The sequence below is a fragment of the Manis pentadactyla genome, chromosome 19, assembly GCF_030020395.1.
Source record: "Manis pentadactyla isolate mManPen7 chromosome 19, mManPen7.hap1, whole genome shotgun sequence".
Taxonomy (NCBI): Eukaryota; Metazoa; Chordata; class Mammalia; order Pholidota; family Manidae; genus Manis; species Manis pentadactyla.
The window spans coordinates 3,464,139-3,575,479 of record NC_080037.1 but is presented as its reverse complement, the minus strand read 5'-3'; the positions used below and the strand labels follow the sequence as shown (position 1 = coordinate 3,575,479).

Here is a 111,341-nt window from a genome sequence, read left to right as displayed (position 1 = left end):
CCCTTTTTCATTCAAATCATTTGAAATATCAGTTTATGCCACTGCCCTTGTTGATTTTCTCTTCTTCAACTATTAACTAGTCTAGTTCCACAACATCCTTCTTTTTGTCAGTGGCTTTGCTTGTAATTTGAGCAGTTCCCCACTATTACTTTCCATGACTTGGGAGAGTCCTACATCTTTTGCAAGCAATTTGCAATTTGACTTTGTAAACAGTTTGGGATAAATTTGCAAATAGACTAGTGGGAACAGAAAGATATGTTAAGTGAAGATGGATGTTTGATGACTAATTTATAAATGATTGGTTTATTGGTAAATATATGGTAGGGCAACTTTTGCTTCTTAGTACAATCTTATAACTGTAGGGACTTAGCTAATGACTAATAAGGACCCCCTGCAGACATGAATAGGGTTACATGAGTCTTAGATGAGGTAACACCCATGAAGCAAGTAGCATTTGTTTCCAGTACAAGTAGAGGTGATTATTTAATCCTTCATGTTGCCACTGCATACCAAAATATTATATCACACAGTATTATAATTACTTAATTGCTTACGCAAGTGTATTTCTTAATAGTCTCGTGGCTCCTAGAAGGTAGAAATGATTTCTAATTCATCTTTATACTCCTAATAGCCAGTAAGTGCCTCATAGATGGTAAACATTCAAAACATGTTGAATGAATGAATGAAGGAATGAATGAATATCTCCCTCATCTTTTTCTTCTTATAATATGGTATCTCAGAATATCTGCTTAGCCTTTCTCAAAAGTAATTTCTTCCAGGCCCTGAAACTATTTTGTTTTGTGTCGTTAGTTCAAAATTTATTTTTTAATGAGGCAAATACCTTGTATTGATATGGCATGTTTTCCAAAGATATAGTGATAAAAACAAAATGCAGAACAGTTTGTAGCATATACTACTTTATTTAGTTGGTGGGAGAATACACATACACACACACACTTATGTATATATCTGTCATTACATGTGTCGACTATCTTAAGGATATATGAGAAGCCACTAAGAGTGACTGCCCTTGGGTAGCAACACTGGGAATACACATGGCAAAGATTTACTTCTGAACTGTGTACGCTTTAGTATTGGTTAACTTTTTTTTACCTTGTGCATATACTACCTATTCAAAAAAGATGTGTACTTTTTTTATTTTGCAGTTTTTTTAAACCTAAAATAACTGGTAAACAGGAGGAATGGAATGATGTTGAGATATTATCAAATTCAGGTTAGAAAAATATTTAATAGGAGCTTTTTACATGCATATATAGAAGCACATGAAAGTAAGAGTTAAACAATATTTTTCCTAGGTCCTCATCTACCTGAAGTCTTACGTATTACATATACATCTCAAGTTGATCTAAGGGATACAGATACAAGAAAAACTGGATAGGATTTAACGGTTGTACTTTTGTTTTTCTAAATGATTTCCACACTCTTCATCAGATAGTTTGGTTTTTCTGATAGAAACTTGCCCCTCTCGTTGCTCTAAGTTTTGTTCCTGTGCCTTTTCATTCTGTCTTGAGTTTTACTGCTACTCTTGCACAGATATCCTAAAAATATACTAAAACATCCCAAATTAAATGATCTCTGTGTGATTTCTTCCTAAAGCACAGCAGACGCTCAGTGCCCTGCCCACTCTTGGGTCTGACTGTTGTCTGTTATTCCACTAAATTCTAGATGCCTGAGGTCTTCTGGCATCAGGAGCTCTGTCCCTCTAGTGAGGCCACTGGAGCCTAAGTTGGTTTAAACTTTAAAAGCAGTTTTACCAGGATGTACATACCCTTGATCCAACAAGAGGAAAATATCAGATAGACGGGCCAAGAGGCATATAAGGAAGTTTTCATGTACTTACCTAGTTAAAAAAGCAGAATACCTAAGTGTTAAAAAAGAGGACTGATTAAATAAATTAGAACACATTAATGCAATGGAATGCTGTTCAGTATTTTAAACGATATAAATGTATATTGACTGCATCAAAAGCTCACAATATATTGGGTGGCTATGTTGGTTTGTTGTAGACGTGTGTTAGGGTGATCTCTGCTTCTCAGCACAATCTCTTAACTGTGAGGACTTGGCTAAAAAGGACCTCTTTTTAGAAAGTTATATGTAAATATGTCATGCATAGGAGAACATCTAGAATATTGATAATAACTTGTAATTTATTGTCAGTATTAGATATTGTGTAGGGTGACATATTTATTAGCTTACCAAATAAATATAAATAAAGAGGCTCAATGATGAGAATGTGTTACAAAGTAAAGGTTGTGATCATTTCAGATCTGTGTAGTTGAAGTTGATTAAAAAATAAAGGAAAGGGAAAAAAAATCTAGGTTATATACTAACTTGTTAATCATTGTTATTTCTGACTGGGACTTTAAGTGTAATTGTTTTCTTTTTACTCAAGAGTTTCTCATTTGCCTATCATTCTATATTATTTATATAATGGGGAAATAATAAAAGTCAAAACCATTAAATTAAAGATTAAAGAATATTCAACAAAAACAACAACAGTGAAGACTTAGTCTCTTAAATACACAGACGACTATTGTCTGCATTGACTAATTACGTTCCTTTGTAGTGAATGCATTACACTGATGTGTGGGGCATTCCATGTGAATACAGCCAAAACATTCCTGTGAACAATGGATAAATTATACTGGATTTGTTCATTTTACCTATGCCAGACCAGTTTTGCATAACACTTGGAGAAAATGCCAGGTTGTTTATCAACTAATGTGTAAAAGGAAGGAAATAGTCTCTCAGTTACTAGGAAATACAAACCGTTTGGAAAATATTCTCCTGGGTTGTAAGGTATTATTGATGTAAACGTGCTTGAATGTAGCTACTTTTTTAAGGAAAAGAGAATTTATAAATGTTACTTAGTTTAATTATTTATCTTAAAGGAGAAGTGCAGATACAACTCACTTAAATTTTGAAAATTTCAAATAACAAAGTCAAAGGTATTTTAAGAAATTGGAGCTTCTCTGGGACTTGCTTCGATGTCCCTGCTGTTTTTTCCCCTGTCCTTTCTGCTAGCATCACGTTTAATTGCCGTGGCTTGTTCGCGTACCCGTCTTTCTGGACTGTAAGCTCGATAAGTGTAGGAATGATAGCTGCCTTACTCGTATGTAATAGGAACTTAGTATTTAATGAAAGACTGTATAAATGAATGAATGGGTAGGGTTCTGATTTAGAGCTAGGAAATAAAGGGTAGGGGTTTTAAAAAGCACAGTGGAGATAGTTCCTTACATATTGATGGGAAAGTGTATGTAAGATTTGCAATTCTAAGGTGAAATACTTATATTCGTAGTTGATATCAGTTCCAGTAAATGAAATGTGAAGATAGGAACGCATTGCTACAGGTTCCTATGAGGTGTAAGAATGTAGAGAAAAGTGGCAGATGAGCTGCATTGTCATAATTATTTAAATTCAGAGCTGGGAGGGAACTTAGAACACGCAAAAATCAATCCCTTCATTTAATAGATGAGTAAATTGGAGCCAATACAATTTCAATAACTTACAGTTACATAGCTTGTTATTGATACCAGACTGTGAGCCAGGTTCTCCGTCTTGCTAGTGTAGTTCTCTTACCACCAAACTTAAAGAAGGATTGCCCATCACCTAAGTCCAGGAGAAGAGGGTCAGACAATCCTCTTGCTCTTTGAACATGCTAGTCTAGATTTCTTCTTCCACCACAAAGCCCAACGAGCATGGGGTCATTAGGAGATAGCATAGCAAAGAAAACAGAAGGGAAGATTTCACGTCTGCAATACCGCATGCAGTCCTGTATCCATCCCAGAGGGGAAGCACCGGAAGCTAGAGAAGGGCCACAGCAGGAAATGAAATTGACCTGCACGTTGGAAGGCTCTAGAATAGGATAAAAACATTCTGACCTTTCAGCCTAAGCTGTTAGGAGACGTCTTTGTTGGGACTGCACCTGAGCCTTTGGAAGTTGACAGCCTACAGGCAAATGAGACCCTTCCACCAAATAAACCTGGACAACATTGTCAGTTGTTCTATCATGGATTCAATGACCCAGGAAACTGATCCACTATGGTCGTTCATATGGTCTTAAATACAAAACTCTTTTTCCTGTCATTTCAAACCCCACTCAGTCCCTGGACACCACCAACAGAGAGGGGATTATTTGCTCTGGTGATTGTCAGTGGTGTGTCCGGTGTCAAAGGATGACACCTATCTGGAGCGCCTTCTCTATTGGTTTTCATTGCATCCCAGATCCTGGAGCCTTATGGACATGGACGAGAGACACTCCCCTTCAGCCTTAACTATCAACTACTCATGTCTTTAGTTCATTTTCTCTCTGGAGCATAAACAAGAGTTTTATGCTTGTGAATATTTTCCTGTGTAAGTATGTCTTGATTTATAATAGCCATAGTGGAAACTGTATTTTATGATAGTATTGGAGCATTCAAAAGGTAAGTGTTTTGTGTATCCTAAAATAAACAAATTTTCCCTTTATTTCACATCTTTGGTGTGTTATAGTTCTTGAAGTTAGGTTTTAGTATTTAGCTTTCTTTTACTAAGGGTTTGTTTCTTCTGTTACCTTCCCTTTTGTATTTAACTTTTAGCATTTTCTTGCCCCACATATTTTTAAAACTCTAATATTTATTTTCATGTTTATTTGAAGCCTACATGTTTTTATGATACTAATATGTGCATTTTTCATTCAGTCGCAAAAACTGGCCAACTTTTCTGCTAGTGAGCAGTTATTCTAAAAAACTTTGCAAATATGAATATTAAAAACTGAATAATAATGCTAAGCTGCTGGTAATGATTACCCCTTAGGAAGGACATTCACATTCAATATAAAATATTTCTGTATTCTATTATGCTAAACATCTATAATTTTTAAGGCAGAAAACAGTTATAATAAATTATTAATAGTAATGCTAAGCATGAGACATCTATCTAATATAAAGCTAAAGTCAATAAATATCCTCCTCAGTGTAAATAGGTCTCTTAGGACCTCTTCTAAGATAGAAAATACTGTTTATTTCCTTGTAAGAGATAATTTGCTGTATGGAGAATGAGCTCCACAGAGCACCAAGCCTGCCTGTTAGTAATAGACAATCCAGAAAAAGGGATCCTGTGTTCAGTACCTTTGGAACATTGGTTTAAACAAACATAAATAAGTTTCTTTACTGCAGTATTTCTCGGGGTGTTAGCACACTAACCCACATTGTAACTCCCTCCCCTAAGTTAAAGTGGGAACAGAGTGTAACAGAGTTTTTAAAAAATTATTATTAAGATATCACCGATATACAATCTTATGATGGTTTCACGTACACAAAACAGTGGTTCGACATTTGCCCTGATATCAAGCCCTCACCCCCTCCATTGCAGTCACTATCAGGTAGTAAGAAGTTACAGAATAATTTATTGTATTCTCCATGCTGTACTATGGTCTCAGGGACCTGCCTGTGACATCAGTATAGTGCCTTAATCCCCTCATAACTGGTTTTTCTAAACTTATTTGTTGCCAAATCTTCCTCTTAGAATCATTGTTTCAAGGCACATATTTTGGGCAACACTGCTTTAGGGCCTTTAAGAAAGAGTTTTTAACAGAATGAGGGGTAATGAAGCCTCTGCCCCTTCTTACTCATCACAGGTTTTATCCATCTCTAAAGATACACTCTTTATTGCACATTGTTTTTGAGCTAGATTGAGACTGAAGTATATATTTTTCAAATATTAAACTAACCTTACATTTTTTTACATTAACAAAACTTGCTTGTGACATATTGCTGTATTTGGTTTCTTATAACTGTAGTTTGTGTCAAGATTTTTACATATCTCATAAGAGAGACTGGTCTTCAGTTTTCCATTCTTGTAACATGTTGTCAGGTTTTGGTGTTAAAGTCTAATAAAATGAGTTGTGAAATTCCCTCTTTTTCTTCTCTCTGGTAGAGTTTGTGTAATCTTGGTATTAACTCTCCTTTGAATGTTTGGTGGAATTAATTGGTGAAAATATCAGGGACTTGAATTTTATTTTGTTGTGTTTTATTTCATTGGAGGTTTTTAATTTTTCAAAAGGAGTTCACTTCTGCAAGAGGAGTCAGTCTCCATTCAGTATCGGTGGGGGGGATGCAAAGCTCCACAGCCTTGCCAGCAATAAATAGTGGACTTAGTTGGGCACAAATAGGGGCAATGCATCAAGCTGCTCTGCCGGCTTAAGGTGAGCTTCTGGTTCCAAGCAAGAGCTGAAGCAGCCAGAAATTAAACAGGAAAATGGGCTTTAGGACACAGAATATTCCTAGAGATAATGAGGGACATTTCATAATGGAAAAGGATCAGTTTTTTTTTAAAAAACCATAAATGTACATGCACCAAGCAAAAGAGCCCCAAAATATACAAAGCAAAAAAGTGACATATCTGAAAGAAAATACAGATAATTCAACAACTTCAGTTGGAGGCTGCGGTGCTTCACTGTCACTGTGTAGTAGGCAGGAGTAGTGCCTCAAAGGAGCATAACTGACCCAGAGCCCCAGCTAATGTGCTCTGAAACGAATTGCTGCCTTTGCACCCTGGCCGTGCTTCCCCCAGACTCTCCTAGCAAATGACTGTATGTCATTGGAATACGAAGGCAGGTCCATTCCTAGAGGTCGGAGGCTCTTCCGATTGTTACCGACTCTGGCTTGAGGACCCCCAGCAGCTCGCCCGAACCTTTCTCAGTTGCCCTATAGTCTCAGGAGCTTCTGCCCAGCCTTCCTTGTCTCTCTCCTTCGCTCAGGTTCCGGCCTGTTCTGCAGCCTGACAGCTCTCTCCCAGGCTTCCTCAGCTCCTCCTACGTCCTCTGACAGCCATTTCCCCTAATAAAATCTTTTTATGTTAAATCCCATCTCAGGCTCTACTGCTTAGAGGACCTAAAGTAGCACAAATGATACCAAGAGTGGTCGGAGAAAAGAGGTGGTCAAATGGGGATATAGGTGTGGCGCCCCCGCTGTCCAGCAGGTGAAGAGGATGATGCTGTCCTGGGTCTTGGGAAGTGGGACACAGCACAAGGTGGTGGCTCGTGGCTAAAAACGTCACTAATGGTAACCTGGGAAAATGTTCAAGAGGAGGAATAAAGCTGTGGCAGGTGCAGTGCTTCAGGTCTTTCAAAAACATGGGGGACCAATGCCTACAGAGACAATGGAGTCATTTGGTTGCTGCTAAGTTGGCTGATGGGTAAGTGTGAGAGTCAGAGAACCTCTGTTAGCTTGCAAAGAGGCCCTGACCTTTTGCAGTAGAAAGGCAGGCACATTTGAGCAGTAGGCTGGAGACCTAACTGTTCATCTTAGCGCTCCGTCATCGTTTGCATTGACCAGCCATGCAGGAGAGTCAGGAGAATGCTGGAGCCTTGAGATAAAAACCCAGGATCCTGAAGTATGGGTGGGGATATGAGGCTGGATGCCTCTGGATATTGCTTCTGCCACCACTGTGCCCCTGGACCCTCTGTGCCTCCAGAGGTGGTCCATGTTCCCTAGCAAGAGCGACACCTCTGCTGTGCCGGTGATAGACGCTCTCCTCTGAAGCTGCCCTCACCCCACCTCCTCTCCTGGCTGTCAGGCTGATAACTGGGACTACGTTGGTCATGAGTAAATCACGTGCAAAACTACTTGTATACATAAGCAGTTGTGTTTTTTCCTGGGGAATCTGTTGCTTTTGTTAGGGTTTTAAGTCTCTGATTAGAAATATTTCTGAAACACTCAGTTTCATCACTTGAAGCCTTAGGCCTCCTTTCCGCCAGGAACAGCTGTAATTTTATTACGAAGCAGAAGTGAACTAATTTCTTTCCTAATGACCTGGGGAGAGTTCCTTGGGAGCATTCGCTTAGAGGTACCAAAATAACTTACCAGCAACATACCATGTGAACCCTGAGCAAAGACTAGTCTACTAAATCTGCTAATCTCATTTGGCCTCCAACGCTCTTTGGCATCTCAGTCCCAAAAGCTGAGGACCGTCAAACCTGCCATCCTTGGCCGTCAGTTGAAATACTCCTTAAGGTTAGCCCTACACATAAGGCAGTCGCTCCATCTGAGGGTGAGAGCCTCCCCACATTTTGTACCCTACAGGTCTCCCTTGTCCTTCCCTATCCCAGCCTTGGGCATCACCAGCTATAATACATCCATTGTGGTGCCATAGAAAGAGCATCAGCGCAGCATGAGGAGGCTTAGAAGCAGGTTATTTACAGAGAATATGGCCTTGGAGCTAATTGAGGGAAGGTGAAGGAAGTCATCACAGAAAAGCAAGATAGCAAGGATTTCACCTGGAGATAGGAAAAGACACAAAGGGCCAGAGACAGGTTTGGGATAAGACCTGCGAAGAGGATGAAGCTAAATGGCTTAGAACATGGAGCGTGAACAAAGTGGGGATGCTGGGAGCTTCCTGAAAGACAATGGTAACCTTGACTTTATCTCAGTCTTATTTTCACAGAACCACATTAGAAAATATATCCTGGTATGGGGAGGGGAGAGAAAATCCAAAAATCTCTCGAGATTTAAAATCTATATGTTAACTTTTTCAAAGCCTGGCAAGGCTCTTCTTGGGCTATATGGGCCAACTAAAACTTAAAAACCCTATATGACTAGTATCTTTTGGGGAAAGGACATTAAGTACAAGAATCAGTGTACGGAATTTAACAAAGTTAACAACTTGCATTTGTTGTAACATTTTATAGGTCACAAAGTCCTCTAACATTGTCTTTTTTTAAAAAAGTATCATTGATATACAACTTATGTTGGTTTCAGATATACAGTACAGTGGTCCAACAGTTACCCACATTATTAAATTCTTACCCCCTCTAGTGCAGTTACTATCTACCAAAATAGTAAGATGTTACAGAATCATTGACTATATTCTCCATGCTGTACTACCTTCCCAGTGACCAACTTACATTGTGACTGTAAATCATGTGTCCCTTTATCGCCTCCCCCCTCCCCCCAATGCCTGTCCCAACCCCTCCCCCTTGGTAAGGGTATTCCCTTCCTAGTGTCTATGAGTCTACTGAGATTTTGTTCCTTCTAACATTGTCTTTTTAATTCTGTCTTTTCTCTGTGCCTTTGCCCATTTCTGTTCCCAATTCCTAAAAATCTCTTTTCCTTCCTAGCTTGCTGGTTGAGATCTATTTTTTTAAACAGCTTTATTGAGATACAATTCACATACCAAATATTTCACCAACTTAAATTGTACATTCAATGGTCTTATGATATTCAAAGTTGTGCAACCATCACAACAATTTTAGAACATTTTCTTTACCTTAAAAAGAAATGCTGGGCACATTAGCTACCCCTCATTTGCCCTTACCTCCCCAGTGGCAGGCAGCCACTTTCTGTCTCTGTAGATTTGCTTATTATGGATATTATCTTTTAATTTTTACTTTAAAGCGTCTTTGGGGATTCCTAAATCGTGGGACCTCTACTGATAAGTCAGAGAGCTGTGGTAGAAGTAGGAGAAACCAGCCCATGCCGCCATATATTCTTTATGGTCCCAACTATTGTACAAGCCAGGTGTCATTTAGCAGTTGAAGAAACTGGAGTTCATAGAAACTAAGTAACAGGCCCAAACGTTTACAAAGTAACAAGGCAAGGCTGTAAACCTTGCCTTTCTGATTAGCGCGGACTATCTCTTCCCCAGATCAGTACTTCTCCGACTTTGGTGGGGACTAGAATCACCTGGAAAGCTTATCGAACACAGATAGCTGGGCTCCACCCACAGACCTCTGGATTCACTAGTTGGGTGAGGCCGAAGCTTTGGCATTCCAGCCGGAGTGGGTCCGGGACTCTCCTGTCTGGTGCTGCCCCAGAGTCTGAGAGCGTGGTTAAGATCGCAGAGCTAGGTGCTGAAGTAGCGGCAGTCTCAGCTGGTCAGCTCTTCGGAGCAGTTCTTGCGATCCCTCAAAGCCACTGCTGTTAATAAAAGGCAATACAGAGAACAAAAATGCTCCAGAGACATGCTGAAGTGCGGTAACTTTTTTTTTGTTTGTTTGTTTTGGTTGGGAAGTATGATAAGCAATTAGAGAATTAACTGTGTTGCATGAAGCACCGGGAGGAAGACCTTTTCGGAGGCATAAAGTGGTGTCCCTTGTCTGGTTTGGAATGATAGCTATTTAAGGAGCAAAGGCAGGCAGACGGAGGAGTGTCAACGGCACCGTCACTTTTAGTTCTTTGGCCGCAGCTGCAGTTGCACACTCATGCTGACTTCATCCCCAGATGTGAGCAGGCCAGGCCTGGATCAGACTGAAATCTGTATATATATAAAAAATCATCACAGATACTGAGAAAAACGTATTTTCTTGAATCTGTTCTAACTCTGGGTTTTACTGAAAAACATTTGATGTAGTGGGAGGAGAAGGAGGACAGCTTGAAATCACTTAATTCAGGATCTGCAGTGTAATTGCTCTGGTAGGCTCAAACGTGATTTGAACATCCCTTCCTATGGGACTTGGTGACCAGGCTCCCAAGGGAGGATGACACAGCACAGGGACTACTGCAGACAGCCTGCCTCGCTTTCCAGAGAGCCGAGGTGCCAAAGTCCTTGCCGAGGTCACCAGTGCTGAAAACACTCTTAGTAATTGAAGTGGACATGGGTAACCTCCTTGTGTGTAGGTAAGCCGGCCCTTGGGGCAGAGGAGAGAAAGGAGAGCAGGGCAGTGAAAACAGGGAGCGTGGAGGGCGGCTGGATGTCCTCTGTTAATTAGGCCTTTATAGGGAGAGCTTTTGCTTTTTTCAGGGCACTCTTATGTATATTAACTCATGCACAGAGGTCAAATATTATTATTAAATATGGTGCAGATAAGTGTAATAAGTTAGCTCAGTGAATGGCTCAACTAGTTCATAGACACACACACACTAGGACTAGATGTAGCCAGTTACTTGGAATTCAGAGATAAGAGCATGTTAATTCCAAAACGGTGGGAGTAAAGTTTACCTGTGGGTGCTTTCTTACCTCTTCCACATTCATTTATTTGTTCATTCATTCATTCAACAAACATGTATTGTTTGCTTCCTACTTGCCAGTCATTCTGCTCAGTGGGCCTTGGGAATGTAGAATGAGACAAGGTTGTTTCTTCATTCATTCAACAAATATTTATTAAGGTCCTATTACATGTCAGGAACTGTTCTAGGTGCTAGGGATATAATTAAAGACAAAAAAAGCAAGAAATGCATAAACCAGTTTGGAAACTAACATTTGAAACTTACAAAGGGAAGGCAAATAAGGGCTATGATGAGAATGCTGGGATGGATACAAGGATGGGTAGCCGATTAGTGTGATAAAGTGAGGATAGTACAATGTTAATGGCAGAATCTGGGTGGTGGGAATCTCTGTGTTTACTATAAAATATCTCAACTTTGCGTTTGAAAACTTTTATGATATAATATTGTGGAAAAGATGCTATAGGAATGATAAGGAAGGGAGGGATCTGGGAAAAGCTCATAGAGGATGAGGCATTCTTTTTTCCTCCCTTTCTTCCTCTCGGCTACTTAATATCCTGTTAGCTATGGGTCCATCGAATTCCAAATCCCAGTAGGCTTTGTCTTGAGTAATAAAGAACTTCATCAGGGTCCTGGAAGATTGTTAGATTTCTTTAGTGTGGAAAAGACTGGGGAGAAGAGGCAGCTTCATGAATCAGCTAAAACTGACCCACCCTGTAGCCATTTGGTCCTTCTAGCTAACCTCCCCCAAATGCCTCCCTCTCGGTACCAGGTAGTCACTCTCCCCATATTAGTTTCCTGTCTGGGCTTCTGTGCAGTTTGATTTTGGATGGTGACATGAAATATTTTCAAAGTGAAAAGAACATTTGTGTTTTCTAATACTTTTAATATTCTTTAGTAAATTTCTTTCAAAATCATCCTGCATTTAAGGTAATTAAGCAAGTTTGAAGAGACAGTGCTATGTACTGAAGTTCTCTTTTTAGCCGGTAGGACTCCATCAGCTCATTGATACCAGTCCCGGGTTCTCAGGGGCAGAGCCTGGTAGTTACTGTTCAGCCCTGCCTCTCTCCTGTGTCTCAACAAAAATTTCCTGTCCAGTTTCAGCCCATTATAGGGGCCTTTTCTCTTCCAACACTTACGTAGGGCCTAGGCTGTGCAGGGCACTCTACCAAGAACTTTAAACGTAATTCACTGACAATAGCAATCCTAGGATGTAATTGCCATTAGTATCCCCATTTAACAGATGAGAATGCTGAAGCACAGGGAGATTAGAGTAGCTTGCTCAGGGGACTGCATGTAAAAGCACAAATCACTCCGGAGTGGAGGCTGCTGAGTCGCCAGCAGACACATTGCCTTTCTCACCGAGGGACTAATTGCTCATCTGTGAAAACCCAGTTCAATTAAAAGTACTAATGGGTCAAAATGGCATTATGCATGATTTTAATGCTTGCCTAAACCCTAACTCCTCAGTGTTTGGGATTTCAGACTGTGGTTTGCAAGGGTGTTGATTTTTGGAGGAAGGCCCCCTTCAGATAAGCCCCTTAAACTATCCTTTTCTAAGGAGACTCTAAGGGAGTTGCCAGCTGAAGAGGATGGTGTTTGCAGGAGAGGAAATATTTAAAATCAGCGGCTGACATGTTATTTCGGCAAACGGGAGGGGGGAAAAATCCCACTTTCGGAAAATGCAAGTTTTAACCTGGATATTGGGTAACGACGTTAAATTAACTCTTTGTTTCTCATCTTCCAAGCCTGTTCTCATCTTGCGCCCCAGACCCGGGGCATCCCCTCCGTTTGGGACCCGCCCGGGCGCTCCCCGTCCCTGGGAAGCAGGCGGCAGCGGCCGAGAGGGCAGGCGGGTTCCGGGGAAGGGTTAACGCGCGGCGCGCGGCGGGCCCGGAGGGCGGAGGCTGCCCGCGCCCGCGCCCCCGCCCCCGCCCGGGCGAATAGCAGCGCGCTGCCCGCCGGATTGGAGCAGCGGCATCACGCTGACCCCCGCCGGGGATGTAAGCCGCGGCCGCTGCGGGCACCGCAGGCTGTCGGCTCCGGGACCCACGGCGGCGGCGAGCGCGTCGGCTGGCGGCGAGCGCGGGCCGCGAGCCGGGCGGGCCCAGCGGCGGGAAGCGGCGGGCCGGGCGCGGGCGGAGGCGGCGCGAGCATGGCCGGGGACAGCGAGCAGACGCTGCAGGAGCACCAGCAGCCCACCGGCGGCGAGCCCTTCCTGATCGGCGTCAGCGGCGGCACCGCCAGCGGCAAGGTACGGCGGCCGCGCGCCCTGCCCGCCCCCGGCTCCTCGCGGCCGCCGCGTGGCCGCGCGCTCCCAGGCCCCTCGCCTGGCTCCCCGCGCTCTCCCCGCCGGGCTCCCCACCCGGTCCGGCCCGGCCGCCCGCGGATCCTGCCCCCCAGGCTTTTCCCCGCCGCGGGAGCTCGAGGCCGCCGTCCTAGGGGACGGCGGATGCTTATTGTTTTGCAAGCCGGCGCGGGGGAGAGGGCTCGGGGCTGGGTCCCCGGCGGCGGGCGGCAGCTCGCCCCGCGGCGCAGCCGGGGACGCGAGCCCCACGTGGCTGGGGACTGCAGGGCTTCCCTGGTCAAACCCTGAGAGCCACGCCGGGTCGGTGACATCAGTGAAATGGTACCAGCAGGGATTTGTGCGTGTTTGTGGCTCTAAGAGGAAACGTGGCTGGCTTCCATGGGAAAGTGGCACTGGCCCCGCGCCCCTGGGTGTGGGCGGCGCGCGCATCTGGGATCCCGGGAAAGGGGTCAGACGAGGGGTGCCGGACTCCCCTAGGGGCCCGCGCTCTTTGTTTCATCGGCACGGCGAGCAGAGCCTGGAGAAGGCTGCCGCGCCTTACCCCGGGCCTTTTCTGCAGTGGAGAAGGGCGGAGTCCCCCCAGCTGTTTCTTTCCTTGCCCCCTCACCGCCTTTGAGGTGCGGCTGCTTGCTCCCCAACTTCGGTGGGAGCACGAGCTCCCCGAGGGAGCCTTGGAGAGGCTGGTTGCGCGCCGGGGCTGGCGAGGGGGGTTGGCGCCTCCCGCAGCTGGGAGAGTGAGCCGAGGGCGGGATGGCGCCGAGGGGGAGGGGGCGGCCACGAGGTGTGCGCGGCGAGCCGGCCCCGGCGGGGCCCCTGCTCCCTTCTGGCTGCACGTGTCTTCCAGGTCGGGGCTGCTGGGGCGCGCGGGGCCCACACCCGCCCGCTGGGCGCTGTGCAACTTCTTTCCGTTTTAAGTTAATCTAGTCCTAGCTCTCTGGACTAGGAGTCGGCCTGCTGTAGGTAGGGCCCAGACGTTTATGTTGCCTTTGCTCCTGGTTGAATGCATTTTTTTATTTTTAAAAATGTTTATGTGTCTCCTGCTAGGACTATTACTAGGCATAAAAGCAAAACAGGATGCCAGCTCTGAAGCTTTACCTGTTCTTTGAGAATCATCCTCGCCCCTTCCTTCCATAACATATTCCTGTGGCTTGGGATCTTTGTGCGGCTCTTCATGGCTGTGTTTCCGGCGCTCCTAGCAGGATGCCTGGCCCATAGTTGGGCCCAAATATTACCCTGAGGCCCTGCCCTCCTGGAGGCAAGGAGACTTAAACTAGCAGATGAGTGTAGCATTTAGAAACAGAAACATCCCACTAGTCTTCTAAATAATTTAATCACTACAGAGGGGGAACCCCAGATCCTTAAGGGTGAAATGAAATAACTGTGTGGTTTTCATTACAGTTTCAAGGTTATTTTATAATTTTTTTGTTTAAGAAAAGCTCCAAATTCCATATTGTAGTCAGTTTGCTGCGATTGTATCTTGATTTTCTTATTCCAGTCCTTTGCACCTTTCCTCCAAAGGATTTGAAGTGTTTTTTTTTTTTTAAAGGATGGTCAGTATCAACAAATGGGACGGCCTTTGAAGTCTCAGGCCTGAACAGTGCAGGAGGGTCTGGAAGGAAGACGGATATTCTGCCCCCTGCCTGGATGTTTGTTCTGTGCCTGTGAAAGGAATTTGGGGGACAGCAAAGGGCCTAAAAGAGCATCATCAAAAGTGACACTTTTAGTCCTAGAAGGAACCTCAGAGTCTGCGCAGTCCAGCACTTCACTTGGTCTGCTCACACACAGATGAGAACAGTAATGTTCAGTTCATATACTCAGTGGCGGAACCAGGACCAGCGGTGCTGCTCGGTCCTGCTGGTCACCCCGTTAAGAACTGACTAACCAGTGTGGGGGAGAACACAGGTTTACAACCCTCACTCTGGAAAGGGGCTGCTTGAAAATGGCTACAGAATGTTTCAGAGGTATTTTGACTGAAAGGAAATGGAGATGCAGATTGCTTTGGCCCAGCAGCGCCGGTCTTGGTGGTTTCCTTACCTCCCTCTCCCCACGTTTATAAGGAAAAACAACTCCCCGTTCAGCTTCTCTTTGAGAGCTCTGATTTGTCTCAATGTTGTGGCTGCTCTAAGCACAAGTCTTTTATCTTAGACTAAATTATTTGGATGGCAGAAGGCAGAAATAGTGATTGCAGCTCCATAAATCACATGTTTGAGTTTGTTTTAGAAATGAAGGTGAACTAGAACTTCAGAGTAAGCTTTGTGAGGCTGGCATCACATCGCTGTTAGACACTTGTGGCGGGTTGAGAAAGTTACTGTGATCTACATTAAAAACCAGATTCCCGTCTTTCATATGTATACTGTGACATGCTATGACACCTCTCCTTCATTTTTTTTGTAACTGCCTTAGGACTTTTGTCCTTGGCCAGTTAAAATAGCTTCTCTGCCTGTCCCTTCACACTGCCCTCAGGGTAGTGACACTTAGTGACAGCTCCGTGTCACTCTCCTCTTTGGAAACCTTGGATGACTCCCCATTGCCCAAACTCCAGGCCACATCTTTAAGCATGGCTCAAATCCCCTTGGCCCCAGATGCGTTCTCAGACTATTTATTTTTTCATTCATATCCTCTCTCCCCGCCCAGATGCACCTGTGTAGCTGTTTGACTTTCCCTTTTGCTGGTGGTCCTCTCTCTGGAATGGCCTCCAATCTTTTCAAGGCTTCAGTTCTGTTACTACCTTTTTCAGAGAGCTTTGTTATCCATTTCCTTAATCAATTATTTTTTGTCTCTAATCATCCATAGTTTTATCACAGTCTGCCTTATACTGTGGTTATTTGTTGACTGCTTCCCCCACTACAAATCCCTGGAAGAGTGCCTGGTGTATTTGTGCCGTAATGCCCACTGCAGCCTTTGATAGAGTGTTGTTGGTGTTTAGTGTTTGTTGAACTGAGTTGGGCAGACCATAATTTATAATTACCCTTTTATTTTTTAATTCATGAGTTAGGATTTGAAGCCACAGTTGAAACCATATTTAACTGTGTTACCCGTGTTGCAGTGATCAAAAAATGAAGAGCACCCCAAACCCTAATACATTGGTATTGCTTATTTATTTAGTGTGTGCTAAGCGCCTATTTGTGCAGCAAAGGTCATTGTGCCGAATACTGTGTTAAGTGCTTGGGGTGAGGGGAAGTCAGGGTATCAGGAAATAACAGAAAGCTTCTCGGTATTTGATGGTTACAAGCTCCTTAAACCTCTCTTACTGTCAAGCCAACGTATCATTAAAGCATTTGATTATCTTTCCACTTGTGGTCAGATGTCTTGATCATTGACAGATGACACTGGAAGATGAAGTCAGGAGAATTTTTGACTTGTCTGAAGTCACATAGCTAGTAAGTGATAAAACTTGGATTGGAATCCTGATTTTTCCTTTTTTAAAATCTATACCAGTTTGAGCTATCACAAAATTAGTGACCTATCCTCCGAGGTATTTTTTGGGAGTTGGTCTGACTGTGTATGAGTAATAGGGATGGGGAAGAGACACGGCAATGCCCTCGGAGGTGGGGCTGCCGCCCGTCGCAGCTTGACAGTGAGTCAGCAGTGCTTTTGGAGCGCTCTGCAGTGTGCCCTGGACCTGAGGCTCCGTGGCTCCTTGTATTTGGGGATTTCACTGTTCCTGGACCTCAGCAGCCTTCCCATCTGGCCAGACTCCTTTCGTACCCTCCTCTCAGGTGCTCCCTACCTGCTGCTTTTCTCAGCCAGTGTGGTGGGCTTTCTACCCCTGCAGGTGTGTCCATGTCCAGGTGGGCCCATGCGACTTGGCGCTGCTGACCTCCTGCCGCTGCCCCACCTGCCCCCCATCCCTGGCCCTCTCTGTTCCAGTCCCACCTGCTACTGGGCACGCCATGCTTGCCCCCGGCCCGAGGACTTGGCATTTGTCCTCTTGTTGGCTGGGTCAGCCCCGGAGCACTGTGCCTGGCCAAACACCAGCCTCAGTGCCCCCCCCTGCTGCTACCTGCCCCTAGCGTGCCTGTGCTTCAGGGCCTTCTTTATTCCTTGCTTGAGTGTCTTTGAAGTGTGGTTCCTGATGCTCACTCTGTGGTCACCTGACTGCAGCTCATTATACAGCATTTGCTCAGGTCCTCTGGCTGATGTTATCATTTCTTTTTGTGTCTAGATTTTATGAAGTTCTGTGATGGAGACAGATTGTATTTGGGAATTTCACTGCTGATGACCGGCCTTTTTTTGCCTTGGGCTCTGAGGTGGTGCTGTGGGAAGTGCTCAAGATCACTAAGGTCCTTTACTGTATCTCAATTTTTTAAATCAATAAGATAGATTGGAAGGGTGTATTCTGTGTGTGTGTGTATGCTTTCTTGTCCATTAAACCATTTTTATCATTAAGCCAACTTAATTGAAACATTTGATCATCTCTTTATCATAACATATGTGTATGTAAAATTATTAAGTATAATCTATTATGACTATAAAACAAAAACAGCAATTATGAAAGGATGAGGAAAATGAAATAAACACTTGAAATTGTGATTTCTGTGATGGCAAGGCCTTTTGATTCTTATTAAAATATTCTTATTTGTGACTAAAGAATGTTTTATTTTTAAAAATCTTGTGTTATACATGGTGATTCATGGATTTGGGATATCTTGGTGTTATTAGACTTGGTGGTAACACAAGGCCGAAGGTGTGGTTCTCCTAGTAGTCTTTTCAGTCTTGATTTAGTCACGATCATAGCTGAAAAAAGTATCCCCTAAAAAGATCCAAATACCAAAACCTCATCGTTTGCAGTATTTCCCAAATCATGACAGGCCCATTCCCCAATTAGGCAGTGGCTTTTGTTAAAAACCACCTAGAAAATGTTCCCCATCAGCTATTTTCACAAAACCAGTATGCTCCACTTAAAGGGTTTTCACTAATGGATTCCAAACCCACCCGAAATCTTTATTTGGAATAGTTCACAAGTTCTTACAAATTCCTGTTTGAGCGTTTTGGATGTACATAAAGTTTTTGGCAACAAGGTTGCTGCACAATAGAAACATTTTCAAGTATGTTTTTAACATAATTTGATCATTTGATTTTAATAAATATGTTTTCTCTCAATTCTTTGTAAACCTGGAAGTCAAAACTATTTTTGCAAGTGAAATACTCTCAAATGAACAAGTAACTGCAAAATTTACATGAACATGAAAAGGAAAAGAGGATTTTCTAAAAGACAAAATGAAAGGTGCAACAGTTGCCAGGTGTTGGGGAAAAAATACTCATCAGCATTTAATTCACTTGCTTGCAAGAGTTCACACTGGAGAAAGCCACGGTATTTACAATCATAAAAGAACCATCAGTAGACTGTGTCACACAATAACCTGAGAAATATAAAGACCCCTGTGAGGCCGTGGGCTTTCAGGTTTCTCATAAGCAGTAATTTGACTAGCTATGGGGGCATTGGTTCTAAAATGAACCATGTATGCTTTGAGAATTTTGAATGATGAGGAAAGAGGGTGATAATTCTAAAAACAAGAAGTTTGCTTTGCTCCCTGGCTATTATAAATGATCTTTCCTTGGGTTTCTCTTAAAAAGCAGTTATTTTCACACTCCCTCTGAAACTGCAGGAAATGTGTCAAAAGAGTATTTCTGAACCTCCCTGAGTCTCTTACATTGTAATCTTAAGTCCCCTACATAGTAACCTTGAGTCCCCCAAGGAACAGGTAGGTGCCCAGCAGTCCCATGGTCCCACACTTTACCTGTGGTAGGCATTCATTTTCACAATAGTGGTAGAAGGTTCTGCCACCTGGCCTTTGTGTGACTTGTGACATGTTATTGTAGGGCTTTTGCGAGAATTGTGCCCGGTACTTAACATGCAGTGCTTCTTTATTGCTTTAGTCTGTCTGTGAGTATGCACCTGGTCTGACGTTGGCCTTCCCTCCCCCTCGGCTGAAGGGCCTTTTGTCATAGCTCAGCAAACACCCTCTGTTTGCCCGTCCTCTGTGAAGCCCAAGTTGAGTGGGTGTCTAGGATTGCCTCCTCCCCGCACAGTGTCTCTGCCCCATGTAGGTTGATGATCTCTCAGGCTATGGACAGAGGCTTGTAGTAAGCAGAATGGGGCGCTAACAGTGCTGACCTATCTATCACGTTGGGCTGTGGTCTCCAGACACGTGTAAGAGCATTTTGGAGCGTTCTTTATCGTACCGCATTATTTTTGACCTCAGTTTTTGTCATCATGGGTAGAGTTGCAAACGATGCAGCTTCTGTTATACTATAAATACTGACATTTTAAAATAATGATTTCCTTCTTTTAAATATATCTGATGGGCTCTGTATACCGTAATAATTTGACCTATTGTCATCCATTGAGAAATAAACGAATGAGCTTGTTTGAGTCGGAAATGTTCGTTTTTCCTTTTTTTCTTCTTGAACTCATATTTCAGTTCTACTTCACTCATCAAATGTTAACTGCATTTTATTTGTTTTTACATGAAAATCCTTTGTTGATCCTTCTATCATCCTTTTGCAACAAAAACACATAGGTGTGTTGGAGTAATACCAACTCCTGTTCTCATAAGTCTCTTCCAGTGTTAATTTCTCCTGGTGGCATTAGTATAGTTACTGCCATATTTTAATCAAAGCAAGTAGATATACATTTTGATGAGTAATTAAACATGCAAGGTAGAATTTTGTTGGAAGGCAACCTGATGAGATAGATGGAGCTCCCCCACCTACTGCTTTCATGTGTTAGTGGATCATTGCTACTCAATGCTAGAATAAGACTTTTTTGCTTGTATAGCAAAAAACCCTATTGGCATCAGTAGATGGGAATGGAAAGACTGGTACATCAAGGTCACTCAGGTTTTACCCTTCAAATTCTATGTCAGAACCCAAGGTATTTTTGTGAATGAACCGGCCTGCCACCCACCTCCTTTAATTTTGTTGAAAGCAAAAACTGGAAACCTCCAGATTGTTAAAAGGATTTGTTACCCAGTCTTTAGGTTGTTCACTATTTTAGCACTACTATTTTAAATTGCCCCTTTGTACAGCCACTGACCTAGGAAGTTTGGGTTCCAGCCCAGCTTTGCCAGTTATTGGGTATCTGTGTAATGCCCTGTAGAAGAGGGGCCTTTCGGCTCTTAGACTTCACGCTTGCATAACTAGCCTTGAGTACGCCGAGTCATTTCTCACACGAGTCACACATAACAAGTTCTTCATTCTCCAGCCTGACCTGCGTGATGCAGTTGACATTTGTAATCTGCTTTTGGGGGGGTCCTGAAGGATGACATCCCCTGCCACTTGCCAACACTCACCTCCACCAGATATTAACTGGGCTTCTCCTAGGACCTGGGACCCTGTATCTTTCACCTATGGGGCTCCTTTTTCCTAGCATCTTTCCCTCCACCCACCTTCCTTTTATATGCATTCTCTCCCGCCTTTCCTGGGAAGTCCTCCCTGCTGAGGTTCGGGTTCCTCTGCTGTGTTGCTAAAGCATCCAAACAGACGTCAGTGGCAGTATTCTGCCCCATCCCGTGTGGTCCTTGCTTGTTGATTCTGCCTTTGCCGCTAGGCTGAGTCAGCATCAGGGACTGGTTCTCCTGACCCTTGCCTGAGGCTAACACATGGACTGAACAGTCTGGGAAGGTTCTCGATAAACGCGTGTTGAATGACCGACTGCTAAAGGCCTCTCTCTCACACTGCTTGACATCTCTTGGCTGTGTAACAGGAAGCTCAGTATGTCCAGTATTTGACTCCAGATCTTCCCCTTCAGCCTGTTCAGTCTGCGACCTCTCCGCTCTCTGCTGATGACAGTTTCATTCGTTTGGTTACTCAGGCCTCAACCTGGGAGCCTTTTTGACTTCTCTTTCATCATATCCTGTCCACTGAGATGTCTTGCTGGCCTTGTCGTGCCTTGTCCACAGTCTGCCTACTTTTCATCCCCACTGCTTCGGCTCTGGGCCACGCCACCGCCGTCTCTGAGTGGGGTCGTCGCAGTGGCACCCTACCTCCTCCACTGCCACCTTTGTCTGTGTATATTCTGTCGTCATCATAGCAGCCAGAGTGATCCTGTTAAAATGAAGGTTGGGTAGGGACATCTCTACTCTGCTTGAAACCCTGCACTGACTTCCTGTTTCCCTCCCAGAAAAAGCTGAAGTCCTTACAGCGATCCACAAGGCCCTCTGGATGGGCCCTGGTGCTGGCTGCCCGTTCTGCCAGGACAGCGCTTGCATCAGGGGGCAGCATGGTTAACTAACTGTTTTACCTCGTGGTCACCCTGTGTAAAATTGCACACAGTAGGCACTCAAACATTTGTTGAATTAGTGGTTGAAGAATGCATTCGCTCTTGGCCCCCTTACCTGTTCTAATCCTAGTTTTTAGCATTTAAATCTGGTTGCTTAGGCTGCTGCTGAGGGATGTGGCTAATTGTCTCTTTGCTGTTCACATTTTACTTCCTCTTGGGGTCCCTTCACCTGGATGGGACTTGCTGGCACATTGTCAACCACAGAGCTTGGTGTAGGTGTCCATGCTGAGTGGCTTAGGTGCCTGTTGAATGGTGCATTTTTTAAAATACCAAATCACCTGGAGAGTAGCCATAACATCTTGCTGTCAAGTTCTTAATGGGGCTCTCACCTATTTTGCTTAATTAAATGCTTGTTGAAATGAACTGGATCTTTTAACTCAAGAAGTGCTGGAAGAGTAGTTCTTTTAAGCCAAAATGATTATCTTCCCTATCTTAGGGGAAGGTAGAGGTCCATCATCTGGAGAAAAACTGTCTCTGCTCTGGGCAGCTTGCACCAGTCTGAGTAGAGACCTTTTGTCGCATGGAGTGCAGTTGGGAAAGTCCCAAGCAGACCTGTAGTGTAGGAAAAGCTCGTGGCAGGTTTTTAGTTCTTCTGAGTTTTGTGCGGCTTGTAGGGAACGGACTGTGGCCTTGGAGAGGCTCAGCATGATAAACACTTTCCGAAGCTCTAGGTGTAATTTAGTGTTTTCCCGTTGGGATTATTAGTGTTCTTCCTTCCATCAACACAGATGATATGCAACTATGTGTATAAAATCTTTAGTTTCTGCTGTACAACAGCAGTGTGAAGATCTGAGATGCTGCTTATTTAAAATGTTTTCCTTTTTCGACGAAAGAAATGCAAACGCTCTGTAAACGGAAGCAGTTACAGTCTTTACTGTCCTGGTAAATGTACGAGGGGTTTGGTGATGAGAAGCAGCTCTGAGCAGGAATAGAACTCAGAATCAGGCCAGATGCCCAGGGGGCCATGGGAAGCCTGTCCCTTCCGTGTGGCTCAAGGTTGGCATTTCTGCCAACAGGTGCTCTGGAATCAGTGGACATTTACTGAATTGGCTGTGGTGTGACCGCACTTTGTCTCTTTAGAGGGTTTCTGAAGGTATGTTTCTGCCCAATGGCATCTCGGTTGTCTGAGGGAGTTTTCTCTGGAATTTCTCTACAGATTCAGTTTGGTCATGAGATTGGCTCAGAGCCCTGCTGTTTCTGGTGAGGCGTATCTCCTGGGGATCTGTTGATTTTCCTATTGAGGTAAAACATGCTAGTTTGATTAGTCAATAGCTTCATTTTTCTCCATCTCCTTTGTAGAGAAAGTAAACATTTGAAAGCAGAAGGACCAGAATATTGAGTGACACATTGTATTTGAACAAAAGGGTCAGTGAATGCCCTTCTGGAAGGAAATACAAGCAAAGTCCTCCTAGTCTGATGCCAGACTGACCATGTGGTTGGTGGAGGACATGATTTTGGACTTGCCTTCCAAGAAATGCTGCATCCTAGGCCTGCCACAGGCTCCCTTTGCGGGTCTTTGTGTGGTTTAAGGTCTTCTTGGCGTGATAGAGCGGAGGCTTTATGTGTCAGCTTCAAGCAAAGATGGACTAGAACTCCTGGTTTGCTTGGGAAATGCTCTCTTGCTTTGAGTCCAGCCAGAGGCTTTGGAGTTTGTGCTCACTGGTGTGACCATCCAGCTCGGCCCCTTTTAATATGTTTCTCCTGAGCCCATTTCTGCATCTGTGAAAAGAGACAGTCTAGTTTGCAGAGTTGCTGTTAGGGCTCAATGAGAAAATGCACACAAAAGCACACACTTGGAGGCAGCGAGAGCACACGCTCAGTGAGAGCACACGCTTTGTGGCACTTCTGCCGTGGGCGAGTGGCTGCCACATGGTGCTTCGTGCTCTGCCGTGGCTGCTCTGTCACAGTAGGCTCTGTGGCCATCGTCCTGTCCGCTTCTAACCAGCGCAGCTCCCTGGGCGCATGGCCTGGCAGTGTGCAGGCGTGGTGGCGCTGGTTCTGACAAGGGCCCGTGAGGACAGTTAGATTCCCACTTACTAAGTGACGTCATTTCCTTGGGCAGTGGCCTCTCTTTTTGCTGGGAAAACCCATAACGAGTCAGCTGTTGGCCACTCTTACGCTGTCAGCCTTTCGTTTTCTTACTGTTACCGGCTTGCTGCAGGCCTCAGCGGTCCTTTTCTGTGGTGGTTCCCTGGGAGCTTTTCTTTAAAAGACTTAAGTGGGTTTGTTGCTCATGGGTTGTTAGGGGAAGAAAAAAACAGTTTATTAACATTACTTTTTAAAAAATGCTTTTAATTAGGTATTGAAGCCAAGGGAAAGTGTATGAATGCACAAGTGTGTGGTTCAGAGAATTAGCACAGAGCGAACACACCTGTGTAAGTGCCCTCCAAGTGGAGAGGTGGCAGCACCAGGAAAAGCCCCCTCACTCACTAGCCCTGCCATCAGTGGTTTGATGCCCTCTAGGGTGAGGCCGTGTTTAATAGCTGTAGGGTTCCCAGGGCTTGTGTGACTCTAGTGACTTGGTCTTGTATAGGAGATGCATAAATGTGAAAAATAAAGTCATCTTGCGCCTAGAAAATCCTACTCAATCCAGATCACAAACTGTCTCCTCTGAAGCTTTCACCCTTGAGTGCCACTGAAAGTAAAAGTCATGTCATTCATTCATTCATTTATTTGGTAAATGTTTATTGATTCCTTACAAAGTGCCAGGTGTTCTGTTAGGTGCTGGGAATATAGCAGTGCCTTCGATAAAGCCCCTGACCTCATGGGGCTTACGTCTGGGTCTGACTCCTCTGTGCTAACCCCGTGCCTAACACAGGACCTACCTGCATGGTAGGCACTTAACAACATCTGCCGAGCTGAGCTGTGTACTGTTCCCCTGCAGCTCTCCCACCCGTGTGTTGTGGTGAGCTGTCAGAGCTCGGACCTCCGGACTCCAGGTGCCTGAGTGCAGCTGTCCGTCTGGATCCCAGCCTCGTGCACCGAAAGGACTCAGTCTGGTTACTGCAGGGGTGGTAGGCGAGCAGGAAGGACCCTCAGAGGTCTCGACAAGCCGGAAAGTGTCAGGTGGCCGTCATACAGCTTCTCTTGCTAAAGCCGTCAGTGATCAGTTAGTTCCTAAGACCCATTAGAGCCATTCTGTGCCCTGTGACAGTGACCACCCACCTGGAAACTCCCGGTTTCACCCCTCTTGGCCAGCTGCCTTCCTGCCTTGTTCTTCTCCATTGTCTCTGGGCTCCTGGAAAAGAACCTGGGACTGGGCCCTGCGTCACCCCCGTCGTGGATCGCTGGTTTTCTCCCTCCCGTACTCTGTGTCCTCTGTCCGTTGATGTCTCCCAGGTTATTTCCTGCCCCCGGCCCTTTCCTGGGTTTCTTCCCCACGTGTTCAGCTGTCTGCTGGGCATCGCACTTGATGCTGAACCATGCTCGTTCGGCACTAGCCCCTCATACCCAACCTCGCTGCCTCCCAGCCCTGGACCTGCTGCCCCACCTCTGTTTTTCTCCACGCAGATGCACAGGACAGAATCTTTGCCTCATCCCTGTCACTCCCCGGCCGGTGCTCCTACATCCTCCACATCCGTCCAGGCTCCCGGGCTCCTGTCAGTTCTACTTTCTGAATATCTCTTGGGGCCGCCCCACCCTCTTTCTTGCTTGGATAACTGTCCAGTGGCCAAGCCCCCAGCTGCCAGTCTGGACCTCCTTTGAAACGTTCTGCATATTGCTGCTGGGGTGTCTTTTAAAAAATGTGCCATCGCCATGCCTGTCACACCCCTAAAATTCTTTAGCGGCTCTCCTTTGCCTCAGGCTTGCCGTCAGCAGCACTGCCTGCCACCTGAGCCTTCCAGCCTTACACCCTGTACTCCCCGAGCCCATGTCTCCTCTCCCAGCCGGTCCCCCGGCCTCAGACTCGGCTCTGCGCCGGATGTGTGGCCGCTTTGGCCCGCTTTCTTGTCCCTCCCTTCGGCTGGTCATGTCAGAGCCCTGGGAGGTGAGCTGGGAGTCCGCCCCGTCCGGGCTGAGGCTCTCGTCCTGCCCTCCTCCTGGGCCACCTCGTGCCGCCGTCTCTCCACTTGCGTGTCGTCCCAGCACATGGGGTTTTCAGAGCGGTGTCCCGTCTCTATCCACGATGCCTGGGATCTCATAGGTGCTCAAAAATACTCCAGGGAATGTAAGGGTTTTCTTTTTCTTTTGGTCAGAGTGGGGGGTTGAGTTATATAGGGATTCACCCAGGTTACTAGTTTTCTTCATTCTAACATCAGAATTTGAGATCTGAGAAGTTAATCTCACATATATATATATAATCTCACATAGTTCTTGGTCAATAATGCTACTAGTCTTCACGGTAGTTGCTCTCTGCCAAGCTGGACATCGGGCTGGCGTTGGTGAGAAGGGGTGCAGGAAGCACACTTGTTGGCACCGGACAGCTGCTCCTCCGCCCTGCCGTTGTGGGGGCTGGGTCCTGGGAGTGCGGCTGTGTGGAGGGTGGGGTGGGCGCGGGCCGGGGGATGGCAGCCAGGCCTTTGGCTGAGCTGATGGTCTGGAACATGGGACTAGTTCAGGCAACTTGAACGCCGTGAGTTGGAAAACTGCTAGTTCATGTGAAGTTACTGTAGAGAAGCATGGAGAAACTGGCTTTATATGAACCCTGTATTTATAGCAAAACCACTGGTTTTTCTGTTGAGCTGTTAGGCAAATGTCTGAGTTTCAGGTTTGAGTTGAGGTTTTCTGAGGGGTGGCACAGGTTAATTTAATAGGAAGAACAGCTTTTATCACGCTTTCCCGCATTTTTTTTCTTGATCGAAAGTGGCATGTGCTCTTGTGAAGCACGGGCCTAATGCCCCTGGCCTGCATGCAGTCACTGTCCCACTGCTTTATTTCCCTCATACCACTGAATACTAGCTGAAGTCATTTGAATGTGCGTTCATTATCTATTTCTTTTCAAAATACTTGCAATAACAGCTAATATTGCCTGAGCACGTACCATGTGCAAGGTGCCGGTCCACGTGTTTGCGTGTGGGGGGCCCTTCACCCCTCCAGGGGCCCTGGAAGGTGAGGCACTGTGGTTATCCCCGGGCTCCAGAGCAGCAGACAGCAGCACAGACAGAAGGCTCCGGTGCTAGAGCCCCCTCCTCCCTCCACGCCCGCTCTGCTCTCTGTCACTCTGTGTGACATCGGTGGGGCCTGTGGGCTCGCTGTCGGCAGGGCGTGGACTGAGCAGGAAATACACCAAGTGAAGGGTGACAATGAGATCCTTCCTCAGCATATAGTTTGCTTGTTTTCCCCACAAAGCCTTTTCTTTTCAATTACAAACATATACTTAAGTACAGATACGGTTGTTGCCCCTTTTGGGAATTAGATTCTTTTTTCTCCATGACTCTTTGGGGAGTACGTCCCCTGAGGTGCGACGTTATCTTAGCTGTTCAACAATTAGCAAGATCGGAGGTTGTTTTATGTCAGCCAGATGTCAGTCTCCTTGAGATCTGGGAGCCCCGTCAGCCTCCTGCGCTGTTCCCTGGGGAGGGGCGTGCTCCTGCAGGGGGCTGCTGTCCGTCTATTTTCTGTTGGTTCTTACTGGATGATGCCATCCCTGTAAGAAAATTAATGTCACTGAATTCGAAGGACCTACCTTATTTGGAGTTTTGAACATTCTAGTTAACTGGCCATAGTCTTTTCCAGGAATAATGCTGATGAGAAACAAAAGAGTACTTGAAAAAGTTTTTTTTTTGGTAATAATATTTTATAATAATGCGGGAGGTGGTTAAGCCTTGTCCCTCGTTCTTTTCCCCTCCTGTGGGGCAGACTGTTAACCTGCAGGGCAGGAGTTCGTAGGTCAGCCCGGGGTCTGAGGATGAGCTTCAGAAGGGCCCTCAGTCGCCTGCCCCTGGGTCAGGTGCTCACGTTGTGCCGGGGCAAACATTCCATCCCAGGCCGGAGCCTGAGGACAGCAAAGAGCTCTCTGTGATGTGGGTACTCGCATAGTCTCAGGATGCAAGAATCCTGGAAGCTGACTTGATTTACAGATTAGAAGAATTTTTTTCTAGCCACAGGAAACGAGCTAGATGTGAGTAAAACTCCATAGAGGGCAGTTTGGACTTTTCCCCACTGGGGAACCGGGCGTTCTAATCGGGTGGATGGGTGGGCACAGTTTGGGGTGACAGCAATGTCATGCCAGCTTCGTCCCCATCTGAGCCTTGTATCATGTAGACTGCAAATGGCCCGCACACTCATATTTAACCGGCCGTTCTTATTTCCAAATGCTGCTGCTCATGTGCGTGGACGTGATTAGAGATTGAACCCGTCTGTGATCACTTTGGTAGAAGTTAAAAGGCAATGCATGTGGCATAAAAGGACAGTCACTGCCTTGACATGGCCACAACTACTGCTGTCGTCCGAGACAGCATCACCCGCTGGACCTCCCTTCGCTCATCTGTAAAATGGGTACCACGATGGTGCCTACTTCCCACAGATTGTAAAGGATTACATGAAATGATATGGAGAAGGCAAATGAAATGTTACCCGGCATGTGGTAAACAGCCTGTGAATGTGGGCTCTCGTGAGGACGGTGATGATGGCTGTAAGGACGGCTGCAAGGCCTGCGGCCAGAAATCAGTATCCTTTCTTCACCCCATCCCATCTCCCAGAGACAACCACTTGCAACCCTTGAGGTTGTTTCTCCTTTTATTTACCTCCATATTTAAACAAAGGATCAAGGCGCTCTTTACTGACTTCCTACTGTGGGTGATCAGGATCAGGACCTCGCTGACCCTTCCTTCCTCCCCACACATCTCTCCTTCTAAGATATCAAGATTTTGGGTGGAGCGACATTCAGTGTTTTATTTTATTATCATATAAACATTGCTGGCAGCTGAGTCATGGAGTAACCTATGAGTGCTGGGTGTTACCGAACATTGTACTGCTGTCCTGAGTTGAAAAAAAGAAAACGAGTGGGGTACTTATTGCTGATTTGCCTTTAAATATGAGTGAAGTTAAAGGTCGTCGTGAGGTTGCTGCCTACTTAGATGTGTGCTGTTTACTTTGTGACTTGCTCAGTTTTTTCTTCAGATGCCCTCATTCGTTTGCATCGCCATTCTGGAATCGTTTGGAGAGTGGGTAGAGGTTAACCTTCCAGGGGAAGCATTGGGCTTTTCTCGCCTGGGAGTTTGGAGTGGAAATGGGTGACCCATCTGTGTCAGGTTTTGGTGCTGTGCCCTTCCTGTCCTTAGGCCGAGGCCATCTGTGATAGAAAGGCTTAGCTGCCCTCAGAACACACAGTGGGTCTTGGAAGGCACAAAGATGGGGCTGCCTAGCAGGGCTGTGGGACGGAAGCCCAAGGTGGGAAGATTACTGTGGTCATGAAAAGTAAATGAGAACGGTAGAGGGGAAGAGCAGGGTCTAGAATGTGCACCGACAGGAGAGGGAGCTTCTCCTAGTGGGAATGTCAATATTGATGCTTTTGCTCGGCACAGCTCCCCCAGAGCGGGGTTAGGGAGAAAGGGGGAGCTGTGGATCTGGCCACCTCTGGTGTGTTTGTTTACCAGCGAACCAGATGGAGGAGGCCCATGGTGCCGGCCTCTGCTCTGACAGGCCCAGCTGGAGGCCGACATTGTCTCTGTGTGGTGCTTGCCGGCAGAGATGTGGGTTCAGGGCCTGGGAGGGGTGGGGGAGCCCCCAAACACCAAAGCAGCTTTTCTCCGTGCAGCTGCAGGTAACAAGGTAGTCCTGACCTGGTGGGGGTCTGTGGCCTCTGAGTTAGAGGGAAGCGGCAGGGTGTGTGCGGGGTGGGAGGTGAAGGAAGGTGAGGAAGTGTTTCCCTCCTGGGGAGACAGTGATAGAAACAGGATGAATTTCTGCTTAAAATGGTTTTTTCTGTCATCTGTGGCTCTAAATGTTTTGTGTTGGGAGCTCGTGACCAGTTTTGTAAGGTGAGTGTCGTGAGGAACTCTGGAATATTGAAACAACTAGAAAAGCTAGTTTTAGGCAGGAAAACGTGTCTCCTGGAATGGGGAGCAGAGGGCAGCCTTGCCCCACCAGACTTCCTCTGCTTTCTGGTCCCCAGGTGGTGCCTGCCACCGCACGTTTCATCCAGCTTTAACTGACTACTACGGCAAGACCCAAGCTTCTGTACTTGGCCATCTTCTGTATAAAGTAGGTATAATTAATAACACCCACTAATTACACTGCGGGATTGACCGGATTGACAGGGATGGGATTTGACCAGGGTGACCCAGAAATGAATGGTATGGGACAATGGAAAGAACCCGCCGTGGCTACACGTCCCTGAGTGGTCACCTACCTCAGGTACAAGTGGAGGGGAAGTGGGGTACATGGCCCTTGAAACCCCTTCCAGGTCTCCCGGTCTGACTCTGGGAGGGCGGACACAGGTCTCTCTTCCCGGCGTTCCCTGCGTCCCGTCTTTGGAGCGGACCCAGCGCACCTGGCTCTCTGCAGTGCTGTCCTCTCCCTCCCCCCCAGGGCAGTGCATGAAAGGTGGCATTGTGCTGATGGCTTTTTTTTCTATCCTTTCGCCTCCTGGCTTCACGACAGGCAAGCAGAGTCGCAGGCCCCTCCTTTGTCTTCTTTCTCCTGGAATATGTTTGGAGCCCCTCACTGCCTGTCCCTCTTCCTCCTTCCGGACCTGGGTGTGGTCCGGGGAATGGCTGCAGAGCCCAGCCTGCGTGCCCTGGAGTCTGGCTTGATCTGGACGTTCCGGGCAGTTCCCCAGCCAAGAGATGAGCATCAGAGCCAGGCGGTAACGCTGCCGTGTGGCTCTGTGCGCCGGAGAGAGCGCTTCCTCCCACGGGTGAACGTTCCCAGGGCTCTGGTTCTTCCCAGGGACACGTTCTGTGACTGTCAGGGTCCCAGTTTTGTCTCTGAGCTCCGAGGGGCCCTTTTCCAGCAGAGTTTGAGCTTCCGGGCTCCGGGAGGCCCCGGGAAAAGCCGATCCTTCCCAACGATGATCTCTTTCTGGGATCTGATCAGAGATGGAGGGAAGGGGGAAATCTCCGTGCCAGGGACAACTCATGGTGGAGCAGACCATCTCGGTGATTTTAATGCCTGCCTGTATTTGCAAAGTAAAATGAGGGAGAAATTCCCCTGTTGCATTTCCAACCCTTAACTTGTCAGGCATTCTTATGGGGTGTTTTTGTCTTCATGAAAAATAAACAAAACATGTCAAATATACCAAACACATACATTTGAAAAAGTAGGCCAAGCGTTCTGTCTGCCGGCTAAATCCTTATAGTGGGCTCCTCACCCTCTTGCCTGACTCCAGTCAAAGGGTCTTCATGCAGAAAGGACCTGCGGTCACCAGGGGCAGGACCTCCCTTGGTCAGAATGCACTTCATGGAGACGTGTCTTCGCTACTTTCCCCCCCGCGCACTTCCTCCCCGCCGGGCTCTCCCTGCCTGTGAGGCGAAGGGAGGGTATTGACTGTGGCCCCCAGTGTTACCAGGCGTGGGCGCTGGCGATGCCACGGGGCTCCTCCATTCTCATCTGCACACCTGATTGTGGCTCCTCTTCGGTATTTCTCAGCTGGGACGTGCGAGTTACCTTTTGGGGAGCTCCTAACTTGTATACAGGTGCAAGGCTCTGGATAGACATGCGGGCGTTTGGAATGTCCATGTACGGGAGCCGCTGTACCAGTTACTTGCATGCAAAGATCTCATCTTTCAAAATTTCTTCCCCCTAGCAGTTCTGAATCTTGGGTGTGAACTTTACCAGCTTCCCAGCTAACGCTGTGCGCAGTGTGAATTCCGTGCTCCCAGGGATGTCTGAAGTTAAGGCCCCGTTCACAGCTCCCTTCGTCTGGGGTTCCCGCTGGGAGGCAGGTGGCTCTGAGAGTTCTGAGGGGGAGGTGAGGAGCCGTCCCACTGGATTCTGGGTGGCTTCACCCGGGCACCCTGGAGCCCGGTGGCGGACCCACACAGAAGGCCTGGGCTTGGCCTCTAAACTGCTCCTGCAAAGTGCAGGATGCAGAACAAATGGTGTCTGGTCTAGGATATTAGTTATCTTCATGCAGGCGATTCCCACACATCCCCTGGGAAAGTCAATTGGGGTTTCTCTGGTTTCCCTCTGGAACCTGATCACCTGGATAATGTGGAGAACTAGCAGCTAGTAAACGGCCCCGCCCATTACCAAGCCAACTGGGCTGCCGGATAGCAGGGTGTCAGCAGCCTCTTCAGTGATCTGTATCCTCGCCCCCAGACCCCGACCACATTTTAAAATTAGATTACACATTGATAACTGGCCTCCTTTTTTTTTCACATATCTTTTGAATCTCTTTTAAAGAAAAACCTGCATTTTCTTATGCTTATGTCCCTGTGCTTATGTTCTGCTCATGCCTTCACTGTGAAGCAGTTCCCACCCTCTTTACACTCTCTCCTTATACTTCTGTTTCTCCTACAGATCCCCCAAGCTTGTGAACCCTATTTTAGGAGAACTTAACTGAGAGGATTTAAACAGGGTTTGAAAAGATTAATAAGTTCCTTCTGAAAGTGTAATTAATAATTTGCTAGATACACGTGGACACTGACGAGAAGGGACAGAATCTGGAAAGACCCTCCCTGGGGAAAATGACAGTGGCCACTTTTCAGCCTCAGAGAGGAAATAGCACAGAATGTTTCCCAGCCTATGTTGTTCTTCAACTGCCCTACCTTGGATGGATGGACACTTGTTAAATAAAAGCAAAAGACATTCTCATTTCTCAAGCGGTATAGGTTTTTGTGGGCAGGGCCCAATTGGCTATCTGCAGGACTTCCTTCCAGAAGTGGTGGGCATGAATATGTGGAGGTTAGTTGCAATGAGTCAGGCTTTCTGAATTCTTCCATCAACGCCTATGCCTAGTCCCTGTCTGAATCTCCATTTATTTTGCAGCACAGATGTCCCCCAAATGAGATGCTTATATATAGCAACAGATTCTCCATCCTTGCATCTTGTTGCAGAACAGCTCACGGGTTAACACGTTTCAGCAGGCACAGAATCCTCCGTGGTAGGAAGTAAAACTGCTTTTACATATGTATTCAGTCATCTCCCAGCTTTTGCGTCTTCTGTCGCATGGTCCTGTCTAACCGGGGCCCGCATCACCTCTGTCAGCTGAGTTACACATCCCAGGGGTGGCGATGGTGCCTGACCCCCCCCGACCCCCCCCCCCCCCCCCCCCCGGCAGTAGAATAAGTGCCGTTCCAGCCTTGCTTCGGGGCGGGCTGCTGGGAGTGGCTGGGTCCGAGACTGCCCTGTGGAGAAGCCAGGGTGCCTGTGAATGTGGAGGTTCCAGGAAAGCAGGGGGGTGCAGAGGTGAGGATAGAGAGCTCGTGCAGCCCCACAGAGCTCGCCCAGGCAGGGCAGATTGGAACTCTGTCTCCTTATGCTGGACATACTGCGAATCTGCTCTCTGCTCAGCCTCTGGGTGTGCCCTGGTGCAAGCTGGCTCATCCCCCAGATATTTGATCGTCTCTGTAAAGTGGGAGGTGGGTCTGGCACCCAGGTGTTGAGAGAGTAAAATGTCAACATAGGTATGAGAGTGTTTTCAAGCCATAAAGAACTATCCGTGGTAAAGTGATACAGGGCTTCCTGTGTAAAGACTATTTTGTATGTTCTAAACAATATGTTCCATATTATATAAAATGTATTTTATATATATGGGTGATATATGCCCATCACCACTTATAATAGGTGGTAGAACTTAGGCTCAGAAGTAAGTGTCTTCCCCAACTTCACACAGAGGGCATAGCTAGTACTTGAATCTTCTTTTTGAAGCCTGGTCTCTGCTAAGCTGATCAGGGTCCCTGGAAGCAGTGGGCAACTTATGTACCTGCATACCATCTGAGACATTAATTTCTTCAGCAAACATTAAGTGGCATTTTTGGTGTTAGGTGACTTTTGTTTGTCGTCTTTTAAAGTTTTTCCCCTGAATGACTTGTAATGAGTTTTAAAAGCTAAAAATACTTGCTCTTTTTAACCACTCCACCCACGGTTCTGAAGCTTAATTTCATAGTTGACATGCTTATGTGTGTTTATCCTGGAACTGGCCAGAGGGCTGCCTCTTAGGAGGAGACGTGAAAGGACTTCAGTAAGCGAACCAGCCGTGACACGTGATTGTTGTCCGCTTGCTTGTATTTAATTGGCAAGGTGGTGCTTTAACTGTCAGCCTCCCTAACTTCAGTTCTGGGCTCATCTAGCAGGGGCCAGAAAGCCTTAGTAGATAAACTAATCGGAAAACCCTTCCAGAGTTGACTCTCCCACGTTGGGCAGCAGCTGATGTTGTCCCGAGCCAGTGTTTAGAGCCTGAGAATTAAGGGTCATTAAATACAGCCTCACAGGCTCCAGGGTTTTCTTTTTAATGTCCGGTGACGTGTTCATGCAGATGAGACAGACACATACCGAGGCTTCCTTCTCTTGCAGAGACAGCGTTTTGGGGGCTCGGGAAAGCATTTGGACTCTGAGAGCACAGACCGTTACATGAGTTCTCCTGCACCTGCTTCCTCCAGTGACCCTGAGGTCAACCACAGTCACGTGGGGTGGATGGCCGTCTTTACCCTTCCTTCCTTTAATACGCGATGAAAGTAGGGTTCAGCATTGAGAGTGTCTTCCCCAGACGTATAGAGCCAGCAGAGGGAGGGCAGGGCCAGTACTTGAACCCTGTTCTCTCTGAATCCTGGTTTCTTGTAAGCCGGCGAGGCCCCATCAAAGCAGTAGGCAGGCTCGGGTACAGGGTACCACGTGAGTCATTGATCTGTTTGGCAAACATGGAGTGCCTTGTATCTCTAGGACCTGGCGTGCGAAGATGAGGAAGGCGGTAGAAGACAGAGCCACTGGGGCAGCGGGAGGTGAGGTGGGCAGAGAACAGCGGGAACGCCCAGGGGAGACGTGATCGCAGGGGAGGGCAGCGGGTACGGCAGCAAGTGATGACTGAGCCGGAGTAGGAAGCATGGGCAGGAATCTGCCAGATTGGGAAGGGGGATGGGGACACCCACAGGATGGCGTTCCAGACAGAACCGCAGGGCCAGGAGCGGCCGCGTATGCTCCCAGCCGGCACTGAGCAGGGTGCGGGCAAGAGCAGGGGTTCGCGGGCCAGCCTGGCAGCCCCAAGTGCCAAGTCGAGGCGTTTGAACAACGACCTGCTGCCACTCCGCCTGCTGCTCTGGCTGTCACCTGTCGTTCTGCCCGCCTTCCCCCTATTGTCTTGCTTTCTCCTTTTTAAGCCTCTCAGCTTCTGCTGGGGGCTGTCACTGTTGACCTCATGCATTAAAGGGTTAGGTGCCCTCCCTGGCCCAGCTCTGTCCTCCAGGAGTGATTTTCCCAGGTCCGCATGTGCCAGAGGGATTGGGAGGGTGGCCCAGAAGGCGGGCTGAGGATCTCAGCCTCCAGAATTAGCACTCTGAGAAAGGGAGGGAGGTGAGCATGGGGAGGGGATGAGAGAAAGGTTTCTTCTTGCAGACCATTCATTAAACAGTCTCGAGGCGGGGTATGCGGGTGTGCATGTGACGGAGGCGTGTGAGAGACCCCTGCCATCGACTGGGAGTTCTAGCCACTGTGCAAGGAGCCCAGAAAGATAAAAAGGTGCCCATTTTCTACAGTGCTGAGGTGTGAGTACTGTTCCTCCGTGTCAGGGGACGGAATGGAGACTCAGAGAGGTTAAGTGATCTGCCCAGTGTTGCTCAGCCAGTAAGGCTGGAACCAAGCGAGGCTTCCCACGTGGGTGTGTCCAGGTCTCCCTGTGCGCCTTATGCCCCCTGCACGTGTCAGTGGTCTGTTGGTCCTGTCCTGGGTGTCACGCAGAGCGTGGCTGTGGTCCCCGTTCTGCCCCCTTGACTACCTTGACTCGGCCTTGCTGACGGAGGAACAAGCAAGCAGTTAGCTGCTCTGACAGGCCTGGGAACTGTCCCTGGAGAGAGTAGCCACGTTCAGGAAGGTCATGCCAGGCCTGCGGCAGAAGCGTCTGGGCATGTCGCAGAAGCCGCTGAGCCAGCAGGCCCATTTCACATCCCATTCTGCAGGTTGAATGTGCCCCTGGCGCTGACTCCCTGCCCGGTGCTCATCCCCAGGCGGCGGGAGTGGGGAGGCCTGGCTGCAGGAAGGAGGGTTTCAGAGACCTGGGCACCTGCTGGCAGGAATGGTCCCTCCCTCATTCCTTTCTCTGAGATGTTGGTGGCTACCAGCCGGCCCCTCCAGCTGGGTTCTAAGTGGCAGGCATTGCGGTGGGAGCCAGGCCTCTTTCACGTATGTCTCTCTCTCAGGCCTTCAGGGGCTGTTTTGGTAGCAAAGTGTTGGAAGGGCTGGTAAACTGTGGATCAAACTGTCTAGGTTGGCATGTACTGGATAAATCTGCTGGTCTAGGTTTTTTTTTGCTCTAACATGTTTAATAACCCTGTGTTTTTTAAACAATAAGACAGCTCAGCAAGTTGTGGCATTGGTGAGGCAGGAAATGGAGGCCAGTGACTCAGTCTCTGTGCAGAGGCCACACTCCCCACATGCATGCACACCCTTCCTGGGACAGGTGTCCATGGGGGCTGTCCTCCCATCCTCCCTTGCCGAGGAGGCTGCCAGCAGCTTGCAGGTGGAGGTTGACACTGTCACTTCTGTGAATGTTCCAGGGGGAGCCCCTCCATCCGCGCTGTCATTGCCCTCCTGTGTCGGAGACTCTCGGCCTCCATCCTTGGCTGCCATCTGACTTGGTCAGCCTCCACTGCCCTCTGCTGCGGTCTGTCCTTTACTCTCCTGCTGCATGTGTCCAGGCTCCCCATCACATGCCCTGCCCTCTGGGCTGGATCTCCAAGCCTTCCCCCTCATTTCAGATCTTAACTGCTCCGTGTTACAGGAGCAGCTGGATGGAGAGTGACAGTCCCTTCCAGAACTCAGATCCAGCAGAGAGTCCCTCGCCTTCACCTTGGAGTACTGCCCTGCCCAGGAGGCAGGACCCCTTCCCCCCACAGCACCCACCCGTGCCCAGGCCATGGGGGTGGCCGGGCCGTGCTCGGTGGGCTGTGGCATGGGCCAGGTGTTGATGGCTCACAGCTTTGAACAGACTCACATCCCATCTTGGTTGCTGGAGTACAGACCCTCCTCTCCCCGGGAACCCTGCACCCTGGCCTGCACTCCATGGGCATCCATGGCACTGCCATGGGCTCAGGTGTCCACCCTCCATCCCATGTCTGTTTGCAGGCTGTGTTGACCACCTGCCTTTTAGGACCAACTTCTTAGTGGTTCTTCCTCACCTGCCTCATGGTGGCTACATTCCACCACTACTGAGCTCTGTGAAGGTCTTTCCATTGTTGTTAAAAGGAGAGGGAACTATGACCCGAGGGCTCTAGCTCACCTCCCTGCAATTACGAGTTGTGTTTATACATTCTGGATCTTATCTGATAGCTGTTTTCTTCCACTCCCTTGTTTGTTGGTATCCTTGGGATTGTGGTGATCAACTCCAGGAGAGTGGGGACTAAGTCTGTGTGATTTTCCTTCAGTGCCCAGTATTTTATCACGTACGAGGAGTGCTTGAAACTGCTTTTTGTTTTGAAAAAAAAAGAAAAAGAAAGGAAGCAACTTGTCTAATATAATTTATGTCTTAACAGCAGTAAAGCAAGTTAGCTATGTTTTATTGAGTGCTTACTACATGCTGATAAGGTAGGTATCCCCTACCTGGCCATTCATGGCTGAGGAGTCAGCCACTCAGCTCAGGGCCACCCAGCCACGTCTGAGCTCCAGCACAGAGCTGTGTGACTCAAGCCTGTTTCTCTTCACCATGTTCTCCTCCCTACAGAGCAATGTACACCGAGGCATGATAGTCCTTCTCTAATTTCAGTACATTTTGTTACATTTTCTGTAAACGAATTGATAATTCTTGGGTGGCCTAGAAGGAGTTGTGGTGGAGGCCATCATCATTTATTCTTTAATGGTTCCCACTTGAAGATCCTTGCTTACTGAAAAGAAAGTCGTAAAAGCCCTCTTACCAGCTTTGATAGAAATCCCCAGTATGTACTTGAATGAAAACACTACTGAAGACACCTAGTTTGGCTGAGACGCCCATCCGTGTCACGTGCATCACCTCCTGTTCTGTTTTCCCTTACCTGTGAGTGGTTTCAGATGATAAAGTTCTGGACTCCACTGTCTGTGTGCTTCCCGCTGCCTTGCAAACCCTCACGAAGTTGCCCTTGATAAGGCAGCCGCAGCCAGGACGGGGCCGCCTCCGCATCAGAACACCTGCAGGGCTCTCGTCCGGCCACATCACCCCAGCTCAGAGGTCTGGTAACGGGGAATGGAAATGGCTGTAAGTCTGAGGTCCAGGAGAACTCCATCCCCCTGGCACCTCAAGGCTAGCACAACTCAGTTAGCCCCTGTTCAGTTCCTGCCCTTGGGAAACCTTTAGTTTAGAGAGAAATGATTGAAAATTATTCCAAGTACCCTGAGGAGCAGCAGTCAGTGAGTGGAAAGTCAGTCTCAAACTTACATCAGCTTTGATTTTTTTTTTTGCTATGTTAATGGTCCTGTCTGGGGGCTGCTGGCTGCTGGCAGTAACCCTGCCCCCCCCAACTTCAGAGCCAGCCAGGATGAGCGTACTCTCAACTCACAGGTCTTACGTCTTTGCTGAGTGGCCTTGGCAAGACACTTTAAACCCTTAAATGAGAATAATGTAGCGCCACACAGAGGCAGTCAACAAATCAGTAGTTTTCTTCCCTTTCGCCTAAAGTCTGGAGAGAACTTCCGTGATTTGTGTGTAAAAATAAAGAGTAATCACCTCTAATTGAGGCGTTCCCTGTGTAGAAAAAACAAAGCTTTCTTGAAATCAGGGACCTTGCTAGGCCTTGGGCTACTTAGAGATAATTTTTACTGCCTGGCTCTTAACTGCCCCCCAGCCAGATCTGGAAATATATAATTATGGATAAGCCTTTGGGCCCTGAGAAAACGAATGTACAGCTGTTGGGTTGTCCATTTGGAGGGCACTGTCTTCTGCACCTGGCACCCAGGTGTGCTAGAGATCTGCTCTGCAGGTTGCTAAGGGAGGTTCATGCACATAAGGGCTCATCTATGGGGACACATACAGAAGATCCATGTGGGGCAGAGAGGTTTGCAGTAGAGAAGTCCAGAGGGAGGTGGGTGGATGTCTGTTGGAGAACAAGACACACTTGCCATTTTCTGTGAGAGGCATGAAGAAAAAGCTTCAGAAATGTAGGTTTTTCCATATCCTCCAGCCCCAGCATATTTACCGACTCACTATAGTGGTGGTCTTTTTTCAGAACATACTTAAATTTTAGGATTGCAGTACTGTTTTCTCTATCTTGGAGAAGGATCTCAGTATTTCACCAGCAATAGGGGTTTAGTTGACACCAGAAGCTGTGTTAGGAACCTAACCCTCACTCGTTTGTGGGAAAAAGCATTCCCATTTTTGCACAGCCAGCGATCCGTTGGATGGTAATGTGTTTCTAAGTTGGGGACCGCTTGTAGGTATTTTGTAAAGAAGGAAACATTCTTTTCAAGCCAGGGCCTTCTGTGGATTAAAGGGGAGTCATCATTGGAACCAGATGTTAAAAAAGCATGCTTAAAATTAGTTTGGAAATTGGCTTGGTATGACTGAGCTGAACAACCCCAAATGGTGTTCTAGAAATACAGAATATCAGTGGAGTCACAGGGATCACCTGGTGTTGGTCTGCAGGCTGGTTTGGTCTGTGATAAAGACTAAGTTCTCTGGAATGTCTTTCGAAGGCATGACTGGTGTATATCAATTATGTATGTTTTTCTTAAATATGGCAGTCACCTTTCCTATGTTCTAAAAAGTCGTGTCATTTATTTTCTATGTTCTAAAAAGTCACGTCATTTATTTTCTAATAGTTGCAGGCTTGTTTTTTTCAACAACCAGAGAAGTGACCCCACATATCCGGCCGGGTCTTCGATCTGCCACCTGTGCTGCTGCATTTCTCTGGCATTTGTGACGGTCAGACTCAGGGCGCCACATGAGAATAGGAGACCACAGAATTCTGTCCATCTCCATCCGAGCACTGCCCCAATGAAAATGGGGTGCAGACCTCGCCGGGCACACAGCTTCTCCTCTCAGCAGTCATTGTTAAGGATCGTGAGGCTGATTTTTAAAAACAAGCCTTTCAGAAACAAGTGCCATTTTATTATTTTTATGGGTTTCAGTATCTTGTGTATAGGATTGGGGGGTTGGACCTCTTTCTGCTTGAGCCTTATCATTTGGTGTATAAAAATATACTTAGAACAGTATAAAGAAGAAAAGCAGGATTTATATTTCCTTCGCCTAGACCTAACCCTTGTTAAAACTGTTACATTTCTCTCTGAACTCTAATACATATACATCCATGGAACTTACTTGTTTTGGGACTGAATTGAAAAAAAAAATAGTTCTGAATCTTAATTTTTTAAACTTAATGCATCCTGAATATTTCACCATATTACCAAATATTTCTTTGCAAATGTGACTTGGTAGCTGTCTGACACTTGCTATGCGGTGTACTGAGATCGATTTAACAAATGCTACTCCAATTATTGTTGACTGTGCAGGTTGTCATCAGTTTTTTTCAGTGATGGACACCTTCACACATTCTTTTGTTCCTCTACTTCCTTAGGAGAAATTCCTAGAAACTGGGTTATTGGTTAAAAGGTTGAAGGTATGAACACTTCAAATGCTCTGGCTAAGTCGGCATGCTGAGTCCTCGGTGTTTACTGTGACAGTACTGTGCTGGGTCCCAGGTGCAGAGGGTTGTTGGGGGGGCCCTGCAGTGAGACTCCCCCAGCAGGCACGGTGTGTGCTGCAGGGAGAGAAGCCGTAGGAAAAGCCAGAAGAACTGGTGTTCCTGAGAGTTTTTGCTCTTGCTGTTTGTGTGGGGGGTGGGGGCATCGGTGTTCTTCATCACCCACCCCTGTTTATCTATTCCATATGGCTTCCATGCAGAAAGATAGACCTATTATACTGCCTTTTTTTACTTCTCCCCCCATGCAAAAAAGTGAGCCCCTGATTGTTTCATCTCAGCGGGTAGCTCTTCAAAGCTCTCATGCGGCTCTGCCTTGGGAGGAGGCAAAGGTGATCTGAAGGAAGCAGGCTTCTGGTCCAGCGAAGGAGCCCAGGAGAAAGGCTGGAGAGGTTACCTGGCATAACCACAGCCCTAGTGACTGATTGCGGGCACTCCTGACAGCCTCACTCCTCCGTGCTGACTGGACTCACCCCAGGATCCCTGATTCCGGGACGGTGTGGGGCCGGGCCTGATGCTCCCCACCTGCTCAGCAGCAAGACCGTCTCCTTCACTAACCTGGGCTTTTTTAACACTTCCTTGGTGTATGCATGGAAACTGAGGAAGGGCTCCTGAAAGCTCGAGTGGTCGGCCAGTGCAGGGAGGTGGAGGAGAGGAGGAGCTGGGGGTGAAAGTCTTCTCAGGGAGCAATCTTTGAGGTGTTCCGGGAAGGGGCAGGCGGCCCTGGGGGTGAGTGTATGTTCCGGGCTTTCCGCGATTCCAGGGAGTGAGTGCGTGGCTCCCAGCTGCTAAACTAGGGATGCAAGCGATTGATCTTCTTGTGTTCAGTACTTGTGAGGGAGTTGGCTGAGAAAAGGGTTATAGGACAAGGTGTCGTCCTCCTCGCCGAGGGCCCCCATCACTTAGGCGCTCTGTGACCCTGAACCTGGGGGATGTCCTGGCTTTAGAGCTTCCTCCTGAGAGATGGGCCTGAAGTTCAGGACTTGGCACCAGGGTGGGCATGCAAACAGCGGGAGAAGGAAGGTCCCTTGGTTAGTGTATCTTAGTGGCAGAGAGGAGAGTAGTAATAAAAACCAGGTTTTTAAATTCTGGTTAACATATTCATAGCATACCATTCACCATTTGAACCATTTTTAAGTGTACAGTCTGGTCTGTGCCAATAAGTGCACTCACACTGCCATCGAGCCACCCGCCCCATTCATCTCCAGACCGTTTAAAAGAAAGGTGACTCTATACTTGTTAAATGGTAACCCCCCGTCCTCCCCCTGTCCCCAGCCCCCCGGCAGCCACCATTCCCCTTTCTGTCTCTTGAATTTGACAGCTCGAGGGACCTCAGATATGCGGAACTCTACAGTATTTGACCTTGTGTGTTTGGCACATTTCATTTGGCTTCATTCCTTGAGAAATTACCTCAAGGTCCCCCCGTGTTGTAGCATGTGTCAGAATTTCCTTCCTCTCAAGGGTGAATAGATACTCCATTGTGTGTATGTGCTAGATTTTATTTATCCATTCATCTGTCAGTGGATGCTTGGGTTACGTCCGCCTTTTGGCTGTTGTGAATCACGCAGCTGTGAACACAGGTGTACAGATATCTGTTCTCTGCTTTCCCTCCTTTTGGGTATATACCTAGAAGTGGGGTTCATGGGGCCCATGGTGACTCTCTAATTTTTTGAGGAATCACTGTACTGTTTCCTTGTACATTTTTACATGCCTGCCAGCAATTCACAGGGTTCCGGTTTCTCCACATCCTTGCCAACCCTTACTGTTTTCTGTGGGGTTTTTGTTAAGTTGTAGGAGTTCTTTATGTATCCTGGGTACCAATCCCTTATCCAATAAGAGATTTGCAACTATTTCCTCCCATTCCTTAGGTTGCAAATTTACTCTGTTGATAATGTACTTTGATGCAAAGGAGTTTTTTTTTACTTATGATGAAGTCTGTCTTATTTTTTTGTGTGTGGTTTTGGTGTATATCAAAGAATTCATTGCCAAATCCAATATCATAATGCTTTCCTCCTACGTTTTCTTATAAAAGTTTTAAAGTTTCAGCTCTAGGTTTAGGCCTTTGATCCACTTGGAGTTAATTTTTGTTATTTTGTGTGAGGTAAGGTTCCAGCTTCCTTTTTTCTTTTTTGCCTGTGGATACCCAGTTTTCCGAATATGATTTGTTAAAAGATCATTTTAATGTCTGAAAGAAGGTGTAGACTTCTTTAACTCACAGGAATCACCGAGCCACGGACTCTGGCAAGAAGATTCTGTTTGAATGACACAGGAAGAGATTCCGGCCTCTCACGCCACATTTGGTTTACGCATCACCCGTCAGCAGACCCTCGCTTTGGAGAGACAGCTCACCCCAGGAAGCTTCTCTGAGGGAGCTTTCTGTGTACCATTGCCTAGAATCTGCAGGAGCCCTTTCAAGCGAGATGGGGTGGGGGAGGAAAAGGAGGTTCTCAAGGTACAATTAGAAGCACATGGTGTTTAAAACAAGACAGACTTAATGTCCCATCTTCCATTATGTATGTATTACTTAGAGAAGGCTTCTTGGGCTGAAATTCCTCACTGGTCTTTAGTTCGTGGTGTGTCAGGTGGGCATGTGCAGGATTCTTTTAGTTAGTTGTCTTGATAGGGAGAAACAGGATTTCACACTCTTAGCAGAATGCCCTGCAAGGGTGAGAAAATACACTTGTGTTTTAAAGAAAAATAACTACAAATGGCTTCATCTGTGATGTACTCCACACTTGCGGCAGATTTCCGCTGTTAAAGGGGAGCCACAAGCCTGATTACTTGGTGTGAGTGCAGCTGTGCGCCAGAGGGTGGAAAGCAGACCCTGTGGCTCTTCCAGGATGAATTCCAGAGGGACACAGCTGCAGGTTTTTCTGTGCCTTTGTATGTGTACGGGAAGTTCGTTCAGCCCACTCGGTTAGAGCGCATTTCTGCTTAGTTGTCGGCCCTCTGCTCCCTGGGTGTCTGGCCTCTATGCAGGGTCAGGGTTCAGGGAGTTCCTGGATCGGTGCCTTCTTCTGGTCCTCCTTTGATCTGGTCTGGATCTTGGGAGTTGAAGGCCAAGGGTGTGAGGGGATGCAAACTTAGGGAATTTAATACAAATTTCTGTGCGAGGAAGTCCTTTCTAAGTGTAATGTGATATTAATTAACAAAATTAATCACTTTAACGACATAAATAACATTTTACTTCAGGAGACATCAGTCTAAAGTAAAGAGATAGTCAAATGGAAAGAATAATTGTGATACAAATGAGAAATAGCCAATTTTCCTGTATATAAAGGGCTTTTGTAGATCAATAAGAAAAGACCAATAACAAGTGAGGATAGGATGTCAACAGAGAAGTTTCAGAAAAAGAAACAGAAGGCTTTTAGACTATAAAGGATGTGTATCCTCACTTAAAGGAGAAGGATAAATTAGGTAGATAGCATTGTTTGCTCTCATTAAGAGTTTGAGATAATAGGTATATGTCAGTCATTGATGATGGGGCCATCCAGGCTTATGTATGGAGATTTAAAAAGTGCAGGTTCCTTAGCCAACATCCAAAAGACAAACAACAAATGCTGGTGAGGATGTGGAGAAAGGGGAACCCTCCTACACTGCTGGTGGGAATGTAAATTAGTTCAACCATTATGGAAAGCAATATGGAGGTTCCTCAAAAAACTAAAAATAGAAATACAATTTGACCCAGGAATGCCACTCCTGGGAATTTACCCAAAGAAAACAAGATCACAGATTCAAAAAGACATATGCACCCCAATGTTTATCGCAGCACTATTTACAATAGCCAAGAAATGGAAGCAACCTAAGTGTCCATCAGTAGATGAATGGATAAAGATGTGGTACATATACACAATGGAATATTATTCAGCCATAAGAAGAAAACAAATTCTACCATTTGCAACATCATGAATGGAACTAGAGGGTATTATGCTCAGTGAAATAAGCCAGGTGGAGAAAGACAAGTACCAAATGATTTCACTCATTTGTGGAGCACAACAATGAAGCAAAACTGAAGGAAGAAAATAGCAATAGATTTACACTCCAAGAAGGGACTGGTGGTTACTAAAGGGAAAGGGGGTGGGGAGGGAGGGATAAGGGGATTAAGGGACATTATGATCAGCACACATAATGTAGGGGGGGCATAGGGAAGGCAGTATAGCACAGAGAAGACAAGTAGTGACTCTACAGCATCTTACTACGCTGATGGACAGTGATGGTAATGGGGTATGTGGTGGGGATTTGATAATAGGGGGAATGTAGTAACTATAATGTTGCTCATGTGAAACCTGAGCATAAGATTGTATATCAGTGAAACCTTAATAAAAAATTATAATAATAAATAAAATTTAAAAAAATTAAAAGTACAGGTTCCTTGACCTAGCATATCCACTCCTAGAAATTTATCCTACAGATATATGCATATGTCCGTACATAAAGCTGCTTTTGGAAGTAGGGAACAACTTATAAGCCCATCAGTTCCTTCACACAATGGAATTCTGTAAGGCTCTTAAACAGGAGGTGGTCTTAAATGTACTGATGGGATAATCTTCAAAATACGTGAGTGAAGGAAGGTACAGACAACATTGTGTTAGTGTCTGGGTTCCTGTCCTTAATACACACTTGGGTTTTTGTGTGCGGTGAGGGCCTCTGAAGGGATGTGCATGGGGACTGTGGCTGCCAGGAAGGCGGCTGGGAAGGAGACGGACTTTGTACTCAGCTGTTTTGTTATCTCTTCAGTTTTGTACCACATTGGTAGGCACTGGACTGCCTCCTAAAAAGCTTAACTACCTTAGAAAGCTAATGGAGGTAAGTGAGTAGAAAAACCAAGCTCAGAAATATAAAAACAGTAAACCCCAGAATTTCAGCTCAGCTTTTAGATAATCAAGATTTAATAATGAAGCTTGGACAAATCACATAATTCTGAGCTAGAGAGAAAGTGTAGTTTTGTACAATTTTAAAGCTGTGAAGAAAACAAAACATACGGGCATGAATCGTGATGATGTCTTCAACTGAGTTACAAAATTAAAGTCTCCAGGAAATATGTGTATAAATGAAAATTTGTGGGGTCTTAGAGGAGAGGATAACTTTTTTAGAACAGTATTTTATTGAACAGTGAGCCACTGTTTTATGTACATTAGCCCGTTAGCACTTCTAGCCCGTTTGTAGAATGGATATCGTTCCTCACAGTTTACAGCAAGGACAGTAATAGTCTGGGGGTGGAGCTTCCTGAGATGTAACCGGGGTGGGTGTGGTAGAGTGGGAAATCCAGCCAGCTCCTATGTGCCCAGCCTGGTTCTAAAAGGCCCATTTTTCGCCTTCTAGAACTTTGAAGTAAGCAGGTAGTTTTCGTCCATCTTACTTTTTTTTTTTTTAATCTATCTTGCTCAGAAATTTATTGGGTGTTTCTGTCAAACACAAAGCTCTCTTAAATGGCACTTTCACACATGTGCAGCCTAGTAATTTGCTACTCATTTTGAAGACCCCGAAGTATATTACTGGATCTCAAGCGATTTCTTAGTTACCAAGGAAACAGTCAATTTAAGTCCACAGCTCAGTGTGGTTTTGAGTATAGTTAACGTCCTTCAAAGTTGGTGGAGTCTGTTTAGCATGTATGGTAATTATTAACCAGGATATTTGATGAGGCAGACACTCGGATAATGCCAGTTAATAATAGTTTACTACTAGAGCAAACAGAAACACCAGGAAAAATTCTGCAGGAAGTGATTATAAAATGAAATGATACATCCTTATGGTATATATCCTTTGAAAGAAGAAAAAAAAATGTGTCCAGGAGTATACACAAATAGAAGTTGACAGTGCTCGTACCCTCTGTGATTAAAAAAATAGAGAAATTAATCCCAGCCATTAAAAAATAACAGGTATATTAAGTTCCTGGGGCTGCAGTAACTTGGTGGCTTAAACAACTGAAATTTACTCTCTTACAGCTTTGGAGACGTGACGTCCGACATCTAGGCGTCCCACAGCCGTGGCTCCCTTTTGAGGCTCTGAGAATCTGCACCTGCGCCTCTTCTGGCTCCTGCTGGAGTCCCTTGGCTATTAGATGCTTCACCCCATTCTCTTCCTCTTCACATGGCATTTCCCTCTGTGTCTGTTTTCTTCTTTTCTGTTCTACATAAGACAGTTGTCTTTGGGTTTAGGGCCCACCCTGACCCAGGATGACCTTATCTCGAGATCCTTAACCGTAGTTACATCTGCAAAGACCTTAACTCCAAATAAGGCCACATTCTGAGGTTGCAGGGGGTGGGACATAGTCATACCCTTTGGAGGCCACCACAGTTCAACCCACGACAGTCTGTTCTTTTGCACCCCCCCAAATTCCTGTGTGTCACATATACAAAATACATTCACTCCATACCAGTTGATTATTAATTAATAGTGGCTTGTGTGGGAAAAGGAATTTTTAAAGGTGAAAGGTTGAATTTCTGGTATAAAGAAAAGACAGATGCTGTGGAAGGATGGTCATTAATCTTATTTTTTTAAAGGTAAATTTTATTTTGAAGCTACTGTAGAGTCATGTAACAGTTCTTTAGAAGTAATACAGAGAGCTCCCATGTACCCTTTACTCAGTCTGCTCAGTGGTAATGTCTCACAAAACACAGCCTGGATGTTGGCTTTGATATGAAGACACAGAACATTCCCATCACCACAGGATCCTTCCTCTGGTCCCCCTTACCCCTACCTTCCTCAGCACTGTCACTGCCCCTTTGCCCCTAGTCCCTTCCAACCGCTAACTTGTTCTCCATTTCCGCAATTTCGTTATTTCTAGAATGTTCTAGAAACTGAATGGCATGTGACCTTTTGGGATGGCCTTTTCCCCCTTAGCCTGATTCTCTGTGGAGATCCGTAACAACAGTAGTTTGTTCCTTTTCATTGTTGTGTTCCATGGCATGCGTGCACCACAAGTGGTTTAACCATTTACCCATTGCAGAACATCTGGGAGTTTTCCAGTTGGGGGCTCTGGTGAATAAAGCTTCTGGGGCCATTTGTGTCCGTGTTTCTGTGTGAGCACGTTTACATTTCTCTGGGGTAAATACCCAGGAGTACAATTGTGGCATCATATAGTAGTTGCATGTTTAGTTTTATAAGAAAGTGCCAAATTACTCTCTCGAGTAGATGAACTATTTACATCGCTGCCAGCAGTGTATGCATGATACGTTTTCTCCCCACCATCACCAGCATTTGGTGTTGTCACTGTTCTTAAATTTTATCTATTTTGATAGGCATGTAGTGACATGGCATCCTGGTTTTAATTTGCATTTCCCTACTGGCTAATGATGTTGGACATCTTCTCTTATGCTTATGTGCCATCTGTATACCGTCTTGGGTGAAATGTCTCTCTTGGTGTCTTTTGCCCATATTCTAATTGGATTGTTGTTGTTTTTTTTACGGTTGAGTTTTGAGAATTCTGTACACATTCTATATACTAACCGTTTGTTGGGTATGTAAGTATTTTTTTCCCTGTCTGAAGCTTGTTTTTTCTTCCTCATCAGAGCAAGTGTTTCACAAGAAGCAAATTTTACTTTTAATAAAATTCAGTTTATTAGCTTTCCCTTTTATGAATCTTGCTTTTGGTATCCAGTCTAAGAAATCTTTGCCAAACACCAGATCCAGAGTGTTTTCTTTTATCATTTTTTTCCCCAAGTTTTATAGTTTTTTGTTGAATATAAGTCTGTGATTCATTTTGAGTTAATTTGTATATAAGGTGTGATGCTTGGGTGAAGGCTCATTGTTTTGCTTGTGGATGTCCAGTTGCTCCAACCCCATTCATCTAAAAGGTCATCCTTCCTCCACTGAATCGCGTTCCCACTTTGTCAAGTCAATCAGACATGTTTTTGTGGTTCTAAAACAAAAGTTTGGCCTGTATTTACTGAGAGTAACTTCAGTTCCACAAATAGTAAAAGAAAATCATCCTCCCCAAAGCAGATTTATTTTAACTCCCCTTATTTGCCAACATTAGGTTAGCCCTAATAATTTATGACTTCCAATGTGGTAAAGTCTCCAACCTTTATGGTCTGTGTAGCTTTTGGTGTTCTTCCGTTTATTTTTACTACAGAGGAGTTTGGGGGCCTAGGAGGTGGTTGATAAATGATGAACCCATCAGAATCTGGAAGGGACAACATGAAGGAACTGTCTGCCCATGGAGGATTTGGACCCTTTCTTCCAGTGGAGATTTCAGAGACAGTAAAAGAGACTTTCAGAAAGGAAGGGAAGTGGGTGTTCGGCACATGCCTTCGGCTTCCTCCCCTGTAGCTCTAGTTAAGCATGGTGCAGGGGGAGATCTAAAGAGGAAATTAAAATCTTTTGAAAACCAGATAGTCTGACTTTTGGTATCCCACAGTTTGGATAAGGATTACCGTAAAGGAAAACCAAACTCAACTACACCGTGTACAGCCCTGCACCGTTGTGCTCTGTCCACGGTACACGTTGAGCCACGGTGGCCTTCAGTTCGGAAAGATTCAGCAGAGGAGCCCTTAAGTGCAATGTGCTCTCCTTTATCCATTCATTTTTTTTAAAAATGGGGGAAAGCCAGCTTTGTTTTTGTGTCTCTCCCCCAGAAGAACCCGAGTCCTGGGCCATCATTTCTAGAATACTGCACCTGTTACCCTTGCTCAGTAAGCAGACATAGCAAATGGGTGGGTTTGGTGTGCCTCGTCCAAGGACGTCCTCATCTTGTCCCCAGACGAGGGGCTCAGTCTGCTGGGTCTGACCATCTCAGCGTGCCCCCAGACCCTCAAGTCAAGGGGAAGTAAAGAGACCTCACTTCACTCACCACGAGGCGCTAGGAATTCACACTCCACCTTGCAGAGGGGGCTTTCCGGCAGCACATTCATCAGAGCTTGCAGTTAAGTCTGGAGGCGTGCATGCGTGCGTGTGTGTGTGCTGGCTTTTGTGTTTGTCCTGTGGGAGTACACGAAGTGCCCACAAATGCCATATGCATGCTCCAAATCAGCAGGAGGAGGCTGAAGTCCATCGCTGCTTTGTACTGAGTAATTTTAATCCAGTGGTGAGGAGGCCCACCACGTCTTGCCTGAGTGTTGCTTTGGCGGCAGCTGCCGAGCAACCTCTGGACAGACTTGAACTCGGCTTCATGTGAGGAGTACTCCCCCCCTTTTGGTTTACTATGATGTGGAAAGACGACAGCAATTTCATTTTTTATCAGTTTGCCTTCCACATTGTCCCCATGCTTCCTCATACCTTCTACATGGCTACAGTCACAGTATATGTACCAGTTCACCAGTTTATATTCTCTTCTCTGCATACAGGTTCACTTATATTCCTGTAACCATTGGTCTTATTGTAAGTTTGTATTGATAAGGGTGTAGCAGCATTGCGGTTCCTGCTCTGAACTGCTTTCTAAAGGGTTTCCCAGCTCCGAACACCCCAGCCAGTGGGAGTGCATCTGTTTTCATGGGGTGAGGTTTTAAAGAGTTTGCTCATTTCTGCCCCAGACACCTGCATAGGCTCACCTGTGTCCCAGGGCTGTTGTCCCAGCCCCTGGTAGCGTGTACTTAGATGCCATTCCCTACCAAAGAGTGAATTATGGGGATCAGGAGTGACTTGTCTTATGAGCCACTTTTCCTGGTAGAATATTTATCAGGAAAATTAACTTCTAAGGAACGTGCCCCAAACCTGTGCTTTGCAGAGCCTGCAGGGAGTGACCTGCAGAGCCTTGCAGGGAATGCTCAGCTCCCGGCAGCTCCTGTATATGCATTGTTGGCCCTACACCTGTGTTTGTGGGGTCATCTTGGTGCCTGGGAAGAGAAGAGGTTCCTGACGGTGCGGCAGGCAGTGTATGTGGTTAAGAGCATGTGTCCTGAAGCCAGCTGGCCTGAATTTGAAGACCTCTCTTGCTTTCTAGCTGTGTGATCTTGGGCCAAGTCACCTAGCCTACCTCTCTGTGCCCTTTTCCTGCTTTGTGAAATGGGTATAGTAACACTCACCCCACAGGGCTGGTTTGAGGATTAAATAATGTGGTGTGTGTAAGGTCCTTAGAACACTTCCCGGCATGTGGGGTGTTCTCCATGTTCGTGTCATTCATCATCTCTCAGTTGACCCTAAACTGGTGTAATTTCATGAGGAAGCACTCCTTGAGAGGGTTTCCCCAGTAAGTGCTTTGGACTCTAAAGAGAACAGCACCAAACACATACAATTACGAACCCAGAAGTGAGTTTTTAAAATGTTTTTCCTAGGAATTGAGCTTAAGGAGATTGACACGTCACTGAGAAGTCCTGGGAGCAGGTTTATGTTGCCGACTGATCAAACGGAATTATTCTCACACAATCTAATTCCTGGGTTTTTCCTGGGCTTTCCTACCTTTCCAGCAGCCGCAGATGGACCGGGAATTCAAACCGAGGGCTTGCATTATGGGGGATTTTTGTCTAGGCCTATTTATAATATTCTGGGTTTCCCCCTCCTATGGTACACTTCCTCAAGCTGCTGAGAAGTGGGGAGGATGCTGAATTCTGCTCTCACGCAAAGTGGTAGACCCAGGGTGGCGGAGAGGGTGCCCAGTGGTCTGGGACATTGGTCCAGGCAAATGCTCCTTCTCACTCCACCTTTTAAAAACTCAGACGAAAATGACTTGGCTGATGAGAACTTGGGGTACCTGTGGTGAATAAGGCACCCTCTTGGCCCAGGACATGAGGATTATTCCCCATCTTTCAAGAGAACATTTACACTGAGGTATACTAGGAATGTGGTGTTGACGTCAGTATTAGGGTCATTTCCGTTAAAAGTGACAAGAAAACCTCAAATAAAAACAAGATAATGGTTTAAAATCTCAGTCATTCATCTCTCAGTTCTATAGTCATCTGATTCTGGGGCACCTTTATTCAGCTGCTCCACTACCCATAGTTAGCATGATAGTAGTGCTGCACAGTGGCTGCTTGAGCTCCAGCCATCAAGTCTTCATTCCAGCCAACAAATAGACTCAAGAGGGGACCCTCACTCTTTGAGGAGATTCCAGGACGCTCCCACTTCACACTTCTTATCGAATTGGCCAGAACTTACTTAGCACAGGCACAGTGGGCTGCAAGGGAGCTGGGAAATGTAGTCATGTGCCCAGCTGAAACTCAGGGACTAAGATTTGGGTACACGCCTAGCTATTTCTGCCTGAGTGTGTTGTGTACTTTCGGATGGAGTCAAGGCTGATGGTAAGAACGTGCAGGAGAAATAAGGGGGCTGCTGGATGAATTCAAGCATTTCCTGTGGTAACCTTCTCATGCATGGGAGTGAGCCTCCCAGAGGCTAAGTCCTGCCGGGCTCTGGGAGTAAACTCTGAGTTGCAGTTGGTCCCTGTGCTCCAGAGGCTGTAGGTTGTTGGGTTGACCGGTGGCTGCCTTCTGCTAGCTAAGACCTCTCTTTTTTTTTTCCATTTTTCAAATGAGTGCATTTATTTGAATAAGCAATATCACACCTATTTGAAATATTCGCACAAAGTATCCTGTCATTCTTTCATTTGCATACTGGTTTGCAAAAGGACACTCAGATGTCTTGACTAGTCAGCATAATATATCTAATCAGCTCTTTTTTTTTTTTTTTTTTTAGATAATTATTTTTTATTGAAGGGTAGTTGACACACAGTATTACATTACATTAGTTTCAGGTGTACAACACAGTGATTCAACATTTATATACATGATAATTCTAAGTACCAGCTATCACCATACCAAGTTGTTACAATATTTTGACTATATTCCTTATGCTATACATTACATCCCGGTTACTTATTTATTTTACAATTGGAAGTGTGTTTATATATATATATATATATATTTTTTTTTTTGTGAGGGCATCTCTCATATTTATTGATCAAATAGTTGTTAACCACAATAAATTTCTGTATAGGGGGGTCAATGCTCAATGCACAATCATTAATCCACCCCAAGCCTAATTTTCGTCAGTCTCCAATCTTCTGAGGCATAACAAACAAGTTCTTACATGGAGAACAAATTCTTACATAGTGAATAAGTTACATAGTGAACAGTACAAGGGCAGTCATCACAGAAACTTTCGGTTTTGCTCATGCATTATGAACTATACACAGTCAGTTCAAATATGAATATTCATTTGATTTTTAAACTTGATTTATATGTGGATACCACATTTCTCTCTTTATTATTTTTAATAAGATGCTGAAGTGGTAGGTAGATGCAAGATAAAGGTAGAAAACATAGTTTAGTGTTGTAAGAGAGCAAATGTAGATGATCAGGTGTGTGCCTGTAGACTATGTGTTAATCCAAGCTAGACAAGGGCAATAAAACATCCACATATGCAGAAGATTTCTCTCAGAACAGGGGGGGTGAGGTTCTAAGCCTCACCTCTGTTGATCCCCAATTTCTCACCTGATGACCCCCCTGCGACTGTGCCTGTCTTAGGTTGTTCCTCCCTTGAGGAATCTTACCCGTCTCTGGCTAACCAGTCATCTTCCGGGGCCATACAGGGAAATGTAAAGTTGGTAAGTGAGAGAGAAGCCTTATTGTTTCAAATGGTTAGCTTTTTATTTCTTTGCATATTTATGCCCTGTAGCTTCTATGCCCAGCATTTGTCTTGAGGTGTCTTTACCACTTGGAGGAGTTATGATACTCGGTAAATTTGATATGAGGCACGAATTCTATTTAAGAATTCGTTGTAATTAGGAAGGAAGAAGAAAAGCTATAGAAGTAGCAGGCGGGAGAAAACATGGGAAGATTGATTATTTCTTTGACATATCTTCTTGTAGAGTAACTTCAGCATGTATATATTTTAAGCTACTACTTAAATTGCGCACACACATTAACATAATAGGAGTATAGTTACATAACCAAAGCATACCTGTAATTACTAGCCATCTCCAGTGAAACCAAGAAAACCAGTTAGGCACCCTAGGCATTTGTGAAAACTTATCAATGATATGATGGTTATTATCTAACTGAATTTGAATAGTTTGAGAAAAATCAGACAAATTAAAACAACCCATTCCTGGGCACTGTTCACATCCCATATGTTCTTTTAACAGTAAATAGTCTGTAGTTGTAAGATTTTGGAGTGCTACAATTTGCACTTCTCCTAATTCTTGGTTGAGTTCCAACAGTATAGATCCAGTCAAATTTGTTGTTTTACTGTATGCACAGGCCAGCTTAGATATCTCCTTCCTCATTCCCATGGCAAGTCCAGGAACTGGTGGGATGAGTGCATCTACAGCTGTAGCAGTGCGTGGATCTTTGTTGGGGTTTTTTGATGATCATCTTCTGGCATGAGTCTTCCCGAGAGTGCTGATGTTGGAAGTTCTCTTTCATATCGTTTCTTAGTTCATTTTCGGGGTAGCCAAATTAGGCTTTGATCCTCTGTATAAACACAAACAGACCCTTTGCCTACACTTTTATATGTCCTTTATATCATTGTGTAGAACTCATTAGAGGTCACCACATAGGAACTGCATTTTTTTTTTTTAATCATTAATCTACACTTACATGACGAATACTTTGTTTACTAGGCTCTCCCCTATACCAGGTCCCCCCTATATGCTCCTTTACAGTCACTGTCCATCAGCGTAGCAACCTGTTGTAGAATCACTACTTGTCTTCTCTGTGTTGTACAGCCCTCCCCTTTCTCCCACCCCGCTATGGATGCTAATCTTAATACCCCACTACTTCTCCCCCCCTTATCCCTCCCTACCCACCCATCCTCCCCAGTCCCTTTCCCTTTGGTACCTGTTAGTCCATTCTTGAGTTCTGTGATTCTGCTGCTGTTTTGTTCCTTCAGTTTTTCCTTTGTTCTTATATTCCACAGATGAGTGAAATCATTTGGTATTTCTCTTTCTCTGCTTGGCTTGTTTCACTGAGCAAAATACCCTCCAGCTCCATCCATGTTGCTGCAAATGGTTGGATTTGCCCTTTTCTTATGGCTGAGTAGTATTCCATTGTGTATATGTACCACATCTTCTTTATCCATTCATCTATCGATGGACATTTAGGTTGCTTCCAATTCTTGGCTATTGTAAATAGTGCTGCGATAAACATAGGGGTGCACTGATCTTTCTCATACTTGATTGCTGCATTCTTAGGGTAAATTCCTAGGAGTGCAATTCCTGGGTCAAATGGTAAGTCTGTTTTGAGCATTTTGATGTACCTCCATACTGCTTTCCACAATGGTTGAACAAGTTTACATTCCCACCAGCAGTGTAGGAGGGTTCCCCTTTCTCCACAGCCTCGCCAACATTTGTTGTTGTTTGTCTTTTGGATGGCAGCCATCCTTACTGGTGTGAGGTGATACCTCATTGTAGTTTTAATTTGCATTTCTCTGATAATTAGCGATGTGGAGCATCTTTTCATGTGCTAAGACCTCTTTTTTATAAGGTAATTTAGTGCGGTTTCGATTTAGAACTCATCCATTCATTCATGCATTTCTGTGTGTGTGTGTGGAGAGAGGAGGTGGTGAGGATACATGGCTGAGAGGACCCACTCAGTGGTGCAGGGCTTCTGGGACCACCCACCCACGAGCCCGACGATGGCCTTGCAGATACTCTGAGGGAGGCGCCCAGCCGCACCTCCCCAGGACTGCCTCGCGGTGGGTCAGTTTGATAGGAAGTGAACCGGCTGCACTGAGCTCTGTTCTGGCTCACCCCGGGGAACTTACTAGTGCTGTGATCTCACGCCTGTGAACGAGTGGCGTGGGGGGCAGCCCCTGCCCTCGGCGGGGTGCTGTGTTTTCTGGGGGCCGTGCCGGATGCTCTGAGTTAACGTCGGGGTTCTTGATGCTAGTGGCAGGGGAAGCTGCTGTCGGGAGTAATGAGGGGACTCGCGTACAGCCCTAGAGCGAGGGCCCTAGTCGGGGCCTTCCTGCCCTGTGAGCTGGGGGCGGTGAGTTCAGGGCCGGCGTCACTGACAACCCACAACCCCTTCTGAAGGTGGGGACGAGCGGCGAGTCCGTCGCCTCCCCTGGAGCTGGCTGCCTCCTTTAAGCCCTGGATGTGTGGTTGCTGGTTTGTCGTCCTTCTGATCAGTTCTCCCTCTGTCTGGAACTGCTCTCTCAGAGTGGGACAGGTGACTTGAGGGATTGTGAAGTGATGCACAGCATGATCTTACCCTGTACTTTTCTATAAGGTTGCCTGTGAGAAGTACCAGCCCACTCCTGGGGACACATGCAGCCTGAGGCCCTCTTGAGGACCGAGTGAGGTTCTCTTAGCTGTCTGGCTCTGCCTCCGCCCAGGTTCTCAGCCTCCGACCAGGTGCTCAGCCTCCGTCCAGGTGCTCAGCCTCTGTCCAGGTGCTCAGCCTCCGCCCAGGTTCTCAGCCTCCGACCAGGTGCTCAGCCTCCGTCCAGGTGCTCAGCCTCTGTCCAGGTGCTCAGCCTCCGTCCAGGTGCTCAGCCTCCATCCAGGTGCTCAGCAGTTAAGCTGGGACAAAGGATTCTTAATAGACAGGCCACTGAACTCAGCTGCCCTGTTTTGTTTCACTCATTCAGCAGTATCGGAGCTGGACAAGAGGATCTTAAAGGATTGGCTCCTGGAAGTCACGCACTAGAAATGGCCCAGTAAGGTGGTGTCTAGGCTGTCCGAGCCACCTCCTGTGAGAACCATACTCGCTATACCACACTATGGTGTAGAGAAAATGAAAGTGCCTGTGGCCAGGATTCTCACCTGGCACTGGTCGGCTTGCTCACTACACATGTGTGGGCAATACGTTGTTATTGACTCTGTAAAGAGCTCTGCCCAGTGCTCTGGGCTGCACGGCTGCAGGAGAGCAGAGGCTGGAGTGGTGGCAGCGCCAGGGACAGAGACTGAGACGGCTGCGGGGGCAGAGGGGCCCAGAGGCAGAGCCCGGCTTGCTGCGTGCAGACTGGCTCTGAGGCGGATGGGATTCCAGTGCTTGACCTGCCACCGTGGGAATAAAGTTGAGTATGAACCCTTTCATCCCAAGAACATGGCATTGTCATTTTTCGGTCTCACCAAATCAAGAGTGAATCTGCCCAGGGCTGAAACCCACTAGCAAGACTTACAGGATCTGTGCGGACTCAGCAGCCGGCCCACTGGGAACTGCCAGCCGGAAGGGCTGGTGCTTAGCTATCGACCTCTCCTGGGGCTTCCCAACTCGGAAGTGTCTCTGAGAAAGGAGGCCAGCATGTCTGTGTGGTGCACGGCCTGACTAGGGAGTCGAATGTCGGCATGTTCTCATAATTGCGAAGAATTCCTTGTTCCCCATAGTTAGTGGCTTCTCCCAGCTGATTTTCCTGAACCTAATCCAAATTTAGGTTCCAGATACCTTGAACAGGTGCATGTGTGTGTATGTGTGAGCTTGTAGCTTCTTTTTGATAGACAGATCTCTGGCCTGCCTTTAGTTATATGAAATTTAACCTATGTGTGGACTTTATCGATGCAATCAGAAAACAGTATTATATTACTACACATTTCCCTTCCTGCCTGCTTTCCCCCGGAATTGTTTTCTGTAAGTGGAATATTTGTGGAGAATATTAGGGCTGTTGCCAGGGCTGCTTCAGTTCTGGAGGAGGGAGAATTGTGCCATTGGAGTTAGAAGACATGTAGTTGGAGATTCGGCTCCGTGACCCAGAGCAAGCCATTAACTTGACTGATTCTCTAACCCTCATTAGGAAAAAAAGATACTAAGGTTTGTTGTAATGGAATTAAGAGAGATGGTGTCTCCAAAATGCCCTACGAGGGAAGAAGTTGTCATTTACCTTTACTGATACTTCCATGAGATTTTTGAATTTCTTTTTTCTAAAGATAACCTCATATAGACCTGGTCTTAACTTCGTATTCAGACAGCAACCCACTGTCCTCACTGGCTTATTCTCACTCCCCTGACTTTAAAGTATTTTATTAATAAAATAATTATTTGAAATGTGCTAAAAGCAGCAGGGACAGACCAGACACACTGCACTAAATATGGAGACATTGTGTGAAACTAAGCTTAGCTCCAGTTCCAGGGGGCATTGCCCGTTTGTAAGGGGCAGCTGGGGAGAGGGTGAGCTCTGGAGGGGACTGCTCGGGGTGGGGTCCTGGCTGCACTGCCACATGCCTCGGGCAGGTCATTCCATCTCTTCACCGCAGGCTTCACCGTCAGGAGTACATGTGTAATCATAATTTCTGTCATATAAGGTTTGATAAGTAAATGAGATAATTTAAAACTACCGAGCCTAGTGCCCCAACTAGATAGAAACTGCCCATTAAGTAGCGTCTCTTGTTATAATAATAATTACTTTAAATTTTAATATACACATTGCATAAAACTGAACCACTTAACCACCTTTAAGGTGTATATTTCAGTAGTGTTAAGTGCATTCACACTGTTGAGAATGCTTTCAGCACAGACACCAAACAATCTATTAAACAACTCCCCGTTCCCCTCCCCGAGTCCCTGGCAACCTCCATCCTATTCTCTCTCTCTCTGAATTTGTCTGCTCACGATGCCTCATCATGGTGGAATCATACAGCGTGTGTCTTTTTTGTGACTGTAACTATTTTCAGCCTTAGCCCACTACAGCAGTTGCACCCTCTCCCACTTTTAGCATTCTGTGCACTCACGATCACCTGCCTTCTCAAACTAGTCACTCTGACTTAATTCCTTTCTTAAGGAATACACACCTTGCAGCTCTTTTTCATCCTGTTGAAGAAAGCAGGATTAGGGAAAAGAGAATTACAGGATTAGGGAAAAGGATTACAGGAAAGGAGACAAAGGGAGGGCCTTAGACCAGGAAAAGGCCCTCATCACCTTGGCAGAGTGGAGCCCCTGTTGGGCTCCGTCCTCCCAGCTGTGTGAAAATCAGCCTGCACGCCAGTAGAGGGAATGGTATCATGAACCCCAATGTCCCTCCTGCCCTGATTCAACAGTTCTTTTTGTAGGGGCCATTTTTAACAAGTTCCAGGAGGAAGAGAATACTAGAAAAGTCTAGATTAAACCACAGGCAGGTGTTTCTTTGCTTGTTCAGGCAGTGATGCTTATCTCCATGATAAAGGACTAACGTCCATCTTGGGACTTCCACCTTTAGGCTGAGGGAAAAAGGGACCAGGATTATGTGATTGTAGACAGGTCATTTTACTTGGTTTCCACATCTGTGTAGGGTAGCACTTGGGACTTATAAGGGTGGTTATAATGGTGCACTTGGCCAAGGGTCTAAATAAAACATCAGTTAAAATAGACATTTTACCAAATAACTCATTTTTCTTTTCCCACTTTATACAAAGATTAATTTCCGTTTACACAGAGCATATGTTATGGAGAAAAGAAGTGGTAATATTTTCCATTCTGCACCCAATTCCACTGTGTAGGGGTGGAAGGCCCCCCACACCAGCCAGCAGTTCTCAGGCACCAGAAAACGTCTCAGTTCTGACGCCGTCTGCCTGGAGCTGAGGTCAGGTCCCCCAGGTTAAGGGCTCGGTCCTGCACAGGCAGTCAGTCAGTCCTTCTCCACCCTCTTTCCGCTGCCCCCCCAGTTCAGATTCCAGCCACAAGCCCGCATTGTCACCTGTGCTTCTGACTGACTGGCTACAGATTAGAGGTTTCAGTGACCCCCTTACTTGAGTTTGATTCGTTTGCTCAGACGGCTCACATTTTATTACATGAGGAGCATTTTATTACTAGCTTATTGATTTATTATAATAGGATACAACTCAGGAACAGCCAGAATGGCAGAGATGCAGAGGGCATCTCTGTGGAGGAAGAGGTGCCGAGTTTCAGAGTTCTCGGGGCGCACAAGCCGGAAGCCCTCCAGAGGCCCTCCTTCTGTAACCAAGGCTTCATTACACAGGCGAGATTGATTAAACCATTGGCCTCTGGTGTTGATTGAGCCTCCAGCCCCCCATCTACTGGAGGTCAGCGGGGTGGGACTGAAAGTTCCCACCCTCTCACCACCCGTTTGGTTCCCCTTGTCAACCACCCCCATCATTGGGTGCTTTCCAAAAGTCAGCTCATTATCATAAGAAAAGACACCTTCAAGACTCTCCTCACTTTGGAAATTCCATGAGTTTTAGGATCTCTGTGCTAGTGAAGTGCTAATATATATTTCTAAGTATAAATCACAGTGTCAGGTGGGCAGGCGTATGACTGACAATACAACACAGAGCATGCGGGTGTGAGTTCCTTCGGAACTGGCTTTCCTACTGGTATTTAGGACGCCCCGAGGTGGTTTTTTAGGTGTAGGCTGTGTCTGTGTGCCGTGTCGCTGCTGCCGGACCCCAAAAGACCAGGCTTCGGTGTTACAGAAATGAACCCTGAACTCGTTTGTTTGAGGTAGCTTGTCTGCAAGGAGGCGGGCATGAAGAGGAACGCGGCACCCCTCAGGGGCTTGTGGGGAAGGCTTATAAAGGCGGCTCCTGAGGGTGGGGGTTTGGGAGGAGAGGCACTGATGAATCGTTTCATGATACTGTCTCTGTCTTTTAGCTTCTGGGACCGTCACTTCACTGGCTTTCCCAAAATGGGATCAGGGCCGCCCTTTTTGATGTTTCTTTAAGATTAGTTGACGCAAAAGAATTTATGTAGTTTCTGTTTCTCCCCCAAGGCCAGGATTCTCCCTGCAAAAACAGGAACTGGTCCCTGATCCTTGGGAGGGTTCTTCTAGCTTAAGATATGGTCGTTTGATTGGTGACCTTATGGCTGCCTTACGGTTTACCGTAAATTCTTCTTAAAAATCATTTTAGGAATTTTACCTTTTACCTTTAAGCCCCAAGATGGAGGTTTAACTTAAAATGGAGTCCCTCTTGCTCAGCTCTCTGCTGGCTCACTTTTACCTCCATGTCCATGAGTAGTGGCACATGTCTGTGAAAAGGCCACCGGCCTAACTGTGAGGGTGATAAATCCCTGGCTACGGACTAGAGCAAAACGTAACCGACAGAAGTAGGAAGAGAGCCGTGGCCTTGGCCTTACTGCCGACTAGCTGAGCTCTGGGGGGCTTCTGGTCTTGTTAATAGAGGGATGCCCGTGGGTGCATGGTTGCTTCATGACCCAGGGGCCCTTTGACCCCTCAGCACACCAGCAGTGTGCCCTTTTTACACCTTCTGCTGCCTTTTTTTCATATTTACACCAGGGCATAAGTAGGAAAAAATGAATAAGTGTTACCTTTCATTAAAGGCTACTGGAAAAGCTTTGGGCAAGAGGAGGTCCAAGCGACTCCCTTCTGCCCTCTGCCTCCACTGCAGATACCTGAGAGTTCGCTGTGAGCTGTCTTAGGGGAGGGGAGGAAGGGACCTCCTCTCAGCAGGTGCACCCTCCTCGCGTAGCCTCCGGTCCGGCGGCCAGGTGCTGGCCTCTGGGTGCTCCCCACAGCCCTCGCTCAGGGCATGCGCGTCAGCTCGGTGACTCTGGGCTTCACTTTACCCCATGGTTTTCTCTTCTCTCCTTGCAGTCATCCGTTTGTGCTAAGATCGTGCAGCTCCTGGGACAGAATGAGGTGGACTATCGTCAGAAGCAGGTGGTCATCCTGAGCCAGGACAGCTTCTACCGGGTCCTCACTCCGGAGCAGAAGGCCAAAGCCCTGAAGGGCCAGTTCAATTTTGATCACCCGGGTGAGCTAGGGAGTTGAGTGGGGTGTTGGTTGAGGGTTGCGTAGCCTTTCGAGTCTGTCCCCATCTATAAGGCAGAGCACCAAGTGGGACCTTGCAGGGGCATGGGAGGGCTTCTACAAGAAGGAACTTTGAAGCACATCATGTGGTGCTTGGCTGCTTAAATACTGACCCCGTCTGTGTCTGGACAAGGGTGACTGCATACGAGCTTTTTCCCCGAGAGGAGCGAGATCGGGACAGAACAGACACTGCTGGTTCTTCTGTCTCCTCCGATCTGAAGCAGCCTGTGTCACACACCCCCAGCCCCACACGTGTGTGCATGTGGCACGTGTGTGGAACTCACTGACTGGCAGGCACGGGCAGGGTCCAGGGTGGCCACCTGAACGGTTTGCCCAACCAGCCCAGATCAGCTCACTGCCCTTTAGCAGGTTGTGGTTTTGTGTAATCAGAACCAAAACTTGCCACCAGTGGTGCCTGTAACACTCTCCCAGCTGTCTGTGTGCTTTCCAAGTTAAAGGTGCCAACTCCCCAGGCAGCCTGGAACCTGGAGGAGAGAGATGTCAGGCCGAGTGTGGGGCAGTGTTGTCTGGGGAGGGAGGGCCCTGGACTCTGACCGGGGAAGAATTCACAAACGGGTCATGTGAGTGCAGGTAAGGAGGGAATTCATCAAAATGACAGTCGTAGCGAGTGTCAAGAGTTGCGTAGTGCCAGGAAATGGGACCCTTTATTGCGCAGCCGCACGGGCAGCAGAGAGCAAGGAAGAGCCAAGGGAGGACAGGTCAGTTCTGGAACTGCTTGGCGTAGGGCGGATCCCTTGCCAACTCCTAAAGCCAGGTCGCCTGGTGTCCGGCGCCCTCCTGGTCGGCACGGCAGGAGAACCCTGTCCCTGCTGCCCTGGAATTGGGCAAGCTGCGAAGCGTGGATGGAGTGAGCCCGTGTTCTGAGAACTTCCTAAATAAAGCAAGGAGAGAACACTTCTCGGGCAGGAAATTCCATGCCCGCAGCCGCTTCTCACGTGTCGGAAATAAAACAAAGAGAAAAGACCTGTGAGAGAGACTAGAAGGTTGTGTGAGACAGCAAAGTGACAAAGGCTCTTACCACCTGTGGTGGAGGTTGGCAAGTTCTTGTCTTTGTTGGGAAAAAGAATTCAGAGGCAAAGTGCGATAGACTTAAGCAACCAGAAAGTTTAATTTAAAATAAAGCACTTATGGGCAACCTCAGAGAGGAGGCGCCCAGCAGGTTTTATTTAAAGAGATAATACACACTCGAGGTGTGGGTGACCTCAGAGGAGGCGCCCTTAAGGGTTTGGGTTTGGGTTTTATGGGCCTCCTGGGTAGGGGTCAGTATAGGGCATGACGTATACAGGTGGTTAGTAATTCCTTCCCAGGTTTGTCTCTAACAATAGGTGCCTGTGTTGATCCGGATCTCAGCATTCTTTACTCACTTTGGGTCAAGTTTACACTCCAGAGGTCTGTCTCTCGTCCTGGTTACAATGTTACTTAATTGATTAAGGGGCTGGAGGAAGGGGGAAAGCAGCATAAAGGTCAAGTTAAAGAATAAGCTCGGCCTTTTCCCCTGGCCAAGTAGATTTCATAAGGCATGACCCTGGTCCCACTTCCCTGCTGTACCTCATCAGGAAGGTAGAGAAAAAGGTACCGGAACTCGTCCGTGCATCCCATTCATTTGTTTTGAGACGCAGGGAGTTTGCACTCTGCTGTGGGTAGAACAGAAGTATATGCTTCTCTAGAGTATGATACACATATATGAAATATACATGCATGATCGAAGACGAATCATTTTAAAATCAACAAACATTATTTAATGATTTGAATTTTTTCAGATGCCTTTGACAATGAACTCATCTTCAAGACACTCAAAGAAATCACGGAAGGGAAAACAGTCCAGATTCCCGTGTATGACTTTGTCTCCCATTCCCGGTAAGTGAGCTCTGGGCCGGGCATCGTGACCTCCGGGCATCTTGAGCTCCAGGCCTCTGTCTGCCCCCCTGCTCTGTGCCCACTGCAGCCTGTGTGGAGGGGCAGGGGCAGTGGGGGGCTGTGGGCAAGGTGTGCCTGGGTTTGGGAGTTCACTCCGGCGCTTCCTGGAACAGCCTGGTCATCACGTCTCATTAGCTCGGAAGGCCGGGTTCATGACTTTGGGGGGTGAGGGACTGAGTTGTGTGTCCTGCTCCACATCCCTGAGCTGTTGTTCCTGGAATAAGATGTTAAGGGGGCGGGGCAGGGGAAGGCCAGGGCAGGGGCGGGGCAGGAAAAGGAACAAAGAAATTTGTTTCTGCTCTCGGTTTACTTGGGATCAGACCTTGGAGAGGTGTGAGGGCCCTGAGGTCACCAGAGACTAACCCCTCCCAGGGGCTGGGCTTCTCTGGCGCACCCACAGGCCTCTCCCTTGACAGTTTTCTCTCTGATCCGGAACAGAAGGTGACGCCCCCTCCATCTCACCTTCCTTCCCTCTGGGGGGTGGGAATCCTGCTGGCCAGACCTCCAGGCCCCTTGAGGGCCACGCAGAGCTCTGCTCACCCTGCTTCCTCAGGACTTCCAGGCCGACCCTCAGCTCCTACACGGTGTGTTGTATCATGTGGAATTCCTTCCAGCTTCCGGGCTGGTCATTGCTCAGTAAGTGTTGTTTTTAGCTATGGGCTGTTTTGAAAGTTTCTCCCACCTGCTTTCATTCTTCCTTGCTGGTTCCTTTATCCCAGTCTCTTGAAAGTTTTTTGTTTAAGGGAAAATTAGGTCTCATACTGTTACCCCCAAATGTTTCTATAATTAAAACCCAATCTTGATCTCCCCGTGTGTTCCTTCAGTACGTATCTCAGCCAGCTTTCCAGGCAGTGTACCTCCCAGGTTCTGTGCCCCGACTTTCTCAGAACTAGAGGGTGTGGCAAAGATTTGGCTGGAGGAGGAAGGAGAGGGAGGGAGCACATTGTGATGGGAGGTGAGGCTGCCCCGAGCCCCAGCTTCGTGTCTCGCCAGTTCTGAAGCCCTTCCTGCTATGGACCAGGTTCTACTCAGCTGGGAGTCGGAGAGCAAGGCGCCTCCATCATTACACCACTGCAGACCGAAAGGGGTTTCGGTAGAGGAGTTGGAACAAATAAGAATGTTGAGGGGCTGGGAAAGCGGAGATCTGTAGGCTGCAGCCTGAGAATAAGGGAAAACGGACCCCACTGACCACAGCGTGAGGCGCTGGAGAGATTCGTGGAAAGTGCAAGCAAGCAGCTGCCACCTCTGGGCCTACGGCTTCAACGTGGGTCTGCAAGGTTTCCTTGTCTGGCTTTTATGATCTAAAAATTACGGACTTTTCTTCCCATTGATCTTTCAAGTTTCCCATTGGCAAAGTAACCTGGGACGTGTAGTGAAAGGGATTCTGGGAACTGTAGTTTCTGGCCTTGGCGAGGTGTGGTGGTGAGGGCAGGATGAGACAGTCCAGCCCACGGCCTCTCAGGGGCAGGCAGGGCATTAAAACGCAGCATGACCACTGGGGACCACTAAGGCGAGGGCCTGCGGGGTCTGGAGGAGGGAGGCAGGGCTGGAGCGTTCAGAACAGGTGGTGTGCAGGACATGCCATTTAGGGAATAATATTAGGGAATAATCCACGCGTATGCGGGAAAGCATTAGAAGTTGCTGGGGAGAGAGGGATCCCCGAGGTCCAGGGAGGGAGGCACTTTGGGGCGTGCTGGGTGGGGATCACAGTTGGGTAGGTATGGAGGGATGGGGGTCAGTGTGTGTGGGGAGCAGCAGGTTAGGAGGCTGGGGGGCAGGCCTCAGACCCAGAGGGGCAGGGGCACAGACCTGCTGGCACTAGAGTCACACGTGGCGGTGATGCAGGAGGGGAAAGACCCCGTGGTGGGAAGAGAGGGCCCGGGCCGCTGTCCACGAGGCCCTTGGGGTGGCAGCCCACGTGAGCGACCACGGCAGCTGGGATAAGGCCCGCGAGGTGGTTGGGAGTCGGCCTGGCTGGTGACATGGGGCGGCAGAGGGAAGGTCAGCCCCTCATGCACATGCGCTGTCAGGTTCATGCAGGACAGAGAGGAACCCAGCAGGGTTCCCCGTCCACACAGTTACTTCTTTCTCCTGATGCCTTTCATCCCTTATATTTTAAAACCCTGATCTTCAGCGGCCCACACCCAGGTGTCTGGAAATGTTTCCAGATGCCCCAGACCATGGCAGTGGCCCCCGCTCTCCAGAGCTGCTTGTGGGGGACCCGGCTGCTCACCCCATCCGTGGGCCTTCTGTGGTGATGCACAGACAAACAGTGGGCTCAGAGGGGACCGCCATTCACTGTGTGTGCCCTTCCCTGGTCTGGCCCTCCTCGCGGGGCTGGGCTGGGTTATCACACGTGTTCCAATAGTCTGGGTTTCTCATGTGGACGTCCCGGCCAGACGCTAAACTCTAACTGGAATATTGCCCCAAGTGGGGCATCTCATAATCCTTGGCTAATAGTTGCTCCATAAGTGTTGTTTTCAGCTCTGAGCTGTTTTGAAAGATTCTCCCACCTAGAGCTCCGTGTGGACTTGGGAAGTGATTGATTCCAACGTTCTGGGGCACCGACAGCAAAGTCGGCAGCTATGCTCTTACTTTCCCAGGATCGCAGAGGCAGAATTGGAAAACCACCCATTCTTGTTAGTGTTTTTTGGTTAGGCATCCTGATCTGCACCTGACGCTGCGTCAGTAGGCAAACCAGCTGTCCCGCTCTGTTCGCTGTGCTTTTCCTAACAGAGCCCTAGGGATCCCACGCACACGCTCCCTGCGCACATGCTCCCCACGCACACGCTCCCCGCGCACATGCTCCCTGTACATACACTTTCCTTCATTTCCCAGCAGAGCCGGTCCATCCTCTCCTCGGCCCAGCCCAGGGCAGTTGCCTAGAGTGGCTCATCACTTCACTCACTCATTGATCTTTTTTCATCCATTTTCCTTCGGAACTCTTCCTGGTGTGGTTCCTCATCCTAAAGCACGATGCACCCTGTTGCTGGTGGCTGACATTCCTCTAGACTGGTGTGAAGCCTGGCTGCACATTTGGAATACCTGGGGAGGTTTTAAAAATTGTCAGTCCTCTATCCCCACCCAGACTAATGAAGTCAGAGCCCCAGCAGGGTAGCGTCCAGGTATGAATATTTTTTAGAAGCTCCCCAGCTGATTCTGTGCATCTGGAGTCAGACCACTGTTCTGGGGAGTCTCCCAAATGTACTGACCTGGCCCTCTGCTGCCCTGTATCCTGCCACCTCCATAGTTGCTCCAACAGCGCCAGCCTTAGAATTGGGGCAGGAACCCCAGGGTCTGCGCTGATGACGAGTTCAGGGAGTGTTTACGGGAGGGAGTTGGAGTGGCATCCGCTGTGTTGTGGGTAAACCTGGTGTCTTAAGGAACTTTAAGAAATTTTGTTTCATTTGGTCACAAACCTTCCTGGCCTGCTAGTCAGGGGGGATAGCAAGCACTGCGGTGACCATAGTGAGTCTGCAGCAGGAGACAGTAGGCAACGCGTGCAGGTGGTTTCAGGACAACTGAAGGATGAGAGTGAATTCGGTGCAGGCGGAGCTGGTGCAGGTGGAGCTGGGCCGGCAGGTTCTTTGTCAACGTGGCAGGGCTTCACCTCCTGCTTTTGAAAAGTCATGTTTATAGGAATACCTGCCTTGGGCTTCCCAACCCTGTGGGGTATCTGAGGTGCATCCGGCCCTGCTCTGTGGATGAGGAGGAGGCCCTCTGGGAGCCTGGCTGCCGGCCCACGGCCGCCGAGCCGACTTGGGGTAGAGCCAGAGCACACATGGATATCTTCTCCCCTCTGTCCATTTTTCTGAAGCTTTCTCCTTTTCCTCACTCCTTCCAGTTGCCTCAGGATTTGGGGGGCGGTAGGGGTTGGGTTTGGTGGGAGAAAACTGAGTTTCTGTTCTTGAAAGTTCACTGTTAGGGTCCATGAATGCCAGGCATGAGAGAATTCCTAGAGACGCCTTTGGAGAAAAGAAGAGATTCTTTTCTTCCTGCCCGTTTCTGTCTTTATGCTTCACTCACCAGCAGTTTTTTATTCCAAGGAGAGCAGCGTCTGCCCTCTGTTTCTGCTTCGTGGTAAAAGCTCAGAAACAGTGGTCAAAGCCGACCTTTGCCCCAGCCGCAGTGGCCCTCGTGGGTCCTGGCTGCTGGCCTGAGGGCGCTGTAAGGCGTGTGAGTCGTTGGCCCCTTTCCGTCCTGTCCTGTCGGTCTGAGGCAGGGACCCCCCGCCCCCGAGACAAGCTCTTGCTCCCTCTCCCCCTGTTCCCTGGCCTGACCCGGCTGTCCTGTGCTCCCTGCTTCAAAGGAAGGAGGAGACTGTCACCGTCTACCCCGCAGACGTGGTGCTCTTCGAGGGGATCCTGGCCTTCTACTCCCAGAAGGTGCGAGACCTGTTCCAGATGAAGCTTTTTGTGGACACGGATGCGGACACCCGGCTCTCCCGCAGAGGTATGTTCGAGAGCCCAGTGGCCCTGTCGGTGGCCCGTGGCAGGCCCCTGCCCGCCCTGAGTCTGGAACTTGTGCTTTCCCTGCAGCACATGGCTCGGCCCAGCTTAACGCCCCTGTTGCCCAAATGTTTGGTGACATTTGAGAAGGGATTAGTCCCTTAGCTGTTTTGGAGAGAAAGGCTTGTGAGATCACAGACACGGAATAAGAAGTTACATCTGGTTTCACTGGAAAGAAGTTTGGTTAAATGCTGTTTCCCACAGGCATCACTGTCAGGGTGGGAGCGCCCTGTGCTTGCGCGCTGGGGAGCTCATCCTGCCAACCTGCTTCCCTAGCCCTTTTATCTTCCAGAAAGCTTATGGAGGTTTTGTCACTTGGTCCAGCCAGCTCCCCAGCAAAGTCGGTGGTTGTCTCTGTGCAGGCCATGTTGTGCGTGTGCCTCTAGGGCCCTGTGCCCGGCGCACTGTGGACACAGAGCTGCTCAGTGGCTGGGGCGCAGGCATGTGGGCGCAGCCCTGTAGGACACTGAGCAGGGAGCTTGCTTCCGTTAGCGGGGTTGTGAGGCTTCATAAAGGAAGGAGGTGGGACTTAATGTGGTCAGGGTGATGATGTAGGCAGCCCTAGAGGGTACACAGTGCAAACATGTACACACATGGCTTTTTCCAGGGAGCAGGTGGCTGGAGCCCTTGGACAACCATACGAAGACAGAGTAGCATGGGCATCTCTGTGGCCTCCCATGGTGCCCGCTAGACGGGGGAGAGCTCCCAAGTGAGGTGGCATTGGCTCTGTGTTGGAAGAGATCCTGACGGAGCAAATGTAAATGTAGATACAGCCTGGCAGCTGCTTGGGACAGGACTCCAGGCAGGACTGTTGTCCACCACGGTGGGAGCGGGAAGGAGAGCTTGGGGTGTGGGAGCGCAAAGGTGCTAGCCGAGTGGGAACTGCCAGGACCCAGCGGAGCGGTGGGGTGTGGGCGAAGAAAGGAGGGACAGGTGGCCGGGCGTGCATCGCCATCGTGATGCAGAAATGACAGGTTTTGATCCTGGTCACACAGCAAGTCATGGGCAGGTTTGGATTTTCTAGGCTGTGGCCCAGAGTCCTCTGATCTCAAAGTCTGTGACGTTTTCTCAGTTCATGAGACAGATGTGTAGTTTTTCCGCCTCAGTGCTCATTGCAAGAGCTGGAAATGGAACCAGCAGAATACAGAGCAGCAGCCCCTGGGCTGTACCCTCCCAGATGGTAAGAGGGCCCACACTCTCTATTGAGCTAGCTGGGGCCACGCCTCGGCTCCCACGTGGGGTCGGGAGGGGGGCGGTAGAGTCACGGGAAAAAGGGAGAGACTGGAGACCTGTGTTTGGGTCCCGGCAGTGCCGCTAACCTGCTGTGTGACTCGGGCTCCTGTGACCTGCCATGCTCGGGTCTCCTTATGGGAACAAGAGGGAGACACGCCTGTTCTTAGGATCGTGACTCTGGCCAGGTAGGAGTTCGGTGGTCTTTTGGTAGGTGGCTGAGGCCTGGGCCTGACGATTCCTCAGGCATCTGCCAGAGGCAGGGTTGGGGGGGTGCTGGCTGTCAGCCCGATGGTCATATTAGCCTGATTAGGGAGACGCTGGCATGCACCGTGGGGAAGACTTCGGAGTCACATGAACTGGACTTAAATCCTGGCTTCACCATTCCTGCACATGCGGCCTCAGCAAATTGCATTTTAACAGCTTCGTACCTCATTTTCCCATGGGTTAATCATCTAATGACTAAGGACTCCTGACAGTTGTGACAATCAGGTAATGCAGGTAAAGTGCCTGGCGGTGTGTCAGTCAGTAAGTATTGATGGTGTGGATCAGAAATCGGCTTCACCTGGAGTGGTAGATGTGGGTTTTCTGTCAAGACTGGTCAGAACCTCCGAGTGGGTCCCCTCTGCGCAGCGACCCCATCAGGGGCCGATACCATCACGCGTCCGTCGGGGGCGCGAACGTCCCGGAGGAGGCCGCTGTGCTCGGCGGAGCAGGAAGCGCCAGGCATCACAGAGGAAGCTGGAACGGGTTTGTGTATCGGCAGCGTCCTAGGAAATCAAATGATTCTTGGCTTCTCATCCAAACGGATGGTTGTGGTCCGGTTCAAACAGAACATCCGCCCTCCCTCCCTCGCGGTGGGGTTCTTAGATGGAACAGGAGGCAGACCTGCGGTGGTCGCAGCCCCGTCGGGTTTCTGGGGTCTGCCCCTGCCCCCGGGTCAGGCCGCGGCCTTCTCCTTTCAGATTGGCTGTTCGTTCGTGTGAGCCCCTGACCGTCACTTTCCTGCTGGACTTGGGGACTTCTCCACGGGCTATTTCTACAGATTTATCGTCTGTCCATGTAGGACAGAAACCATGCCTGGCATGTGGTCTGCGGGACGGGAGGGCTGTGCCAAGGGAGAGTGTGGGTGAGCAGGCGCCGCCGTCGGCCGCGAGGACATTCCCGGAGACGTGCGTTAGCCCCATTGACCCACTGTGTGTCGTGCCCTCCTGGGTGCAGGGCCCTCGCCTGCCAAGTTGACCCTCTTGTGGAAGGGGATCTGCCTTTGAGTCATGCAGCCTTGCAAGGACTTGCCTGCTTCCCACGGGACCCCTGTGAGCTTCTAGGGATCGTCTCTAGGCAGTGGGTTCCTTCCACGCGTGCTTGCCTCCCCTCCCCCCATGTGTGTGGTTTGCCCTAAGCCACCCTTTAATTCGGGGACAGGAAAGAGCCCATGTGGGGGACCAAGGACTGCTCACACCTTGTCCCTCTCCCACCATAATTCTCTGTCTGGTTCACATAGAATTAGGCTTGAGTGGCCTTGAGATAGGCAATCTATTCTTTACTAGAGGAGCACGTTTCCTTAGCTAAGTTTTAAGTGGATCGACTTTCCCATCGAGGAACTGTATGTACTCTGGGTCCTTCTAAATTGTGTCCCTGGAATTGGCTGACCACAAGGACCACTTGTGGGTCTGTACAGGCGCAGGTGGGGGCCAAGCAGGGCAGGTGGGCAGACCCGTGGTTTCCTGTTCTTGTCCTGCCTTGGAAAGGGCCCGTCAAGGGTGAGCAGATGTGCCCGTGTCTGCGTGATGGTCAGAGGCCTGTTTGGGTCCCTGGAGTTTCCAGTTGGTGCCAAGACCTTGTTCTCACTCTGTCCTCGGCTCAGGGAGGGGTCCCCGTCTGCTCAAGGTGATGGCTCCATGGAAAGCTTTGGGGGAGCAGAGGAGGTCAGTGCCTTGTGCTTTGCTGTCCCCAGTGTCCGGACATTGTTCCTTTTTGCTTTTCCAGATGGAAAGTCTAGGACGGCTCCTCCCTGTCTTCCCTGGTTCTCCCTCCCCCCTGCCCACGTGTTTGTGGCCTGCCAGCCCCTCCTGCCCCTGCCTTCAGCCGCCGGCAGGACTCCCTGCTCTCCGCAGGCTCCGGCCCGCCTGCCGGGGGTCAGCGCTCCCCCCTCCCAGGGGTCTGCTCCGTCAGGGAGCCACCCTCTGCTGAAGCCTCTTGTCGACGTGAATCACGGAAACTCGGGTCTGTTGACACGTGCTGTGTGCCAGCCACGTGCTCGAGAGTTTTGTGTACGTCTCCCTGTACCCAAGTAAGCACTTTATGAGAAAGGTGCTCCCAATTACTGCCTCCATTTTACAGTTAAGGAAAATGAGATTCAAAAAGGTTGAGCACCTGTCTGAGGTCACAGAGGTAGTAAGCAGTTGGGGGTCAGGATTCGAATCCAGCTCAGTCTTGGCCCCACTGCGTCCGGTGGTGGAGCAGGAAGCAGCTTCAGGGAACAGCCTCAGGGACTCCCCTGCCCCACCGCCGTCTGCCTGGCCCGGTCCTGCTCAGGTGCCGTGATGGGACTGAGTAGGAGGGAGCCGCAGGCCTGAGGGCAGCAGAGAGCCACGCGGAGGAGCGTGCACACGAGTGTGTGCTGGGGCAGGAGCGGGCTCCCGCCGTGCCAGTAGTGGCCGTGTGAAAGCATTTCTTGGGAAACAAAGTTGGCACCAGGCTTTTGCAGGGCTTCTGAATAAAAGCTGCTGGAGTGTGGGGGTGGGGGGTGTTTTCCCGGCTCTGGCGCCCTTTTGATCTGGCTTTCTTTCCCTTGGCACTTTATCTGGAGACCTGTGGAGGACTGGAGGCCACGCTGGCCATATGTGTGTGTGGTGGGGCCACGGTGAGGGCGCCAGCCCCAGTGCCAGAGCTCTGGGGGAGCCACGTGGCAGCGTTGTGGCTCCTTGGTGGCTGGGTCTGTCTGGCAGAGCGGCTGGGCCGTGTCAGAATGCCTGAGAAAACCATTTCCCTGCTGGACGGGCACCTCTGCTGGTCCGGGCAGGCAGTGGGGAGGTGGGGAGTAAGTCCTGACACATTAGGGACCCACCGGCTATTCGATACCAGGGCTCATGTGGAAACACATGTAAATAGAGGAGCTGGTAGCAAAGCCAGGTGGTGATAGCCGTACTACTTGACCGTCTGGAGTGTGGTCTTCCTGACAGTTTTCTAATTATCTGATCTTTGGACTTCATGCCAGCCTGACTCATAACCATGAAACTCTCCCTCTTTCTTGCACCTGCTGGCATGTGTGCACACCCGTGTGCATGCATGTGTGTGAACACAGACTATTTAGACACACGGCTTTCCAGAAATCCACTTACAAGCATTCCCTGTGTTTGTTTATAGTGAGTTCCAGCCCATGCGTGGGTCTGTAACCTGAGAAATGGTGTTGAAAAGCCCAGGGGCCACTGTAGATGGATATAATAATACCTTTCTGGAGGGGGGTGAAAGGTTTAACAGACTTAAAACACCATCTGTAGGAAGGGGCTGCTTTGATGGAGAGAATCTCCTTCTAAGCTCACTTCTGAGTTTGGGGGCAAGGCTCAGGTTGGTCAGTGGTCATTGGCAGAATAAGGATTCTAGTCACATACAGTCAGACCTTTTTAATTTTCTGACAAAAGACTCTATTATAAAAGGTTTTTGATGAAAGTCCCTGAATAACACTGCTTAAGGAGGAAGAAGGTAGAAGATGGTGAGATTGGGTCAGTCTGGGCTGCTCACAGCTTCAGCCAACCGTTTGTTTTCTAAACCGTGGTTTCCCCCTCTTTTACTATCTGGTTTTCCGTCTGCAAACCTCTGTGCTTGAGGTAAGAGTGGGGGCTGAACACAGCCAGAGCCTCTGCCCGCCTTCCATCCTACAGGGCTGGAGGGTGAGTGGGGCTGGGCACGAGGTGTCATGTCAGCAGCGGGTCACTGACTGGCGCACAGGTAAGTAAGACGGGGCGGTTTTGAGGTGAGCAAAGGAGAAGGCTTTTAGCCACCTGCCCCCTTTGCCAGGAAGCCCCACCCCTTTCTGGGCCCCGTCTGCTTCCTGTTAGGAGCTCTCTGGGACAGACCTGCTTGCTTTCTTGTTTACTCTGGAATTTTATGTGGGTCAAACGGGCTTGAAGCAAGATGACTATTGGCCTAGGCTGGGCAGCTTTGGGCTTCAGAGAACCTTTTGTCGTGGCCGAATGTGACGGTGGCCAAGACATAAAAGTGTGACTCGTGTTCCAAAGTTGCCGCTGACCTTGCCTCCGCCAGGTCTCTAGGAACCCGGCTGCAAATCTTGCATGCGATCGTGGAGCCTGCGTGGAGAGGAACGGCCCGTGCACCGTTTTCCTGATTCTTGTTTTTTCCTCTCTTGTAGTATTGAGGGACATCAGCGAGAGAGGGAGGGACCTCGAGCAGATTTTATCTCAGTACATAACGTTCGTCAAACCCGCCTTTGAGGAATTCTGCTTGCCAGTGAGTTGTGTTCTTGGTTTGTTTTCTGTTGAATCTAGAATTTAAATGTTTAGTTGTATAAATAAAGGTATGTAAGTTGACGGCACTCCTGGCTTGGAGGCCCTCTTCTCTCCGAGTGGTCCTCTGTCCTCAGGTCCGGGGGGAGGGCGGCCTGGGGGCCTGTGTCCCACCGCTGTGTCCGGGGAGCTCTCGCCTGCCACGCCTTTTTGCGGTGGGCCTTGAGGGCCCTGCTGTGTAGTCCCAGCACCCTGCACTCCCTGCTTGGTGGGCTCCTGGTGGGAGGCCCTCTACTGGGGTTGATAGACTTGGTCATTCGGGTCTTTAGAAGCTCCGTGGTGGTGGGAGTGTCGAGACAGACCCCAGTCACGAGGGCTCCCTTCAGAATCGCTTCTGCCATTGCATCTGAGCCCTGACTTGAGCCGGGCTCTGGCCCCCACCTGGGTTCCCATTTGGGACGTGTGGTGCCAAGCTGGAATGAGCCGGCACAGATTCGTCCGTCCGCCACGTGGCAGCTGGGAACTTGCTAGTGAGGTGGCTCTCGGAGAAGGAAGACTGGGGAGCGGGGAGTTCTCGGCTTTTAGCAAATCGGCCCGCAGCCCAGGACACTCAGCTTCCTGGGGAAGAAGTGAATGTTGAGGGGAGGCTGCCGGGACAAGAGGAGCGGCGTGGTGGAAAGGAAGGTGCAGGAGACAGCCTGGTTTTGGAAGGACTTTTTGACACAGCAGATCCCTGCACGTCTGTCCTGAGCCTTCTGCAGGTTGGCCACACCACCGTCGAATTCCCCAGTGATTTCATGACTCAGCTTGCAGAGAAAGAGGGAGAGATTGGCATCTGTGTGATTATCTTTTGGGAGGCTGAAATCTGAGAGCATTGAGAAGAGCTGTAGAGGGAGGCTGAGGGTAGACATTTCTCTGCTTCTCTAAGTAATTAACTTCTTTCTTTCTCTCTCCTGGGAAAATACGACCCCAAACCACCTTCGTTTCTTTAAGTCTATTAGTAAGTTTGGCGTCACACCACGCTTGCCTTTTGTTTCAGACTGGGGACAGGTGGAACAGAGTGACCTTGAGCCTGAGTCACCTTGATATAGGTTGCCCTGGAGAAGACCGGGTTCCAGGCCTAGGTTTCTGGGCAGAGGGCAGAGGGAGCTGAGGAGCCATGAAGTCCCATCCTTCCATCCATCCTCAGACGTCTCCTGCTCTTAAGAGAAGACAAAGTAAACTCACTATTGGAAGTAAATCAGCATTAACTGCCAGTTTTCTGCTGATTAACTTAGTTGGAATGGAGCTCAAAATTCCCCTCAAACATTTCCTGGTTGTTTCCACCTGTTCCCGCTGTCCAGCTGCTCTGTCCTCGGGGAGCCTCACGTCCATGAAAACCAAGAGCTCAGACCTGATAAACCACCTGCCTGGCTCAAGGAGGGCGGGGCTGTCACAGCTGCGTGTGAACAGTTCCAGTGTGAACGTTGCACACAGTGGAGGCCCACTTTCTGAAGGCATTGTTTATGTGGCCTTACCCTACACTTGGGTTATATACCAGGCACAGTTCTTTGTAAAATGGTCCACAAAAATCTCAGTAAATTCAAAAAGAAAAAAAAAAGGGAGCTTATCTAATTGTGGCCCTTTTTTTAAAAAATGTGAAAGCAAAGCCAATGAAAATGGTCATCAAAGGCCATTCTTTTTCTAGGCTTACCTTAACGCTAGGAGTCGGTCACCATTCAGACTGCGTGTACAAGTCCAAGGTGACTTGCTCCCCGTTTTAAATTTAGGTTCTGAATATTTTTCTTGGTGGGGGAAAGAGGCAATTATATATTTGGCTTCAAAGACCATATTCTCTGAGCAGGACGTAAGCTTAAATAATGCCAAGTATAATCATGACAACTCAAAAAAAAGCTGACTTAGTATAATTTGATAAAGGGGATAAAAAATACTGTGTTTGAAACCTCAGGCTGCCACTGTCTGGCATTAGTAGTGGAAAGGCCGGCGTCTCTCTGAGCTCCTCTCTCATGCACCGTGTGTCTCTCTCCACAGACAAAGAAATATGCTGATGTGATCATTCCAAGAGGTGCAGATAATCTAGGTGAGTGAGTCCTGGTGCGGTGGCCCCTTCAGGGGCATAGCTTCTGCCCAGGGTCAGTCATACTTTGGGATGTGGTGACCAGATGTGGCTGAACCCGTAGTCGGCTTTGGTGTGCCAGGTGCAAACGTGCATCTCAGGCAGACATCAGAGGCCTGGAGATACTACCTCCTGCTGTCAACCCAGTGATGGCAGGTAGATACCTTTTATTTGAGGCCACCTTTTAGCAGAAGCACATTTCCTTCTTAATTTCATTGAAAATGGCCTGCTGCCAGGATAGCCCTTCCTAAAATAAAGGAAGCTGGTTGCTACCACTTGTGCATTTACTTATTCGTTTCAGCTTGTCTAGGGAGGTCTGACTACCTGGACGTAGGCATAGTGGGGCAAGATCAGCTGTGAGAAGACCCTGTCTTCTCATTTTCTTTTTAATTCATTTTGATTTTCTTCTATTTAAGAAGTTTTTTGCTGAGCCACTTCGGAGTCAGTCTCCATGATGAATATTTCACTGTACATTTCTTAAAAGACAAGGACATTTTCATTCCCAGCCCCAGCGCCATCATCACATTCAGGAAGTGTAATACCGATGTCTTCTCCTTTGGCATTTCTGAGGAGTGCAGGCCCGTCGTTTGCAGAATGGCCCTCAGTGGTTTGTGCCTTTCCTTATGGTTGGGTCGGTTTATAAAAAATCTGGAGAATGCCAGCAAAGAGATGCTGTGCCCTCCTTTATTGCTGTGCTCGGGGTTTATTGCATTTGGGGTGACGTTCACATCAGTCAGTTGCTGGAGGTGTGCAATTTATTTATCATGCTACAAAAAGAGTCCCATCTTATGTTTCCTTTGGGGGAGAGGGCCTTCCGTATGGTCGCTCTGCTTGGGCTGGGTTGCTGGCCGGTTCCTGAGTGGCCGAGGTCCACAGATTATGGATGGTGTCGATTGAGGCTCGAGACCACATCCACGGTGTCTGGGCTGATGGCTTCATGTAGGAGTGACTCTGACCGTCTGATGAGAAGCCCCTGTGTTCAGGCCTGCCATTTCCCCTCACCGTCCGCTTGCTCGAGTTCTCCTGCGAGGGAGGCCATCCCGGCCCCCTGGGGGCTCGGGGAGGTTGAGGGACCTGCCAGCAGGTGGCAGAACCAGCTACCTGAACGGCTGTGGGCCTCCAGGCCCTGTGGGCCCCTGTGGCCCCGCGCCCGGGCCCCAGCCTGCCCGTGTCGCTGACGCTGTGCGTCTCTGCCCCACAGTGGCCATCAACCTCATCGTGCAGCATATTCAGGACATCCTGAACGGAGGGCTCTCCAAGCGGCAGACCAACGGCTATCTCAACGGCTACACGCCGTCCCGCAAGAGGCGGCCCTCGGAGTCCAGCAGCCGGCCCCACTGACGCCCGTCTCCCTCAGACCCGGCCCCGCGGCGGACAGGAGGAGGGGTCGGGGCGGTGTCCGTCGCAGCTGTACATGTGGTTTCCTAGGACGTCGCTATATTTAAGAAAACACTGTGGAGATGATACTCCTGTTTTTTTTGTTTTTTTGTTTTTTGTCCTTTGGGTCGAAATGAAAGAGAACTTGACCCTGAGCTTAAATGACAAACTGTGCCAACTGCTACCACTGGTGATGCCTAATTACAAATCCAACGTGTAACCAGTTATAAATACATACATACACACACATATATATATATACATACATACATATATATATATATATATAAAAGGATCTATTTTTGTGTAAATGTACAAATACTGTAAAGCTGCTTGCTGTAAGTATTTTGCAGGAAGGCCCTTACCTGAGTGTTTTGGGACCGGAGCTGGGGTTTCACCAAGCGGAGCTGCCGTGGCGCCCCGGCTGGGGCAGCGCAGCGCCTGTGGGGAGGAGGGCCGTCGGGGGCGGCTCCCGTCTCGCTGCTCTGAGTGCCGGTGGGACTCGGTGGGAGTAGAGCTTAGAACCTTCGACCACCTCCCCGGCCAGATGCCACCTTCTTGCAGCTGGAGCTTAATGAAGTGTCAGTGAGAGGTATTCTTTTCTCGTTTTGAGTGGAAATTAGGCAAGACCTCAACTCAAATACCAAACTCAGGGAAGAGGCCCACTGAGAACAAGTCTTTTGCATTTTCTTCTTGCTCTGCACCCCCACCTCTGGTCATGTGGGCAGCTCAGCAACTCCCATCTTGCCTCACCTGCTTCTCAGGCTCTAAAAGCCAAGCTGCCTCGCCCTCCCTCCCCACCAGGGATCTTGTGGGGTCACTCTCTTGTAGAACAGAGAAGGAGGGATGCATACAACCGTGTTGGCCTGTCTGAGAACACCTGGTCCCTCTTCCCCCCCAGGGAAGCCGCTGATCAGATCCCTTGGGCTTGTCTCCTGGGCTGTGCAGTGCACAGTGGCCCCCTGCAGTCTGGGCTTTGGTGGAGGACCTGCTGGCAGAAGGGTGGCCAGCAGCCCCTCGCGGGGGGTGGCCCGAGGGCCCTGCTCATGCAGGGAGGTGGGGACTCGCTGGGAGATGAGGCCAGCACGTGCCTCTCAGCGGGGATTGTCCCTAGCAGCACCACAGCCAGGCTGATTTACTTACTGACGATACTGGCGCGGGACATGGCCGCTGCTGGGTGAGTAGAGGTGGGGAGGAAAGAGGAAATAGAGTATTTAAGCCAAAGCTGAAGCCTGCGGTAGAAAACATTTGGGGCTGAGAATTGCAACTTTCCTGAGGGCTCCCTCTCGGTGGAAGCTTCCTTCTTAGGAAGAAGTGCAGCTTCTGGAAGACTCCGGAGGGCTGCAGGAGGCGGGGGGACCAAGCCAGGTGGAGGAGGCACGAAAGCCTCAGCTTCAGCTGTGGAGGAGCCATAGCCATATTTCAGTGTTGACCGTCGCAGTGCTGGAAGACCCCACCCTCAGCCACTCCTCTGTGGCCAGCACTGCCTGAACCAGTGTGGGGGACCCTACCCCTCCCACTGATTTCAGAGCCCGTTGGGGCCCTGCGGGTAAATCTGAAGCCGCCACTCCCTCGCTCTGCCTCGTTCCCTTGGACTCGGCACCGTCCTGTTGGACCCCCCTTTTCTGCACTCAGTTTGACTCTAACTCTGTTCCACTGTTTCCAGAGGTCAAACTTAATCCCCAGGAGCGCTTGGCCACCCGTGAGACATTCAGACTGTGCTGCAGGCTCTGGGGGTGGGGGGCCCCTGACAGCAGCAGCCGCCTAGCAGGAGCAAGGGAAGACTCCCACGTGCCTCCCTTGAAGGCCGGCACTCATGGGCTGGATAAGTTCTGGGGTGTTTCGGAATCGGTATTTGTGATCTTTCTAGTCATCCCTTGTAAGGTTCTGAGACGGAGAGTAGGTGGCATGCCTGGGCTGGGATCCTGAGGACCCGAGGGCCTCCTGCCTCGATGGGGCTGCCGCTGCCCAGAGGATGCCTTCCGTGTCCGCTAGAGCCTCGGCCTCCAGTGGCTAGCACGCTCAACTTTACTTGAAGCTCCCAGGTGCCAAACCACTTAGTGCCTTGGCTGTCTACCCCACTGCCGCGGAAGAGGGATTCTTCTCATCTCTGAGCCTGGACTGACGCGGCCGCCTCCTCACCCACCTGTGGTGTTGGGACTGGGCCTCCACCGAGACTCCGAGGGAGCAGGTCCTGACTGGGAAATAGCGCCAGGGCTGCCCTGCTTCCTGGCGAAGCCGTCGCCAGTTCCTTCTGGCTTGGCTGGGGATGCCAGTGACTCCTCTGGTTCTGCAACAAGCTGCATTTGGGGCAAGGAAGGAATGGGGAGCTCAGTCCTTAGCCAACTGAGTACCTGAACTTGAACTTTCTATATGACAAATCCTGGGCTTGGTATTTTAGGAGCCACTGGGTCTCTGATGCCCCTGGAGGGTCGGGGGTAGAGTCACTAGTCCAGAAGTCCTAGCATGCGTCTTCTGCCCATGCTTAGCTGTCCGGGTGGAGCTACCACTGAGCAGGGTGGGGTCATGCTGGTCGCGTGTACACGGGAGTCCCTCGGCTTCGGGGCTGCCCAGTGGTGCTCACCTCTCCCTCCCCACCCAGGTATTGTCCGTGGACCAAGTGTTTAGGAAACGGGCATCCAGACAGCTCGTAGGAAGGCCTGGCTTCACATACCTTCATGCCAGTGGAACTTTGACAGACCCAGGTTTTTTCTCTTGGGCAGCCTGACACCAAGCGGGGCAGGAAGGTGGGAGCTGGTATAAGGAAGACCCAAGTGCCATGGCCTCAGGTGTTCTTTGACTTGGAGAGGACAGGGTAGGCCCCCAAAGAGGTGGGGATCAGACAGTGGGATCTCTGCAAAGCAGGCTCGGAGAGGGCTCTGGTCACCCTTCAGAGCCAGTCCCTGCAATAGCTGGCCCTGGTCCCAGCTGCCTGGTGGTCACATGGGCCTGCCTGCTTGCCCTGGACTCGGCACTGGACATTTATGCCCATGCCTGGAGAGCTGTCGGTGTCCTCATGCGGCTCCCTTGATTGGCAGCCTTGACCGGCTGGCACCCAGGCTGTGGGGGGATTAGTGGACTCTTGCTGGGAAATACCTCCCGCTGCCCTGGAGTCTCCCACCTGCCTGTCTGATGAATCTGGTGCCAAGCCAATGCGCTCAGTTAGGCGGGCTGGGTCAGGTGCAGGGCCCAGGGTGCGCTCCTCTAGGGACCAGCTGCACCTCCCCGTCCTGCCTGGGGCTGGAGCTGGGGAAGCAGTCATGGTGTCTGATAAAACAAGGGAGAGGACAGGTTGGGAAAACCATGAGGGTCCCCTCTGGTCTGTGTCTGGGCCCCCTACCGCCCTCTGTGCAGGTGGTACAGACCCGTTTCCGTGCTGCCCTGGGAGGTGCCGGGCGCCTGGCTGGTCCTGCCTCAGGAACAGGGTGAGTAGCGAAAGAAAGATGTAGGCCTTTTAAATTTTCTGAGATGCTTGCTCCTCCCCCTTTGCTTTCAACTGCTCTGTGTTTATTGTCAGCAGTTACAGAAATGACCACATACTATGTGCTTTGCTGTAAATAAAGACTCAGCAAAAAAAGCCTACTTGCTTCCTTCATGGTGCTTGGGCAGGAGGCGCAGTGACGGGCAGTGGCTGAAGGAGACACAGGGGCTGTTTGGCAGCTGCCCACAGCCTGCTGGCACTCAGCCTCAATCCTGGGCTGGCACCCACACCACAGCTGGCCCCAAATTTCTCTTCTGTCCCTGACAACCTGGGGCTGACGTGGCTCTGTGTTCCCACTGCTGTCACCCCACTTAGGGGGACACCCCCCTCGCTGCCTGCACTGGGCCATTCGCCCCATCAACTTCCACATTATAATACACAGAACAGGACCTTCTAAATGAACACTTTATGGGGGAGCGGGTGAGGAAAGTTTACATTAATACAGGTGAGCAACTTCAATATACGTGCATGTGATTACTCTGAATGAATATGTATCTACTTAATTGTTATTTATATATCAGTCAATGCAGATAATCTTGTATCTCCCTGGTTTTAAAAGACCTAGGCCCCCACCACCAAGGATTTTAAAATAATGGGTTTTTGGGTTCCTTGTGGCCCAAGTCCCAACCATCTCTCCACGCTTCTCAGCTTCTCTCTGCTCCCAGGCACCAAATGACCTTTGACACTTGTTCTGCTGACAGATGAAAATGCATCTAGGAATTTAGCAGGTCCGGATAACTTTCAGAGGATCCACCCTCAGAAGTCGCCATGCTTTTAAATACCACTCAGGTGCCCCTGCGAGAGCTGGTGTCACCACGACTGTTGTCCTCAGGCTGTGAGGACCTTGTGAGTCAGAGCAAGTGGTCTGCCTGGTGTCAGCCAAGCAGCGGTCGCACGAGCCAGTCCAGCGGCAACTCAAGCTCTTTGCGTCGCTCCCCCAGCCCCCGGCCCTCTGTGGCCACTGTGGAGCTGCCGCTCTGCTTGGGACCCAGCTCCCTTGTAACTGGAGGGAGAGGGTGTGGGACAGGGAAGCCCGTGAGCCCATGTGCTTGCTTTGTCCTCCCACCCTTCTGCCTCAACACCGTCTGAGCCAGCATTTCCCAGAACTCGACACCTGTTGCATTAGCACTGGTTCAATCAAACAATTCATTGCCTCAGATGAAACACCTGCCAGGACCTGCTTAAAGATTCTAAGGAAGAAGGGTGAGAAGGAGACCTGGTAGGTGAGGAGTCCGCTTCGGCTTTCTAGCATCACCTGGTGCTGGGGAAATGCTTAGATTTCTATATTAAAGCAGAGTTTATAAACATCACTTTCTAAAACGCAGAAGGAAGTGAAAAGCCACTGGCTAAAACTGGGGCTATGCCTTTATATGAACTTACATATTTTCTCAGTGAAGTAGGAACTACAGTAACCGTCGGGAAGGGTTGAGCCAGGACTAAACCTAGGCATACATTCAACTGAGTGAACGTGAGGGGCAGCAGAGCATGAAACTGCCCGCCACACACCCATCCATGCCCGGCATCCCCCTGTCCTGGGGACTTGTGTGGACGGGATCCGTGGTGCCCCTGAAGTGCGGCCCAGAAGGAGGAAAGGGGGGGGGGGGCTCCGTGCAGTGGTTGTGAGGTGGGACGGCCGCTGTCGTGGCAGCCCACGTGTCACGGTCGGGTTGTGCGGTGAAAAGCCCAGGATTGTCTCACACGAGGGAGTTACAGCTGCCATGTGCCCAGGGCCCGCTGCATCCGTTCCCGAAACTTACAGCTTCACGGTCATTTTTACACCGGACTCTTCCAGCCCCCAGGACTTCCGGTTTGCCTCATCGGAGCCTTAAAACCTCCCACGAAGTATGTGAGGAACGCAGCCCCGGCCCAGTTTGAGGAGCTGCCGGGAGCAGGACCAGCTGGCGGGTAAGGCTGCCCGGCGCGCGTCCGCCACCTGGCGGCGGGAGTGGGAGCCGCAGGAGGGCTGCCTGGGGCGACACAGATGGATGGATGGCATTGGCGTGGTTCTGAGAGCTGTCAGACTGTCAGCACTCTACTGGTGAGATTCTTTTTTTTCCTGGAAAAGTCTTCATTAAAGCCTTCATGGGGGCTGATAGGAACTGACCCTCTGCGTTTCTCTAATTGCTGCAGTCTATTGTAGTCGTTCCCCAAGCCGCTCGCCGTAGTCCCTGGGGGCTTGTTAAAGACAGTGCTCTGATTCCTGCCTGTGAATTCAGATTCTGTAGGTCCAGGAGAATCTTTCAGAGCAAACTGTACGGGCAAATCCGATGCATAGGCCGGGTTGGAAACCAGGCGCCTTGTGAGTTTGATCACGTAGACCGTTCAGATCTGTGGCGTTCCTGGCGCTGGGGATTACATTCCTCCCCAAAATGTCTGTGCTGTTTGAGGCTGTTCCCTTCCTGTGTGGGGGCTGGGAAGAGGGTTTGAGTCTGGGCCCATTCAAGCCCAGAACTGCCCTCTTGGGTTGTAAGGAGACAGGAAACTGTGGCTGCGCTGGGAAAGTTCTTTGGGATGAGATTTCAGGAGTCATCTAGTCCAGCTGCCTCCAAGCATGTCTTAGTCACGGAGCGTGTCACGAAGTTCCACCTGGAGCCTCAATGTGGGAAACAGAAATGGGGTCAGAGCTGGCAAGCGGGTGTCTGGAGTCTCAGGTGGCCTCTTGCTTGAGAATTCTCAGGGTTTTCTTTGGAACCAGTAAGTTCACACCCCTCGTTTTGCAGCTGAGGAAACTGGGACCTGGAACCAAAGTGGCTGAGTCATGATCCTACTGCTTGGGTTCTAGTCTGCAGTGGATGCGATTATGGCTTAAAAAACACACCCCCGTCCTGCACGTCCTCATGGGGCTACTCCAGGCCCAAGCCGTGGTGGGGAAAATTGGGATGGATCTCTGCCCTTGGGTCGATTCATGTTGGCAACTACGGGAAGGACCTGGGAAAGGCACACTTGCTCGGTGGAAGGTGGGAGAAGGGGGGAATTGAACATCTTCTAAAGACTACATCTGATTAGTAGCATCAGCTGAGTTTTGTGAAAGGATTCTACTTTCTGCTCAATAGTTCCAGGGGTGTCTGGCTAAAATGGGAGGCAGCCTGTTGGGAGAAGTAGCTGGTGTTGGCAGACCCAGCTTGAAATATTGGCTCTTTCCCATAATGCCTCTGTGACCTCGGGCAGGCTGTCACCGACGGCCACAGCCCCCTGCTTTGCCCATGGTACTGGGTCAAAGTGTGTGGGCAGAAAAGCAGGACTGTGCATGCGGCGTAAGGTACCCAGGGAGTGCCTGCTGATTTTGTGCTCTTCATCATTGGGTTGTGTGGGTGAGACTGAGTCCTTCAGAAGGCCTTTTCTTCATAGCTCAGGGCTCCTGGAGAGCCTGGCTGGCTTGGGGAAGAGTTTCTAAACTCGATTTCTCTGTAGCCACTGCTAGAGACCTGCCCCCAGGCTGAGCCCATCTGTTGCTGGAGGAGGGCTTAGTAAAACCAAAATAGGATATTTTGAAGCAGAGACATATCCAATGGGGATCAGAGCTTTAGCCTGTCCCCCATTCCCAGGCCTCTAGTCAACACGGACACCTCCCTTGGTGTGAAGATCTGAGAAAGAAGTTGGGTTCAGGGATGGAGTAAGGAAGGACAGCTTTTGTATATACTATTTAGTAATTTTAAATGGATCTGAAAACTTAATGGTCTACTTTTTAGAAAAGCCTCAAAATACTGAATATCAGAAAGTCCTGGCACCAAAATGCAGGAGTCAGAAATCATTTCCTCTGGTTCTGTAGGAGCAGAGTCTATGGGGGCAGGCAGACGGAGGGGTGCTGGACATTCGCAGTGGCACAGACCTTACACTGGGTCTGGCGCCCGCCCAGGACAGGTGTCCCCACCGCTCAGGAAGTGCCAGGCCCCTAGCTGGTCACAGTGCCTCAGCTTTCTTGACAAAGGTTTCTATTCTCCTTTTGTGCCCCCACGAGCCCCCTCTAGCATTCGCCGCCTAATACCCCCTCTCAGAATACCGTTTTCACATACGTGAAATTACATCCGGAAAACAGCAAAGGAAACAAATGATGTTGGAACACAGTTACCAAAATAGAAATCTGTGGTATAGTAATGTAAGTGCTTCTTTATTTAATGCATTGAATATAAGACCCAGTGGCAGGTCTAAGAGTACAATTGTGTGGTAGTGATGAACCTAAGTGATATTTTGAAATTCTGCAACAACTATAGTGTGCTATGAAAATAACTGATTTCAGTTGCTGACAGATGTGTAGAAGCACATTGATACTCCTGTGGCCTGTGCCCACATCACAAAGGGAGGAAACGCTAAAATTTCAGTTAGAGGCTGGTGAAAAGACACATGTCAGTTTTAAAGTTTATAGACCTCTTGAACTCTGCCTGAGGCTTCCGTCCTATATCTTCAGATTAAGAACCCCTGGTCGGGATTCAGATCCTCCCGGTCACCTGGTGACTGAGGCGGACGGAGGTGGCTGTGTGTCGGAAGTGAGCCGGGCCCCAGCCGCGGCAGGGGCCACCCGGGGCACAGCTGCACGGTGCACACCTGTCAGTGGAGACACAATGAGCATCACGAGAGTGATGGACAACGTTCTTGGAACCACATTTAAAGAGTAAAAAGAAGGTGAAATTAATTTTAACATTATATTTTATTTAACCCAGTGTATCTAAAATACTATTATTTTAACACATAATCTATATAAAAATAATTCATGAGCTATTTTGCTTTTTTGTGTGTGCAGCATCATTATCTGTGGTCTTCTTGACACTCACAGCATATCTCGATTTGGGCCGGCCACATTTCAGGGGCTCAGTGGCCACATGGCTCGTGCAGGTCAATATAGTTAGAACTATTTTGTGTCACGGATGGTCAGGGGCTCCAACTGAACGCTGTCCTTTTACCAAAGAGGGTGCTGGGGCCCGAGAGAGGAAGTACGGCCTGAGGTTGTGGTTAGGTGGTTAGAGAGCCGGGCGGTGGTCAGACCCTGATCGGGTGGGGGTTCTGCTGTCACACTGTCCTTTGGGAAACGTTCCATTTTTCCAGCCTTGAGTCCTTCAGGAAAGGCCGAGCTTGAGGGTGCCCGCTCTGGAATCCCAGTGGAGAGCGATGCCAGGAGAGCAGCTGAAGGGAAACTCCTGGGGGAGATTCAGTGAACCCCAGCCGGATTCAGGGATGGCGGGAGGGGGTCACCCCCCAGCAGGAAGAATATGTGTTGGTTAAACAGTGGACGAGGATGATTCTCCAAAGGAATTGAGGGTGGAGGGAAATAAAAGAAAATCTGTCGGAAGGAATGCGGCCAGGCAAGATCTTTGAGATGGTATTGAATAGATGGGAACACAGTAAAGATCCTTTATCCCACAGGTCAGAAGGAAGAGAGTATGAAGGGTGAGGTGGAGATGACCAACAGGGGAGGGGAAGAGGAGGGAACCCCAGCATCCTCGAGTTCCTTCCTAGAAACAAACAAGGGAAAACATCAGGGCATCGTCGTCACCGCGGCTCGGCCACCTACACGGGGACACCAGCCTGTCCACGATTCTGTTCGTGGGTCAGCAGTTGTCTCTGCTCCTACTTGGGGCTCCTGGAGAGCGGAGAACATGTCTGGTTGTCCCCACATCCCCGACACTTGGCATGGCCTGCTTCTGCCACAGACGTTTGAAGAGCCACAGGGAATAAGGATGTGAGAGGGCCACGCAAGTGCCCCTGCCGGGCCGGGTGCGCCCAGTCCGGTGACCGTGTTCTGGTCTGAACCCACCTCGCCGGTCCTCTCCAGCTGCAAAATGGGAGCCGAGTACCTGCCCTCCTCGGCCTGGTGGTTCAGCAGAGAGTGTGAAAGAATAGGTACAATGTGAATTAGGAATAGTAAAACCTATAATGCAAACATAGGCGGTGCTGTTTATTTTCAATGGAATGTGTAACTGCAAAGGATAAAGCGGTATTGAGAAATGGTCCAGTTTAACTTGGACCAATGTGTTGGTGATGAAAATAAGCATATTGGATAGATGAAAACAGCAAAGGGGATTCACGGAGTCAAAGCCTGCGTCAGCCGCTCGGAGCCAATGGCTTTGGGGCAAATGTTGGGGAATTAGCAGGAGCGGTGAAGACAATGCTCATTTCTTTAGCTCTGGTCTAAGCGGCAACCTGCTGCAAGGGCCGACCTTCCCGGAGTCTGAGGCGCAGCTCGTGGAGAGAGACTGTCAGTTAGGATTAGGTTCAGTTGCATTTAACAAAAACAAATGAACAAAACCCCAAAATAACTGGCTTTAAGAAGCAGGGGAGTTAATTTTTCTCATAAAAGAAGTCTGTGGATAGGAAGTCCAGGGCTAGTATGGTGGTCTCATCACGTTATCAGATGCTCAGGCCTCTATGTTTCTCTCATCAGTACTTGGTTTATATTTTTGAAATCACTTTGTTGTCCAAAAAGGCTGCTGTGCTGGAGCTCCAGCCAGCTGGTCTGCATTCCACACAGAAAGAGAAAAAGAAGGGTGTGGCTTATTCCTGTTAAGGAAGTTTTTTCAAAGGTACCGCACAACACTTCTGTTGACATCTCATTGGCCGGAACTTACTCTATGTCTTTGTCCACTAGGGAGATTGGGAAATGTGGTCTTTTAGCTGGGTGCATTTCTACTCTGAGTAAAATAGAAATGTGCAAAGATGATATAAGCAGAAAAACAACCAAACATGGTAATTACTCATTAAATGAAAGCTGATACCATTTTTTGTTTTGTTTTTTAAAAGGAGCTTTATTAAGGTAAAATTGACATACAATAAACTGCACATATTTAAAGTGTAGAGTTAGATAAATTTTGACATATGTGCATACTCCTGAAACCATCACCACAATCAAGATAGTAAACATATCCATCGTCCCGGAAAATTTTCTCATGCCCCTTTTCATTCTCCGTCCTCCCCCTTCTTACCCAGGTGACCACTGATTTGCTTTCTTACTGTAGACTGATTCGTATTTTCTAGAATTTTATACGAATGGGGTTTTATATAAATACGTACTCCTTTCTTTGTCTGGCTTTTCCATTCAGCATAACTTAGAGATTCATCTATCATGTATGTATTAAATGTGTGCCCTTTTTGGGGGGCAGGTGGGATCATTTTTCTTATTGAGTTATAAGACCTCTTTGTATATTCTAGATACTGTCCTTTTCAGATATATGCTTTGCAGCTATTCTTCTATACCTTGGCTTGTCTTTTTATTTTCCTATCACAGTGTCATTCAGAGAGCTAACATTTAATATTTTGAAGTCTGATTTCTCAATTTTTTTTTTTTTTAGATAATTATTTTCTATTGAAGGGTAGTTGACGCACAGTATTACATTACATTAGTTTCAGGTGTACAACAGTGATTCAACATTTATATACATGACAATTCTAGGTACCAGCTATCACCATACCAAGCTGTTACAATATCTTGACTATATTCATTACATCCCGGTTACTTATCATTTTACCATTGGAAGTGTATACTTTTTTTTTTTTTTTTTGAGGGCATCTCTCATATTTATTGATCAAATGGTTGTTAACAACAATAAAATTCTGTATAGGGGAGTCAATGCTCCATGCACAATCATTAATCCACCCCAAGCCTAATTTTCGTCAGTCTCCAATCTTCTGAGGCATAACAAACAAGTTCTTACATGGAGAACAAATTCTTACATAGTGAATAAGTTCTTACATGGTGAACAGTACAAGGACAGTCATCACAGAAACCTTCGGTTTTGCTCATGCATTATGAACTATAAACAGTCACTTCAAATATGAATACTCATTTGATTTTTATACTTGATTTATATGTGGATACCACATTTCTCTCTTTATTATTATGATTTTTAATAAAATGCTGAAGTGGTAGGTAGATACAAGATAAAGGTAGAAAACATAGTTTAGTGTTGTAAGAGAACAAATGTAGATGATCAGGTGTGTGCCTGTAGACTATGTGTTAATCCAAGCTAGACAAGGGCAATAAAACATCCACGTATGCAGAAGATTTCTCTCAGAACAGGGGGGTGAGGTTCTAAGCCTCACCTCTGTTGATCCCCAATTTCTCACCTGATGGCCCCCCTGCGACTGTGCCTGTCTTAGGTTGTTCCTCCCTTGAGGAATCTTACCCGTCTCTGGCTAACCAGTCATCTTCCGGGGCCATACAGGGAAATGTGAAGTTGGTAAGTGAGAGGGAAGCCTTATTGTTTGAAAAGGTTAGCTTTTTACTTCTTTGCATATTTATGCCCTGTGGCTTCTATGCCCAGCATTTGTCTTGAGGTATCTTTACCACTTGGGAGAATTACGATACTCGGTAAATTTGATATGAGGCACGAATTCTATTTAAGGGTTGTAATTAGGAAGGAAGAAGAAAAGCTATAGAAGTAGCAGGCGGAAGAAAACATGGGAAGATTGATTATTTCTTTGACATATCTTCTTGTAGAGTAACTTCAGCATGTATAGGTTTTAAGCTACTACTTAAATTGCGCACACACATTAACATAATAGGAGTATAGTTACATAACCAAAGCATACCTGTAATTACCAGCCATCTCCAGTGAAACCAAGAAAACCAGTTAGGCACCTTAGGCATTTGTGAAAACTTATCTATGATATGGTGGATATTGTCCAACTGAACTTCAACAGTCTGAGAGAAATCAGACAAATTAAAACAACTCATTCCTGGGGAATGTTCACATCCCTTGTGTTCTTTTAACAGTAAATAGTCTGTAGTTGTAAGATTTTGGAGCGCTACAATTTGCACTTCTCCTAATTCTTGGTTGAGTTCCAACAGTATAGACCCAGTCAAATTTGTTGTTTTACTGTATGCACAGGCCAGCTTAGATATCTCCTTCATTCCCATGGCAAGTCCAGGAGCTGGTGGGATGAGTGCATCTACAGCTGTAGCAGTGCGTGGATCTTTGTTGGGGTTTTTTGATGATCATCTTCTGGCATGAGTCTTCCAGAGAGTGCAGATGTTGGAAGTTCTTTTTCATATCGTATCTTAGTTCATTTTTGGGGTAGCCCAATTAGGCTTTGATCCTCTGTATAAACACAAACAGACCCTTTACCTACACTTTTATATGCCCTTTATACTCTTGTGTAGAACTCATTGGAGGTTACCAGACAGGAACTGCCCTTTTTTTTTTTTTTGGTATCACTAATCTACACTTACATGACGAATATTATGTTTACTAGGCTCTCCCCTATACCAGGTCCCCCCTATAAACCCCTTTACAGTCACTGTCCATCAGCATAGCAAAATGTTGTAGAATCACTACTTGCCTTCTCTGTGTTGTACAGCCCTCCCTTTTCTCCTACCCCCCCATGCATGTTAATCTTAATACCCCCCTACTTCTCCCCCCCTTATCCCTCCCTACCCACCCATCCTCCCCAGTCCCTTTCCCTTTGGTACCTGTTAGTCCATTCTTGAGTTCTGTGATTCTGCTGCTGTTTTGTTCCTTCAGTTTTTCCTTTGTTCTTATACTCCACAGATGAGTGAAATCATTTGGTATTTCTCTTTCTCTGCTTGGCTTGTTTCACTGAGCATAATACCCTCCAGCTCCATCCATGTTGCTGCAAATGGTTGGATTTGCCCTTTTCTTATGGCTGAGTAGTATTCCATTGTGTATATGTACCACATCTTCTTTATCCATTCATCTATCGAAGGACATTTAGGTTGCTTCCAATTCTTGGCTATTGTAAATAGTGCTGCGATAAACATAGGGGTACATTGGTCCTTCTCATACTTGATTGCTGCATTCTTAGGGTAAATTCCTAGGAGTGCAATTCCTGGGTCAAATGGTATGTTTGTTTTGAGCATTTTGATGTACCTCCACACTGCTTTCCACAATGGTTGAACTAATTTACACTCCCACCAGCAGTGTAGGAGGGTTCTCCTTTTCTTCACAACCTCGCCAACATTTGTTGTTGTTTGTCTTTTGGATGGCAGCCATCCTTACTGGTGTGAGGTGATACCTCATTGTAGTTTTAATTTGCATTTCTCTGATAATTAGCGATGTGGAGCATCTTTTCATGTGTCTGTTGGCCATCTGTATTTCTTTTTTGGAGAACTGTTCAGTTCCTCTGCCCATTTTTTAATTGGGTTATTTGTTTTTTGTTTGTTGAGGCATGTGAGCTCTTTATATATTCTGGACGTCAAGCCTTTATCGGATCTGTCATTTTCAAATATATTCTCCCATACTGTAGGGTTCCTTTTTGTTCTATTGATGGTGTCTTTTGCTGTGCAGAAGCTTTTCAGCTTAATATAGTCCCACTTGTTAATTTTTGCTGTTGTTTTCCTTGCCCGGGGAGATATGTTCAAGAAGAGGTCACTCATGTTTATGTCTAAGAGGTTTTTGCCTATGTTTTCTTCCAAAAGTTTAATGGTTTCGTGACTTACATTCAGGTCTTTGATCCATTTGGAGTTTACTTTTGTATATGGGGTTAGACAATGGTCCAGTTTCATTCTCCTACATGTAGCTGTCCAGTTTTGCCAGCACCATCTGTTGAAGAGACTGTCGTTTCGCCATTGTATGTCCATGGCTCCTTTGTCAAATATTAATTGACCATATATGTCTGGGTTAATGTCTGGATTCTCTATTCTGTTCCATTGGTCTGTGGCTCTGCTCTTGTGCCAGTACCAAATTGTCTTGATTACTATGGCTTTATAGTAGAGCTTGAAGTTGGGGAGTGAGATCCCCCCTACTTTATTCTTCTTTCTCAGGATTGCTTTGGCTATTCAGAGTCTTTGGTGGTTCCATATGAATTTTTGAATTATTTGTTCCAGTTCATTGAAGAATGTTGCTGGTAGTTTCATAGGGATTGCATCGAATCTGTATATTGCTTTGGGCAGGATGGCCATTTTGACGATATTAATTCTTCCTAGCCACGAGCATGGGATGAGTTTCCATCTGTTAGTGTCCCCTTTAATTTCTCTTAAGAGTGACTTGTAGTTTTCAGAGTATAAGTCTTTCACTTCTTTGGTTAGGTTCATTCCTAGGTATTTTATTTTTTTTGATGCAATTGTGAATGGAGTTGTTTTCCTGATTTCTCTTTCTGTTGGTTCATTGTTGGTATATAGGAGAGCCACAGATTTCTGTGTGTTGATTTTGTATCCTGCAACTTTGCTGTATTCCGATATCAGTTCTAGTAGTTTTGGAGTGGAGTCTTTAGGGTTTTTTATGTACAGTATCATGTCATCTGCAAATAGTGACAGTTTAACTTCTTCTTTACCAATCTGGATTCCTTGTATTTTTTTGTTTTGTCTGATTGCCGTGGCTAGGACCTCCAGTACTATGTTAAATAACAGTGGAGAGAGTGGGCATCCCTGTCTAGTTCCCGATCTCAGAGGAAAAGCTTTCAGCTTCTCGCTGTTCAATATAATGTTGGTTGTGGGTTTTTCATAGATGGCCTTTATTATGTTGAGGTACTTGCCCTCTTTTCCCGTTTTGCTGAGAGTTTTTATCATGAATGGATGTTGAACTTTGTCAAATGCTTTTTCAGCATCTATGGAGATGATCATGTGGTTTTTGTCTTTCTTTTTGTTGATGTGGTGGATGATGTTGATGGACTTTCGAATGTTGTACCATCCTTGCATCCCTGGGATGAATCCCACTTGGTCATGTTGTACAATCTTTTTGATGTATTTTTGAATTCGGTTTGCTAAAATTTTGTTGAATATCTTTGCATCTACGTTCATCATGGATATTGGTCTGTAGTTTTCTTTTTTGGTGGGGTCTTTGCCTGGTTTTGGTATTAGGGTGATGTTAGCTTCATTGAATGAGTTTGGGAGTATCCCCTCCTCTTCTATTTTTTGGAAAACTTTAAGGAGAATGGGTATTATGTCTTCCCTGTATGTCTGATAAAATTCCGAGGTAAATTCATCTGCCCTGGGGGTTTTGTTCTTTGGTAGTTTTTTGATTACCACTTCAATTTCATTGCCGGTAATTGGTCTGTTTAGATTTTCTGTTTCTTTCTGGGTCAGTCTTGGAAGATTGTATTTTTCTAGGAAGTTGTCCATTTCTCCTAGGTTTCCCAGCTTGTTAGCATATAGGTTTTCATAGTATTCTCTAATAATTCTTTGTATTTCTGTGGGGTCCGTCGTGATTTTTCCTTTCTCATTTCTGATACTATTGATTTGTGTTGACTCTCTTTTCCTCTTAATAAGTCTGGCTAGAAGCTTATCTATTTTGTTTATTTTCTCGAAGAACCAGCTCTTGGTTTCATTGATTTTTGCTATTGTTTTATTCTTCTCAATTTTATTTATTTCTTCTCTGATCTTTATTATGTCCCTCCTTCTGCTGACCTTAGGTCTCATCTGTTCTTCTTTTTCCAATTTCGATAATTGTGACATTAGACCATTCATTTGGGCTTGTTCTTCCTTTTTTAAATATGCTTGGATTGCTATATACTTTCCTCTTAAGACTGCTTTTGCTGTGTCCCACAGAAGTTGGGGCTTAGTGTTGTTGTCGTTTGTTTCCATATATTGCTGGATCTCCATTTTGATTTGGTCATTGATCCATTGATTATTTAGGAGCGTGTTGTTTAGCCTCCATCTGTTTGTGAGCCTTTTTGCTTTCTTTGTACAGTTTATTTCTAATTTTATGCCTTTGTGGTCTGAAAAGTTGGTTGGTAGGATTTCAATCTTTTGGAATTTACTGAGGCTCTTTTTGTGGCCTAGTATGTGGTCTATTCTGGAGAATGTTCCATGTGCACTTGAGAAGAATGTGTATACTGTTGCTTTTGGATGTAGAGTTCTGTAGATGTCTATTAGGTCCATCTGTTCTAGAGTGTTGTTCAGTGCCTCTGTGTCCTTACTTATTTTCTGTCTGCTGGATCTGTCCTTTGGGGTGAGTGGTGTGTTGAAGTCTCCTAGAATGAATGCATTGCAGTCTATTTCCTCCTTTAGTTCTGTTAGTATTTGTTTCACATATGTTGGTGCTCCTGTATTGGGTGTATATATATTTATAATGGTTATATCCTCTTGATGAACTGAGCCCTTTATCATCATGTAATGTCCTTCTTTGTCTTTTGTTACTTTCTTTATTTTTAAGTCTGTTTTTATCTGATATCAGGATTGCAACACCTGCTTTCTTCTCTTTGTTGTTTGCATGAAATATCTTTTTCCATCCCTTGACTTTAAGTCTGTGCATGTCTTTGGGTTGGAGGTGAGTCTCTTGTAAGCAGCGTATGGATGGATCTTGCTTTTTTATCCATTCTATTACTCTGTGTCTTTTGATTGGTGCATTCAGTCCATTTACATTTAGGGTGATTATTGAAAGGTATGAATTTATTGCCATTGCAGGCTTTAAGTTTGTGGTTACCAAAGGTCCAGGGTTAGCTTCTTTACTATCTTACTGTCTAACTTAACTCGCTTGTTGAGCTATTATAAGCGCGGTCTGATGATTCTTTATTTCTCTCCCTTCTTATTCCTCCTCCTCTCTTCTTCATATGTTGGGTGTTTTGTTCTGTGCTCTTTTTAGGAGTGCTCCCATCAAGAGCAGTCCCTGTAGGATGCCCTGTAGAGGTGGTTTGTGGGAGGCAAATTCCCTCAACTTTTGCTTGTCTGGGAATTGTTTAATCCCTCCTTCATATTTAAATGATATTCGTGCTGGATACAGTAGTCTTGGTTCGAGGCCCTTCTGTTTCATTGCATTAAGTATATCATGCCATTCTCTTCTGGCCTGTAGGGTTTCTGTTGAGAAGTCTGATGATAGCCTGATGGGTTTTCCTTTGTAGGTGACCTTTTTTTTCTCTCTGGCTGCCTTTAATATTTTTTCCTTGTCTTTGATCTTTGCCATTTTAATTATTATGTGTCTTGGTGTTGCCCTCCTTGGATCCCTTGTCATGGGAGTTCTGTGTACCTCTGTGGTCTGAGAGGCCATTTCTTCCCCTAGTTTGGGGAAGTTTTCGGCAATTATTTCTTCAAAGACATTTTCTATCCCTTTTTCTGTCTCTTCTCCTTCTAGTATTCCGATGATGCGTATATTATTCCTTTTTAATTGGTCACTCAGCTCTCTTAAAATTCTTTCATTCCTGGAGATCCTTTTATCTCTCTCTGCATCAGCTTCTCTGCGTTCCTGTTCTCTGTTTTCTAGTCCATTAATGGTCTCTTGCATCTTGTCCATTCTGTTTTGAAGTCCTTCCAGAGCTTGTTTTATTTCTGAATTCTCCTTCCTTAGTTCTTGCATATTTCTCTGCAAGTCCATCAGCATGGTTATGACTTTTGTTTTGAATTCTTTTTCAGGAAGACTGGCTAAATCTATCTCCCCAGGTTCCTTCTCAGGGGAAGATGTAGCAGATGCCGAAGCTGTCTGGGTTAGTCTTGTCTGGATCATATTTTTTTGCCTTTTCATGTTGACAGGTGCTATTGACTGTCGACTGGGAGGGCCAAGCTTTTCACTTGCTACTGGCCTTTCTTTACTGGGACAACTGCGACCCCTAGTGGCTTGTGTTGGGTAATTGCGAGTAGGCTGCGTCTTCGTGTCTTGCCCGGCCGATATGGAAGGATCTCCCTTTCTGTGAGCGGGGTTTGCCTTAGGCTGTTTCTGTGCTTTCGTAGCGCCCGGAGGGGTAATGGACGTGGGGGGGGGGGCGCTGTTTGGCCGTGAGGGGTCTCAGAGCTGTTGTTAGTGTGCCCGGTTTTTCCCTGTAATTTCCTGCCACTGGGCTGTGACCTATGCTCTTTCCGTCCAGCAGTTAAGTCCCTGTCCCTTTAAGACTTTCAAAAAGCCTCCGCTTTTCTTTGTCACAGGGGCATCAGCTTCGGCACCAGCCCAGAGGTCTTGCTGCCCTATTTCATTAGTTACCAGCCCTCCACACATGCACTGTGTCTACACTCTGGCCTGGATGGCGGGGGCTGGGTGTTCGGCAGTCCTGGGCTCCGTCTCCCTCCCGCTCTGCCTGCTCTTCTCCCGCCGGGAGCTGGGGGGAGGGGCGCTCGGCTCCCGCGGGGCCGGGGCTTGTATCTCACCCCTTTCACCAGGCGCTGGGTTCTCGCTGGTGTAGTTGTATTCTGTCTGTTGTCCTGTGTCTTCTGGTCTCTCTTTTAGGATTAGTTGTATTTGTTGTATTTTCAAAAATATATATGTTTTTGGGAGGAGATTCCCACTGTCCTACTCACACCGCCATGTTGGCTCTGCCCCCTTGAATTTACTTTTGTGTATGGGGTTAGACAGTGATCCAGTTTCATTCTCTTACATGTAGCTGTCCAGTTTTGCCAGCACCATCTGTTGAAGAGACTGTCATTTCCCCATTGTATGTCCATGGCTCCTTTATCGAATATTAATTGACCATATATGTTTTGGTTAATGTCTGGAGTCTCTAATCTGTTCCACTGGTCTGTGGCTCTGTTCTTGTGCCAGTACCAAATTGTCTTGATTACTATGGCTTTGTAGTAGAGCTTGAAGTTGGGGAGTGAGATCCCCGCCACTTTATTCTTCTTTCTCAGGGTTGCTTTGGCTATTTGGTGTTTTTGGTGTTTCCATATGAATTTTTGAACTATTTGTTCCAGTTTGTTGAAGAATGTTGTTGGTAATTTGATAGGGATTGCATCAAATCTGTATATTGCTTTGGGCAGGATGGCCATTTTGACGATATTAATTCTTCCTAGTCAGGAGCATGGGATGAGTTTCCATTTGTTAGTGACCTCTTTAACTTCTCTTAAGAGTGTCTTATAGTTTTCAGGGTATAGGTCTTTCACTTCTTTGGTTAGGTTTATTCCTAGGTATTTTATTCTTTTTGATGCTATTGTGAATGGAATTGTCTTCCTGATTTCTCTTTCTATTGGTTCATTGGTAGTGTATAGGAAAGCCACAGATTTCTGTGTGTTAATTTTGTATCCTGCAACTTTGCTGTATTCCGATATCAGTTCTAGTAGTTTTGGAGTGGAGTCTTTAGGGTTTTTTATGTACAGTATCATGTCATCTGCAAATAGTGACAGTTTAACTTCTTCTTTACCAATCTGGATTCCTTGTATTTCTTTATTTTGTCTGATTGCCATGACTAGAACCTCCAGTACTATGTTAAATAACAGTGGGGAGAGTGGGCATCCCTGTCTAGTTCCCGATCTCAGAGGAAAAGCTTTCAGCTTTTCGCTGTTCAGTATGATGTTGACTGTGGGTTTATCATATATGGGCTTTATTATGTTGAGGAACTTGCCTTCTATACCCATTTTGCTTCCTGTGTGTGTTTTTAAAAGACTTCTCTTTGCCTTTGATGTTCTGCAATTTGCCATGAAGTGATGAGATGTCGATTTATTTTTAATGATCCTATTTGTACTTCTGTTAGCAAGATCTATGTGTTTCATGTATTCCAGAAAATTTATGGCTATTATCTCTCCTAACTCGCCTTTCTCTCCGTGATCTGGAGTCACATGTATGGAGGACACTTTATGCTCTCCTCTAAGTCACTTACTCATATTGTATTTTTCATCTTTTAACTTCTCAAGGCTACATTTTTGCAAAGTTTCTTGTATCTACTTCCAATTTGGCCATGTTTAGTCTGCTGTCTAAAACTTACCCATCAGGTTTTTAATTTCATTGACTGTATTTTTAGCTTTTACAAAAGCAATTTCATCATATAATAAATCTGCCTGTTGGTTTTCTCTGGTGTCTTATCCTCCATTTCAGTTCCTAGTCTTGGCTCCTGTAAAATTTTCTTTGTTTTCTTATGTGCTGAGCTCTGCATTAAGCAGGATTATTTTGTATTTTATTTAGAATTTCTAGGTATTTTGTAGCAAGAGGGCTTTCTACTTATCTGAGCCATGATAGTGAAAAACCTAAAAGCATCCCATGGGTTTTTTCTCAAACTTTTTTCTCCAGAAAAATTCTGCTTTGTCTGCGGGTCAAATGTTTCTGGGAGCTCGCAAACGTCTGCTGCTCTGAGCAGGTGGGGACTGCTGGGACTTGTGGGCTGTGGAGTGTTGTTACTCCAAATTAAACCGCAAGCTCTTTCAGGTCAGGAACGGTGAAGGTGCTTTTCCTGTATCTTCATGCGCTCCAGGCAGCGTGCTTGTCCCTGTAATCGGCGCCTGCCAGTTAGATGAGTTCCTCGAGTTTTGTTTTGGAGGCAGGATCTGTTCTAGTATGAGAGACACGCGTATTTTTAAGGAGTTTCATGGAAATGTGTGTGCGAGTTGCTGCTGACCAGCAGGGTGGACTGCAGCTGAGGTGGGCGGTGCTGCCAGCCTGGCTCGGACCCTTGGCGACATCCGGGGTGTTTCTCTCAGCACTGGCCACTAGATGGCAGGAGTGAGCCACAGCGCCGTCAAGTCCTGCTTCGACCTTCAGAACTCAGGGAGGACAGTCAATTCAAAATATCGAACGCCTCCCACTTTCCAGGGGCTGCGCCAAGCCCCCCTGCCTTCAGGGACCTCATAAATGGCCAGCGGTCCCTCATGCATAAACACGGTGCTCAAACAAGGCAGAATGAACCATGCGCAAAAAGGAAGGTTCCAGTCCTAGATCCTGGGGGGTCTCAGGGATCCGTGAGGTCTTTCCCCTGGTGCTCAGACTGCCCCGTCTGTAGGCAGGAATGACCTTTGTCATCCACCCTGCCAGCCTCTGCCACCCTCCTCATATGGCTGTTCGTGAGTGCATGTCTCTCGCTCCCATCAGACTTGCCTGCTGGAGGCCCCCAAGGCCTTCCTTTGCAGTTGACGAGTTGCGTGACCCTGGATTACTCTCCAAGCTTCCGTTTCTTTATTTTGGGGATGATAATATTGGTCCCTATTATCTCACAGGGCCATGACATACTTAAGTAATGAAGGTTAAACTGCTTTGAAAATTCAAAACTGCTATATACTGATGAGACATTAAAATAATTATTCTTATAAATTTCCCTAAAATTCCTTCAGGGCGGTTGGGACCCACTGTGGGCATTTGTGGAGTGGATTAGCACGTAAGCTCTTCCAGAAGAGGAGACCCACGGCCGGGTGACGCATACCAGGCCGGTGCAGACAAAGCCAGAGTGGAGCGAACCACGGTGCCGGTGATGCCGGGAGGGCGCTGTGCCCTGACACCCCTGGGCGTCAGGGCGCTGGTGTTGGAGGGCTGTGTCTCCCACAGCAGGGGCTCCTGTCTCGGCCGGGGAGGGCCGTGCCTCGGGACGGAGGGGGCCCCTTTCCTGCCCAGGCAGGGCCTTCCGAGGAGGAGGTCCAGGGTGGGGTTTGCCTGTACCACGGGGCATGGTGCTGCCCTGGTCCCCGAAATGGGCTCCCAAGAAGGAAAGCCACTGTCCCGGGATCAGGGTGATAAGGAAGCTGACAGGCTAGTGGAGGCTTTCCCACCCCCCCTCACTCTCGAGGGAAGGAGCCCCTCAGGCGATGGCAGCCTTCAGGCACCCATGCGTGGCCACGGGAGGAGGGGGGTGAGGACAGCCTGTGGCCACGTCACCACGCTTCCCACCCTGCAGCCAGGACACCCCAGTGACATTCCTGGGCTCCTCTGCCACCAGCGTCTATTTTTAAAATAATCTGCCTATCAGTTTGATCACAATCAATGTTTTAAAACTTAAGTTAAAGTGAGATTTCCATGCAGACATTTTGGTGTGTGTGTGTGTGTGTAGGGGACTCCTGGGGGTGGGAGTGGCACCAAAGAGAATCTGCTTTAGAAGAGCATTTCCCGCGAGATGGTTCTGATCAGTTCTGTGCTGTTTCACGTTAGAGGTTTATTATTCCTCCAGGGGATCGCTCAGCTGGCAACAGCATCGTCCAGTTCACTAATGGACATTTTACATATAATAAATACGGCTCTGGACACCCTCAGGTCTGGAGGCCTTCCCCTTGCTTGCATTTTGTGTGAGCGCAGGGAGAAAGGACTAATACACAGACCCTTCCATCTGCCGCGTTAGCAGCAAGGAAGACCTGGCAGAGGCAGATTCTGTGCATGTGTGCATGTGCATGCATGTGTGTGCGTGTGCATGTGTATGTGCTCGTGTGTGAATGTGTGTTTGCTACAACATCCTGTAAGTTACACCATCCTAGGGCTCCTTTCATTCGCATGTGTGCTAGGTTTCCAAACTCCACCAGGGGGCGTAACTGAAATATCTTCCGAACTGTGTTCATCCGTGTTGAATCTAGCCAGCTTCTGCTGTAGGTACGTCACTGAAATATGTTGCTCTAAATCTCACTTGACTTCTAAGAGGTGGATTATATTACCTCACTTTCCACAAAAGGACTTGAGGTTTAGGAGAGGTTAAACTAACTCGTGGTCAGGTCAGCACTGCGTGGAGAAGCTGGAATCTGAACCCATGTTTTCCTGCTCTGCAAAGTTCAAACTCTGTGCTTCCCTCGCTGCTGCCTCTGCGTCTTGTTGTCCCAAAGACTGAGTTCTGGCCCGCAAAGCTGACGATCACTGCCTTTGCCTCCTTGCCTGGGCTCCCTGTTCCGTGTAACATTTCCGTTTGGGACTGTATTACTCATATTTGCATTTTAAAGGCCCTCTCCCCTGACTTCTCCAGCTCTGTCCCCAGTTCCTGGCTTTTAACTGGCTCTGTAGCTTGGCCAAGTCTCACGTTTCCAGCCAGCAAACCCCAGTCGGGATGGTCAGCCAGGAGAGCAGGCCCTCGATGGCGCTGTGCAAGACCGTCAGGGGTGGGTGGTGTCCCGAGTGAAGGGGCACAGGACAAATAAGATTTGCCAAGAGGAGAGAGGTCAGTAAAGCCCCGGACGGGGCAATTCTGTTCTGGGGGTTTGGCTGAAATCTGACGGGGGGTAAAGGGAGCAGCAGGCTCGTGTCCCTCGGGGCTTCAGAAGAACCCAAGCCAACGACCTTCTCAGCCAAGTTCCTCCTTAGTGTTCGGTTCTGTAGTTTTCCACTGAAAAACTGGAGTCTTCAATTTTATTTTGCAATGACTATGGAGTTTTCTTCAATTTCACAAATGAAAACTATTAGCTTTGAGCACATGGCTCAGTCTATTCAAGGACACCACACAGGGCTATCGATTGTTCTCTCCAAAAGGACATACTCATCACTAAACCCTATTTTCCTGAAGGCGGGATGTGGGAACCCTCACTGGCCACTCTGTGCCATGGGACACAGGAAGGGGCTTCTCTGGACTGCCTTCAGGCAGCTCCCAGTCCTGTTCCCTGAGTTCTCTTTGGAGCTGCCCCCCATCTCCCAGGAACCACCAAGGAGCACAGGGAGATGGCTGGGAAAACAATGTGGCAATGTATGCAGACCCAGCCAGACCAGGAAGTCCGTCCAGTAAAAACCCTGGTCTCAGGACTCCCAAAGGCCTGGGTGCAATCTCAACTCCTAAATCGAATTTGTGGAGTCGGAAGTCAGGGTGGTGCTTCCCTTTGGGGGGCAAGGGGAGGGCCTGGGGAGCAGGAGCAGGGCCTCGGGTGGGTGGGCTCTGTTTCTCCGCCTGGGTTCTAGTTACTAGATGTAACCGCTTTGTGATAATCTATCCAGCTGTATACTTAGGATTGTTAAGGGTGACACTTCAGTAAAAAGTACGATTTTAAAAAGGTCTGAATTTCATCTCTTACTGATGGTATGATCTTGGTCAAGTCACTTCAGGGCTCTGGGGCTCCATTTCCTCATCCCATATGATGGAGTTATGGTAACACCTGCCTCCCAGTGTTGTGAGAAAATGCCTTTAAGTTCTTAGTGGGGGGCCTGCCTGGCATGTTGCTCAGTAAATATTGGCTGCTTCTCGGGCCACACTAGCCTCTCCCTGCGCGGACTCTGTGCCCTCACCTTCCTGTCGCTCCTCACACACTCCCCCCTGACTGTCTCCTCCCCACCCAGTCACCAAATCTTGTTCAGGGCACACAGTGTGGACCTTTTCCTCAATCCTGGGTTCATCCTTTGCTCCTTCTCAGGGGTCCCAGTAGCCTCTGTCCCACTGCAGGACTAAGCACAGTGTTCTGTGATGTATGGCCTGGCATCTCAGCAGCACCTGGCTGGCAGGTGCTCAGGAACAGGAGCTGCAGTGAAGCGTCGTCAGCTTCTTGGCGGTGCATACGGCCTGGCTGCTGGTGTGGGAGACATTGGAAGACCCTCCCCTGGACTCGGGCTCAATGGCACGCTGTGTTTTCACTACCGGGGAAATGTCATCTGAGAAATACGCAGCAGTGTTAGATGGGGCATCTGGCCTGCCATCTTGACAGGGGTGGCATGGAGTTGGACCGGGCCTCCCGTGGGACATTCTGCCATGGGACAGTCTGTGTTGTTCCAGTGTCTCCAAAGCAGAGACCCTGGGCAGGGATGGGGACCTGCCCCCAGAGCCGGTTCAGTTCTCCCTGACTGGCCACCTCACTGCACCCATGACCCCTCTTCCTGCCCTGGGCCTCTGGTTTCCTTTTCTGTTTCTGGGGATAGAACCCAGCCCCTGGCTTCGCAGGCAGATTGTGAGGCTCACAGCCCAGTGGTGTGACTTTCAAAAGAGATTCCAAGTCCAACCGCTTCTCATATCTCGCTGCTCCCCCCTAGGTACGAGCCACCATTGTCTGCCTTTAACTGGACTGGGCTCCCTGCTTCCACCCTCGCCCTCTGCAGCCTTTCTCCCCATAACAGCTGGTGGGGGTGTGGCGGTCAGAGACACTGGATCTGAGACGGAGAAATCCATGCAGGTTTGGGGAGGAGTGAGGGGGCACTAGGTGGAGGAGGGTGCAGCAGAAAGGGACCCCCCACCCCAGCCTCCCAGCCTCCCAGCCTCCCTGCCTGGGCTGGGGAAGAGCCGAGGGAGCCCATTAGCTGGAGCCCTTGCTTAATTGGGAGCCTCAGCAGAGGCTCAGCTGCCTTGCTGAAGAGAGGCAGGCGGGGGGCCCCGACGCCAGCGAGCCCTTCCCAGTGCAGCAGGAGCGCAATGAGAAGCAGCCGCGGTGGGGAGGCTTGTGTAAGAAAAAGAAAAATAGCACTTGGGGAATCAAAAACTTCTCTGGCTCTGAAAGGCCTGCTTCTCTCCGGAACACGTCCTCTTTCCACAGGGTGACAACGTGAAGATGGCTGTTAAAATGTCAGCGTGACCCAGGACGTCTGACATTTTAAGTCACCGCCAGCTGGGAGGCTGAAACTGGCTTCGGGGCTGGCGGCCGAGCTCAGGGAGCCCCAGGGCAGAGCCTGGGGGCCGAGGGCCACCTGTCCCAGGCAGAGTCTGCCAGCTGGGGCCTCTGACCCCTGATGGGGCGGCTCCCAGGGTCCTGACCGCAAGTGCTGCCAGGGCACACCCGGGCTGATTCCCTCCACGCTCTGGGGGCAGGCTGGTCCTGACCGCTCTCTTCTTCTTCTTAGTGCTTCCGCTACACCCCACAGACTGGGGCTGGGCGGGTGGCTCAGAGGGAGAGTGAGGGAGTCGGTTCAGAGCAGATGTAGGGGAGGCCTTGTATCTCCAGGCTCTGCGGCCCCACGTTTCCTCAGCAGGCCAGGCTTCTGCTGGGTGGCCCCCATGGCACTAGGTCTCGCATGTTCCCCAGGGGGTGGTGGGGCCACAACTCACCACTCAGAAGTCAGGGAATCCAGGCTGGGTCTTTGCTAGCTGTGTGCCCCTTGAGAAAGCTCCTTGAACTCTTGCTGCCTGCAGATCCTTCCCCTGTAAAAATTTGCCTTAATAGCATTTATCTCTCGGGATTGTGGTGAGATAGCAGCCCATCGCAGCAGTAAATAAATGTTCTCCCCCCAGCCCCCACCCATATCTGCTTGTGATCCCCCTGTGTTTCTTCCATGGTGCTGCACATTTCCACATTCTTTTATTATCCTTGGGTTAGGAATTCGTCTCCAGAAGATCTATAGAAAAAATTTAAAGGTATGTTTGCTGAGTCAGTATTGTGCGGATGGCGGATGAGAAGGGTCAGATGGCTAAGATGCACCCACTCTGGTTAGCTATTAACAGCAGGAGGGGACAGAGGAAAGGGCCACAGGCTGGGCGGGCATGGGACAGTGTTGACAGAAAGGCCTGGAATCTTTCCCGGGGAGAAGGTGGTGATGGAGAAGCAGCCCAGGGAGCCAGCCGGGGCTCTGTGAGGGGAGGCATCCTCGGGGACAGGAGGGACACTTAAGGCCGAGGGCGGCTTGGGGCCGTGGGCCCTGTGAACTGCACCCGCCATGTCCGGCCTGCAGAGGCTCTGAACATCCACTGTGTTGACAAACCAGAAGCTCAGCCATCTTCTGGTAAAAAGCAGCTTTTATCCAGAAAGGGCTCTGGCTCTTGGCAGTCCTGGGACAGGACTCGGCACCTGTTTCCAGGGTGCCACCATGTCCCCATCGCCCAGCAGTCCTGCCCGCAGGAGCCCTCAGCAGGTCCCAGCAGGACCGGGCTTCTCACACCACAGCCCCACCGCCAGCCTTGGTCACACTGAGCTACTCTGTCCCCTGCACTGTCTTGCTCAGGGTACGAAACGGTCATAATGAAACCCTGAATATTTAAAGCTCAGAGAAGTGCAGCCCTGAACCGTATTGAGCTAAAAATAAATCGTCCTGGAGAAGGTCTCACGGGCCCACTTCGCTCCGTGTCAGCTGCGGTGCCCGTTGCAGCTTGCTTTGGGAGTACGTTGGAGGCCATAGTGGACGGATCTTTTAGGGAAAGGTGCCCCCACTCATTTTCCTTGGGAAAATTCAACAAAATATTTCAAAGGCCAACCATAAGCCAGCCTGGCAGGGATTTTTGTCCGTTTTGTTCATTACTGTAGCCCTGAAGCCTTAAAGGTGCTGGCACGTAGTAGGGCCACAACAACACAGATTGCCTCGTGCATGAATCCCCACTCCAGAGGCGATGACTTGCCCAAGGTCGTGACCCCCGTCTCCTGAGCCCTGAACATGCAAGTCTAGGAGCTCATTTTCTGGGGTTATTTCTCAAGTTAGGAGAACTGTCTGCCTGGGTCCTGGAGCCACACTTTTTGGAGGGCCTCGGTGCAGAGGGACCTAGAGCCGTGAGCCTTCACACCTTGTGGGGAGCAGCTGTCCATGTAGCTGCCAGACCATACAGGGGTTTTGAGGGCTGCTTAGACATTTCCTGGACTCCTGCAGTTGGGACTGGTCTGATGCCTTCTCATGATTACACTGGGGTGGGGTGAGGGAAGACCGTGGAGGTAAAGGGTCATTACTTCTCATCACACTGCAGGGTTGTTTTTACGTCTTTCTCCAAATAACTGACTGTATTTGCCTGAAAACAAAATGCTCAGGTTCCCTCCCACGAGCTTTCCACCAGCAGAGCAACTTTGCTTTGCTGAATACAAAGGAAATCTTATAAAATAAAGTGCTTTTGAATTGTCCCAGCATCACCTGCCCAGAGCATCCTATGGCTGATAAAAACCAGCCAGGCAGTATTAGAGCTGAGATTTGATGCAAAATCCCACCGTTCTTTAATTAATGGGGAGTGATGGGCACAGTCCTCTAATGAGCAGCCAGCTGCTCAGCAGTTTTCCTTTCGTGGTTCCTATTTCTGATTGCGGCCCCACCCTAATTAGTCAGGTTGACGGCAGGCCCCTAAAAACAAAGACTGCAGCTCCTGATCCTGGTGTAAAGGCAGCGAGAGGGAGGGGAGAGCCTCACCAGGACAGAGTCACATCCTGGGTGTGGCAGTAACTGCCCAGGAATTCTCTCCAGTAGAACAGATTGTGGCCATATTGATGAATTTCCAACAGCCACTTCTTACAACACTCTTCTCCTCACATCCTGCAAGACAGACATCAGACAGACCAGACACACACACACACACACACACACACACACACACACACACACACACACACACACACACACACACACACACACACACACACAACACACACACACACACACAACCTTCCCCTCCTGGCCTGCCAGATTTTACAAAATTTCCTTTGTTTGAAGAAATGCCCCTGTTAAGACAGTCAAGATCTCTGTTTAAGGGCAAATGTGTGTAAACCCAGTGTATCAGTTTTCTATTGCTGCCATAAATTTAGTAGTTTAAATTATGCAAATCCATTACAGTCTGAAGGTCAGAAGTCTGTAATAGGTCTCGTGGGCCAAAATCAAGGTGTTGGCAGGGTTTCATTCGTTCTGGAGGTTCTGGGGGTGTAAAACTGCCCCCGTTTTCCAGCTTCTAGAGGCTGTCTGCACTCCTTGGCTGTGACCCCTCCCCTCGCCTCCAAACTGCACTGGTCTAACCTCTGCTGCTGCCGTCATGGCTGCTCTCTGGCTTTGACACCTTCCCCTCTGCTGGTAAGGACCGTTGTGATGACACTGGGCCCACTCACTGGAGAAGAGTGGCCGCCCCATCTCCAGGTACTTAACCACACCTGCAAAGTCCTTTTTGCTGCAGAAGGGAGCATATTCCCAGGTTCTGTGCATTAGGGTGCAACAGTCTTTGAGGGGGGCCTTGTTTGGCCTTCCGCACCCGATTCAGTCCTCTGTCAAATGGCAACACTAATGACAGCTATCTCAAGTTCTGAAGTGTGGCATTGAGTGAATGAGATGCTCTAAGGCATTTGTGTGGCACAGGCCCTGGCACATGGCCCGCAGTAACTGTTAATGAATTACTACTATCAGAATACTGTTTCAAGTTACTCCTGCTCAAGTGGTTGAGCAGGTGAGCCGTCTAGCACAGGAAAGATCCTGTGAGCAGGCACTGGGTGACGCTGGTGGGGCATGTGAGCGTCTCTAGGAGGAAGGGAGTGCCAGAGACCACAAAACAGAAACCCCATTTACTCACCTGATTGACTGACATTTTTTCTTGCATCTCCCTGATTTCTTAATTGCTGGCAGCTTATCTCAGATGCCTACCTCTCTGCCTGCTCCTTCCAACGCAGCCCATTTAAGCACTGCTGTTCCTTCCCGGTCTGGCCCAAGCATCACCTCCTCTGAGAAGCCCTTGCTAATCATTTATAAGGACAGTCATTTCTTCTCCAGATGCCACTTGTGCTTCATTCCGAGCCGCTGGTGTCGCGCACCCTGGCCTACTTGGTAGCAATTAGGTCATAAAAGCCTCTGTTGCCCTTCGGTGTTGCCTGCAGAGTCGGGCTCCGTGCGTGGTTTGCAGCAGTCAGCGTTTCCAGCGTCAACCACCTCTCCAAACCGCTCTGCAAGTCAGCATCTGCTTACAATTTGCCTTCTTCTGTCCAGAGGCCCTTCCGTTTCCAAACCCCTAAGCGTGCGACCTCAGTCACTTCTGAGCCCATTTTCTTGGCCTTCCCCAACCCTGTGGTAACAGAATTTTGATGATTCTTTCTTTTTAACAGAACCACTAGTGACTTGTGTGCTCAGGCAGGGTTGGGAAAACACAGGCATGAGCAATGGTAAGAAGGGTCCTGGGAATCAGGGCCGCAGCGTCCCCACCCCATCTCCACCTTTGCAGAGCCACATGACCCTGGGGTGGGGGCGGGGGTGCTCCCCAGCCCTCTTCATCTTCATTTCCCTTGTGTGTAAAAGGAAAGCATTGCCACAGAGACAGTCGCAGAGGTTGCTCTGAGCTCTCGCAGCCTGAGCATCTGTTGCTGGCCCGTGGACCGCCCTCCTGCCCCTGCAGGAGGAGCAGAGGATGGAGATGCTTCTCTGACAGCTGGAATTAGGCCCAGGCTCTCTCTCTGCAGAGGAGGAAGTTACTGATTACACGGCAATTTGTTCAGGAGACATTGAAGATAATTAGCAAGAGAAGAGGCAGTGCATCTGGAAGGGAGGATTTCAAATCCCATGGGCATCGATCCGTCAATTCCATGAGCACCGTTCGGGCTGGTCAGGACTTAGCCTGGGGAGACCTGAGCGGGGCAGCTTCGCAGGCACTAAGTAGATCATTGCAAGGAGGTGGCTGCTGGTTTAGTTTTACACACAGGGGCAGCTTGGTGCCCAAGACAACTGCCTGCCATGCTGTTTCCTTCTCTTTTCACTTGACAATTTGTTCATTCAAGAGAACATTTTTGAAGGTCTAGTACATACAAGGTGCTCTCAGTAGCAAAAGTGACTCTCCTGCCTTCCCTCCCTAGTAGAGACTCGTAACACAGTGGAAGACACAGCCTGAGTGACCCCCGGCACGTGAAGCAGAATGTGAAATGTAAAGGGGGCACCTCCGTACATGGAGGTTAAGAGGAGGGTGAGCTTTGGGTTGGTCGGGGTTTGCGCTGCCTCCAGAAGGGTGGCTAGATGATGAGGACGTACTTGACGGGGAGAGGATGGCATGAGCAGAACGGCACAGGAGGGACAGTAAGGGGCCGGTCCAGATCATCACATCCCATGCGATATGCAATAGAATCAGGAAAAGAGGTCGGCTCCAGCTTGCTCGAGACTTGACAAGATGTCCGCTTTCATTGGCTTGTGGGCAGGAGCTGTTGGATACAGAACAGCACGATCAACAAAATATGAACAAGTGAGAAGGACTGTGCCCCTATCTTGTTCTTCTGAGATGAAACCAAAAAGCTGTGTAAAAGGAAAGCAGGGATTGCAGGTCCATGCTCCACCTAGTTACGCGAAAATGAGCACCGACGGTGCTAAGCCCCGCACCATCCTTTCTGGAACCCCTAATGGTTCCCTGGGCTGGTGGAGTGTGGAGAGGTGTGACAAGAAGCTGTTTTCCCCAAATCACACAGCTGCCAGGTGCTACGTGCATCTGGTTTAGGAAAAGCAAGCACATGGACTTCTGCTTGTTCCTGAGCTCCCTCTAGGTGGCCAGAAATTGCCCCTAAAATGGTTAAATAAGAATTTTAAAAAGCGAGAGAGAGAGTCAGAGAAAGCATGCATAAGTACTCAGCTGCTTAGCAGCGTATGTGGTTGTTAAAGAAGATTTCCTCAAAGTGTCTTCAAGAGGAGAAAATCCCAACTGTTTTGGTGCCTATCTGCCAAGGGTCTGGTAGAGATTTGGGGAAGTGGGAGTAAGTAACACCCACACTGATTAAAAACAAAACAAAATAACAACAATGAAACAAAACCCTGTTTAGCAGCACACAGTCCTTGGCATTGCATGCCTGCATGTCTGGGTGCAGGTTCCTTCTTTCCTCCCCGTGCTGCTTGTCACAAGGGAAGTTGCAAGGACAGAGAAGCCAGAGGATGGGATGCTCAGAACCGGGAAGGAAGGAGCCCAGCACCCACAGGTAAGTCCGGATCTCTGGGCTCTCTGCAACGCCTCAGCCCTTCTGGATTCTCCAGGGAAATAGATGAACCAACAGAACTGGCTGACACAGGGTGCCCTGGTGGGCAGGGGGCAACATGAGGTGCTGGGGACTTGGCGCTGAGGAAGGCGGCTCCAGGTTTTGTGACCCCATACAACCACAGGGGGTCAGTGAGTTAAAGCCGCTCAAACCAAAAGACAGAGCCAGATGCACTTCAACTAGTGGTTTTTGAAAGTGCGCCTGAGGGGACATGGTTGTCATTTATCAGTTACTTGCAGCTTTTACAAAACTTTTTTATTATTAAAAAAAAATTGAGGCACATACAGAATAAACAGGAGCAACGTCACTGAAAATGACAATGTAGAGAACCCAGAAGCTCTGTCCCTCCTCTAAAGCAAGGATTAAGCTGTCAAAACCTGTTAAAATCAACTCTTTCAGAACTCAGCTGTAATAAAAAACTTACAACAACCAGGGGAGTGCTTCATGAAGAAAGAAGCAGCTGGATTTTGGCATTCTCTGCTCTGAAAGATAGGCTGAATGGCTGGCCTCTCTATCTCCTGCTTTGAAACTTTCCAAGGGCTGAAGTGCCTCCCCCGGGCAGTGCTTGTTGGAAACACTTAAAGGCAAATATACTCACTGCAGGTACCTGTAGCAAGCCGTAACAGCGAGGCAAACAGAGGCAGACGGAAATCCCCAGAAAGGGCTGGGGGGGAGATACAGAGGAGGGACTTTGAAAAGCTTCCGTATACCTGGGAGTCCAGAAGGCCACACACATGCCCAGGGCTGGACACATGCTCAGAAAAGACCTGAGAAGACCCTAAGCTTTCACCTCTGGCTAGCCTTTGGGTTCCATGCTAGCAGGAAGTGAAGGCTAAGGCAGAGCTGCAAATGTCTGGCTAAGTTTTGAAGAAGTGTCCCAGTGCACAGTGAATATGCAAAAACTGGGAACTGGGAGAGTATCTTCTCACTTTTCTTTCTTTTGGCTTGAGGAGTTCAAGGACATTGCTGTCAAATCACTAGCTGACCTTTAAGGTAACAGAACAGAGACTTCCAAGGCCACACCTGACAAAGAACATCATCTTTGCATAACAGTAAATAAGATAGTGTATGTGTCCATCATCCAGCGTCGACAGTTATCAACATTTTGCCATTCTTGTTTCATCCACCCCCGTACCTACTTCTTAACTTCCACTCTGTTTTCTTGTTATCTTTTCATAGTTCTTAAAAGGTAACAGTTGTATACATGAAATGTACGAATTTTATCAATTCAATTTTGACAAATGAATATGCCCCTGTACCCTGTCATGATACAGAACGTTTCTCTCTCTCCAGAAAGACCCTCATGGCCTTCTTCGTAAATGCCCTAGGATTTTTTTTCATACTGCACATGCTCCAATCTCTTACCTCATCTTCCCCTCCCTGTCACAGATGGAATGAGGGAGGCCTCTTAGGTATCTGTCTGCTCCATGTAACAAATAGAGTCAATGCTCATGAAGGTTTGGGGGAAAAGGCCAAAGGTAGGTAGTGGCCCTAGTGGATTTGGAGTGCCCCAGGTCATGTCACTGTAGGGTGTGGCTGGCAGCAGGGTGGTGACAGCAGAGCAAGGGCAGAAGCATGCAGCTCCTGAGAGAGGAACACTGCAAGGAATGTATGAAAGGAGTCTTCTGATTGTTTTTTCTTCCAAGCCTTTTCATATACTATTCCTATGTCCTATATGACCACTTTTCAGACTGCTTCTTTTATTTTATTTTATCAAATGTATATCACAGTGGTTCAACAGTGCCCATCCCCTTCCCCACCACCACCCATTTCCCTCCCTCTTAGTAACTACAAGTCACTTGTCATTGTCTATGAGTCTAATGCTGTTTTGTTTTTCTGTTTTGATTTGTTTTTGTATTCCACAAATAATTGAAATCATATGGTATTTGTGTGCCTCTGCCTGGCTTATTTCACTGAGCATAATACCCTCTAGGTCCATCCATGTTGTTGCAAATGGCAGGAGTTCTTTTCTTTTTATGGCTGAATTATATTCCATTGTGTATATGTACCACATCTTCTTTATCCATTCATATATTGATAGGCACTTAGGTTGCTTCCATATCTTGGCTATTGCAAATAGTGCAGCAATAAACATAGGAGTGAATATGTCTTTTTGAATCAGGGATTTTGTTTTCTTTCAGTAAATTCCTAGGAGTGGAATTACTGGGTCCAATGATATTTCTATTTTAAGTTTTTTGAGGAACCTCCATACTGCTTTCCACAGTGTTACACCAATTTGCATTCCTACCAACAGTATAGGAGGTTCCTATTTCTCCGCATCCTCGTCAGCACTTTTTATTTCTTGTCTTTTGGATAGTAGCCATGCTAATTGGTGTGAGGTGATAGTTCACTGTGGTTTTAATTTGCATCTCCCTGATGATTAGTGATGTGGAGCATCTTTTCATGTGCTTGTTGGCCATTTGTATTTCTTCTTTGTAGAAGTGTCTGTTCACGTCTTCTGCCCATTTTTTGATCGATTTATGGGTTTTTTGGGTGTTAAGGTGTATGAGTTCTTTATATATTTTGGATGTTAACCCCTTATCAGATGAGTCTTTTATGAATATATTCTCCCATACTCCATAAAATGATGCCTTTTTGTTCTGCTGATGGTGTCCTTTGCTGTGCAGAAGCTTTCTTGTTTGATGTGGTCCCATTTGTTCATTTTTGCTTTTGTTTCCCTTGCCCAAGGAGATGTGTTCAGGAAAAAGTTGCTCATGTTCATATTCAAGAGATTTTTGCCTATGTTTTCTTCTAAGAGGTTTATGGTTTCATGACTTACATTCAGGTCTTTGATCCATTTTGAGTTTACTTTTGTGTATGGGGTTAGACAATAATCCGGTTTCATTCTCTTACATGTAGCTGACCAGTTTTGCCACCACCAGTTGTTGAAGAGGCTGTCTTTTCTCCATTGTATATTCATGGCTCCTTTATTGTATATTAATTGGCCATAGATGCATGGGTTTGTATCTGGGCTCTCTTCTATTCCATTGATCTATGGGTCTGTTCTTGTGCCAGTACCAAATTGTTTTGATTACTGTGGAGCTTGAAATCAGGGAGCCTAATCCCCCCAGCTTTGTTCTTTCTCAGGATTCCTTTTGCTGTTTGGGGTCTTTGGTGGTTCCATATGAATTTTAGAACTTTTTGTTCTAGTCTGTTAAAGAATGCTGTTGGTATTTTGATAGGGATTGTATTGAATCTGTAAATTGCTTTGGGCATGATGGCCATTTTGACAATATTAATTCTTCCTAACTATGAGCATGGGACAGGTTTCCATTTTTTGGTGTCTTCTTTAATTTCTCTCATGAGTGTCTTTCAGAGTATAGCTCTTTCACCTCCTTGGTTGGGTTTATTCCCATCAAATGGGAGGTCT

At 48.1% G+C, this 111,341-nt stretch overlaps 1 protein-coding gene and 1 long non-coding RNA gene across 3 annotated transcripts; both read left to right on the top strand.

The window, feature by feature from the left end:
• Nucleotides 1-12,873: 12,873 nt before the first annotated feature.
• UCK2 (uridine-cytidine kinase 2) lies at nt 12,874-76,734 on the top strand. Of its 2 annotated transcripts, none has more exons than XM_036922891.2 (7): nt 12,874-13,197; nt 60,592-60,751; nt 62,589-62,685; nt 67,055-67,197; nt 72,856-72,953; nt 74,981-75,029; nt 76,267-76,734. In XM_036922891.2, exons 1-7 carry the CDS (start codon nt 13,099-13,101, stop codon nt 76,404-76,406), a joined length of 786 nt encoding a protein of 261 aa, XP_036778786.1. In that variant the 5' UTR covers nt 12,874-13,098; the 3' UTR covers nt 76,407-76,734. The 2 variants fall into 2 exon arrangements, with proteins under 2 accessions (XP_036778786.1, XP_057350907.1); XM_057494924.1 differs by lacking the exon at nt 12,874-13,197 and adding an exon at nt 13,552-13,572.
• On the top strand, nt 30,918-51,577 carry LOC118930866 (uncharacterized). The gene is made up of 4 exons (XR_008994876.1): nt 30,918-32,323; nt 32,408-32,522; nt 46,179-49,096; nt 49,518-51,577. It is a non-coding gene; the product is annotated as an uncharacterized LOC118930866 (long non-coding RNA).
• Nucleotides 76,735-111,341: the final 34,607 nt, after the last annotated feature.

Bases quoted from the DNA above. Each gene is read 5' to 3' on its own strand.
- UCK2 (XM_036922891.2), top strand. From the start codon at position 13,099: ATGGCCGGGGACAGCGAGCAGACGCTGCAGGAGCACCAGCAGCCCACC. The intron at 13,198-60,591 runs GTACGGCGGCCG...CTCTCCTTGCAG, and splicing joins GCGGCACCGCCAGCGGCAAG to TCATCCGTTTGTGCTAAGAT. The intron at 72,954-74,980 runs GTGAGTTGTGTT...CTCTCTCCACAG, and splicing joins TTGAGGAATTCTGCTTGCCA to ACAAAGAAATATGCTGATGT.